Source organism: Schistocerca piceifrons, chromosome 1 (assembly GCF_021461385.2).
Source record: "Schistocerca piceifrons isolate TAMUIC-IGC-003096 chromosome 1, iqSchPice1.1, whole genome shotgun sequence".
NCBI lineage: Eukaryota > Metazoa > Arthropoda > Insecta > Orthoptera > Acrididae > Schistocerca > Schistocerca piceifrons.
The window spans coordinates 567,801,319-567,945,497 of NC_060138.1; the positions used below are offsets into that span (position 1 = coordinate 567,801,319).

Genomic DNA, 144,179 nt, shown 5'->3' on the forward strand with positions numbered 1-144,179 from the left:
AGTGCCTGCACATGCTGTACATGGTACGGAAACAACTGGTTCTCCCGTAGCACTCTCCATACAGTGACGTGGTCAACGTTACCTTGTACAGCAGCAACTAATCTGACGCTGACATTAGGGTTATCGTCAACTGCATAAAGAATTGCCTTGTCCTTTGCAGGTGTCCTTGTCATTCTAGGTCTTCCCCAGTCGCGAGTCATAGGCTAGAATGTTCCGTGCTCCCTAAGGCGGCGATCAATTGCTTCGAACGTCTTCCTGTCAGGAAATCTGTCTCGAAACAAACATACCGCACCACAGCTATTGCCCAGTGCTAATCCATCATCAAATGGGCATCTGCGAACTCCGCATTTGTAAACATTGCACTGACTGCAAAACCATGTTAGTGATGAACACTAACCTGTTCATGCTCCGTACTGATGTGCTTGATGCTAGTACTGTAGAGCAAAGAGTCACATGTCAGCACAAGCACCGAAGTCAACATTACCGTCCTTCAATTGGGCCAACTGGCAGTGACTCGAGGAAGTACAGTACATACTGACAAAACTAAAATGAACTCTAACATGGAAATTAAGCATTTCTGGACACATGTCCACATAACATCTTTTCTTTATTTGTGTGTGAGGAACGTTACCTGAAAGTTTGGCCATACCTTATTGTAACACCCTGTATATATACCGCAGATATTGCAGAGGATGGTGAGAAGGGAGGATTCGAACTGTCGACCCTGATTGGTGGTGATAGTGGTCGGGCACCCAAAACGATCGATCCATGAGCTAATGAAAGCCTTGGCTACCGTCTCATCCACAATGTTAGTAATAGGGACAACCTCGACCCAACGAGACAAACAGTCAGTAGTTGATAAGATGTATCTATGGCTGTCTGAAGAAGGAAGAGGCCTGATCAGATCAATATGTACGTGACGGAATCGTCCTGCGGGGATGGCGAACATGTCCAGAGGTGGGGAGGTGTGGTGGCTGATCTTGTTGCGCTGGCAAGCGACACAGCTGTGTTCCCAGGTTTGACAGCCCCGTTTGATATTCTTCCAAACAAATCATTCTGATATGGGACGTGCGGTGGCTCGAGCGCCCAGGTGGGATAGGTTGTGCAAGGTACTGAAAACCTGTCAGTGCAGCCCAGGTGGGAGCAAAGGGCGTAGGGTGCTGGTCGAAGAATCACACTACACCTCGTCGGAAATGCCAGGAAATTTAGCCTTTGTGAAAACAAGTGATGTTTGTGGGTCTCGTAGGAGAGCCTGAGTATCTTCGTCAGAAGCTTGGAGGGAGGCCAGATCAGAACGATCAACGATTCGGGAAACAGCACTGATCTGCGAGAAGAAATCCGCAGCGGCATTACCTGCACTCTTGTTGAGAAACAAGGTCAAAGTAGCGGTAACGTCGAGGGAGTGGGTCTTCAGGTGGGTTGCAGATCTCCTGCCAGTGGTTTGTGATCAGTGAGGACGAAAAATGAACGTCCCTCGACGTTGGGATGGAAATGTTTGATTGCCTAGTAAACAGCAAGGAGCTCTCTGTCGAATGCAGAATATTTTCCCTGAGCCGTAGATAGTTTCTTGGAAAATAAATGAAGAGGAGAAACCGTGTCTCCCTTGCGTTGTTGCAAAACTGCCCCCACCGCAATATTGCTGGCATTCGTAGTGATGAATAACTCTGCCGAGGGGTTGGGGGTGGGCGAGTGTCACAGTGTGAACTCAGAGCCTTGAAGGCCTCTAGCATCGAAGCAGTCCAAGAGACGGGTTTGATACCGGAAGTTCGTTTGCCTGATAGCGCATCTGTCAGGGGTGGCTGAACAGCAGCGGTGGAAGGCAGGTGGGGAAGATTGTAATTGATGGTGCCGAGGAAACGGCGTAGCTCTTTGTAAGTAGCCAGGAGCGGCAGAGATGTGATAGCCTGCACATGAGATTTGGGAGCGGAGACGGTGTAACCTAGGAAGGAGACTGATGCCTGCGCAACTGAAACTTGCCTTTGTTGACCTCGACATCATTGGAGTTTAAGGTCTGGAGGACCGTAGACAGATGACTTTCATGTTTCTCTGCTGATCTGCTGAAAATGAGAATGTCGTCCAGATAAGCAAAGCAAAACTCGAACTGTCGCAAGAAAGAGTAAATGAAACTTTGCCACGTTTGTGCCGTGTTCTTTAGGCCGAATGGCATGAAGTAGTATTGGAATAAACCGAGTGGCGTGACAGTAGCCATCTCAGGAATATCTTCTGGCGCCACGGGAATCTGGTGGTAGGCTCGATGTCAATCAATAACACTGAAAATTGTGGCGCCTGATATCATATAAGTGAAGTCATTGATGTTCGGCGCTGGGTAATTGTCCACGACAATACGAGTGTTTAAGCATCTGTAATCACCGCACATTTGAAAAGATCCGTCATGTTTGGGGACGAGGCGGATTGGTGAAGACCAGTTACTGTCTGAAGGTTGCAGAACACCTGGCGCCAAAAGTTCATTAATTTGTTGCCAGGCCGAATGCAGCTTGATAGAGTTGAGGTGTTGGACCTTATGCCTAATAGGAGGGCTGTCAGTGGTAACTACTTGTGTGTCATTCCATCAGTGACGGAAGAAACTGAGAACTGCACATGAGATTGGTTAACGTCCTGGCACCGAGTCTTCGGACGAGTAGGGTGGGACGAGGTGTAGCTGTTAGCATGAGTGGGGAAAGGTAGCACAGAAGTCACATGTCTCTTACAGGAGTGTGGTGTGCACTTGTGTGGAGGGGGGTGTGTGCTCGCACAGCGCCGAGCGAAGGGAATGGGCAGCGACTGTCCGCTGTTAACCTTGCACTGGACAACCAGCGCGGGTGAGAGCAGTGCTGGTGTCGCACGTGGGGCCACAATGGCCGCTGGGTCATGTGGCCTGTGAGTGAGAGAGGGGTAACTTTTATCAACACGCGCGGTAGCTGTCCGAGAGGTGGGCGTGGTCGCAAAACATGTGTATCATTAGCAGCACTGTTTGAAACACACGGCACTGGATGAGGCGTGTGCGACGGGGTAGGGTTGCAATGTCACACGCAAGTAAAGTTTGTGGACTAACCTGCTGAGAGTTCGAGCTAGGCTCAGCTGAGCAATCTTGTTTAGGTGGCGGCACTGTGGACTGCAGTTGCAGAAGCGAGGTACGAGCCATGACGAGCTCGCTGTAAGTGGATGCGATGTGTTGTTTCAACTTCTCATTGTCCTGGCGGAGTTGTGTCGCCGAGTCATATTCTGACAGTAGGTCGGTAATGCATGTCACAATGTTGCCCGCGAGGGTGGAGCACTCGCGTATGATATCGTTTATTGTGGTGGAAACAGAGCATTGGACATAGGTGTGGTGCATGATATGTGAGTGTTCGTAGGATGGTGGAGCACTGAACCCTGCACGCCATTCGGAGATAGTTTGTAATGAGATAAAAAATCCGTACCAAGGATCAGTTCATCGATCTCAGCAATATAGAACGTCCACAGAAAACGTAGAGAAGGAGATGGGGTCACTGTAACCTTTACTGAGCCTGAGGTAGGTAACGCCGACACGTTAACAGCTCGTAGAAGTGACTTTCTCTGTGAAGAAGTGGGTGGAGCCATCGTAGTAGGTATGATCGACGCATCAGCACCAGTGTCAACCAGAAAAGCCAGACCTAACGCAATGTCAGTCACATAGAGACGACCACTGTGCCGGGCGGATGAGTAAACAGAGTGTAATGTAAGAGGACACCTGTTAGGTTCCCCACAGAACTCAGTGTCTCTTAGTTCCTGCGGTTAGCTTTGGGTATTGGCATGGCAATCTGCACTTCTTTGCATTGTCGCCGAACACATTGTGGTACCAGCAGAAAGGGTGAGCAGGGTGAGGAGGAGGTGGAGACTGCGACAGTGGGGACGGCTCGTCCTCGATGATTTGTTTCAGTAAATAGACCAGTACATAAGGTCTGTGGGCGATCTTGGAGTGTTCAAATGGCTCAAATGGCTCTGAGCACTATGGGACTTAACTGCTGCGGTCATAAGTCCCCTAGAACTTAGAACTACTTAAACCTAACTAACCTAAGGACATCACACACATCCATGCCCGAGGCAGGATTCGAACCTGCGACCGTAGCGGTCGTGCGGTTCCAGTCTGTAGCGCCTTTAACCGCGCGGCCACTCCGGCCGGCTTGGAGTGTTCAGACAGCAAAGAGAGTGAGCCGATGCTCCCAGGAGAAGTAGATGAGGTGACGGCAGAGCGAGTCCTGCCTCTGCCGGCCAAAGGTTGGTATGTGGGGGCAGCTGTGCTGATGAACGGTTGCAATGAACCAGTTGATGTTGCCGCAGCAGCGAATACAACTGGCCAGCAATGCGTAGGCGGGAGCCGATGGACTGGAACGAGTGTGGTAACAGATGGACCAGTAGATCGGGAGGTAGTTTGGCCGACCACACAGCCCATAGCTTGGCGTCAGGCATGGTACGCTCGTTCACAAGGAATCAAAGATGGCGCCAGACTTGGGAGGGGGTGTGTTCCTCAAGGTGCTCCTTGTAGAGAATCTTGATTATTAGCTCTTGTGGCGAGCAGGCAAGTCTTTCCATTATAGTCTTCTTTGCAAACTCGTATTTTGGTGCAGGCGCGGCAAAAGGAGCAGGTCACAAATCAAATCTGAGTGGTTGTGGAGGCGTGTGACGAGGCAGAGAAACTTTGAGTTGTCGTCAGACGCATGATGTAACTTGAACAGAAGCTCGACGAGTGCGAACCACAATGCCGGGTTGTCCTCGTATAAGGGCGGTAGCTTTGCCAAGGGCCAGGAGGGGGCGACGACGGCGGCTTCGGTGTCTCCTGCGGTAGTGGCTGAACTGAGGTTAAGTCAGAGGCCGGTGCGGTAGGCCTGATTTAAAACCAGGCGAGTGAATCTGTAGTAGCGTCAGCTGGCATAGTTGACTGTGTGTCACGAACACATGGCGTGGCAGGCACAGGTAGTACTGTGGAAACGGGCAGATGGACGGCACATGAGGGGGTCCCGGAAACTGGACCGTGAGTGATGAGTGCTGGATGGAAACGACCCGCTTCCGGAACAGGGTGAGAGACTGGTGCGGCAGACACAGGTGGTGCCATGGGAGCGGCAGACGGTTGAGCGACTGGAAATGGGAACCCCCGCAAGTGAGGGGGGGGGGGGGGGGGGATTGAGAACGCCACCTGTGTGGAAACTGTCTGATGCATAACATGCCTGTAGTGCATGTGGCAGGCCACTGAGGCGAGGTAAGGGGTCTATGTTAACGCAAAACACTGAATTGTGCATGTAAATTAGACACAGCTGGAACACCACATGCGTGTAACGGATCCGGCGTGGTTTGTAGTAATGGTGGCATTGCACACTGCCTGACAGTATCTGATGTAGCATGCCAGTGGGTGGCTAAACACGTGTTCGAATGGAGATCACTTTGTTCTTGAAACACTCGATTTGAAGAGACACAATTCGAAATATTGTTAAGTTCACGTTTCACTGTTGGTTGGGCAGAATCTGGTGACGTGAAGCCTGAGTCAATTGTTAGCTCTAACAGTGTAGTTCTTGACCATTGAAAATTAATGAGGTTAGCACATGGCGTTGGTTGAGAATGCGAATCACTGTGCGTCAATGATGAAAATGCCGTTGCCCAAAAAATGACAAAACTTGGTGAGCGGAGTTGTGCTTCCGCATCTTCAAACAAGGCAATGTTTGGTGTGGTCATTGCATAGTGCATATAACCTGTTACATATGCCACTGCCGAAGAAACGATGAAACTCGGTGAGCGGAGCTGTGCTTCGACATCTTCAAACAAGGCAATGTTTGGTGTGGTCATTGCATAGTGCATATAACCTGTTGCATAAACACTGGCGCAGAAGACACAAAACATGAATGAACTGTGGGGTCACCACTATGGGGACGAGATAGGAAATCAGGAAATAGAAAACTTAATTCCCATATATGTCATAGCTCGTGTATATTTATACTTGAGACTGCGTCTGTACAGAATGAAGTATAACAAAGAACTCACTGAAGTAAAGTTAAGGCGGAGGCTTAACAGAGCACTTAAGAGTTCACAGATATTAAGTTTCGTGGTCGATATGAACTATCAGTGCCACACCTAAAATTAACAATGTGTGGTTTCAGTTGCCAGAAACTGCAGTTGTGTGTGAGAGTTGCTTCTGCATGAGTGTGTGTCTGTCGTCTATTTTGGCGAAGGCCTTGCTGGCCGAAAGCTTATTTGTGACACTCTTTTTGTTGTGCCTATCTGTGACTCAGCATCTCCGTTATATGGTGAACAGCATCTTTTGTTTTCATAATATTGTTGAAATTGACTATGGGAAGAGAAGGCGAACAGAGGTACCAACTGAAAACTTTTAAGTATTACATATATTCACAAATAGTGAATAACATAATATACTACTGTATAGGCATGCCCATATCTTTACGTTTTATGATTGCCATTTATTATTACAGCTGTACTTATTTTAATTAATAATTATATTATATAATGCACTGTTTGTAAATATCTGTAATACATAAAGGTTGTTAAGGGGTACCCCCGTTTTCCTGCACTTCCCACTCTTAATTTTAGCTATACATACTTTATTTTTGTGGTAAAACTTAATAATATTCTGTCTTTTGTAAAATGTATATATATATATATTTGTATCTAAAAAGAAAGATGATGAAACTTACCAAACAAAAGCGCTGGCAGGTCGATAGACACACAAACAAACACAAACATACACACAAAATTCTAGCTTTCGCAACCAATGGTTGCCTCGTCAGGAAAGAGGGAAGGAGAAGGAAAGACAAAAGGATATGGGTTTTAAGGGAGAGGGTAAGGAGTCATTCCAATCCCGGGAGCGGAAAGACTTACCTTAGGGGGAAAAAAGGACAGGTATACACTCGCACACACACACATATCCATCCACACATACACAGACACAAGCAGACATTTGTAAAGGCCTTTACAAATGTCTGCTTGTGTCTGTGTATGTGTGGATGGATATGTGTGTGTGTGCGAGTGTATACCTGTCCTTTTTTCCCCCTAAGGTAAGTCTTTCCGCTCCCGGGATTGGAATGACTCCTTACCTTCTCCCTTAAAACCCATATCCTTTTGTCTTTCCTTCTCCTTCCCTCTTTCCTGACGAGGCAACCATTGGTTGCGAAAGCTAGAATTTTGTGTGTATGTTTGTGTTTGTTTGTGTGTCTATCGACCTGCCAGCGCTTTTGTTTGGTAAGTTTCATCATCTTTCTTTTTAGATGTATTTTTCCCACGTGGAATGTTTCCCTCTATTATATTCATATATATATATTTGCTTTTTTATGTAATACAACATAAGACTACTGTGCCACCTAGCTTTCATTTGTTTTCTCCCTATCCTTTACCTTAGAGTTCTTTCTATTTTTATTGTAATTCTCTTGTTTTTGATATATTGTACCAATGTATTTTTATGGTTTTTGCTGTATAATGTCCTACCTGATAAGCTTTATTTTTAAGTAATTTTGCTTGCCGAATGTGTTGGGTGCTTCCTTGTGCTTCTATTCACACCACTTGGTGGCCATGTTTGCACATGTCATATTTTCTCAGTCATTTGTACTCTAATGTTGCTATTTTGATACCATATTGTGTGTATGAAGCTTCCTACCTCCTTTGGTATGTTCATTGTAATTTATGTCCTTCTAAACTTTTGTCAATTTTATTTGGTAATTACTTAAATAAAAATCCACGCTCTCATAACTTTTGTAATATTTCTGCAGATATTCTGAAGATGAGATTATTCAAAACATGTCTACATTTGCTGAGTTGCTAAACATCACGTGACTTAAATTTTTCCTCCAGCGACCATAATAGCGGTCTATAAGAAATCTCTATATCTATAAAACGGTCACATGTCTCTTACTTTACTATACGTCACACCTTAAATTCATCAGCATCAGTTATTATATGAACATGGCAACTATATACCTGTTTACGGTGGTGGTTTCTCTGTGGTTTGCAATGACTGTCATCATGATCTATTTACCTAACAAACTCAATGTCTATGTGAACATACATGCTATTTTGCCAGCACTGGAGCTGATTAAAATTATTTGAGTTATGAAATTCATCTGTTCTGGCTACACTGAAAGCCATCCAATGCATGTGCCCAGTAGAGAAACCAGTTGACTCAATCCATGAAAACTTTGCCTAAATCTAGGAAAACTGGTCTTATTTTGTTGGTTAATAGTACCCATTGGATTGCATGGAAACGAACTGTTGATGAACTAACTAAAGAGGCTTGTATAATTCTTGCAGTGCACAATGTAAAGTGCATGAAGTGTCAAAGCAGGGCAAATTGCAGCTGGTACCTTCCCAAACATGGTGTAGCTCCTGTCAGCCATTGTGTGGGAATACTCTCCTGGCACACAAGATCTATGCCCTTCAGGTAGAGTTACAAAATGCAATGGAGGAACTAGACAGGATGAGGAGAGAGAAGGGGCCTGAAGAATGTGAAGTGGCAGCTGCTATGAAGGCAAGAGAAGGATATATTCAGACAGCTGCACTTCGTGTATGACCAATAGATTTGACCAACTGTCAGAGGTAAGTGGAGAGGACTCTCTTGTATCTGTAGGTGTAGGAAACATGCAGAAGACCTCAACAGTTTAGAAGGGTAAATCAGTTGTAAACTCAAACAGAAATGATAAGATCCTGCTGTGAGGTAGTTCTCATGTCATAGGGGTAGCCCAACAGTTACAGAGACTGTTGGGGAGTGAGTATCAGATCAACCGCGTTGTGAAGTCTGGTGCAAAGTTGCCTCTGTCGAGTGATAATGTAAGGGAGTTATGTAAGAATTTTACAAAAGAAGATCAGATGGTAATTTGCTAGAGTTCAGAATACTCTTGACAGGGGCAGAAGCATGACATAATTGGTGAAATGGAAGGCTGGAGAAGACTGTTGCTCAAAGTGGTCTCACAAATGTGCTCTTTGTGCAGCTGTTTCCGTGTCCAAATTATCTTCACGTTAAGACAGCTGTTAGGTGTGTTAACATGGGGCTCGAGAAAACACTGATGACAGAGAGTATGGCTCACACTGCAGTGGTCCCAGTTGATTTACTCATGGACCAAGTTTCACTAGGAATGGTCTGCACCTCAGTAAGTAGGGCAAAGGTGGGGTCGGCAAAGCTTATAGGTTACAATGTACAGGTGGTTGGGAAGATTCCTGTAGTGATTGGTATTAAAGTTGCACCTCTTTTAGGCTGAGGAATCTGCACACACACACACAGACACACACACACACACACACACATTTTAAATATAATTATAAACTACTGTGGCTATACGGTCCAGAAAGTAACAGATGTTCCAAAATAAAAAATTAACAATATGAAAAATCCAAATTTTGTTATATACATTTCAAACATACACTTATGCTATTTTTCTACATTGCCATTCAAATTGAGGCATTGATCATACCACGGCATATTTTCTTTAATACCATCTCTGTTGAAATCTGCAGTCTGCGACTGCAACCACTGGTTTATACCAGCATGCAGTACAACATCAGTATCAAAGTGTTGTATAGTACGCCATGTCTTCATTGCTGGGAAGAGGTGGTAGTCACTCAGTGCCATATCTGGTCCATATGGTGGACAATCACACGCCTCCCATGCAAAACACTGTAGGAGCTCGCAGGTACAACTGAGGTGTATGGATGTACATTGAGGTACAAAAAACAAAACTTTTGCACTGAGTTATCTCTGAGACTTGTTCTGTATCACCTACTTTAACTTTATCAGTGTCACAATCATGAAATAATGATTTTCACAAATGTCATCATTGATTTTCATCACCAGTTCGTCAGTCACAAGGCTAGGCTTACCACTGCAGTCCTCATCCTCAACACTGGTATGGCTATTTTTAAAGCATAGGCATCTTATGAATGGAATGAAATGTGATTTGATTGGTTTCTACATGGAGACTGAGCTGTGGCTGACTGTAGCTATTACAATAGAAGACTGTGTATGACTTTGGCCTAATATTTAGTTGCTTTCAGTTGTTACCAATCTTAGTTTTCAGCATTATGTGTCAAAGAGTATCTTCATGATACATATCAGTAAATTCAAATCATTTTAAACCCAAATGCACAGAACATTTCTATTACTACTGATCCTTGCAGTATACTAAAGCACTGTGCTGCATATGTTTGCCCAGTAATTATTCACATTTGTAATATTTCATTTGATATTGGTCAGTGATAAAGGTACTTATTACTGAAACTACTTTATAAAAAAGCAGAAAGGGATAATTTTTACAGTTTTAGAACTGTTTTTATGTCATCTGTGTTTCCTAAAGTTACTGAAAAGGCTATATACATCAGGGCACTTGCTCATTTCAGTTCACATAATTCGCTGTATAAATGTACAGTTTTGTTTTAGAACTGGTTTAACAACTGAAAATGCTATATTCTCCTTCCTCTCTAAGGCACTGACAGATTAAACAAAAAGTTACAAATGCCATGCACCTTCTTTGATTTAAGCAAGGTGTTTGGGTTGATAAAAATATTACTGCAGATTTGGACCATTATGAAACAAGAGTAGCAGCTCACAATTGGTTCGTCTCATATCTTAAGAACAGATAGAGAAATGTCTGTAAAGAGAAAGGCTGCGACATGGGGTTTAATTGGGGGGGTGGGGGGGAGGGGGGAGTTGTCGTCCCTCAGGGCTCAGTGCTGGGACCATTATTGTTTCTTGTATGCGTATATAAATTTTATATCTTTCAATATCGCAGGTGATTTCACAATATTTCTGTTTGATAATGACACTAGCTTGGTGGTGAAGGATGCTGGTTCCAATACAGGCAGTGTATCCAGCGCCGGCTTTAGGGTGGGGCGACTCGGGCGGTCGCCCAGGGCGCCGGGGCCCAAGGGGCGCCACGTACTAAACGCATGTAAAAAAAAAAAAATTACAATTTACAATCACCCATTTCGCGAAACTAAAATATTATTCAGTCTCATTCAACATACGTCGCTAATCTCATGAATGCGCGATGAATTCGGGGTAGCAGAAGAGAAATCATGCTGAATGCAATCTTCGTATTGTCTGCAACCATCCATGTTTGACACGGGCTAGCACAGGCTCTACCAAAGCGCCTCTCTTATTTGTTTCAAGAACTGCAACAAGGAAGAGCCTATGCAGCCGCACCATCTCTCGTTTACAACAGAAACTACCGGTCGCTCCAAATAAAAGAAAATACAGACTGTGAAATATACATTACATTATGATTTAATTAATACGAATGTATTTATATCGAATATTTGTGACTTAATGACTCATGTACATTAATTAATAGATCATGCAATGCGTGCACTGCATTCATAGAGAATTCTCCCCTAACTTACTGAAATAATACAGCGCCACACAATGTTTGTTAGACTGCATATGTTGGCAGCGCTACGATTTGCACCCGCATGTCAGTAATTGTCAGTAAGAGTCGGAGGCAGCAGTCATGTTTTCGTGGCTGAATAATTGTGAGTGAAACGAGTGTCGTGACTGTGTCAACATTTTAATTTTCTGGTAGGTGCGAAAAACATTTTTATCTTTCAGTTCAGGTTTTTTTCTAGTTACGTCTACTGATAGGTGAATTTCTTTATTTGTTATAGATCGAATATTGTGGTCGCGAAATAGAGCGGTGTCTAAGCAATAATTTGTCAAATTATTAAATCATGCCAGAAGAGAAGGAAATGATTAAAAAAAAGCTTTCTGGTTCAGAAAATCGGAAAAGAAAAGCTGAAAAAGAAAAATTTCTTGAAGAAACTAAAAAGCACATGAATATTTATAAGTACCTTAAAGGAAATTCTAAGGCAAATACTTCAGATATTGAATCAAAAGTCCATGTGTCAGCAAATATTTCTTCAGACTGTGAACAATTATACACAAAAAATATACAATCACCTATTGAAGGTGATCAAATTGACCAGCGCAGTACATATTTGCATGAATCCTCTGATATTTCTCCAAGTCAAAATCAACACATGACATCTGTGGTCGATGAAAGTATCAACGTTCTTGCAATAAAAGAATACAATATTTCTGATGTAGGTACGTGGCCAAAAGTACTTAATGCTAGAGATATAGATCGCATTATAATATGTGGACCCTCACAAGTATGTCTACATAATTTTCCAAAAGATGAAAATGGGCGTCATTTCTCTTCAACTCATTACACAAGAAAACTATCAAACGAAGAAACTATCAGACGACGGTGGCTAGTTTATTCTGTATCAAACGACAGTGTCTTTTGCTTTTGTTGTCGACTGTTTGATTTAAAGTCAACTACTAATTTGACTACCACTGTGGGTTTCAGAAATTGGAAACATTTAAGTGAAGCTCTGAAACTCCATGAAAATAGTCCTAACCACAAAAAAGCATTTACTCAATGGACTGAAGCTGAAATCAGGTTTAAAGCTGGATTAACTATTGACAAGGAAGAACAAAAGCTTATTTCTAAAGAAAGTTTACGATGGAGCAATGTGCTTCAAAGATTGACGCACATTACTTTGTATTTGGCTGAAAATAATATGGCATTCAGAGGGTTATCAGATAAATTATTTACCTCAAATAATGGAAAATTCTTAGGTCTTGTACAGTTATTGGCAAAGTTTGATCCAATCATGGAAGAGCACGTCAGACTGGCATTGAATGGTGATTTGGCTGACCATTATTGCGGCAAAAATATACAAAATGAATTAATAGAACTCATGGCATCACACGTTATGTCTACAATCGTATACCGCATAAAGGGTTCAAAGTATTATGCAATCATAGCTGACTGTACTCCAGATATAAGCCACAAAGAACAACTTTCGATAACTTTCCTAAGATGTGCCGACATAACAGAGGATGGCGTAAGTGTAAAAGAACATTTCATCTCATTTCTGCAAATAGATGATACAACCGGTGAAGGCCTCACAGAAAGCATTTTAAAAACATTGAGTGATCTTGACCTTAACATTAATGACTGAAGAGGACAAGGCTACAATAACGGCGCGAACATGAAGGGGAAAAATAAAGGCGTCCAGAACAGAATTAAGAAGTTAAATAAACTAGCTTTTTTTGTGCCATGTGGATGCCATAGTTATAATTTGGTATTGTGTGATGCGGCAAAATCATCAGTAAAATCCGTGACACTGTTCGGAATGTTACAAAAAATGTTTAATCTATTTGCTGGATCGGTAAATAGATGGAAAATTTTGACCGACCATTTGAAGATATACACCCTGAAAAATGTAAGTGACACACGCTGGGAAGCTCGAATTGATAGCGTCAAAGCGGTTCGTTATCAATTATGCGAAATGCATGACGCTTTGGTTTCGTTGGCCGATGCTACTGAACAAAGCGATGCTGCGGTGTCACACGAAGCGACAACACTAGGAGGACAATTAAAAGACTTCAGCTTCATTGTTTCTCTCGTGACATGGTATGATGTTCTGTTTCAAATTAACGTTGTGAGTAAAGCAAGTCACTCACCCACAATCAACTTTGTCGAGTTTATGGGAATCCTTGACAAATGTTGCTCTTATTTGGAAACATATAGACAAACAGGTTTCGAACAAGCTATTGTAACAGCAACTGAACTGGCTTCGGATCTTGATACGCAGCCATTATTTAAACCACAAATGCGATTAAGACGTATTAAACGCAGGCTGGGTGAAGAGGCTGTTGATGATCAAATAACTGACCCAAAAAAGAAGTTTAAAGTAGAGTTTTTCAATGCACTGTTGGACACCATGCACATATCCATGAAAGAAAGATTTGAACAGATGCAAGGATTTTCTGCGACGTGGAGTTTCTTGCTTGACATTAAAAAAAATCAAAATAAAGAGGAACTAATACAATGCTGTTCTAAATTACAAGAAAAGTTAACTGTCAACATGAAGTCGGATATTGATGGAAATTTGCTGTGCGACGAAATTTTAGGCCTGCAACACTATCTCGAAGACAGCCAGGCAACGCCTATTGAAGCCTTAAACTTCATAAAAAAGCATAATCTTCAAGAGTTATATCCCAACATCTGGATAACGTTACGTATTTTGCTAACAATACCAGTGACTGTCGCAAGCGGCGAACGCAGTTTTTCCAAACTGAAGTTGATAAAAACGTACTTGCGGTCTACAATGTCTCAAACAAGACTAACCAGTTTGGCCTCACTGTCCATTGAAAATGAAGTTGCAGAAAACCTGGACTTTGCTAATCTGATCAGAGACTTTGCCGACAGAAAAGCGAGAAAAGTAAAATTTTAGTCGTTTATAATTGTTTTTCATTAGGCGTAATATGTTTTGTGTTCAGATGACTGACAGAAAATATAGGTTTATGGCTTACAGTTATATTAAATTCAATAAAAATATGGTACCCAATTCAAAATTAGTGTTTTTTCGTTATACATATTACCTCCTATATATAAAAATCAATTGTTGTGTGTTAGTCTCACCAAAACAAAGAAATGGCTTGACCAATTTGAATAATTTTTGTTTTGTTTTGTTCGCTTTAGTACAGGGGTGCTTCAGAAAAGAAAAGAAATATTTGGGATATACGAGCCTGTTTCAACCACATTTTACGCATCTTTTCTTTGTTTGGAACACGCAAAAACAATTTTCAGGAGTTGTTGTAGATGTACAGTGCAGTACTACGCAATATTTTTAGACAATTTCCCAAAACGTGAATGCCCAAACAATATATCACTGCTATACTGACTGTTACGGCAGCGACTGACGTCACAGGCTACACAAGACTCACATGGAGCGTCTTAGCGGGCTTTCAGATTATTTGGATTTCATTTCCATTTAAAAAAATAAAATACTCAAATTTACGATGGAAAAAACCATGTTATGATCATAAGATGACGCCATTAACCACTTAAGACGATTTCTAGAAAACAGTCAAATACCGTGTTGCAAAGCACTGCCAGGTTCGCTATTTATACAATAAAGGGAGCCAACTGGACGACTCGCCCGGGGCACCTGGATGGCTAAGGCCGGCCCTGAGTGTATCAAATACCGTATTTACTTGAATCTAAGCCGCACTCGAATCTAAGCCGCACCTGAAAAATGAGACTCGAAATCAAGGAAAAAATATTTTCCCGAATCTAAGCCGCACCTGAAATTTGAGACTCGAAATTCAAGGGGAGAGAAAAATTATAGCCGCATCTCCAAATCGAAACAAAGTTGGTCCATTGTAATATGAGACACAATTTAGGTCGAATGAATGACGATACAGCTACAGTAGTTTGGTTCGAGTCGTAAGTTAGCCGTTAAGCTTTACCAGGTAGCCATTGCTATGCGTCAGGCGCTCCGTCCGTATTTATACGGGTACCCTTCCTTTTCCACGTGCTTCGTCTGGTTTGGATTGATAGCTTATTTTTCTTTGATCTGATAAGCGCAGTTTTCTTTGTTAAAGGTGTTTACGTCACTCTAAGCTGAAAATGCGTTACTGTACTGTGTCATGCATTGTTTGTCGCATTCTGATAGTGCGTGTTTACGGCCTGTCGCCGCTCGCGGCATGGCTTGCTTTTGTGCGCGCTACCGCCGCTTTAAAAAAAAAAAAAAAAAAAAAAAAAAAAAAGAGGAATCGTCTCATTAGCGAAACAATGGCAAGAAACTGCTATTTGTTGTTACTTACACTGCTGCTTTCTTTGATAATGATCAACAAGAACCAAATAATAGACTGCGTATGATAGAAGATGTTCTGAACGAGAGTTTAGCGAAAATTTTTCTCCGTTTGAAAATCTTTGCAGGCGCCTCTTTAGTACATTGCATTCTACACAGAAATTAGAGTCATCTTAGATTTAAAAATCTAGTCAATTGCCGTGCGTCATTTCTGACTGTATCACTATTAAGCACAAGAATAATACGAATATAAACATGACATGATATGTATATTCTTCCGCGTTTGCTGTTGTCTCACTCTAGTTTCGTAGTTTATTAGGCAGACCGGATTTAAATGAGATATCAGCAAACATGAAACAATACATGGCAAAATGTTTATTTGCGTATTATTCTTATGGTGACGAGAATACTGCATGTGATTCACAATTTATAAAAGTTCCTATTATAGCAACCATCTCTTCTCACAGATAGGAAAAAATTCAGAACGAGTTGGCCATATTGACAAACATCCCAAACAGTCTTTCCAGTCGGATTTTCGTAGTACATTGAAATGCTGCTACGTTCGAAGATGAACCATGCGGAATTTGTATTTACTTCGTTGGATAATGTATGAAAATGCAGTGGCCGAAACTCGGGGCGGAGACAATAGCTCGTCTTCCACCTATTTTTTTTAATTTATTTACTGACGCAGAGGTTTTGGCGCCAGTATTCATCTTTGTGCCTACATAGCATGCCTGTGTAGCACTACATATATTCGACGGCAGAAGTAAGTTGTGGCGGCACCCACCAACTTTTTTCCGAATTTTCGCTGGCTTTGCACTCGATTCTAAGCCGCAGGTGGTTTTTTGGGTTACAAAAACCGGAAAAAAAGTGCGGCTTAGATTCGAGTAAATACTGTAGTGCAGTTTGACATAAGTTCATGGCTTGCAGAAAATAAATTGACACTAAATCACAATAAGACTCAGTTTTTACAGTTCCTAACACACAATTCAACTGAAACTGATATTTGTATTACATAGGATGGGGATGTAATTAATGAATCTGAACAATCCAGATTCTTAGGTTTTCAGATATGTGGTAAGCTGTCATGGGAACCCCATGTACAGGATCTTGTTCAAAAACTGAATGCTGCCATACTTACCATTAGAACAGTATCTGCAATAATTGATAATCTAACATTAAAATTGGTCTCCTTTGCTTATTTTCATTCACTTGTGAAATACGGTAACTATATTCCGGGCCAAGTAGTGGTGTAAGTTCTAGTCGACCCCTGTTCAGGGGTCTGGGAATTCTGACACTGACCTTTCATTAGACATTTTCTTTGATGTTGTTTGTTGTTAACAACAGGAGCTTATTCTCAAGAATTAGCAGCGTTCACTCAGCTAATACTAAGCAGAAATCCAACCTGAATTTCGATTGCACTTCCTCAGCTCTTATGCAGAAAGGTGTGCAGTATTTTGCTATGTCCACTTTCAATGAGCTGCCATAAGAAATAAAAAATCACAGCAAGTCATCCATGCATTTTCAAGTCTAAAGTGAACTGCCTTATGGCTCACCTCTTCTGTTCTGTTGGGGACTTCCTGGAAAAAGTTAAGCAAATTCCTCTATTACATTGTTGATTAGCTAGTATATATTTAGCAGCTTGTTGTTTGCATAGGATTCTTTAAAATTTTACTTTATCTGTTTTGATTTTTTCTGATGTTAACATTGCACTTTGCTTCCTCAAATGGCTACCATCATAGGTTTAAGTTATTAATCTGATGATGTAAATCTGCCACAAAGTGTAAAAAAATCCATTTGAAGAAATAAAGTGTTGCCTAGACAGACAATTTTGTGTATAAGTGCCATCATGGTAGCAGACCTGTGGAAAGATTTTGTCTTCCTTGATAGTTTAGTGTTTGTAACAAATTTTTATGACACCACTGAGTTTTCACAGTGTAAGACATATAATGGTAAAAGAAAAGTCAAAAGCATGGAAAAACGTACCAGCTGAATTAGAAATAGAAAAAGATCTCCATTATTTTTCTTCAAAATTACAGAAAGAAGTGCTCACATTTACTGACTTATCCTTAGATGTTATTAACAAGTCATTATTTTTCGACTGAGATCTATTTAAAACGACAATCATTAACAAAGGAATGCACAATCATTGCTGAACACGTAAATCATATTTTTGGATTGCTCTTCTAACATTCTTAATGAGTGCTAATACTAATAACTTTGATGTGAAATGTGTCACTATAAATCACTGCAAACAAAAAATTCATTGTACAGACATACAACACTTTATATTAAAGACATTTAAAAAAGTAAAGGTAGAAAACCATTTGTCAAAAAGATCATTATAATTTAATAGTAATAACCTTAGAAAAGGCACAAGCTGATAAATAATTACAGCAGAAATTGTTTCATGATAGCATGAACAGACAAGTCTAACCACTATGAGATCACAAGGACTGCTGCTGGCACAGACATTTTTATGTTTTTTTTTTTTTGCTTTTTACTATGACTTAATGCCAGTGTAAAAACATCACCAGTACTTCATTGAAAGCTTGGCAAAGTGTGTGACATATCACTACTACAATATCATTTGCAACAACTATCCACTGGAAATTACTTTTCAGTAGTGATAACATTTGAGATCTGGACAAGCCTTGTTACTTTTATCAGATCCTATATCACAAAGTGTTGCATTAGTTGTGAGTGGTGCTCAAATGATAAAACTGCAGGTACTAGTATTTTCAATTCGCCCCTCTTCACTCTGAACTCTTCAGTAAGCAGTTTCTCTGAAATCTTGCATTGAAGATTGGTGTTCATGAGAGCTTCACTTGATTCTGTAAAGATGAATGTGAGTTATTATTATAAAAGGCAGAAACAAACAATTTTGCAGGCATGAATAATTATAATAGCATATTATCTTACTTGGTGGCCTTGTGTTTTTCATCCTGAACAAACCAGTCTTGGTTTTCCATCAGTTCACTCTTCCAATATTCTGGAAAAGAGGAAAAGTGATTTTTTAAAATAAAGGCTAAATATGAGTGTTGGAACTGTTGTAGTTAGAAATATTTTAAAAATTTCACAACTTGTGTAGCCTAACATTGGTGTGAGACAGTTCTCAGTTCAAGGGAAGGTAAAGAGCATGCCATCTTCAATATGACAATGTCATTTACTACAGCACTGTGGTGTTCAAACAAATCTTCAAGTTGATGTTCACTCTAATATAAGTTTTCAGCTGAGAGAGAATATTATAATCTTAAATCAGACAACCCTGCAGGCAGAATAATTAGCCTCTTACTGCATTTTATGATATTGCTTCATTTGGTTTCAGTTATATTTGAGTTATGAACATTCATTGATTCATTTATGCAGAATGTAGAAGTTATTTTTCAAAACAATTTATACAAGCATCAGACACCATACAATGAGAAATTTGTGGATAATGCTTTGTAAAACATTAATGTGGACTTTACTCACTAAACTCAGCTAATTATTATTGTTGTGTAGCCCACCAGTTATTAGAGGATCCCTCACTAAAGCAAACTAAGAAGGGTGAAATGTATTATTCCACCTCATGGTTCAAATGGCTCTGAGCACTATGGGACTTAACATCTGAGGTCATCAGTCCTCTAGAACTTAGAACTACTTAAACCTAACTAACCTAAGGACATCACACACATCCATGCCCGAGGCAGGATTCGAACCTGCGACCGTAGCGGTCGCGCAGTTCCAGACTGAAGCGCCTAGAACCGCTTGGCCACACCGGCTGGCTTCCACCTCATGGCTTTTACCTTGTAGCAGTATTAGAAATGGAGATTTCGCTGGCACAGAGCATTTACAGTGCCTGTTTACAACTTACAATGGATAAATCAATGAACAACTAATATGACTGAAGAAGTGTCAACTCTTTTTCAAAGTAACAGCTTTCTTTCTGGTATGTTTCGCTAGAGTAACGGGTACAAACAGGAATAGCAGGAAGCAATATAGTGATGGTTCACTGTTAATACAGCATACAGATCGAAAAGAAGGAAACTTAAGGCTGAATGTCCAATCGATGTTAAGGTCATTAGACACAAGCCACAAACTCAGATTTGGGAAGCCATGTGCTTCCAAAGGAACTGTCTTGTTATTCACCTTAAACAAACTATGGAATTCACACAAAACCTAAATGAGGATGGCCAGAGGGGGATCTGGACAGCTGTCCTCCCAAATATAAGCCTACTGCTTTAAATATGTGCCACCTCATTTGATGGTGCAAATGAAGATTCTGTGATCTGCCTTTCATTAATGGATGCACTGACTCATCCCACACTACTGAAGTCTCTTCTCTTTGATACAATCTGCGAAACATGATCAATGAGTGAAGCACAATAAAACAATGTTTGTAGCATATTATACAAGATAACTGTAATTAAAGTTCCATTTTCAAAGTGCTATTGAAAGAGAACTACTACTCAGAATGACATAAAATTTTAACAATACATAATTGATGCAGAGGGAAAGTCGACAGTAAAATTACCAATAGATGGCACTGTAAGCATCTTAATGGAAATTGTTTTTAACATAAATGGGGTCAACTACAAATAATCAATGGTTTCAGTTGCACGTATGCCATCCATACCGTTCAATATGCATGATTGCACAAATTCACCAGTCAACAGTTCTGGCATTGTTAGACAGGTAAGCCCATCCAACATGGCCAGATAATACCACATTGGATGGGAAAAATTTGTCTTTAATTGTCTTGAGGCCACGAACCACATACAAAATCAAAATGACATTAGTTTTTAATTGTCCTGGGGCAAAAATACACATAAAAAGCGAAACGACATTGGTTTATAGCTGTCGTAAGACTGGTGCAACACATGTTCAATATGCTGTCTACCATTTTCTGCCCAAAGTTGAAACCGAGAAAAAGCATGTTCCACAACACATTGGAGTGTCTCAGGGGTCACATTCAGAATGTGTTGCACAATGCTTAACTTCAGTTCATCTACATTCATAATTGGGGCACTGAACACAACATCTTTCTGATAACCCTATGGCCCGAAGTCACACAAATTAAGATCAGGTGATCTGGGTGGCCAGGCTGTACGGAAATAACCACTGATAATTCTAGCATTTCTGAAATGCTTCTGCAGCAACTGAATCATTGGCTGCACAATGTACAGAGGAGCACCATCTACCATAAACATAATCTTACCCACACGTCCACACTGCTGAATGGCTGGAATAACATTTGTGTGAAAAAGACTCGTAGCATTTACCAGTGACAGTGCAGGTAAAATGACTCGAGTCCTGTTCAATATGCATGATTGCACAAATTCACCAGTCAACAGTTCTGGCATTGTTAGACAGGTCAGCCCATCCAACACGGCCAGATCATACCACATTGGATGGGAAAAATTTGTCAACTCCTCCAAAAAATATGGCCCTATGAAAAACAATGCTGTCAACCTGCATCACACAATCACCTTTGCAGAATGAAGCAGGAAGCAACTCCAGATCAAGGGTGATTCTGCATGGATAGCAATGCAGGATGTTTCATAAGATTTTATTCACTGTGCTCACAGGCATGTCCAACATTCAGGCAGTTCCCCATGCTCTGCGGGTTTCTACATCTAAATCTATGTGGATACTCTGCATCAATATCATGCTATTCTAATTTGACATCATTCTGGGCAGTGCTCCTCTTTCTACAGCATTTTGAAACTAAAACTTTAACCATGGACACCCTAAACACACCAGAATCAGTATGAAAACAAAACTTTAAGTCATTAATGTGTGATGGCATAATACTTACAGCAACACTGATCTAAAAGCACATGCTATTTGTTCTGTAACAAAATTTTGTAGTACATGAAACACTTTGCCTATACAAATGTTATTTTACTTGATTAACATGTGCATGAGTTTCTCATTCACTACATCATTCACTAACACTTTGTGTTCCATATAACCTATCACAAAGAGACTTCTGGGAAGTGAAATGAGTGTGTGTGTGTGTGTGTGTGTGTGTGTGTGTGTGTGTGTGTGTGTGTGTGTGTGTGTGTATATATATATAATATTATTATTAATATGTGTGGATTGATGTGTGTGTGTGTGTGTGTGTGTGTGTGTGTGTGTGTGTGTGTGTGTGTGCGAGTGTATACCCGTCCTTTTTTCCCCCTAAGGTAAGTCTTTCCGCTCCCGGGATTGGAATGACTCCTTACCCTCTCCCTTAAAACCCACATCCTTTCGTCTTTCCCTCTCCTTCCCTCTTTCCTGATGAGGCAACAGTTTGTTGCGAAAGCTTGAATTTTGTGTGTATGTTTGTGTTTGTTTGTGTGTCTGTCGACCTGCCAGCACTTTCATTTGCTAAGTCACATCATCTTTGTTTTTAGATAATTATATAATTATATGAATATAATAGAGGGAAACATTCCACATGGGAAAAATATATCTAAAAACAAAGATGATGTGAATTAACAAACGAAAGTGCTGGCAGGTCGATAGACACACAAACAAACACAAACATACACACAAAATTCAAGCTTTCGCAACAAACGGTTGCTTCATCAGGAAAGAGGGAAGGAGAGATTCCAATCCCGGGAGCGAAAATACTTACCTTAGGGGGAAAAAAGGATAGGTATACACTCGCACACACACACATATCCATCCGCACATACACAGACACAAGCAGACATTTGTAAAGGCAAAGAGTTTCGGCCAATTATATATATTAATTATATAATTACTTCCACATCACTTAATATGTGCACTTAGAAGGAAAGAGCTACTTTGAAAGAAAGGCACTGTTTTTTCTCTTACATTACTTATATGCTGTTATATATATTAAGTCACCTTTCCTTTCTTTACCATGTGCCTGAAGTTATGTGATAACTTGTCTCCATATAGGTAAATCTGTTCAAATTCTGTGATTTCCAAATGATGTTCTATTACATGTAGCACACCTATAGATAACTCAGGACTTTTATACTTCCTCTACTGATCACAGAATCTTACCTTTACTATTTAATGCATTTTGATGGCAAATTCCAAATGTATGATTATTATCTATTGCGGTGTCCAAGTTGTTATGTTTGTTTCTCTAGTGATTAAGTGCTGCTACAGTTATTCAGGCTCTTTGTTTTTCATAACCATTTATCTGTATCCTTTTCAAAAAGATGCCCAGTGAGAATACTGGAAATCAAGTGACTGGGAAGATATTGCTTCTGGATATGAGTCATACATGTAACAGGGTGTATACACGAACAAGGAAAAAAAATTCCCGGATTTCCCTGTTAAAAATACATTTTCTCCCGGGTAAAAATACACTTTTTCTGTATAAAGTGACAGTACACTTTCCCTTGGAACTGTTAAAGTTATCAATCCATTGAATGACTATGGTTTTATATCAAATGCTTATTAGGCCTACTAGAAACAAAAAGCTTTATGTTACAAAATAGTTTCACATTTCATGCATAGACTTCAGCTTCTCAAGCATGAGTTTGAAAAGTAGTAGCACAAAATTTTTGTATAAATTGGAAGCATCATATTCTTCCAGAATTTGTGTGATGTCCCCGTTTCTTCTCCTTCCTCATTCTAACAAACACTCTTGTCATCACTGATTCTGTAACTATTCCTGCCAGTGTCAAAACTCATTCTCTGATTAACTTCACTAACCCTGCCACAATCATCGGTTCAGTTATCCCACGTCTATTCTCCGGTTAGACATTATTACGTGTTCGTACAATGCGTTTTCCGTACTACTCCAACTGAGCTTAAGCAGCTCTAGCTGGGGACAGTACAACTGGCCCTTACTAGTGTAGCAATATAACAGCCACACTTCTGTAGCCAGAAGTGGGAGAAGGTACTACTCATATGCGACTCAACTTTGCAACTGCTCGAACAAATCTAATGTAAACAGTTGTGACGTCATGCTCATAAGATGCAATTTGTTGTTATGAAGCAATGCATAGTCTTCCTAAAGCCTTTGATACATTTTGCTGTTGTCAGACACTTGCATGAGCACTGTGTTTTGTTGTTGTATGTGGCACATTTCCTTTGCAACTGAAGTTTTATTATCATTTTTTTTTTCTCGTTCATGTTTTAGTGCTACAGTATTTTTCTGCAGTAGCAGGATACAGTAATATCCTTTGTTAGAGTCTCGGGTCTTACCAGCCAAAATTACAAAAATTTAACTGAAAACTAAAACAATGAAAAATTCCAGGAATTCTAAAAAATTCTCAGGTTTTTCCCGATTTTCTCCTGGATAAAAAAATTCCTGGGTTTTTCCAGGATCTCCTGGTTGTCCCGTGTCGTATACAACCTGTGTAATCTTGGACCAGAAACTTTCAAATGTTTTTATGTACATTGTTTTATTTACTAGATAAAATATGGCAAAAAAATATGTAGACCGTACATGCGTGATGCCACCTTGTGAGTGGCAATGCTTCCATAACACCCATATATGATCACCCAACCTAAAATGTAGCACAGAGGAATACCTCGACTCCCTTTAATCACTTTCCTATTATAAATACTATTTTTCTTTTCTGTTCCATACAAAATACATACACTATGCAGATATGAAATATTCAAACTCTTACCCACACTATTTTTCAAACCTTATAACATTATTATTCAGTGTAAAGCTTAAAAGTGGCTGACTAAAACAGTAGACATTTGTGCTACTTTTAGAATACTTAACCAATTGTTAATCAAAATAATTTTGCTGCTTGATTTGTATATGTATTCTCTGCCTGTCCCATCATTTATGTTACTATTGAAATTACTATAACTTTGATTCATAATGTGTAAAACCAATCTTATGTGGATCTTTAAATAGGTGTTGTGTACAATGCCACAGTAAGTGGCTGTCATACAGTCAGTCACCATTAGCCTCAGTCATACAAAATTCCATGTCAGTCTACAGCAAGATAAAGCACTGTGAAATTGCATGTATATAATCATTAGTATGTACAGAGTAACAGTGATGGGCAATCACTGGTGCAGAGTTTCATCTGGGTGTTTCATGAGTGTGGACCATACACTCCATTCACTTGTTGGTGTAATTTTGATATATCATAATCTTTCAGAGTTTAATGATCTGTACTACTACAATTGTGAAGTTTAGTGCATAAAAGCTGTTCATCATCAACAAGGAACATTGATAATAACTGCACATAAACTTTAAAATCTACTTAGCGGTCTTGAAAAGGTATTTAAAAGATATTCATAGCACCAAGAAACCAGTAACTGGACACAGAGAAGAAAAGGACTAATGAGACACCCATCCAGTCAAGCTAGTAATCTTACACAGTCAATTAAGTGATGCCAGAAGTTCTGGATTCACACAACTGACAGAACACTTCATTAGGACTTGTCATATTGCTCTAAGAGTAACATAATCTTCACATTCGTGTGAAGACAATTATCTATGTTACTGTGCTCCAGGAGTAGCTGAGCAGTGGACTCTCTCCTTTGAGTGATCCAGATTTGTGATTTCAATTTCCTCTTTTGTTTCACTTATGATGTATGTAGCTAGGAAAGTACCCAATGATTTTAACTGGACAAGGCATGTAATATCAATAACATCAAATATTTTGGAATAGTATTAGGAAGGCATCTTAAATTAAGATTTTTGACAATACAGTTTACTGAAAAGGGTTGCTGCTCAGATATTTTGGAATAATGCTGTGATGAATTAATTGCATGTATGCACAATGCGAAACACATGCAGTCATACATGTAACAATGGAAGAAGTGTGAGCAAGAGCTCTTTTACAAGCTTGTTCAAATTAAAGAAAGAGATGAACTAAAATATGTATAAACATTGTATTCTGCAAGTTACTACACATATATCCTCTGACAGCAAGTTGTGAATCACCTATTTCTTCCTTAGTTAAGACTACTTTCCCCCTTACTTCTACTTACTAGTCTCACATGAAACTATCTAGGATTCTGCTAGCACTTTAGTATTACTCTTGGATGAGCCAGGATTTCTACACTTTGTGGATTCATTCTGACCAAATTTTCATATTAAACTTAATAACAAAAAATTCCCAGAAATTAACTTAATGTCTGTATTCAGGGACTGGAAATTCCTGTTAGCATCATCATAAGCACAAGTGTTCATTATGAACAAGCCACTGTTCTCACAACTTCTTCTTCTTCTTCTTCTTCTTCTATTTCTACAATATTTATCAGCGTATTCAAACAAATAGCAGTAGCATATATATAACTTCTATATACATAACTTATTCTGAGACGGCACTAATGTCACCCAAAGTAGCAGTTTTTCAGCTAATTTTGTTATATTCATTTGTTGGCCAAGTAATCACAAGTAGAATATTGAATTTTAACAATAAAGTTTTGTTGATACAGCATGCAGAATTATTTTCTACCAAAAATGACACATTTGGAATTTAGGATGGTGAAATATGTTAGATGTACAAAGATAGACTGTTGCTTGATGAGGACTGTGCAGATGAATACCAAATCATCACTGTGTGTGCTTATGCACTATCTGTCAACTGGCAGCAAATGGCTGGTGAAAGATCACCATTCCTCATTTTCTTTGTTGTTCACATATATATTCAGTACAGGCCTGCTCTTGAGAGCAGTACAAATTTAATAAAGTAAAATTCATACCTTTCAGTTCCTGCAAGGACCCATCAGTACCTCCATATTCATAAGGCAGGATAGTAGGGCTCACCTCTTCATACAGTGCATCCAAAGAGCCATAGTGGACATGGACCTGCAACATAATGAAAAAATAACTTCATTATTTTTATTGCATTTCCTGTACAACATTTCACTTTGCAAGCTCTTTTTTTCTGATGTCCATAACAAGAAAATAAGATGACAAAAATTATTCTATGATAAATATTAGTATGTCTATGTACACCTGGATTAGAGCAACAAAGTGATTGAGAGCTAGTTGTCTGCAAAATAGCTACCATAACAGACAACTACCCAGATAATAACCTTTGTCACACCATCTATTCTGTTCACTGCAGTCATACCTGTCAAGGACAGTTATGACCACTGATATAATTGTTTTGATTAGTTTTTGCTATTTTTTAAAAATTACATACAAAACGATCTCTGCAGCTAACAGTGATAGTGAGCAGCAGAGTGATAAGGCTTATGCACCTGCAGGGAAAACTCAGTTTTGCATGTTAATGAAAAACATGAAAACTCCTTCAGTGATGAAACAGAAACTGATGTTGAGGGCAGCAAACTAAAAGTTGAAATGCTAAACTCCAGTTTCAAATGTTCCCTTACAAAGGAAGTAGCAGAACAGAGAGAATGGCTATAGCTGTATCACTCTGGGTGATACACAGTAATACAATCTAGCTGCTATTTCCTAAGTATTACTCCCAAGAAGTGAATTGTACCTATATATTTTACTATGTAGATTATTGTTTACTAACTTATGCTTAAATTTTTTGTATAAATCTTAATGCATATCTGTGTGAGGCTTCTGCTGCCTGAAAGCTCATTTCATGTAACCCCATTTAAATCTTGTGTTAGTACACAATATACACTTTAGATCAGTGCTTCAGAGTTAGCGTATTTACTTCTTGCAGCAGCTTTTGTGTAAGCATATATATCCATTTTCGGTAGAGAAATTTGTTTCTGTTTTAAGAACTAGTGGATCTTATGCCATAGTTAGAATTTAACTGTTTCTTTATTCTCCTTGTTTATATTTTGCATATGTTCCAACCTCAGTAGTGCCACAATCGAGCAATTTTCCCTTTTTTGGGGGTCTGTTGGTGCTTCCACAGTTACTCCTCACTGCTTTGTCTGTATTTTTGAGAGCTTAATCAGATTTTTTTATGTAGTAAAGTTTTGAGTATAGCCTTTGCTTGTTGTGAGCAGACACAAGTAGAATTGGCTGCTGTCCATACTGAAGGCTGTGTTGGGCACAATTGACAGGTTTCTGGCTACTTTAAAGAATTTTTAACATCGTGCAGCCCCGTCAGCAACTGTGATAATTAAACATATAACATGTCAGCCTCAGTTGCAAATCGAAACCAATCTGGTGTCTATTTGCATCTGAGGCTGACATGTTATATGTTTTCTGGCTACTGCTTGAAGTTGTGGTGGCATCAGATGCCAATGATAAGACTTGTGACACCCTTGGTGCCGCTGGAATTCCCTGGTGACTAGGTTGTTGCTGCATCTTCTGATACACAACATCTGACCAGTTTGTCTTCACTCAAGACTGAGTGGCACATGTCAATGAGCGGAAGGTGAAAGAGGAAATGGGCTGCAGAGGTGTTCAAGATGTCTTGGCAACAGGTTTGAGATGGCATGCAGTGTTGACAATATTTCTGAGCCAGCACGGGATGCCTCTTCTGCTGGGACACTGGGCATTTTTCCTGCCAAGTTTAGACAAGTGCAGAGGGCGAGTATGCTAGACATTGGGAGCTCCAATGTTTGGCAGGTAATGGAGCCCCTGAAGGGAATAGCATGCAGGGTGGGAAAGAATGCCAATGTGGCTTTGGTATGCTTACCGAGCTGCGCGGGAGAGGGGAGGGGAAGGGGGAGGGTGGGGGATTGTCCATGACAAGGTAGTGGCTCTGCCAGTGGTTATTGAGTGCACAGGGTGCAACCACTTGGAAATAATGACACATGTTGGCACAAATGATCCCTGTCATTTGGGTTCTGAGGCTGTCCTCAGTTCCTTTCAGAAGATGGCTAGTTTTGTGAAGATAGATAGTGTAGCATGAGGGTTGCAAGCTAAGCTGACTATTTGTAGCGTCATACCCAAGGTCAGTCATGGTCCTCTGGTTTGGAGCTGGGTGGAAGGTCTAAACCAGAGGCTCAGACAACTCTGCAATGGTATTGGATGCAAATTTCTTGACCCTCACTATCGGATGGAGTATTATTGGATTCCCCTTAACCTTTGTATGCATACTCTGGGTCCAACGGACTCAGAGAGAGTTTTAACCTTTATTGCTGTGTGAAAGACTTAAAACTGAGCCCCCACTCGTCAGGTATGCTCTCTTATAATATTCAGTAACACATTGAAGGTACCATTAGGTATCTATGCCACTAAGTTTTCTTAACTTATATTTTCTTCTTTCTACCACACATGTACGTAACCTATGTCTGACAGAACCTGTGGTTTATGTTGCAGTGTCATTAAAGTAGACTGCATTGCAATCAATAATATTTTACAGTAATTCAGAGAAAACCTTATTTGCACACATACACAATGTTGTGATTCTGGATAATATATTGCTATAACTTGCAAATCTGTTCAGCAGTCAGACTGCGTACTACTGTGTTGTGTAAGAGAGTGAAATAGGCAGAAGGTAGTCACAAATATGTGAAGCAGTACAGAAATGTTATAGCAGTTTGCTATATGGTAGCATTGTGTTTGACAGTCAGTAATCATTCAGAAAAAAGGTAAAGGTCATTTGTAACACTAAAAAATAACACGAAAAGTGGTTATATTCCTACAATCCATGGAAGGAGAGAGTACTGAGGTTATTTGTTTGTATTATTCTTTTTCAGATAGAGGACAAGGAAAAGTTGAACAAAGCAAAACTGAGCATAAGGAGAGCAATGACAGAATGTTCAGTGACTCTGAAAGTAAAATTTTGTCAAATGATATGAGCAAAGACCTTAAAAGGTTTTGTTCTTATGTAAAATCAGTAATCAGCGCTAAATTGTCTATTGATTCACTCAAGTGACCATACTGGCACTGAAACAGAAGATAACAGAGGCCAAATTACTGAATTTGGCCTTCCAAAACTGTTTCACCTTTGAATATCATAACATGGACCCTTGTTTCAATCATCATATGAACATCGAAGAGGCAGATATTGAGGTAACTGACTGCACAACAGAAAAGCAGCTACAATCACTTAATAGTGCAGAGGCATCAGGACCAGATGAGATATCTATACTATTCTACAAATATTATGTGAAAGAGCTTGCTCCCCTTCTGTCAGCAATTTATAGTAGATCGCCAATGGAATGTAATGTATGTAAGAAATGGAACAAAGTGCTAGTCATTCCCGTTTTCAGGATGGTTCATAGAACAAATGATCATAATTATAGGTCTATTTTGCTGACATCAATCTTTCGTAGAATTATGGAAAGTGTTTTATGCTCAAGATTTATGACATTTTAGGGAACAAAAATCTCCTCTATGAAAATCAACATGGATTCTGTGAACAGCGACCTTGTGAAACTCAAATCCACGACACTGCAGACAATGGTGGACACTGTCCTGCAATGCCAAGTATCGGTCCAGATCTGTGACAGGATTCAAGACTTCCTTGCAGACAGAACTCAACATGTCATTCTCAACAGAAAAAATGGTTCAAATGGCTCTGAGCACTATGGGACTTAACTTCTAAGGTCATCAATCCCCTAGAACTTAGAACTACTTAAACCTAACTAACCTAAGGACATCACACACATCCATGCCTGAGGCAAGATTCGAACCTGCGACTGTAGCGGTCGCACGGTTCCAGACTGTAGTGCCTAGAACCGCTCGGCCACCTCGGCTGGCCGTTCTCAACAGAAGAAAATTGACAGATGTACATGTAATTTCCACAGTGTCAGAAGGTCTTTCAGACTGTATGCAGACGATGCGGTTATTTATAAGAAATTAGCAATGGCAGAAGTTCATATCAATTTGCAGAATGACCTCTAGGGATTGATGATTGTGAAGGCTCTGGCAGTTGACCCTGAACATAAATAAAAGTAATACATTGTACATAGATAGGAAAAGAGAAATACAATGGTTTACAAGTACACCATTGATGACAAATTGCTAGTAACAGTATCTAGCATAAAAATCTAGGAGTTAACTACCCAGAGTGATCTTAAATGATATTACCACAAAAAACAAATAGTAGGAAAAGCAGATGCCACACAGATTCATAGGAAGAATCCTAAGGAAATGTAACTCATCTATAAAGCTTAGGAGGCATTTGGTCAAACAATTCTTGAGTATTGTTCATCAGTCTGGGATCCTGATCAGGTATAACTGACAGAAAAGGTAGAGAAGATTCAACAAAGAGTGGCACATCGCACCACAGGATCATTTAGTTGGTGTGAGAGTATTACACAGATTCTCAACAAACTACAGTTGCAGACATTAAAAGAGATGTGCTGTGCACCATGGAGAGGTTTGCTGTTGAAATTTTGAGAGAGTTCTTTCCAGCACAGCCACATAAGACATTACTTCCTCCCACTTACATCTCATGAAATGACCACAACAAGAAAGTTCAAGAAACTGGAGCTAATACTGAGGCTTCCTGGCTATCATTTTTCCCAAGTGCCCTTTGCAAGTAAAACAGGGAAGGAGGGATCAGTTAGCGACATTAGAAGTACCCTCCGATACGTACCATTTGGTGTGAAGTGTTTCTGAAAGCATCATTTGTGTCAAACTCAGCCTGCCCTTTTCTCACATAACATACTGCAAGTGCTGGATGAAGGGCAACATGCAGATTCCATATTTTTAGATTACCAAAAAGCATTTGACACAGTGCCCCACTTGCAGACTGTTAATGAAGGTACAAACATATTTAATAGGTTCCCAGATATGTGAGTGATTCGAAGGCTTCGTAAGTAGTAAACACCACAATATGCTGCGCTCAACTGCGAGTGTTTATCAGATACAAGGCTGCTGTCAGGAGTGCCCTAGGGAAGCGTGAGAGGACAACTTTTATTGTATATATTCCTAAATGATCTGGCAGAGAGGGGAGCAGCAATTCTCAACTGTTTCCTGGTGATGCTGTGATGTACAGGAAGATGTCATTGTTGAGTGACTGTAGGAGGATAAAAAATGAGTTAGACTATATTTCTATTTAGTGTGATGAATGGTAGCTAGTTCTAAATGTAGAAAAATGTAAGTTAATGCAGATGAGTAGGAAAAAAATCCCTAATGTTTGAATACAGCAGCACTAGAGTCCTGCTTGACACAGCCACATCTTTTAAATGTGTGGGCGTAATGCTGCTAAGTTATATGAAATGGAACAAGCATGTTAGGATTGTGGTAGGGAAGGTGAATGGTTGACTTCGGTTTATGGGGAGACTTTTGGGAAACTGTGAGCCATCGGTAAAGGAGACTACACATAGGACACTAGTGTGACCTAATCTTGAGTACTGCTAGTGTTTGGGATCTGTACAAGGTCAGATTAAAGGAAGATATCAAAGCAATTAAGAGGCATGTTGCTAGAGTTCATACCGGTAGGTTTGAATAATACCCAAGTATTATGGAGTATTATGGATATGCTTCAGGAACTTGCATTTGAATCCCTAGAGGGAAGACAATGATCTTTTCGCGGAACACTGCTAAGAAAATTTAGTGAGCATTAGAAGCTGACTGCAGAATGATTCTAATGCTGCCAACATATATTGTATGTAAGGACCACAAAGATAAAGTATGAGAAATTTGGGATGTACATAGGCATATCTACAGGTCGTACTCCCCCCCCCCTCCCCCCCCCCCCCCCCTCTCTCTCTCTCTCTCTCTCTCTCTCTCTCTGTGTGTGTGTGTGTGTGTGTGTGTGTGTGTGTGTGGTACAGGAAAGTAAATGACTAGTAGTGGTACATGGTAACCTCTGCCATGCATCGTATGGTAGCTAGCAGAGTATGAACATAGATCCAGATGTAAAGGTAAAAAGAAAAACCCAGGAGTGAGTTAGTTACATGCTCTATAGATAATTTTAACAGTTCTTTTATCAAAATGATGTGGAACGATCCAATTTACAGGATATATATATAAAGTCATTGTCAACATTAATGAAGACCTTCTTTCTGGTCTTACTCATGAACCTACACTATATATCCTTTCGTCTCTCCCTCTCCTTCCCTCTTTCCTGATGAGGCAATAGTTTGTTGCGAAAGCTTGAATTTTGTGTGTATGTTTGTGTTTGTTTGTGTGTCTGTCGACCTGCCAGCACTTTCATTTGGTAAGTCACATCATCTTTGTTTTTAGATATATATTGCCTATGTGGAATGTTTCCCTCTATTATAACCATATCATTAATTTGAACCCAACAATTACGTTTGTTATTGTCGCTGTTGCATCTCGAAATCTTTCCTGTCGTCTTATTTTCTCTTTCTGTTTTTACCAGTAGTCTCACTTTGTATTCACCTTCCCCTTTTTACCTAATACGCCTATATATACTCTATAATACGTAACCCACTTCCAAACCATAACAAAATTTATTTTGCGCTTTCAACAATACCGCTGCTATAAAATCCACCGTTTCTAGTTCAATAACAGCTGCTTTCACGTATTAAACAACCATTTCGGCTAGTTCTAATAACTTTTACTTTATTTCCACTTCCGTTTTTCGCACATCACTGATCATTTTTAGCCGCTCCCCACAGGTTTTAACGTCATTATTTACAATTGTTAGCCCCATTTTCGTAATCTTTCACCACAACACCACTCCTTTTAATACATTTACACGTTTTTTCGAAATTTTCCCAAATTTCTCCGTCCTTTAACGTGTTTTAGCGGCAACACAACCACCTAACCTTCATGCACATCGCTGTCTACCAACCCAAGTTCACCACAGGATCAACTTAACCAACACTTTCTCGCCTTTTTTCATACCAGATCTCCAGTTATTTTCTAGTTCACCCTTATCTCTCCCCATATATTTTTATCATTCATTTTCATTTCAACCTCATGTTACACTTTCCACCTTCTAATACCATGTCACCCTCACAACACCCCCACCACGGCCCCATTAAGTTTTACTTACATGCCCTCCGCAAACATGCCTTCACCCTAGCCAGATTACGCTCGCATATTTTATTTTCTCAGGCTTGTCTGACATTTGGCATAACCCCCAAAGGCCTCACATTTAAAGTTCCCATCTCTGGCTGCAACCCTTCTTTCCATCAGTCCCTATACCAGTTCCAAACTGAACAATCCATTGTCCTCACCCACCTAATCCTTCACCTACACATCAACTCAGCCAATGAACACACCCGTCAACTCCTATCCTTAATAAAAGTCCTCAATCTTTCCTCTCCCACATCCACACCGGCTATTCAGAGCATCCTCCTACAGGCCAACCGCAAATTAGAGCAGCATGCCACCCTTCACCTCAAAAAACTATCGAATCTCCTGGTTTCCCACCTCTGGAAAGGCAACTCACTCACCCTCCACAACCTTTCCAGCAAACCTCAACCACCTCTCATTGCACACAAACCCAGTCTCTCCCACCTACTCAGTCTCCCACTTCCAGCTCCACTCCCTCCAAAACCTCAAAATTCCAAGCAACACAATCTGGCACCACAACACCCTAATTCAGTAGTTAACCTTTCCTCCAAACCTCTCTCCCAATCCGAAATCTCTGTCCTATCCAAAGGCCTCACCTTCAGCCCCACTCCCAGATTCAACCAAACAGCCCTCGTCAAAGATTTACTGTCCTACACCCGTACTCTCTGCTGGAAGTATCACTTTGCCACGAAGAAAAATGATCCTAATCCTACCCCTAACGATCCAACTCTCCAAGACACTATCCAAATTGAACCCTGCCTGGAACAGTTCCGTCCTCCGTCATAGCGGGACCCACCTCCTGTTCCTCAAAATCACCCTCTCCAAACCTTCCAGGAATTTCTGACTTCCAGCCTTGCCTCTCAATCCTTCTTAAAAAACCTTAATCCTACTCCCAACATCACCACTGCTGAAGCCCAGGCTATCCGTGATCTGAAGGCTGACCGGTCCATCATCATTCTTCCGGCGGACAAGGGTTCCACGACCGTGGTACTTGATCGTCGGGAGTATGTGGCTGAGGGACTGCGTCAGCTTTCAGACAACACCACATACAAAGTTTGCCAAGGTAATCCCATTCCTGATGTCCAGGCGGAGCTTCAAGGAATCCTCAGAACCTTAGGCCCCCTACAAAACCTTTCACCTGACTCCATCAACCTCCTGACCCCACCGACACCCCGCACCCCTACCTTCTACCTTCTTCCTAAAATTCACAAACCCAATCATCCTGGCCGCCCCATTGTAGCTGGTTACCAAGCCCACACAGAACGTATCTCTGCCTACGTAGATCAACACCTTCAACCCATTACGTGCAGTCTCCCATCCTTCATCAAAGACACCAACCACTTTCTCGAACGCCTGGAATCCTTACCCAATCCGTTACCCTCAGAAACCATCCTTGTAACCATTGATGCCACTTCCTTATACACAAATATCCCGCACGTCCAGGGCCTCGCTGCGATGGAGCACTTCCTTTCACGCCGATCACCTGCCATCCTACCTAAAACCTCTTTCCTCATTACCTTAGCCAGCTTCATCCTGGCCCACAACTTCTTCACTTTTGAAGGCCAGACATACCAACAATTAAAGGGAACAGCCATGGGTACCAGGATGGCCCCTTCGTACGCCAACCTATTCATGGGTCACTTACAGGAAGCCTTCTTGGTTACCCAGGCCTGCCAACCCAAAGTTTGGTACAGATTTATTGATGACATCTTCATGATCTGGACTCACAGTGAAGAAGAACTCCAGAATTTCCTCTCCAACCTCAACTCCTTTGGTTCCATCAGATTCACCTGGTCCTACTCCAAATCCCATGCCACTTTCCTTGATGTTGACCTCCACCTGTCCAATGGCCAGCTTCACACGTCCGTCCACATCAAACCCACCAACAAGCAGCAGTACCTCCATTACGACAGCTGCCATCCATTCCACATCAAACGGTCCCTTCCCTACAGCCTAGGTCTTCGTGGCAAACGAATCTGCTCCAGTCCGGAATCCCTGAAGCATTACACCAACAACCTGACAACAGCTTTCGCATCCCGCAACTACCCTCCCGACCTGGTACAGAAGCAAATAACCAGAGCCACTTCCTCATCCTCTCAAACCCAGAACCTCCCACAGAAGAACCCCAAAAGCGCCCCACTTGTGACAAGATACTTTCCGGGACTGGATCACATTCTGAATGTGGCTCTCCAGCAGGAATATGACTTCCTCAAATCCTGCTCAGAAATGAGATCCATCCTTCATGAAATCCTCCCAACTCCACCATGAGTGTCTTTCCGCCATCCACCTAACCTTTGTAACCTCTTAGTTCATCCCTATGAAATCCCCAAACCACCTTCCCTACCCTCTGGCTCCTACCCTTGTAACCGCCCCCGGTGTAAAACCTGTCCCATGCACCCTCCAACCACCACCTACTCCAGTCCTGCAACCCGGAAGGTGTACACGATCAAAGGCAGAGCCACGTGTGAAAGCACCCACGTGATCTACCAACTGACCTGCCTACACTGTGACGCATTCTATGTGGGAATGACCAGCAACAAACTGTCCATTCGCATGAATGGACACAGGCAGACAGTGTTTGTTGGTAATGAGGATCACCCTGTGGCTAAACATGCCTTGGTGCACGGCCAGCACATCTTGGCACGGTGTTACACCGTCCGGGTTATCTGGATACTTCCCACTAACACCAACCTATCCGACCTCCGGAGATGGGAACTTGCTCTTCAATATATCCTCTCTTCCCGTTATCCACCAGGCCTCAATCTCCGCTAATTTCAAGTTGCCGCCACTCATACCTCACCTGTCATTCAACAACATCTTTGCCTCTGCACTTCTGCCTCGACTGACATCTCTGCCCAAACTCTTTGTCTTTAAATATGTCTGCTTGTGTCTGTATATGTGTGGATGGATATGTGTGTGTGTGTGCGAGTGTATACCCGTCCTTTTTTCCCCCTAAGGTAAGTCTTTCCGCTCCCGGGATTGGAATGACTCCTTACCCTCTCCCTAAAACCCACATCCTTTCGTCTCTCCCTCTCCTTCCCTCTTTCCTGATGAGGCAACAGTTTGTTGCGAAAGCTTGAATTTTGTGTGTATGTTTGTGTTTGTTTGTGTGTCTGTCAACCTGCCAGCACTTTCATTTGGTAAGTCACATCATCTTTGACAAAGATGATGTGACTTACCATACAAAAGCGCTGGCAGGTCGATAGACACACAAACAAACACATACATACACACAAAATTCAAGCTTTCGCAACAAACTGTTGCCTCATCAGGAAAGAGGGAAGGAGAGATTCCAATCCTGGGAGTGGAAACACTTACCTTAGGGGGAAAAAAGGACAGGTATACACTCGCACACACATGCATATCCATCCGCACACGCACAGACACAGGTGACTGTGTGTGTGCGGATGGATATGCGTGTGAGTGCGAGTGTATACCTGCCTTTTTTTTCCCCTAAGGTAAGTCTTTCCGCTCCCGGGATTGGAATGACTTCTTACCCTCTCCCTTAAAACCCACATCCTTTAATCTTTCCCTCTTCTTCCCTCTTTCCTGATGAAGCAACCGTTTGTTGCGAAAGCTTGAATTTTGTGTGTATGTTTGTGTGTCTATCGACCTGCCAGCGCTTTCGTATGGTAAGTCACATCATCTTTGTTTTTAAATATATTTTTCCCGCGTGGAATGTTCCCCTCTATTTATATATATACATATATATATATATATAACGGGAATGCACTTCTCTTCCTTCCTTCCCTCTTTCTTGATGAAGCAACTGTGGGTTGCGAAAGCTCAAAATTTTGTGTGTGTGTTTGTGTGTTTTTTTATTGTGCCTATCTACCAGCACTTTCCCGTTTCGTAAGTTATATATACATATATATATATTTTACGATTCAAACCAGCTGTGTGTAAAGTTCCATAAAACATGAGCTTTTCTAAGAGAGTATCATGATCTATACAATCAAACGCTTTGGAAAGATCATAAAAATACCAACTGCCAATATACCAGGTGTACCGGTATGATATGAGCATTTTTTTTGAAAATGAAACACTGATTTTGAATTGAAAAGTAAAAACATTTTATTCAAACTGACCATTGATTTCTATACATTTTTACCACTTTTCTGGCAATTTGTGGACCCCATGCCAATAGAAATGTTCGTCTTTTGAAGCAAACCAATCAGACACCCAATTTTCGACTTCTTCGTAAGAATCGAAGTGTTCCTCAGCCAATGCGTACCCATTGATGAAAACAAATGGTAGTCAGAAGGGGCCAAGTCTGGTGAATGTGGTGGGTGGGGTAGCAGCTCCCAGCCAAGTGTTTTGATCACTGATCATTTTTAGCCGCTCCCCACAGGTTTTAACGTCATTATTTACAATTGTTAGCCCCATTTTCGTAATCTTTCACCACAACACCACTCCTTTTAATACATTTACACGTTTTTTCGAAATTTTCCCAAATTTCTCCGTCCTTTAACGTGTTTTAGCGGCAACACAACCACCTAACCTTCATGCACATCGCTGTCTACCAACCCAAGTTCACCACAGGATCAACTTAACCAACACTTTTTCGCCTTTTTTCTTACCAGATCTCCAGTTATTTTCTAGTTCACCCTTATCTCTCCCCATATATTTTTATCATTCATTTTCATTTCAACCTCATGTTACACTTTCCACCTTCTAATACCATGTCACCCTCACAACACCCCCACCACGACCCCATTAAGTTTTACTTACATGCCCTCCGCAAACATGCCTTCACCCTAGCCAGATTACGCTCGCATATTTTATTTTCTCAGGCTTGTCTGACATTTGGCATAACCCCCAAAGGCCTCACATTTAAAGTTCCCATCTCTGGCTGCAACCCTTCTTTCCATCAGTCCCTATACCAGTTCCAAACTGAACAATCCATTGTCCTCACCCACCTAATCCTTCACCTACACATCAACTCAGCCAATGAACACACCCGTCAACTCCTATCCTTAATAAAAGTCCTCAATCTTTCCTCTCCCACATCCACACCGGCTATTCAGAGCATCCTCCTACAGGCCAACCGCAAATTAGAGCAGCATGCCACCCTTCACCTCAAAAAACTATCGAATCTCCTGGTTTCCCACCTCTGGAAAGGCAACTCACTCACCCTCCACAACCTTTCCAGCAAACCTCAACCACCTCTCATTGCACACAAACCCAGTCTCTCCCACCTACTCAGTCTCCCACTTCCAGCTCCACTCCCTCCAAAACCTCAAAATTCCAAGCAACACAATCTGGCACCACAACACCCTAATTCAGTAGTTAACCTTTCCTCCAAACCTCTCTCCCAATCCGAAACCTCTGTCCTATCCAAAGGCCTCACCTTCAGCCCCACTCCCAGATTCAACCAAACAGCCCTCGTCAAAGATTTACTGTCCTACACCCGTACTCTCTGCTGGAAGTATCACTTTGCCACGAAGAAAAATGATCCTAATCCTACCCCTAACGATCCAACTCTCCAAGACACTATCCAAATTGAACCCTGCCTGGAACAGTTCCGTCCTCCGTCATAGCGGGACCCACCTCCTGTTCCTCAAAATCACCCTCTCCAAACCTTCCAGGAATTTCTGACTTCCAGCCTTGCCTCTCAATCCTTCTTAGAAAACCTTAATCCTACTCCCAACATCACCACTGCTGAAGCCCAGGCTATCCGTGATCTGAAGGCTGACCGGTCCATCATCATTCTTCCGGCGGACAAGGGTTCCACGACCGTGGTACTTGATCGTCGGGAGTATGTGGCTGAGGGACTGCGTCAGCTTTCAGACAACACCACATACAAAGTTTGCCAAGGTAATCCCATTCCTGATGTCCAGGCGGAGCTTCAAGGAATCCTCAGAACCTTAGGCCCCCTACAAAACCTTTCACCTGACTCCATCAACCTCCTGACCCCACCGACACCCCGCACCCCTACCTTCTACCTTCTTCCTAAAATTCACAAACCCAATCATCCTGGCCGCCCCATTGTAGCTGGTTACCAAGCCCACACAGAACGTATCTCTGCCTACGTAGATCAACACCTTCAACCCATTACATGCAGTCTCCCATCCTTCATCAAAGACACCAACCACTTTCTCGAACGCCTGGAATCCTTACCCAATCCGTTACCCTCAGAAACCATCCTTGTAACCATTGATGCCACTTCCTTATACACAAATATCCCGCACGTCCAGGGCCTCGCTGCGATGGAGCACTTCCTTTCACGCCGATCACCTGCCATCCTACCTAAAACCTCTTTCCTCATTACCTTAGCCAGCTTCATCCTGGCCCACAACTTCTTCACTTTTGAAGGCCAGACATACCAACAATTAAAGGGAACAGCCATGGGTACCAGGATGGCCCCTTCGTACGCCAACCTATTCATGGGTCACTTACAGGAAGCCTTCTTGGTTACCCAGGCCTGCCAACCCAAAGTTTGGTACAGATTTATTGATGACATCTTCATGATCTGGACTCACAGTGAAGAAGAACTCCAGAATTTCCTCTCCAACCTCAACTCCTTTGGTTCCATCAGATTCACCTGGTCCTACTCCAAATCCCATGCCACTTTCCTTGATGTTGACCTCCACCTGTCCAATGGCCAGCTTCACACGTCCGTCCACATCAAACCCACCAACAAGCAGCAGTACCTCCATTACGACAGCTGCCATCCATTCCACATCAAACGGTCCCTTCCCTACAGCCTAGGTCTTCGTGGCAAACGAATCTGCTCCAGTCCGGAATCCCTGAAGCATTACACCAACAACCTGACAACAGCTTTCGCATCCCGCAACTACCCTCCCGACCTGGTACAGAAGCAAATAACCAGAGCCACTTCCTCATCCTCTCAAACCCAGAACCTCCCACAGAAGAACCCCAAAAGCGCCCCACTTGTGACAAGATACTTTCCGGGACTGGATCACATTCTGAATGTGGCTCTCCAGCAGGAATATGACTTCCTCAAATCCTGCTCAGAAATGAGATCCATCCTTCATGAAATCCTCCCAACTCCACCAAGAGTGTCTTTCCGCCATCCACCTAACCTTTGTAACCTCTTAGTTCATCCCTATGAAATCCCCAAACCACCTTCCCTACCCTCTGGCTCCTACCCTTGTAACCGCCCCCGGTGTAAAACCTGTCCCATGCACCCTCCAACCACCACCTACTCCAGTCCTGCAACCCGGAAGGTGTACACGATCAAAGGCAGAGCCACGTGTGAAAGCACCCACGTGATCTACCAACTGACCTGCCTACACTGTGACGCATTCTATGTGGGAATGACCAGCAACAAACTGTCCATTCGCATGAATGGACACAGGCAGACAGTGTTTGTTGGTAATGAGGATCACCCTGTGGCTAAACATGCCTTGGTGCACGGCCAGCACATCTTGGCACGGTGTTACACCGTCCGGGTTATCTGGATACTTCCCACTAACACCAACCTATCCGAACTCCGGAGATGGGAACTTGCTCTTCAATATATCCTCTCTTCCCGTTATCCACCAGGCCTCAATCTCCGCTAATTTCAAGTTGCCGCCACTCATACCTCACCTGTCATTCAACAACATCTTTGCCTCTGCACTTCTGCCTCGACTGACATCTCTGCCCAAACTCTTTGTCTTTAAATATGTCTGCTTGTGTCTGTATATGTGTGGATGGATATGTGTGTGTGTGTGCGAGTGTATACCCGTCCTTTTTTCCCCCTAAGGTAAGTCTTTCCGCTCCCGGGATTGGAATGACTCCTTACCCTCTCCCTAAAACCCACATCCTTTCGTCTCTCCCTCTCCTTCCCTCTTTCCTGATGAGGCAACAGTTTGTTGCGAAAGCTTGAATTTTGTGTGTATGTTTGTGTTTGTTTGTGTGTCTGTCAACCTGCCAGCACTTTCATTTGGTAAGTCACATCATCTTTGACAAAGATGATGTGACTTACCATACAAAAGCGCTGGCAGGTCGATAGACACACAAACAAACACATACATACACACAAAATTCAAGCTTTCGCAACAAACTGTTGCCTCATCAGGAAAGAGGGAAGGAGAGATTCCAATCCTGGGAGTGGAAACACTTACCTTAGGGGGAAAAAAGGACAGGTATACACTCGCACACACATGCATATCCATCCGCACACGCACAGACACAGGTGTCTGTGTGTGTGCGGATGGATATGCGTGTGAGTGCGAGTGTATACCTGCCTTTTTTTTCCCCTAAGGTAAGTCTTTCCGCTCCCGGGATTGGAATGACTTCTTACCCTCTCCCTTAAAACCCACATCCTTTAATCTTTCCCTCTTCTTCCCTCTTTCCTGATGAAGCAACCGTTTGTTGCGAAAGCTTGAATTTTGTGTGTATGTTTGTGTGTCTATCGACCTGCCAGCGCTTTCGTATGGTAAGTCACATCATCTTTGTTTTTAAATATATTTTTCCCGCGTGGAATGTTCCCCTCTATTTATATATTTACATATATATATATATATATATATATATATATAACGGGAATGCACTTCTCTTCCTTCCTTCCCTCTTTCCTGATGAAGCAACTGTGGGTTGCGAAAGCTCAAAATTTTGTGTGTGTGTTTGTGTGTTTTTTTATTGTGCCTATCTACCAGCACTTTCCCGTTTCGTAAGTTATATATATACATATATATATATTTTACGATTCAAACCAGCTGTGTGTAAAGTTCCATAAAACATGAGCTTTTCTAAGAGAGTATCATGATCTATACAATCAAACGCTTTGGAAAGATCATAAAAATACCAACTGCCAATATACCAGGTGTACCGGTATGATATGAGCATTTTTTTTGAAAATGAAACACTGATTTTGAATTGAAAAGTAAAAACATTTTATTCAAACTGACCATTGATTTCTATACATTTTTACCACTTTTCTGGCAATTTGTGGACGCCATGCCAATAGAAATGTTCGTCTTTTGAAGCAAACCAATCAGACACCCAATTTTCGACTTCTTCGTAAGAATCGAAGTGTTCCTCAGCCAATGCGTACCCATTGATGAAAACAAATGGTAGTCAGAAGGGGCCAAGTCTGGTGAATGTGGTGGGTGGGGTAGCAGCTCCCAGCCAAGTGTTTTGATTGTATCCTAGACCAGTTTTGCTTTGTGTGCAGGTGCATTGTTGTGTAAAAAAATTACTTTGCCAAGTCTTCTGGCCCATTCTGGTCTTTTTCGATCAATGCATAGTTCAAATTGATCATTTGTTGCCTGTAGCGATTAGTATTCACAGTTTCACCAGGTTTTTGAAGCTCATAATGCACCACATCTTTCTGATCCCACCAAACACAGAGCATTGTCTTTTTGCTGAATCGATCTGGTTTTGCAGTCGATGTTGATGGTTGTACCGGATTAACCCATGATTTTTCCCACTTAGGATTCTTAAAATAAACCCATTTTTCATCACCAGTAACAATTCAATCTAAAATTTATTTTTTTTCATGTCTTTGAAGCAAAATTTGACAAATGGTTTTTCGGTTTTCCATCTGTCTTTCATTCAATTCATGTGGCACCCATTTTCCACACTTTTGGATCTTTCCCATAGCTTTCAAACGGTCAGAAATTGTTTGTTGTGCAACATTTAGCATTGCTGCCATTTGCTTCTGACTCAAAGTACCATCTTCATCCAATATTGCTTGGAATTCAGCGTCTTCGAACTTTTTTGGTGGTCTTCCACGTTCTTCATTTCTTACATCAAAATAATTATTTCTGAACTGTTAAACCATCTGTTGCATGTTGCTTCTGATAGAGCATGATCACCATATGCCTCGACAAGCATTCAATGCGACTCTGCACATTTTTTTCAAATGCAAGCAAAAAATTAATGCTTTCCGCAGATCATCACTTTCAAAAATTCGACATTGTTAACATGATGAAAACATATGATGTTGTTTGTTCCATGACTTGATGTATACTAAATATCTTTGACAGATGTAGAGGTCAAACAAAACAAAAAAACTTAAGGTTTGTTCACAACAAATGTTCCCTATCTACACATTTGTATCTTAACGCTCACTTCATACCGGTACACCTGGTACTGTTATTTATGAATGTGTAAATAGCATTCTCAGTCGAACAACCCTTTTGAAATCTAGACTGTGATGTGCTAAGTTCATTGTTTCCACTTAAGTGCGTGACTTTTTCGAATATTGCCCCAGTTTAATACTCATACCACAGAAAAGCTGACTGAAATAAGTGTTTGTGTAACTGGTGTCAAGAAATGCAGCAAGTTATCATGGGTGGAGAGTCAGTGTCAGAAAAGAAGTAACTTGGGTCATGCCGCAGGGAAATGTGTTGGACCTTTGCTGTTCATGTTGTTTATTAATGACCTCTACCATATCCTACTACTAGTGCATGCAAGAGTGAGTGCATTGAGTGTAGTGTCGCGCACGAGTGTACTTAAGTCAACCACCAATAGTATCACTGCAGGCCGCCCACTAGAGGCCACCTGTAGGAAGCGTGCCCAGGGCGCCTGTATACATGCAGGGCAGTGCTGTCTCACTCTCACTATGTTCTTTCAATTTGTGCCACTCACATCTGTTGTTTGCCTATTGCTTTTGTTGCCCCTTCTGTTTGATTCTTTTGTCTTGTTACTTGTGGTGTCACAAGAGGTTTCTTTCAGTTATAGTTCAGAGGTTTATGAATGAAGCCACATTTGTGTTTCTTGGCTCAGTGTCATCTCAGACTTTTTGCAGATGATGCAGTTATCTATATCTGAAAGACTCTGCATTAATATTAAGTCAGATTTTGGTAAGATTTCAAAGTGGTGCAAAGATTGGTAACTTGCTTTAAATGTTCAGAAATGTAAAACTGTGCACTTGACAAAAGAAGAAAATATAGTATAATGTGACTATAATTTCAATGAGTTGCAGTTGGAATGTGTCAACTAACACTAATACCTGGGTGTAACAGTTTCTATGGATATGAAATGCGGTGATCACAGAGGCTCACTTGTAGGTGAAACGGTTGGGAGACTTCAGTTTATTGGTAGAATACTGGGGAATGCAATCAATCTGCAAAGGCGACTGCTTGCAAATCACTTGTGCATGCTATCCTAGAATATTGCTCCCTTAACAAAAAGCCATACCTAAAGATTGGAAAGTTTCACAGTCCACAACAGTACTCAAGAGAGGATGAGTTACAGATTTATAACACTGATGTCGATTGGCAGTGGTATTTTGGAACATTACTGCGTTTGAAGGTTATGTATTACTTTGAAGAAAACAATCTTTTGACACAGGCAGCAGGGATTCAGAAAATACTGTTCTTGTGAAACACAACTAACTCTTTATTCTCACAAAGTAATTAGCGCTATTGACACAGGATCTCAAATTGACTCCATACTTCCAAGATTTCCAGAAGGCCACTGACAACGTTCCGCGTGTGCCACTGGATTCATAATTTCCTGTCAGAAATGTCACAGTATGTAGCAATAGACGGAAAGTCACTAAGTGAAACAGAAGTGACATCTGGCATTCCCCAAAGAATGCTATAATGTCCTCTGTGGTTCCTAATCTATATAAACAAATTGGGAGACAATCTGAGCACCTTTCTTAGATTGTTTGCAGATGGCACTGTCATTTACTGTCTAGTCAAGTCATCAGATGATCAAAACTAACTGCAAAATGATTTAGACATTATACTTATATGGTGCGAAAAGTGGCAATCGACTCTAAATAAAGAACAATGAGAGATCATTTACATGAATACTACAGGATATCCATTAAATTATTTCAGTTACATGATAAATCACACAAATATAAAGGCTGTTGATGCAACTACATACCTAGCAATTACATTTACAAGCAACTTAAATTTGACTGGTCACATAGATAATTTTGTGGGGACTGCAAAAGAAAGACTGTGTTTCGTAGGCAGAACACTTAGAAGATGCAACAGGTCTATGTAAGAGACTGCCTATGCTATGCTTGTCCATCCTCCGCTAGAGTACTGGTGTGTAGTATGAGATCCTTACCAGATAGGATTGACAGAGTCTATCAAAAAACTCCAAAGAATGGCAACTTGTTTTGTATTATTGCGAGAGTGTGTCATGGATACGATAAGCGATTTCAGTAGAACTTATTACAACAAAGATGTTTTTCATTGTGCTGAGAGCTTACCACAAAATTTCAAACATCACCTTCCTCCTCTGAACGCGAAAATATTTTATTGTTGCCAGCCTACAAAGGGAGAAATAAGAGAAACCAGAGCTCACACACAGATTATTTTTCCCACAGGCTGTAAGTGAATGAGTGGCAGAGAAATATCCTGTAGGTGGTTCAATGAATCATCTGCAAGACACTTAAATGTGCATTGCGGAGTAGTCATATAGATGTAGATGTGGGTGTAGACCTGAAACAAATAAGATAACAAGGGACATTAAATGTGTACAGAGAAGAACAGCACAATTGGTCGTAGGTTTGTTTGATCGATGGGAAAGTGTCACAGAAATGCCAAAGAAACTGAACTGGCAGACTCCTGAAGATAGATGTAAACTATCCCAAGAAAGCCTAGTAGAAACTTTAAAGAACTCGCTTTAAATGCTGATTCTAGGAGTATACTATAACTTCTATGTATTGCTGCCGTAGGGATTGTGAGTACGACATTAGAATAATTACACAGAAGCATTTCCACTATCATTCTTTCCACACACTGTACATGAGTGGAATGGGAAGAAATCCTGCTAATTGGGACAATGGAACATGCCCTCTGCTATGCACTTCACACTGATTTGCAGAGTATCAATGTAGATGCAGATGAATTCAGTACTAAGCTGCACAGCAATCCCATCTTTCCATTTCTAAATCTCAATCATGTTGTTTTCTGATCTAGGTACAGAAATTAAAGCTAGTAGTATAAAGTATGCAGTAGCTATTTAATATAACAGTGGAAGCAGTAGATTTTTGAAGGTGTGGCAGTGTTCTTAATTTTACGATGTTAAACACAACTGAAGTATATAAATAGTAATGTGTTGTTGTTTTTGTTGTCTTTTGTCCATGGACTGATTTGATCCAGCTCTCCATGCTAATCTATGCTGCACAAGCCTTTTCGTCTCTACATAACTGCTGCAGCCTACATCCATTGGGAAGCTGCTTACTGTATTCAAGCATTTGTTTCCTTCTGTAATTTTCAACCCCCACAATTCATTGATGCCTCAGAATGCCCTATCAACTGACCCCTTCTTTTAGTCAAGTTGTCACAAATTTCTTTTTCTTCATTTTAAGTTAGTACCTCCTCATTAATATTCAAACTACTCATTTAATTATCAACATTCTTCTGTAGCAACCACATATTGAAAGCTAGAGGAGACAGTGGCCATATGTGTGTGTATTTTGCTTGTGTGAATGTGTGCGTGTTTTCAGTTTGTGAAGAAGGACTTTTTTGTTCGATAGCTTAAATGTTTAGCAGTCTCTTCATTGTGCCTGTCTGCAAATGAATGCCTCCTCCATTTTGTGAGATTCAATATCTTGTGTGTTATTTAAGGATATAGACTGGGCTTTGTCTTTTTGCTTATTTGATTCTCTGTTGTCTTTATAGCATAATGAGCCAGGACCACCCCACCTGCTATTGTTGCACTCCTACTAATAATTTTTTTTCTATTCATTTTCCATTTCGAATCTAGTCCTCTAAGTAATGTATAGGAAATACATGCTCTAATCTTTCAAAACGTATGTCAGGTGATACATCATGCAAATTCATTAATCAGACTACAATTATTCATATGCTGATTACAACAGCACATTCAGTTTACCTAGAATGTATGTTAATTGAAAGTTATTAATATCTGAAAATTTTACTACAGTACAGCATATGGTATTTTGACTGAACTAATCTGCCATATTGAACACACACATATACAACCAGAGACCTAAGGCTCCAGACTTAACAGGAACATGTTTTAATTCTCCTAAAACTAATTACCTTAAAAGATAATTAGTATTGATCTTCAGACACACCAAATTTTCTATTGCAGATTTTGCCATTGTACTCATTAGATTCCTCCTTTTATGACTATACTTCTGTCATCCTAATTTTTCTGGGCCAAATGACATTTCAGTAAGTAATAAGCCTCAAATTAAAAAGTTGCATCATTTTTATAATTTTAAATATGGCAGCTGTGATCATAAATAGTTAATTTTCAGCATTTACACACAAAAGAGTTCCGTAACCTTTTACATTTTATCAACTCACTACATATTTTGTGAACCAAGTTATTGTTGAGCCATACAGTTAATCCAAATTAGTAAATTCTAACCTAGCAATTTTATAAACAAATATGTAATTTCCAAAATCCAAAATTTTTCTTACGCCATGTTATTAATACCCACCTACCCAAAAATTTTCAGTGTGTGCTCCAAAATCACACAAGCAATGTCTATGTGGAAGTCCTGGGTGATCTCATACATGACTGACATCTCCCTCAGTATCTGCCACTTGTATTCATATGATCAACATCTTTTTTGTAACTTGTACTATCTTTTATTAACTTCTTTGAGTCAATAATTTATTCTGGTCACACATTTTTGCTAACATGATAATCATCTTTGTATTAGTGTTGTATACCTGGAAATCTGGCGTATTCAATGACTGTAATTGAAAGCAAGCTTCAGTATTAAACTGTGAGAATTAATTATTTGAAAGTTTACTGTAGATAATTTGCTCATGTCATACTGATTAATGGGATGCTGAAAGTGCCTGCCTGTGAAAAATGTTTTATGTAAGGGCTGAAAATATTCATCATGTTGCTATTTGTGACCATTCACTAAAGCATGTGGTGTAAGTTATTGGAAATATTTCCCATACCGCCATTTTTACAGAAATGTAATGAATGTTCTTTGATGAGAGACTGATGCAGAATAGAATTAACTGGTAGGCAACCTTTCAAATTCACTATTTCATGGCTTGAAGCTACCCAGTCGTATTCTGTTGTGGTCCTTACCACTGTTTCCATCAATTGTCACCTAATGCTCCCTTTGAAACTCTCAGCAGCCTTTGACACAAGCTCCTTAATTCTATAATTTCTTCAGTTTGCCCTCCAGTTCATAACCAATAAATTATGGTCAGAATTCATATCTGTCTCTGGAAATATCCTTTAAAACCTTGTTTTGAAATCATCTTAACATTATGTAATCTATCCTAAACTTACTGGTATCACCAGGTCTCTTCTGTGTACACAACCTTGTTTCACACTTTTTAAATCTCATGTTAGCAATTATTAAACTAAGTGCAAAATACTACCAGGTGGTTTCTTCTTTCATTCCTCTTCCCTAGTTCAAGTTCTCCTGCCAAGTTTCCTACCCATCTTCTTCCTATTATTGTATTCCAGTCCCTCATCACAATTAAATTTTTATTCTCATTACTATTCAATGATTACTTTTATCTCATCCTGCAGTTCTTTAATCTCTATATCATCTGTGGAGCTATCATAGCACCTTGCTTGCATTCCAGTTTTCTTACTCGTTATTATATCTACTACTGCAATTCTCCTATTTGATTTTGCATTTATAACCTTGTTGTCATCTGACCACAGATTCTACGCTTCCTACCTCAGCACTTCACTTAATTCCCAGTTTATCTAATTTCGACTTACCAATTTTTCTTTTCTAGTTGTTTAACATAGTTACTGGATAAGGGATCTAACATTCCAACCTGAAGAATGACAGTTTTTTTCTTCTTGATGACAATAGCTTCCTGAGTAGATCTGAATGGGGGACTATTTTGTCTACACAATATTTTACCCGAGAGGGTGCTATCAACATGAAGCCATATAGTAGAGATTCACATTGTTGAGAAATATGATGACTGTAGTTTCCCCTTGTTTTCAATCATTCACAGTACCAACATAGTAAGGCTATGTTGGTTAAGGGTACAACACCAGACCAGTCAATCATCCATACCAATACCCCGACAGCTATTGAAAAGGCTGCTGCTGCCTTGCTTCAGGATCCACATGTTTGTCTGACCTCTCCACAAATACCCCTCAAATGTAATTATATCTATGGTTTGGCTATCTGTACCGCAGAGTCACATAAGCTGCCCTAACTCGGGAAGGTCCATGGTTTGTGACAGGTATCACAGTGTAGTAACTAACAGTCATTTGTCAAAGCGTTTTTGTACCTATTTCACTTTCTTAATGTGTTCCTTTACACATTCAACATTCATGACGATAAATACTGGTACTCCTTTATGATGAGATCTATAGGAAGTGATGATTAAATTAACGCAGAAAAAAATATTGAAATATTATGGAGAGAATTCGACAGTAGTCATAATTTTGAATAAACAGGATGTTTTACCTTTAGACTGAATTACTCCTTAAAACAATATTGTGAGATCTGAAATTAAATTGACTGAAAAATTAAATTTCACAAAAAATAATAAAGATGCTTGATTAATGTTCCACACAGTAAAAATTAGTTGGTTTCCTTACAATACTGAAGAAATATGTTGAAACTTAATACACAAACTTTATGCACTATGACAATACAATATGTACACAATTTTCACTTTGATGGTGGCAGTAGTAAGAGTTTTTATTTTAAAATCTTACCCTGTTTCGAAGTTTTTCACGCATGAATCTACGGAACGTATTCAGAACAACATTTACATATACAGGAGCATTGATGAAGTCAAGTCGCCGGATTCGTACTGGATAGCAGTCCTGAAATAGCCAAGCAATCTGATTTAATAAGATATTCTTATGAAAAGACATACAAATATTAAAATTGTACATAAAAGATTTAAATTTTTTACAAACACTTAATTTCCAGGGCTTTTTAGTGAGCTAACATAAACTTTACTGTTAATAATTACTTTGTCTCGAATGAAAGTCTTCGTATTGCAGAATAGATGATATTTTGATGCCAAACAGCAAGATGAGCAAGTAGGTGGACAAACAGATAAGTAAATGAGGGAGTAAAATGAAGCTGAAAAGAAATGGTGAAATTCATGGAGAGAAAATTTATTTAAAGATTATGATGGTCCACAAACATAACATATTGGTCCAAATATAAGCCGCACCCTTAAGTTTGAGGGGATAGGGAGGAGAAAGACAGAAATTCAGTGGAGAAAAATTTATCACTTTACCTATTTGAAAAAACCTGTTAACAATATGATCACCCTGAAATCACATTTTGAAATGCTGTAATGTAGATAAATTGCACAGAAACACCAGCCTTCAAACTACAGTATTACTGATGTCACTTAACTTCACTGTTGGCATTTGTTTGGGGGAAACAACAAAATCAGACAGTGATTGAGAATGCATACATTATTCTTTAGCCAACAGGTCAGCTTTGTCTTATTTACTCTTAGTTCTAGTTTCACAGTTCTTGGTTTACTTTTGTTGTTAAGCTCCCTGCTGGCTAATCAAGTGAATAATCTTGTCAACTTGATCTCCATTTCTGTATGTTTTTGGCTGAAACGATGGAAGCTGCCTGTAAATAGCTGATCTCAAAATTAAAAGATAAAGAACTGGCCTCGAGCAATGTACAGGAAACTTTACTTCATGTTGTGATATTAAGGGAACCCAGATAGAAGGACAGCTTTTGCACCTAGAAGAGGACCTACACAAGCAGATTAGGGATGTGTAAAATTGAGCTGCAGGATGTGACAACATGACTATATACCAATAAGTGTTGAATATGACAGTTTGCCCGCTGCACCTAATTTCATTTTGTCTCTGAAGTTGAAAACACAAATATTGAAGTTCCTTCTGGAGAAGCCTAGATTTGGTATTTACCCAAAGAGCATTACTAGCAATTATACAAAGTTTGCTGCGAAGGTTAACAGCTTGGATGCCCAAGCAGTCAAAATGGCATCACATGGATCTCCACTTGAAGGCTATTGTGTATGTAAATCATTGGATTAAACATTGCAACAAGTGTTTCAATTCAAGTAAATTGATGACAGAATTCCATCAGAATTATGCTGACATCTGAGGAAGCTATGTTAGGTGAAACACTACACTAACACAACTATCACTTTCAGTGGAAACAGTGATGGTGACATGTAGAAAGGGTGTGTTAACTCTGTGCTTGCAGTAGCAGACAAGGTGCACACTATAGTGGGCCAGGCGAGTACCTCGGCAGTGACATGGTATCTAGTGACATCCACATTGGAAAGACTGCAGCTATATGGCATGAACAACAGGTTTACATCAACGAGCAGCTTCAAAGTCGGATATACCAGATGGATGCAATTCAGAAGCAACTGTTGGCGCTAACCAATAAGCAGACATGCACAAGGAGAGATAAAGAAGAGGGGCATCCAGCCAGCCAGCAGAATCAAACAGACAGCCAGATGGTGCAAGGACGACAAAATCACCAGGAGTGTTGGTGCTGCAGGCGTTTAGGTGATCAGGCTATGAGATGCAGACCTTCCTGCTCATTCCCAGTAGGTGCAGCATATTACACAGTTCCAAAAGAGCACCAAAGTGTAAATGAAGGCGTTGCCCCTCCTTCTGTAGATACCTGCAGTGACAATCACAAGTAGCCAAAATCCAGCACACCAGATGATTCCCCACCTGGGGAACTTAAGCCGACTAGTTGCTGGTCTTTTCATTTGACATCACAATGGGTGACTTACATGTTGATAATGATGAAATTATGAGGAGGATTGCATTACACCCACTCCCAAAACGGAGAAAATCTCCAACTCAGCTGGGAATCGAACCTAGACCCACTGCACAGCAGTCAGACATGCTGACCACTCAGCAAAGGGGGATGGACCATTGGACCAGTTTTATGCAATAAACTGACCATGTCCAGCAAGTGTATCTGCTCACATTTTGCACCATTCTCATGTGAAAGACAGGAAGGCTGATCAGCACTACCTTATTGATTTGGGCTTGGATGGAAGTGCGCTGCCGTTCATACAAAGTACGACCACAGCGGCAGATGCAACTCTCTACCATACAGCAGCTAACAACTCACCCATGACAATGTATGATGAATGTGAAGCAACAGTGAACCTAGGCTTCAGTAGAAGTTCAAATTAGGGTTCACACTCGCAGATGTCAGTGAACCGATATTTGGTGCAGACTTCATACAAGACCAAGAATTGGAAATAAAGCTAAGTATTGCACAAATTAAGGTGGAAAGTGGTGCTAATAATGTCATTGCCTCAAACCAATAGTTTGATTAGTCCACAAGCTAGAAAAAAGACTGTTGATCAATTAAAGAAAGTATTGCATACTATGATGAATGAGATTAAGATGACATACGGCCAACCAATCTGTCACCAACCACAGCATCCAACTGTTTCTCAGCAGCGAAAGTGAATTTTAATGAGATGTTACAAGCGGGCATCATGCAAGGCTCTGACTGCCCATGGGCATCAGTGTTACTCCTAGTTACAAAGAAAAATGGCACCTGGAAGCCACTGTCTAAATCCACAAACGATACTTGATTGCTATCCCATTACTAACCTAAGGGATTTCATGAACATTTGAGCTGGAGCTACAGTCTTCAGCATTGTTGACTGCACAAACACTTATAACCATATGCCAGTTGCAGAAGACAGCATTCCCAAGACAGCTGTGATAATGCCTTTTGTTCTCTTTGAATACATATGTGTGATAATTGGTTAAAAGAATGCAGCACAGTCACAGAAGAGGTTTGTACATGAAGTAGTATGAGTCTTACAGCTGTGCTTTGCCTACTTCAACAATATTGATATTTTTAAAGACAGCCAAATTACATGAGGAATACCTTAAGGCAGTGTTCAACAGGATACATTAATATTGGTCTGGTGACCAATGAGGTAAAATGAGTTCTGTGTCAAAAACAGATGACTTTTCTTGATCACACAGTCTCAGCACACTGTATTTGTCCTCTCAAAAAGAAGGCAGAGGACATAAAGAACATTCGAAGCCTATGGATTACCAACAGTTAAGAAGATTTCTGGTGATCATCAACTTTTATGAACATCACCTGCCCAGAGCAGCAGAGATGCAAGGCATCACTGACAGACACACTGGCTGCATCCCCTGCCACTGACACCCATAATGCAGCATGCCTTTGAAAATATAATGGGTAGTTTGCAACAAGAAATCCTCTTATCCCACCTGGACCATAATATACCATTAGCAACAGTTGTGGATGCCAGCCAACAGGCTATCAGGGCAGCTCTCCACCAATGTGTTGAGGTTTTCTCCCAGAAGCTGATGGAGGCACAAAATAATGAGAGTGCATACGATCAAAAGCTGCTGGCCCTTTATAAATCTGTACTACACTTTCACTCTTGTACTGAAGCTAGACTATTCACAATATACACAGACCATAAGCCAATCGCTTTCACTTTTCACAAGATCAATGAAGGTTGCACACCTTGGGAGTTCCATCAGCTAAAATTCAATGAGTAATCCATAACAGACCTATGATGCATAAGAAGGGCAGAAGATATAGCAGCTGATTTTTTTTTTCTGTCTTGAGTTGGTGCATTTTCTTTTGCAAGAAATTATGATCAACTTAGGGCAGCACTAGTTACAGACAAACAGGTGCAACAATATTTGCAAGATGGTTCATCAGCTTTTTTTTAGCTCAACAAGTGTGGTTGCTAGACGCAAAGGACCTTTTTTAGTGTGGCATGTTAACAATGCAAAGCTGACAAACATGTACATAAGCCAATGGGATAATTTTCTAAAGCAACAAGTTGTTTCTCTCACTTTCACATAGACCTTGTCCATTCTCTCCATCATTAAATATTTACAGCTGTAGACAGATATACTCATTGGGCACAGGGAACACAAACCAGTCATATATCAGCAGAAATGACAGCAAGGGCCTTCTTATAATGTTGATTTCCTGTTTTGGCTGTCTGCCTTGTGCCAGCATAGATTGGTGGAGACAATCTGAGGGACAATGTTCCTCGGAAGTGTCTAGATTGTGCAGGTTCAAGCACAGTCATGTGCCAGGAACCATCCTGCAAGCAGTGGGATTGTAGAACATTGGCATAGAACATTGAAAGCAGTGCTTCTGCGTCATAACAACAGCTGGTCAGCCATGCTATCACTGGTTTTTCCAGGGCTTCTCACAGCCTTTAAACCAGACATTGGAACATGTACAACAGAAACTGTTTATGGAGATACATTTCACCTGTTGTCTTGAGTTTTTTTTTCCTTCAGTGAAACTGATGCAAATGGAACCAGAGCTACCTTATATGATGCAACAGATCAATCTCCAAGTAACTAAGCTGCACCTTTCATCAGTGCCCCATCATGAAGCACAGAGAATGTTCATCAACAAGGCCCTTAAAACATGCTCACACATGATTTTAAGAACAGATGTGGTACGCTCACTACTGAAACCACCACACTCTGGACCTTTCAAGAAACACAAAGTGCAGATAATGCACAATGACAAATCTATGACGGTATGTGGGTGCAGGTATATCTGGCATATTTGCTACCTCCAGACATAACTGCACAACAAGAAGAGAGCTTGGATACTACACCAGTGACTTTGATTAAATTGGATACAGATACTGATCAGGCAACAGCAGCATCACCCTCGACTCAGCAAATGAGCCAGCAAGAAGTGCCGAAGAAGTCAGTAATCTATACAATGGTAGGTCAAAGGGGATGATGTAAATACACACATATCCCAGGAGCCCTGCTCTACCACAGGGGGCTTGAGGGGCGTCTGGAAAGTGTCAAAGTCAGACAGGGATTGAGAACACATATATTATTTTTTCACAGACTAGCCATGTTTGCCTCATTATTTTTTGAAATATTGTATATTCGATGAATTGCAAACTGTTTTAGCATCAGCTGTATGGGTGTAGCTATACTACCTATATGTGACATCAAAGTTTGTGCCAGACTGGGACTTGAGCCCAGATTTCCTGCTTATTGCAAGCGGTCACCTTAACCACTTAGGCTATGCATGCATGCTTCCCGAGCCAACTCAAACTTCCATACATTATACTGTTTACTTCCTTTTCATAGTCTGATTAGTCTATGGCATAAGCAAATAGACAGCATGACATGTGGAAGTTTGTTAACTTGAGTTTGTGTGTGTCTCTGTATATTTATGGCTGAAATGATGGAAGCAGCCTGTAGGTTCATTACAGGCAGTATTTTTGTCACTCTCTTCCCAAAGTATGTTATCATCACTACTATCCACAAAATTAGACACAAAGCACATCATGAACCCTTCAATGACAGAATCTAGAGATATTGGGGCACCAAGGAGAGAGACTCCACTCATGATTTTTTAAAAAATTGGCTGAGTGCATGACTCCATTCTAAAGGCCAGTTAGAGCAATAAATGTTTTGTTGATGGTGACACCAAGCACTTGCAGTTTTGAAGTCATGCCTCTGGGCATATGGATTAGGTCTGTCTTCATTACAGTGCCTTTATTCTTTACTTCAGGTATGGTATGAACTTTAAAGCCATCCAACATTAGCATGGCTTTTTTACTGAGCAGCACACTAGGTCTTTGATTCCTAACAGTAACTGGTCAGTTCATCATTAATTCTGTAATCATCTAGCTTTTATTTTGGCAGTGGACAAATATTCCTTAGGCATTTTTCATGTGGGTGAAGTTTTGTACATAGGAATAACAAAGGGGGCATATTTTGTCCCTCTACAGGAACTGCTAACATCACAGTATTTCTTTGTTTTAAATTTCCAGTTGTTCTTAATGAGATATTTTTTACACTTTTATAGTTCACTGTCAAATTGCTTGTCATTTTCCAAAATATGGACATTGTGTACGCATTACTGATCTGGGCCAGAGGGTAAGACAGCCATGGCCACATTGGCTTACGTGCCTCACTACATTGACAAGTTTCTCAATAAAATCTTGTTGCAATCTATGTGCCAGTGAAGTACTTAGTCAAAGAGAGAAGTTACTTTATGCATAAACCTGGGGCATTAACCAGTACTCCCACAGAAATCTATCTGTGCTATGTTTAAGGTCTTCACAATTTCCAGTTCTTTAACTGGATTATTTGTTGAAAAATAAGTATCTCATCTTTCCTGTTATATTGTACAGAGAAAAGAACCCTAATTTCAAGTTAAGAACATTTCCTAGCTTTTGACCTTCTGCAGGATTTACTTGATGAAACAACTGTTTGTGGTTTGTTCTCTACTGTGAACCAACAATGCACATTCGAGTCGTCTAATCCACACTTTGTGTTGAGTTTTTTTTATTAAATGTACACTACTCTTCACATAACGGATAACATTGTGTTTGAAATTTATGTCATAACTGCATCAAATTCTGAGTTCATGATGATTTTTTATTGATGTTATTACTCAATGGTGAAGAAAAAATTTTACTCTTTAGTTAGAGGAAAACTGCACTGCCCTGTCGTGTAAAATAATGGAAGTGGGAGCTGGATGGCAGTCACTAGCTAAATGAAACTTCAAACTTCAGGGATGACTACATTGTCATATTCTATACAACTACTGACCCCCAACAACTAACAATATTGTCGCTCCATTTCCAGCTAAGAAACAACCACTACAGCTGAAGTTTCTATTATATAAAATAAATTGGTATTTGTAGGGTCCTAAAGATAAACTGAAACCTAATTTTTTGGTAGAAAATTTTAAGGAAAAAGCATGGTTTATAAATGCCAATATGGTGTACTGAATGCAAGGCTTTAAATGTACATGCCAAAGGGCAGATGTCAGCTGTTTTGTACCACCTAGATCAAACTGATTAGTAGAAATGGGGTGTTGCATTGTAGATGACTTAAAAAATAATCACAGCTGCATTTAGTGAGGGGCAGAAGCAGGAACAAGTTTAATATTAATTAAACTGCATGTCTCTGTTCTAAAATATAAAGTTAATACCAGTTGCTAATGTGTAGTCTGAGTCTTATGTGGTGCTGTGGAGTAAAAAACCATTGACTGCTGGGGCTGGCATGTTGTTCCACTTATGTAGATATGATAGCAGCATCTGGGTGCTCCCTGAGAGGACTGCAGTGACATATGGCACAGGGAGAAAAGAGTTGGGAACCCTAGCAGTTACAGCCTATGACAAGACAAAATGACACTAGTTGGTGCAAGAGGCCAGCATCATTTCTGAAACTGTTGCTATAGCCTCCCTGCAGCATCTGCTTAGTCTCCAAATACTCCCTCATGGTCATGTAAAGTGTGTACCTGTGATCTTGGTTAAAATTGTCACAGTTTATTCTAATTTCTGACATCTCCTTTATGATGGGAGTCCAAATATGATGACACATGAGTGGCCTGCTTTGGTAGGTTCCAGACTTTGCTATCATGCCTGCATAAGTGAACTCTAAGCTATAATAATACTCATAAGATAAAAACAATGAGAGTTTAAGATATGAAGAATAAAATTAAAAGCCTCCTTTTCTTAATCATATCTTTTCATTCATTTTATAAGAGGAAACATTAAAACATTATGAATCACTTGGGGGAAAACATAGCAAAATCTAGAAGTTTCAGATGGAATAATCTGAAAAATTACATCCTAGTAGAAATACCTTAATCAATGCCCTGTCTCTTGCATCTTTTCTTATATTCATACCTCATTTGTGGACTTCAGTATCTACTTAACATTACAAAATGAAATTAGGACATAAGTCTTCCTTATTTAACAGGTGCAACTTGTGTCACAGCGATCTCATCTATACAAATACTGTATAGACTCATAAATAAATCATTCTTCAAGAGCATCTCTATGTCAGACATATTTCACAAAAACAATATTATGAGAAGGAAAGTTGCTACTCATCATATAGTGGAGATGCCGAGTCGCAGGTAGGCACAACAAAAAGACTCTCACAATTATGGCTTTCGGCCATTAAGACCTTCGCCAACAATAGACACACACACGCACATGCACACACACTCACGCAAACGTAACTCACACTGCCAGTGTGGTTTCAGTTGCCTGAGCTGCATTCATGTGTGTGAGTTGTGTTTGCATGAGTGTGTGTGCGTCTGTTGTTGACAAAGGCCTTAATGTCCGAAAACTATAATTGTGAGAGTCTTTTTGTTGTGCCTATCTGGGACTCAGCATCTCCACTATATGGTGAGTAGCAACTTTCCTTCTCGTAATACTGTTACATTCCATCCAGAATTTTCCACTGTTTGATATTTCACAAAAATCAGTATATAATGAAACTAACAGAATAAATGTGGTTAAATTTGACATTCCAGTGTCCAATTATAGATTCTCGTTTTATTTATTTTATGTAGACATGAATTCTGGAAAGGAAGCAAGGAAGATTAACGTTTAATACCTACCAATGATAAAGTTATTGGAGATAGCACAAGCTAGCACTGGAAAAGAATGGGGAAGCAAACTAGTCATGACCGTTTCAAAGGAACCACCCTGGTAGGAATTTTGAGAGATTTGGGTAAATAAACAAAAACTTTAATCTGAATACATGAATGGGTGTGTGAGTCATCAACACTCTGAGTGTGAGTCCAGTGGCTTACTTCATCCAGTGTGTATTCTGAAGTCACCGTATTTTGTGAACATTGTAACACATGCTGCACATGTTCCAGTATTTAGTGGCATTTTATAGCAACTAGTAACGTGTAATTTTTATTCAAGCTAACACACTTTGCATAAGAATCACGCACAGAACACAACTAAGTCTACAGTAAAAGCAACAAAGATTACTAACCTGCCATGCATGAACAGCATTTCGTATGATCTTTATAGTTAGTTGTCTGGCATGGCCAACACCAATTCCAGCTAGATCTATGATGGCAATAACACCATACACAGAAATGGTCTCATCCATCTCTAAAGCACGGTCAAGAACCATCATCCCTGTCTTGAACACATCATCCTGGCGATGCTTTGCTGGGTTGTGAACTGCAGCACGAATGATTACCACGGTGTTGTGATGCTCATTGTGCTTTCTCAGTGGTAGGAAAACACTGCAAAAGATATTAGAATATAATTTTGTGACAGTTTATTAGAAATGTGAGTGGAAATGTAGTATACTACATTTTAAACATTATTTCTCAATTTAACAAAGGACTGCCACATCAATTACATCATTTCTGTCAATACATTCTCTGTATTCCTACTACCTGGTAGGTATTGAAAGTTCCTCTTTTTCAGTAGACCATACAATGTTTCTCTTTTCTATGGAGAGAGATATAAAGGTTTTGTCAAAAAATTTTTGAAAATAAATTCTTAGTTGCAAGTGTCACAAATGTTTATGTTTAGGCCGACATCCTATAGCTATTGTGGACTGCCATAACAGGAAGATAACTGAGATGCTCGATGAAACAACACACATGGTGGAAAGGTACTCCAATATACACTTAGTGTGTTTGCTAGAGGCTTACTCAGGATTTAAAGGTAGCTTTGTTGCTGATTCTTGAATTCTTCCAGGTGAAATTTAGTACTCATGGTAACATCAACATCAATTTCCAACTAGGTTCTAAGGTCATTCTTAATTCCTTTTAATGAGTAGCTAAAAAGCTGAAGATCAGGACAGTTCCATTTTTTAGATGCCTACATCACAAGCTAACTTGAGCAGAAGAAAGAAAAAGTATTTGCACGTGAATCTGAAGAATTGGGTGTAGTAGTAGGAGAGATGAAAAAATGCACAGTTCTCATACATTAACAGATAAGAGAGAGTAACTGAGATGAATGAAGATTTTGTGGACTATTTTATCTAGCTGCAATCTCAAGAGTGAAAAAAGTATGTGTACAGGAAATCAGAGCTGTGTCATAAACAGACAAAATTTAAGAAGAAGACACTCAAGTGCAATCAGTCTTCAAAAATTTATCAGTATTTATCATGATTATAATTGCTTAGAATTCTAAGTTTCTACAGCATACAGGAAAAGAATTACTAGAAAATTAAAAACAAGTACAAGATGGTGAGAGGAATATTAACTTCTCATATAAAGCTGCTACTGGCCAAGCAAAAGGACTGACAATAATCCAGTATTAGAGAAATGTAGCTGAAGAAAGAAGGGAAAAATAAAGGCTACAGAAAGCACTGTTTTTCGGTACGTCTGTCACAAGAACCCTGTGTAGAGGGAGGATGATGATGATGATGTTTGGTTTGTGAGGTGCTCAACTGCCCGGTTATCAGCACCCGTACAAATTCCAAGCCTTTGCTCAGTGCAGTTTCACCACTGTCATGAATGAGGATGAAATGATGAGGAAAACACAAACACCCAGTCATCTTGAGGCAGGTGAAAATCCCTGACCCTGCCGGGAATCGAACATGAGAGCCTGTGCTTGGGAGTCAAGAACACGGCCACAAGACCACAATCTGTGGACTTTAATAAAGAGAACTTAAAAGGACTACACCAACTTCTTTAATAAAAGGGAACAAAAAGGAGTTCAGAATCTAAATGAGTACCGTGGTACATGGTGGTTGGTTGATAAGTCTAGTATATTCAAACAAATTTCGGGCTTGCAGCCGGTCGTCGTTCAATACTTCGCACGATATTTCAACTGGGCACCTGCCAGTCATCTTCAGGTGAGCCGTCGCAGACTGGCGATAACGTCCTCCACTCCGCAATATATAGCGTACTGTAACTAATCTGTGCATGCATCGAAAACTTGATAGTTGAACCAACACTGCCCGCCGGCAACACCCTCGCTGGTGGAATAGCGGAACTCAGTCACCCTCTGCGTTGCTGTTTGCCACGGCCGTCGACGCACTCTGTTGTCTTCAATTTGAGCAAATCGTGGAGACGATGGGATTCCATGCACTGTCCAGCTGGTAGCTGCTGTCATGGTTTAACAGATTTTCCGCCAGTCATATTTCTACGGATTCTGTAATAATGGAGTCCCAGAAAGACGTTGCTGTGGACAAAATCATTGTTTTCTCGTACTCCATTGAATGTCCAGTAGAAATACAATGTTCAGCAATAGCGGACTTGCTTGGCTGCAAAAGGCGGTTGTAACGTTGATGTTCAGTGCAGCGTTCTTTCACGGTGCGTGTGGTTTGACCTATGTAAGCCATACCACATTGGCACGGTATCTTGTAAATTCCGGCCTTTTGTAGTAACAGATTGTCCTTAACTGATCCCACAAGGTCCACAATCTTCGATGATGAGCGGAAAACCACTTTTACCTAAAATTTTCGGAGGATTCTTGCTATTTTAAATGAAGTGTTGCCAACAAAAGGAAGAAAAGCTAAAGATTGTTCCGGCATGTTCTCCTCTTTATTCACTTCCTGTTTCTTAGTTTTAACTGTTAGTGCCCTGTTAATCTGCCGGATGGAATACCCACTTTCACTGAATACTGTCCTTAGATGGGCGAGTTCTTGAGATAAGCTATCTAGATCTGAGACAGTATGAGCTCCATGAACAAGTGTTTTAAGCAAATTCATGGTTTGCAATGGGTGATGGCAACTCGATGCTTGCAGGTAAAAATCAGTAAGAGTGGGTCTCCAGTAAACTGAATACCCTAGAGAACCATCGTTCTTCCTTCAAACCAGGACATCCAAGAAAGGCAAACAACCATCTTCCTCTATTTCCATGGTGAACAGGATGTTGCTATGAATGGAGTTGAGGTGATGTAGAAATTCCATTAATTTATCTTGTCCATGAGGCCACACTATGAAAGTGTCATCCACATACCACCAAAAAACTGTTGGCTTCAGGGCAGCTGATTCAACCGCTCTCTCTTCAAAATCCTCCATAAAAAGGGTGGCAACCAAAGGAGACAGGGGGCTACCCATGGCGACACCGTCAGTCTGTTCAAAATATTCTTGATTAAAGATAAAATAAGTTGAGGAAAGTGCGTGCCTGAACAAAGCAGTGATATCAACAGGAAACATGTTACCAATCAGTGTCAAAGAATCTGCAAGAGGAACTTTTGTAAAAAGTGAGACCACATCATAACTTATTAGAAGGTCTACACTGCTAAGACGAAGAGCCCCCAGTCTATTGATAAAATCAGCTGAGTTTCGTATGTGATGTGAGCACTTGCCTACGAAAGGTCTCAGTAAGGAAGCGAGATGTTTAGCTAAATCATATGTAGGAGCTCCAATGTTGCTCACTATTGGACGCAGAGGAAGACCCTCTTTATGAATCTTTGGAAGGCCATACAGTCTTGGAGGTACACAACCATGTGGTTTTAACCTCTTGATGGTCTCTTTCGGTAAGGAGGAGGAATTTAATAGTGCTGAAGTTTTTCATTGCACACGTCCTGTAGGATCGTAATCAATCCTCCTATAGGTAGAGTCACTTAGCAGACCATACATCTTATCTTTATACACACCATGAGGTAACAAAACAGTTGCATTACCTTTGTCAGCTTTCAATACCACTACGTCAGGCGGGCAGTGTTGGTTCAACTATCAAGTTTTCGATGCATGTGCAGATTAGTTACAGTACGCTATATATTGCGGAGCGGAGGACGTTATCGCCAGTCTGCGACGGCTCACCTGAAGATGACTGGCAGGTGCCCAGTTGAAATATCGTGCGAAGTATTGAACGACAACCGGCTGCAAGCCCGAAATTTGTTTGAACAGTCAATTCGCTGGGAAAATTTTAAAATTCACACAAGCCTAGTATACTTCCACAAAAGAATGGAACATTTTTGTTGCAGCTCCACAGTGGGCATTCTTGATTATTCCAATGATCATAAAATAATTTCAACAATGTATAGCAAATAATTCATCATTGACAGCCATCTGAAGTGGTCAGTATACTGGCTGCAATTGAGAACGGAGAAAACCAAATTTTAATGCTGTTGTTAAACATTTTCATTTGAAGAATTAGATTGCTACACAAATTAAACTGAGTCGGATGAAGGTCAAGTGGACTCTGCACCATCATTGAAGACCATTTACTTCTGTATTAATGAACTTATATGTGGTCAGACAAACACCAAAAATGAAGCATGCTCTGGCCATCCAACTGAGGTCACAACGATGAAAACCAGTGACACAATCCATGATATGGTAATGCAAAACCATTGAATAAAAATTTTTGAGATTGTTGAGACTGTAGGTATCTCAACTGAGCAACTGCATAATATCTCGCACAGAGAATTTGCTATGAAGAAGCTGTTTGCAAGGTGGGTGCCATGGTTTCTCACAATTGACCAAAAGTGTGTCTTGCACAATATTTCAACACATTGTCTGGTGATCTTTAGTCACAACCCACAAGACATTTATCACTAATCTGTGACTCCTGATGAAACCTCAATGCATCATCTGACGCAAAATCAAAATGGCAGTCAAAACAATGGACAAAGGCTGGAGAAAGAGCACCGAAGAAGGCACAGGCCATTTTGTAATTTGGTAAGCGCTATCAATGATGAAAGTGCATTAATTGGACTTTGAACTGGTTCCTCATCCAACATATTTGACAGTCTTAACTCCAAGTTAGTGCTTCCTATTCCACACCTTGAAAGTTTGGTTTACTGGGAAGAAATTTCATAGACTGAGGAAATGATAGTTACAGCTGATGAGTGTTTAACAGAGTTTGACAGCACCTATTTCTCCAATGGCATGAAAAAGCTGGAGGAATGCTAGAACAAGTATATATCTCTCAAAGAGACTATGTCGGGAAGTAAGGTGAGCTGTTAATGAAACGAACATTTTTCCTTGATTTTTTTACCAGGTAAGAAAAAACCACTTAAATCAGGAGAAAGTTTAAAGATGCAAACATGCTGGTGGAAAAATGAATACTCTAGAAACTAATGCTGCGTACCAAAATTAAGAAATAAGCCTAACACCATACAGACTGCAAACGAGAAACCTATTTCAAGCAAGAAAGTGGAAGTGTAATGATAGAATGCATAGATACCTAATCTGTAAAAGGAAACACAAAAGCAAATAACAGATATAGGTGAATCAGGTGATCTAGTTCAGTTGCCTTCTTTTGATAAAGAACAAGGATTTAAATACAGTGAGAAAACATTAAAAGTCAGTGGTGTATTTAAGAAACTCTACAGTATTCAGCATAAAATGTGAAATTTATGGTGGAAAGTGGTCAAGTCAGCTCTCAATTTGCAATAAATTATCGATCTACACAGCTATAAGATAACACTTCTGTAAGATATGTGTTATCTGTGAAACATATTTTCACAGTACTGAAAGCTATAAAGATGTTATCTTCTCTGAAGGCACAACACATGGAAGATCTTCAATTTTTCTCTTGTATGCAGTACATACACCACTGAGTTGGAACAACACTTACTTTAGCCCATACCCAAGAATGGTAATATAAAACCATCATGTAATTAATGGATTATCAGGATATTACCCTGAGCATCAAAAGCCTTGGAGGACATTATCAAATGAATAGCTGACGGACTACCCTAATGCTTGTAACATACACGAGATATCTAAATCATGCTCCTGAAACAACAGCAACCACAATAGCACATGAACTACATTAACAAAATAATGAAACAAGCCATGGATAAACACAACGAGACTATTTTAATACATTCTGATTTCTGGTAGACATTTAATAGTGTCAGTTTCAATATCTTCCTTTGAAAATGTATTATTTCAGGTTTAGTACTGTGGTTGAACAGTTACCAGAGAAACTGCTTGTTGATCAGAGAAAAGATCAGAGAAAAGATAATGGAAAAATATACTATCTGGAATTCCCAAGAGTTCACTACTTGGTCAGTTGCTTTCCTTCCTCATTTTATACTGACAATGTACAGTGGTGTTTGAGTGCTAACCCCAAGAATATCACTTCTGCCCATTTGCACCAAATACGTGGGTGCTCCGGGCTCAAGCACCCAAAAAATAATCTTATGCATAAACTGCATTGAAATTTCTACCCTCTAAAATATTATTTGTTCATTTCAAATGTGTTTGAGCAAAGACAATCAAGCAACACACTCCCCCATTCCTTCCCTATCTTTGGCCAAGTCAAGGGCAGTTACAACAACAACAATGGAAGTATAAATTGTGTAGAGAATCCCTTTTTTTCAGCTTGCTTTGATGTTTACTTACAAGTAATGCACTACAATATGCCCGCTCAATTCATCAACCATTGTTTTTCGCCCACTCCATTCACCATCTGTTGTTTTAAGATAACTTCTTGCCACTATGGAGCACTAGTAAAGAATAAGCTAGAACATAAAGACACCAATTGCGAGCAACTACCTAAATAGTTTCTTTTTTCTTCTTTTGTTCGTTTCAGTAAGATACAGAGTTGTGTGGTCTATGACTGTAATGACGTTTTTTTAAATGTAACCTGGACTATTATCATTTTGTTTGTTCTCAGAGAGACAATGGCTTGGAAGAATGAAAGAGCTTAGTTTGTGGACTGAGAAGTTCTGATTTTTAGAAAAAAGGAGTCTTACAGTCTTAATAGTAAGTACAAAGAAGAGGTTATCCTGACCGGATGTGTGGACCGAAAGCTCTTTACTGGCCAAAAATTTTCACAATTTTCAAACATGATCAATTGACACATGTGGAAAGCTACAACACAATATTGAGTATTTCTTCTTTACATATTTTTGAATTCAAGCAATATGGATAAATTTGCCATATGTTTGTCATCTCCATCACATGTGTATATTAATGGCACTGAACATAGTGAAAAGAATGTTCAGGCAAAAGATAATAAATCCAAGGATCTGTCTTCTGATGTTCAGTAATTTATTAGCAACAAGTTTAAGAAATTCATCAGGCAAGTCACACGACTATGGATGGAAAAAGACAATTCCTTGAATTTCTTACAGCAAAAAATTGGACGAAGTGTTCTGTAGTGTGTGCATGTATATATATATATGTGTGTGTGTGTGTGTGTGTGTGTGTGTGTGTGTGTGTGTGTGTGTGTGTGTGTGTGTGTGTGTGTGTGTGTGTGTGTCAAAATTCTCAATTCCAATATAGTGCTTCCATCGGCAACTGCTACTTCTGCAGATGGGATTCATATAATGCATTTGTTTGAAATGGATGTTCCTATTGGCAAAAGGCAATTAAATGTTTCATGGTTCATGAAAAATGTACACTTTGTCATTTTTCTGTGACTGCATTGGCAACTATGAAACACGGAATCAATATGTCATTTCTTAACTCAAAACATACATTAGGATAAATGAAAAATGTATGCAAGTGATTTTAAAGTTAATAATGTCCCTCTAATTTTTAAGTCATCAAAGAATAACAGTTCAGGGTCAAACCAATAAAGTATCAAATATTCATCATTTTGAAAGAAAAACATTCTTGGTTGCAGGGGAAATAATACTTTTACTGACACATTTCACCCTTCTGGACATCACCATAAAATCTATAAGAAAAAGAAAATAGTATTCAGCAGGATACAGGCATATCCTACAGAGCTATATTGGAAGTGAAGGATTTATTAGAGAACTTATTTTAATATACTGCAAAATTTGTATTCATCACAGCTATAGAGACTGTTGTGCATACATACAGGGCAAAGAATGGTATGATTCAGCTACTGAGAGCTATAATGTGGGGAAAACCACAAAAATTTATGCCCAGTTCAAACCTTACCTGAAACCCATAGGGTTCATTTCCGAAAGCAGTGCTGGTTTGCAAACCATGTATCACATTCTGTACACTAAACAATAACTCATTTGTATCACACTTAAATTTCCACACAAAACACATACTGTTTGAATTGTCAGTTACCCAAGTAATCTGCAAATGTGCATCACTGCATTTCTTCAAACATAATATGAGAAACTGATACAATTATCTACTCCCTTAAAAACTTTGCTTTGTAAAAAGGAAAGCTAAATGTGAATTTGAGTAATTTAATTAATGTACATATAGCACTTTATGTAAATATCTGTTATTTAGGGCAAACAGTGATGCCCTTCTTTGCTGGTCAAGTAGCTGCTGCATGTAGTAATGTGGATTACACACTAAAGTTCACCACTACATAAACAAACTAAGAGTGTATACCAACAATATAGTAACCAGTAAAATGATTAAAATAAAATTGTAGGGATTGTAAAATAAAATATAGTGGAAACATACTCAATTGTTAAGCTGCTACAGTTATCTTGCGTGAGTTCTTATAAAGTACAACACATAAAGAGAGACGTTACTCAGTATTATAAACAATGTTAAAAACAGTTATAAAAACTGGTTTTGCATGGTTCTTAAGTTACATGTATAGTGCTTACTACATGTACTTTAAACAGGATGCTATTCAAATAAATATTTTAAAAAGTGATAGCACAGAGTCTAAATACGTGTGGTTTCTGGTAATCAGTTAATTATTAATGACTAACTCTGTATGTGTGTGCTAGTGCTTTACTATTTCAATTTCTTCAAGGAGGCTTAGCTTTCTGCCTTTTGGAGGATGGTGCAGGATTTCAAGATATTCTCACATGTGTGGCTGGCATCTGATTCCTTTCAAATGTTCTGCACATGCAGAATGCCACTTGACTTCACTCTTCTCAGTAAGTTCATGGAATCTAATTTTAAACATTCTGCCTGCCTGCCTGCCCTAAGTGCACCTTCTGGCATTCACAGAATCCCAGTTTATACATGCCAGAGGCAGTGTATTAATCCCTGTATGGCTGGTCATTGTGTAAGTCATTGTGGATTGTGAATGCTATTCTAATGTCAGAATTTTTTAAGAGTTCTGATAGTTGGTACAAGATGTTCCCCATGAAAAGAAGTACAATGAACTTTGGCTTTAGGACTCTAGATACACTACTACTCGATTACTTATTTCTGCCATTTTTTTGTTTAAATAGTTTACCTACCACTTCAGGGTTATATCTAATATTTTGAGCCACATTACTCAGGTTACGTAGCTCCTGACTCATAGTCACTGGGGTTGGATTTGAAACTCCAGTGGTATTGTATCTGACACTTGACGTAAACCTACCAAGTGGTTCAGTGATCCACACCTCCTCTTTGCACCCCCCACCAACATAAATTAACTTTTTTTCAAATCTATGATTGACCACCTGTGTGACACACCTCCTATAGATTTTTGGAAAATGCCCCAGAAAGGTGCAACATGTCAATAAAAGTATTGCTTCCCCTGCAACCAAGACAGTTTTTCTTTTGAAATCCTTCATACAGTTGGTGTGCCAGATATGCCATGGAGTGATAAGAATTGCAAATATTCATCAGCTGCTAATGCTGCTGCTCAGGGCAGAAGGTATTCCTGAGTTGAAATCACAGCTGCAGCAAACTCCATACAAGTAGGTTTCTCACAATATATTAAATGAAATTATCTCTTTATTATCTAGTGATGTACAGCAAAATATTGTGAAATTTGTTAAGATGGTGCAATATTTTTCTCTCATTGTAAATGAGACTTTTAACATATGGGTGAATAAATAAATATTCTTATGCTCCAGATTGGTTGATAAAAATCTGAAAGTTGAAGGGCATCTATGAAGTAGCTTAAACAAGTTTAGTTTTGTAAAGGGATATGTGAGACAGAAAGTGAAAAGGGACCTCTCATTGGAGGAGTAAAATTTTCAATACTCTTACACATATTTTTTGAGTTGTAGATCAAACAGTGAAGACAGCCCAGGAATTGAACACTGATACACCAGTCTTCCCCAGAAAAAGGAAGATACCAAAATGCTGTGACAGAGGCAGTGCTCCTCATACGTATAGAACACCAAAGGAAATGTACAGAGACCTTTTTAAAAAAAACTGATTTAGCTGTGGATTTGCTAAATCAGAGATTTCAGACAAAGGTTTTAGAAACTATCTGACAATGTTAAACTTTTGCTATCGGTCAAATTGGTGCTGATCGAATTTTGCAATTCCATGGGAGATATTTTGATAGACAAGCAAACATTGTGTATCGACATGTTTCCAGATGCATGCATAATAAAGAAAGAAGTTATCAGCTCGTCAGTCATTATAAATATTTTAAGTAGACAGGACAGAGGTCCCATGTGTGAAGTTTGTACAGATGTTTTTATTAATACCTGTTACTTCTTATACCTCCGAGCAGTTATTTTCAGCAGTTAGAAGACTGAAAACATTTTTTGCAGTCAACAATACATCCACAAAAAGATTGAGTGATTTGACAATTTTGCATGTTCATAAAGAAATGACTAAAAATATTGATATTATCAAAATTTCCAACAAATTCATAAGTGCAAATGACTTAAGAAGGAATATGTTTAACAGTGAAAGTTAATATATTGTTATTATTATTATTATCTGGTACATAAAGTCAGTCTTTTGTAATTTCTGTTCACAAAAAGCCTTGTACAGTTCTTTTCGAAACACAATAAACATTATTTGTTTTTATGAAGATTTCTTAATTTTATTTCGTATGAATATTGTACTTTCTTTTAGTAATGTGTTGATAATGTCGTTGCCTCTTACAATCATTGTGCAAGTGAGTTGTTTAAAGTATATAACACTTGATGACTACAGATCTAACTGGAATTTTATTGGTGAATAAAAGTTGACGGGCAGGCTAATAACTCAATACAGAAAGGCTCAAGTAATGTTACGATTACATATGATGAGAATATTCATTAGCGTAGCTTATCCTTATAACCCAAACCCACTATTGCAACAGCATCAGAGGCCAGGATCTGTCACAGAGGCCTTTGTGTGAGCGGACATATGGTCAGTGTGTTGCTTCGTTCCCAGGATTGCCCCTTTCCTCATTTCAAACTGAGCTGACCTTAGAAACATATATCCTGTGAGTCCATATTAGTACATTTGTAACTGGGTTTGAACCCATTTCTCTTGCATTTAAGTCATCCCAACTTATCCTTACAGTAACGGTGTATTTTACTTTATTACAGCAAAGCCCTTTATAACATAGGCAGTGTTCATTAAGGTTTAGAAATAGAAGGTGATCATTTTAATAAATACTGAGAGTCCCCCATAAATATATACCGCATTCTGCCATTCATATGATCCCATAGAAATGTTGGAAAGTGGCTGCCTGTTTTTTTACCATTATCAAGCTTGACTTTGTCAGGGACAACAAACAATACCAGAGTTTCAAACTAAACCCTAAAAAGTCACAGATGATAATTTTTAGTCACAAAAAATTGATCAGAAGATATTTTCATGAAGTATTTTTCCCATTCTCCTTTATGGTCATTGCACAAGCAGAAAATAAATATATTTTCTCCTTGATGGTTAGTTATCGTATATAAGCAGTAAAATACAATATCATAATTTTAGATGTGCAACTCTTACAATAGGCAAGAAATCTCTCTGCCACACGCAATTCAAAAACTTTGAAAGCTAATTCCATTAAAAAAATGGGGGGGAGGGGGGAGGAAGAAGAAGAAGAACTAATCTAGTCATTAGTCATACTAAATCTATAGTATTGTCATGCAGTTCAACATGGCACAAATAGTGAAAACTCCAAACACTATGAAGAATCCATAAATTCTTGGGTATGATGTATGGAAATATTTAGTTTTTTGATCAAGTCAGTTCTACTCATGCTCAGGTAGGTTATGGGATATTTTTCACAACTGTGTTTTCTTCACCAGTTTCTTAATCAATGATGTTGCCAATACATCTCGTGCCCTGTCAAAAACCCGCCTTGTTCATCATCATTATCGTTAGCATCAGCATCATAACTGCAATATGAGATCTTATAGATTCAGCATCTTGATTGTGTGTAACACAATCTTCCTGCATCATTATCTCTATTCAGAAATATGTTTGTGGCTGGTCCAAACACGTCTCATCTAAGAAGAGACTAAAGCTCTTTCTCATATTGTCAGCATAGCTTATGTAATGACACCCACTAACTCACACCCATTATTGGTGCGCCCACTTAACTTTTCCTGCTACCATGCCTTTTGGTTGGCATACAATTTCCTCAGTTTAACAACATTAAGTTACATTATTAGAAAGGTACTTAATACAATGTTCATAGGACTCATAATAGCCAAGTTCCCCATTGTTGTTATTGTCGTTTGCAACTTACGTAACATACACAATGCAATGTTGAATGGAAACACACTAAGAATATCTGTTTAGATGTACAGGGGATGTGAAGAGTATAATTGTGCTGGGTAAAATATCTAACAATGTCTTTCCTTCACATCCCGAGCAGTAAGTCTCCCCTGACCTGTGGTTCTGAGTGACTTTTCCAAAATCTACCCCTTTTCTTAGACCTCTCCAGGTCCTTTTCCTTCACCCCTCTTCCTTCCCCTTCAACACTTCTGACTGAAGAATGAGCCACTGGCTCCAAAAGCTTCTCTTGCATTTTAGTCAGCCATGTTACTGAGTGAGCTGCGTCATCCCAACTTATCCTTACAGTACCTTACTTTTATGTGTGTGTTATGCCACCACTTGGTGAGTAGAGCTTTTTATCCATCCAGTCAAATTATTTAGTCAATAATTGATTGTTTTCATTGTTATAACAAATAAACAGTAACTCCAAAAAAGTATTATCCTCACAATAGCAAAAATAGTTAGACAGGTAAGTGTGACAACTGTCACATGTGGAGTTTATGTTATTATTATTCTGAAATGTCGATTTGGAGTATGTACAGAAGACTAGAAGTAAAACAGAGTTGTGCTCCATAATGCACAGGCTGACTACTGAGAAATGCAAAATTCTGACCTTATTTTGTATATTCGTGGAGTTGAGTACAGTCTTTAGAATGAAGTGGAAAAAGGTGTTTGAACTTCTGAGAAGTTAAATTGCTGTGCGGAATATAAACAATGGTGTTATGAATGATAAAAACATCCAGTGGAATTGAAGAGCTTGGCTGATAGTTCAGCATGTCAGGCATCAGTGAAGCAATCTGATGTTGCAACATATAATGTGTTTCCTTCAAGATAAAACTGAAAACAAAAAGTCCTCACTGTCATCTGATAAAAGGCCTAGTCATGAAACTAGTCATAGAGCGATAAATTATTCTTTCAAAAATAGTGTGGATGATTGCAGTTTTCTTCCTAACTAATATTTAATTAGATTACCTGGAGTGAGAGTACTAAACAAAATACCCTGAAAAATATGCAGAAACAAGCTTCGCAGCACAGTTCATAATAGAAAAAGGATTCATGAACTAAAAGACTGTTGAATCAGCTACTGTTGCTGTGGGTAGATGAAATGTGTGTAAATTAGAATGTACATTTTTGGCTATCTGGAAGAGCTAATGTCATATAAGTGGAATGAACAAAAATGTTGGAATAATTGACTGCAAGCCATAAAATAGTTATTGACAAATTTCTACACCATTGTGCACTCTTTAGGTATATGTGAGACATTATGTGAGTATGGTTTCTGTCCCTATCACCACCCATGGGTACGGCACCTTCATGAAGGACACAATGTCAGCAGGCAGTTTGCAGGTAAGTACTCATAATTACTAATAAAGAATTAATTTTGTTCATTATAAATCTACATTTTATTTGTAAATGAATGAACAACAATTCCAAGATCCATATACATGTGGATGAAAAGTTTTAAAGACGTAAGCAACTTGACTGGCCTCATTTTCTATTTATTGCATTATTTTCTTTTATCAGTGCTCCTCTGATAATATGAGGTGTGGTATCAGTGATAACCAACTTATAAGTGCTGTTAGTATAGACAACCACCTTAAAAGTGCATGGTATGTCCAGCTTCTTCACAATCAGAGTACTCCAAGTATATTCCTTCAGCAACAAAAGGAAGGTACTTGCATAAGCATAGAACCTTGTGCTTACGCCACAAACAGTAGTCCAGTACCAGGATGAAACCTATCCTGGACAACAAATTAATCAAAATAGTGTTGTTGTATGCCCCTCAGTATCACCCAGTCTTTCTTCGCTAGATTTTGATTTGTACATTTGGTCTGTAAAAGGCTGTGAAGTTGGTAATGATATTTCTGAAGACAAATGAAGTCATAAAAAAACAAACAAGAATGATATGTTAATTTGCTAACACATGTATTTCTTCACCACTATGAAGATGGTGAAGATGGTGAATCAGTTTCAATCATGCCTTTTGAATATAGCAGTGACTACATGTGTGCTGCTTTCTAGGATTTTAAGTCACTGTAGGAACTGTGTCGACCTTAAACCAACTCACATTCACTGCATTCAGTATTTACTGAGTTGAGTGAGAGTGGATTGTACTCAGCAGTTGTGCAGTTTGTAGTAATATAATGAATGAATGTAATGTTGCTATAATTTACTGTATTTCACCCTTACTGGTAAGTGGCAAAAGGGTTTTATGGTTGTAAGTGAAGCTTTGATACAACATATCTAAGGAATGCTCTCTCACTGTCCTTGCACCAGCACTACAGAGCAGAAAATAGAGGATATTTGTAAAGTTAGCAAAGGTGATGAGCAACTAACTGTTGTTGAAGTATTCACCCTACAGTTTATGATCAGTTGAGGAAACGCTCAGTAATTCAAATGTTGGTAGCTTTACAAGAAACTCTCAGAGTACTGAGATTGCAGAACGAGGAGCATAAAATATAAAATGAAACTTCCAAATCACACAACACGCAACAAAGAAAGTGATGCTTCTTGGCAAAAATCACCCCATGTGATGAGGCTTGTGTGCCACTGCCTTCCCCCCCCCCCCCCCCTCCCGTCACCCCCACCCCCTGCAAGTCAGCCAGTCCACCAAAATTTAAGTAAATCTAACTTGAAGGCATATCAGACGGAGGGGAAAAGGATGGAATGTGCAAGCTAAATTGCCAGTACATAGATTATTTGGTCCCTTGAACACCGAAACAAACTGTATGGTACTTTCATGCTGACGTTACATGATACAGTAACTGTTTTAAATGTGTAGCTGTCATGAGCTCATAAACACTGCTTCCCATTTATTATATGGTAAGGGTAAGGAACAATTTTAGCATCCGCAATTAACAAAGACAAAAGACAATATATTTCACCATATGCACTAAGCAAGATGTTTAAACTAAATTTCATCTGCAAACACAAATCACACAATGGTGAATTACTCTGTATCATAAAACACTGTGTGTTGTGTGTTTCACTTTCTTTTACTCCAAAATTTAATTACAAAAAATTACTGAAACGGAAGTGTTATGTTAGATAAAAATTGCATATCACACTAACCCCATATCCAGCATATCCTGTATTTGGCAAAGTGTGGGGCAGCGGTTATCAAACCATTCTGTACACCTGCCACGCATTCCATAGAAGTTCGTTATTTTTCGACGTGTCTTCTCGTGGTCATATTTGCATCCTCGCAAGAACCTTACTATGTGCATCGCATCTGTAATCACAATAATTTATGGTAAAGAAAGCTATTTAAAATGACAATTTACAAAATGAATTGAAAGAAAAGGTATTATTAATTTCCTCTCATTTCATCACCATTTCTTATTGTCATGTTTGTAGCCTTGCAAAAATTTTACTATTTGCTTCACTTGTGGGATCAGTTTTTTCATGGCATTGCATCTGATATATTCTAAATTGTCTCTATTACCATAACATAGATACAATACTCTCCTGTTATTTTTATATGTACTTATATAGTCAATCTACTACTTCATTTTCTCTAAATTGATATGCCATAACCAAGCATGTGCAACTTCTGTATAAGGTTACACTGCACAAAAATGAAAAATCAGTATGTATTGCAACAGTAGTTCAGAGTATAGATTTTAAATGTAGTACCAAGTACAGTAACAAGTAAAACGAACGTGTAAATACAGCTGAGGATAACACATCTGCAACCGAGACTCAGGAATTTTATTTAGGTATGAATTACACGATCATGGAAGAAAATTGTGCAAAATCAATTAATAGTATTAATGAAGTAGCCCCACATCAGTTGTGAAGTATCCAAACATGGAATCCTTAAATATTTAAGCATTTGAAAATATGGTACCAATATATATTTTTATGTGTACACAGGAAAATCACAGATAATCTGAGTGAGTAGACAAGTAAGTAGATAACTACTCTACTCGAATGTACTATTTGCTTACAAGATGATATTTCACATTAAAACATTTCGTTTCAAAATATTTTTATAAGTTATGCTTCTAGAACATGTAATCTTGTACCTTCTTCAAATTACTACAGAAGAAAAACACTCGAAATAACTGGGTGGAACACACTACAGAACTGCTGAAGTGTCTTAACAAATCTCTATTTGCAATGTGAATTGTGTCAGACAAAGGGAATATAAAAATGAAAAAGCTGGCATACTATGCTTACTTACATTCCATAATGTCATATGGGATTACTTTTTGGGGTAATTCATCAAGCCACAAAAATGTGCAGTAAGAGTTATATGTGGCGTGAACTCAAGAACATCCTGCAGAAGCCTGTTTAGGCAACTAGGGATACTAACAACTGCTTCCCAATATATTTATTCCTTAATGAAATTTGTCATTAACATATATCACTTTTTCAAACCATCAGCTCAATTTATGGAATCGATACTAGAAATAAGAATAATCTTCAGAAAGATTTAAAGTGACAAGATTCAAGATTCAAGATTCAAGATTCTTTATTAGCCATTGATCATGCAAGATGAAATAGGCTTCGTCAGTACATAAAATAATATTAATATTCCAGACACTATATATAAGGCATAGATATAATTAGCATATGAGTAACTTACAAATAACATAAACCTTAAGCAGGTGACTACAATGCTTAATACATATTCTTGTTTCAGATACATACAAAGGTACCAAAAATGAGTTACATTGTAGTAGCAAACACAGTAGTTACGTAACACATCATAACACTGGCAAATAAAGTAGTTACCTAACACAGTTGAAATACAAAGGTATTAGATATGAAATATTTTGTAACAGTATATATAGTAGTTAATTAAGTTAATTATGCAATTACAGGTTTATCTCTGTGCTACTCAGATCATAATATTCTTGCATAGAATAAAATGGATTGTCAGGTAACCAATTGTACAAATTTTGTTTAAGAATTTTTGTGGGCATGTCCCGAGCAGATTGCGGTAGTTTGTTGAATATTTTTAAGGTATTCACTTTGTGTGAGTTACTACTTTTTGTTAGTCTGTGTCTTGGTATATCATAATCTGCCTTCCTTCTAGTGTTGTAGTTATGAATTTCTTCCCTGACAACACCTTCCATACCATTGTTTTTAATGTGTAACACACAGATATAAATATACAAGTTTACAATGGTCAACAGTCTTAGCCTTATAAAGAGAGGACGACAGTGCTCCGTGGGACCGACTTTACACATTATGCGCAGCATTCTTTTCTGCATCAACAAAATTTTGTTACTGTGAGAGCTGTGCCCCCATATGAGAAGGCCATATGTAATATGTGACTGGAAGAGTCCACAGTACATTGTTCCCAGAAAGTTCATGCTAATCATGTCCCTAAGTTTCCAAAGGAGATAGGAGACTCTTGAAAGCTTTTTGCAAACCTGATTTACGTGTTCTTCCCAATTAAGTTTGGAATCAATATGCATTCCTAATAGTTTTACAGTTTTGTTTTCTATGGTTTTGGGTAACCCTAAGAGAAGCTGTTGTGTTTTCTCTGAGTTACACAGTAATTTATTGGATGTGAACCAGTGGATGGCTGATTTGAGTGATTCCTGTGTGTTATTGTCCAAAGCTGAGATGTTCTGATGTGAGGTGAGGAGGGTTGTGTCATCTGCATAGCATATGGTAGTACTATTTATGTGATGAGGTAGGTCATTGATGGCTATGATGAAGAAGAAGGGTCCCAGAACCGAGCCCTGTGGTACACCAGTACTAACTGCTGCTACAGGGGAGTAATTATTTTTAACTGAGACAAACTGTCTTCTATTATGAAGATATGACTCTATTACTGCTAATGCTGGGTTACATACACCATAAAATTCTAGTTTTGAAACCAGGGTGCCAAAGGGAATGCAGTCAAAAGCTTTGCTCAGATCACACAAGACCAGTGACACCATATTCCGGTCTTCAAAGGCTGTTAATGTCTGGTCAACAATTTCCAGGATGGCCGCAGTGGTATTTCTGCCCTGTCGGAATCCGAACTGACTATTGCTCAAAAGGTTGTGTGTCTCAAAATAGCTACTTAATTGAGTGTACATAAGTGACTCAAATACTTTAGAAAATATTGGCACAATTGAGATTGGGCGATAACTTTTAGGAAGATGTTTGTCACCCTTTTTAAACACTGGAATAACTTTGGAATAACTTGGACTGAGTCTTGTACAAAAAGGTGTGCATTATTCAGAAACACACATCTTCAATAACTTGCCAGCAGCCATTAAAAAGCTTAACAACCAATGAAATTCAGTCTAAGAGGAGCCTAAAGGATTTATTGATGGCCAACTCCTACTCCATTGATGAATTTCTCAGTAAAACCAACTGATTTGTTTGTGTACAATATAACTTCTGCACAATTTTAGTGCAGTAATGTGTTCATTGTAAATATTTGTACTCACACACACACACACACGTGTGTGTGTGTGTGTGTGTGTGTGTGTGTGTGTGTAAGTACAATCTAACTTCTGCACCATTTCAGTGCAGTAATGTGTTCATTGTAAATAAGTATTATAGTAGTTGTATTACACGTTTATTACCTTAAAAATAAATAAAAAACTTTTTTATTTTTAATTCAGTGCCTTAGTATTTGTAAAATGACTCTTTCATATAGTGTTCATTAACAAATGACGATCATTCTACTTGGGACCTGTGTAATGGTACATTAGCTTATTTGTTTTAGTTGTAAATATTGTCATGTATTGTTATTTTTCTGACATGTTATACATCCTGGAGGACATCCTCACCACGGATCAACTGGAATGAAAGTAAATCTAATCTAATCTAGCAAGTAATCACTACGTAAAAACGTAGTGTGTTGAGATCTGAAGTAACAGCAAACTACATCCTTGTAGTAGTAAGAATGTGGATGATGTGGAAATTGGAACACCATCGCACAGATCTATGAAGTCTCAAAATTTAATTTAGCATTCTGGTAATAGCTGCTACCTCGGGTGACAATACCGCGTGTATCTGGATCAACTTTGCGTCACTGTTCAAATGGCTCTGAGCACTATGGGACTTATCATCTGAGGTCAGCAGTCCCCTAGAACTTAGAACTACTTAAACCTAACTAACCTAAGGACGTCACACACATCCATGCCCGAGACAGAATTCGAACCTGCGACCGTAGCGGTTCCAAACTAAAGCGCCTAGAACCGCTCGGTCACTGCGGCCGGCTGCGCCACTGTCTGTAACGATTCAACAGTATTTCGTAGAGCGTTAAAAGTTTGACTTCCTATCTCGTGGTTTTGTAAAAGTAGTATTTTGAAACTAACTGCGTTCCCTGAGCTTTCATGACGCAACATCTCGAAAACATTGCCAAGAACGGGATGGAATCAGTACATTGTTATTATCCTGGTACAATGTTCCAGCAGTTACGTTTTCAGTTTTGTATGTGCGTAAAAGAGAATACGGTATTGTATTTTTACCACGATAGCGGTGCGCGAATATTACACGCGCACGTACCAGGATCACTAGTATTCACCTAACATGACTAACTCTCAACACAGCAATCTGCTGTCAAAGCTGGCGGTGTTCGGCACGCAAGGCAGCCAACTTACCAGTGTGAGCGTTGAGGTGAGGCTGCGTGCGCAGCCAGGCGCGCAGCTTGGCCACTTCTTCGGGCAGACGATCTTCTGCCTCATTGAGCACCTCTGCCGCGTGTCGGAGGGCATCACCGTCTAGTGTTGTAATGTAGCCGTCCTCCACAATCTCCATGACTGCCACCTGCTTCCGCTGCGGACACTACACTCTGGGGTGACTGCCTGTGGGCGGAGCCGAGATATTGCAGGTTTAGAGTGCAACAGATAAAGTTCCGCACTGCGGCAACACAAGTGTTTGCTGACAGCCTGCCCTAGACGATTATGATCCTCCTGCTGGAAATGCTGCTAAAGGGCGGCGATTCAAAGGAGTACACACAGTCAGACTCCTAACAGCATCTCTGTATATGCGATACTGTCTCTCGTTTCTATCGGACGGAGGCTGATCGAGTTCATTGATAAGATATCTAAAAAAATCACAAAGAAAAGCAATTGTATTAATGTAGAAACGCAATTAAAATGAAAGCTAAGCGTATTTAGTCCCTCTGAGAGGCGATAGTGCAACTCACCCAGGTCTGTACCTCTGCCTCTACGGTGCCAGATTGCGCTTGCTTGTGCTCTGCGCTGTTATACTTTACTACACCGTCCTTCGTCGGCTCCGCTATTGTTCTTTCGTCCCGCCTTTCCCATGTGACCAGAAAACTGTATCCGTAATATTGCGAATGATAACGAACTGTCGGCATCGTCCAATTAGCAGTTCCGCGCTGGTACAGTCTGAGAGTCTCAGAAACGGAGCTTCGTGTGCGCGCATGCGCAATTGCTTAATGTAGTGGGAGTGGGAGACGGGGCAGAGGGGGACCAATTAGACAACAGAACAGCGCTGCAGGGCCGGCAGACACCAGTGGAGGAGCGCAGCTGCTTGCTTACTGGTCAGTTTGTGTTAGTTGCACTGTGACAAGAGTTCCTTGGCATGGTTACTTACTATGTACGGTCACACGATATTCGTCAGTTCCCTGAGCGAAATATAAGATTTAGTAGCTGTGTGCAGTTACATAGCGTTCCGGAAAAAATCAGACACATATTGACAGATGATATACTAGGGGCCAATCTGAAGAAGAAATATCGTGTATTTATATTTTCTAGTCTCAGCGGTTCCCATGATTGTAGACTGTCAACAGTGGGAATGGAACAGGTGATAGTATTTGTCTACATATTGTTTTTTATTGTCAGTTTACCCTGACAGCTCACGTTCTAAAAGACCTCAGTACTTTTAACGGCTCGTGTAGACAAAGTTATCGAAGCTGCTTTTCACATCTGTCTGTGGTCCCTAACTAACATTTGCAAACAAGAATATGACGGAGAAAGGTCTAAAGGTCTAGTCACGCAATGGCACAATTGCGATCAATTCAGAACTCAGATAAGATTTACTAAGGCAATCGCATTCCAGCCATTGTTGCCAAAGAAACATACTCGAAGCACTTGAAAGCGCACCGGAAATATATTCTGCAAGATCTGCATGTGCTATCCTCTCTTACGTTTGTTACATTTGTCACAAACCGTTGAGATTTAAGCAGTTTGCTTACATGACGCCTTTCCTTCGAGAATATAACGTTTTATCACCCCATCCGCCCTTCATGCCCTTGCTTCACCACTGGAACAGAGACAAATGCTATTCTAGGCGCTTCAGTCTGGAGCCGCGGGACCGCTACGGTCGCAGGTTCGAATCCTGCCTCGGGCATGGATGTGTGTGATGTCCTTAGGTTAGTTAGGTTTAAGTAGTTCTAAGTTCTAGGGGACTGATGACCTCAGATGTTAAGTCCTATAGTGCTCAGAGCCATTTGAACCATTTCTTTTTTTTTTTTTTTGACAAATGCTAAGTCACTAAAAGGGTGCAGTGTCACCTATCGTCAGTTAAATAGTCCTATTTGCACACTGAGGGTGCACCAAGCTCCATAACCGAGGTGCCAATGGCGTGTTCTAACTATACAAGATTGTCGATTTTTCTTTATCTACTGACACGGTGAAACAACTATAGAAAGGAAATTTCCGGAAACGGAAGAAATGAAGTTTCGCACATATTTAATTCCTTGGAGTTTTCGTTATCATACAGTTGCAAAGTATTAACAACGCGAAATGCGTCAGTAGTTACACGGCACACCATTAGGAGCTCCGAGACAGACTAAACTTACTCTCTCTCGAGTAACTGAGCTTGCTACTAGAATCACGCTACAAGGCATGACTCAGCGAGGCCGCATGGGATTAGCCGAGCGGTCTGGGGCGCTGCAGTCATGGACTGTGCAGCTGATCCCGACGGAGGTTCGAGTCCTCCCTCGGGCATGGGTGTATGTGTTTGTCCTTAGGATAATTTAGGTTAAGTAGTGTGTAAGCTTAGGGACTGATGACCTTAGCAGTTAAGTCCCATAAGATTTCACAAACATTTGAACATTTTTGATTCAGCGAGGCGGAAAAGTTCGAGCTGTCACAGTTGACAGCTCAAATGCTTCCAGAATATATTTTTCTTGTCCAGCATCGGTGCAGGTCAGCATGGTTATTTACAGGTTTGGCACGGTTAATTTAAGGGGTGTTCGAATGCCCTTCCTTTCGCGCACCTCCCCCCCCCGCCCCCCCCCCCCCCCCAACCTCTTGGAACAGTATATCTGTACCGCAGCTGTTTGCGTGAAGTGAAAGTGAGCGGAAGTTTTCTAAATGTTTGCGAATCTTGTAACTGAAGAGGGATTTGCGTTCCAGTCTGATGTTCACCGAGTGAGATGTGGGAAACCGCCTAAAAACCGCATCCAGAATGGCCGGCTCACTGACCCTCGTCGGGGCAGGCGGCACCTCCGTTCCGGAAGCGGCGCTTTAACACGCACGGTTATCATGGCGGGTTGCTTTCGGAATACCATTGTCACCTGCTGTTATTTTGTAAAGTCTACATCAGTTTAAATTTTTCGAAATATTTGGATGATGTTCATTTATTGCTGCGATCGATTTCGAAGTTCTGACGGCTCCATCATCAAGAACATGCTGTGATAAATTGTTGCGCAGCTGCAGAGTACATATTTACACAATCATGGAATTTAACTGGCAGCATCAACCAAAATACCAAGTCAAGCAATATACGTGCATACTTGAGTAGCTCCAACTTAACTGAAAACATTAAGCAAAATGCCAGTTTGAATACTCAAATCAGGCATTTTGATTAATGCTGCCAGATAAGGCGGAGCTACACGTGTTTATTGTGTTTATTACTGTTCATGATAGTATTCTATTTGTTGTTTTGGTTGATATTACCACTTAAGTTCCATGAATGTGCAGATACGTGAATTACTTTGCGAGTGATCAGCAGTTCGTCAGACATGTGGCTGATGTAACGATCAGAGCTTCGAAATCAATCGTGATAAATGAACATGATCAAACACAGCAGGTTGGAAATAATTTCAAAGAAAAGAGAATAAATAGGTATGCTACGCAAATACAGTATATCAGCTAACGTCCGCATCTCTTCACCAAAATGGAAGACGTTATGATCTGAAGTAAATTTTCTACTACGCGCCACTATTTTTATTGTTTTTAAGTTAAAAATGCCTATGGAGAAGCAAATTTGTGTGAACGCTATCAAAATCAATATTCCAACATCAGTGTTCATTGGTGCGGCAGGCCCACTTTCATTTGCCACTTTATCTGTTCCCAGATAAGCTTCCGGAGAAATTAACGAATTTCTAACTCATGGCCAAGGGAGAGATTCTTTACTAGTGAATGGTTTTGTTTATCGCCGGCGAAAGCTGTGTAATGCCTTTGCATGAGTGTCAGCTTATATCAGCCACTTGAGAATGAGATAAGTGATCTTCTGTTCACTGGTATGCGAGAAAGAGCATGTCGGAACGTCATAAGACGTACGAGGAGAGATAACCTCCCACTGTAATTTTTACTACAGAATATAGTTTGGTTGCTACCAGGTCAACTATGCTTTAAACGGCAAGCGAATAAATATTAGGCGATATATGAAACACAAGCAATTCTTGACTACGAAAACTAGGGTGTGTGGCAGTACAAACTCGTATGACAATCTGCTGGCATTACTGATACACAAGGATTCACTCGATGGCAGTATCTACATCTATATAAATACTCTGCAAAATACTGTGAAGCGCGTGGCAAAGGGTACATCGTATTGTACCAGTTATTAGGATTTCTCCCCGTTCCACCCGCGTGTGGAGCTGAGGAAGAATATTTAAATGGCTCTGTTCGTGCTATAAGTAATCCAATCTTGTCCTCAAGATTCCTATGGGAGCGATATGCAGGGTGTTGTTGTATATTCCTAGAGTCATCATTTGAAGCGGGTTCTTGATACATTGTATGTATGCTTTCTCGGACTAGTTTACATCTATCTTCTAACGTCTGCCACTTCAGTTTCTTTAGCATCTCTGTGACACTCTCCCACGGCTCAAACAAACGTGTTACCATTCGTCTGCGCTTCTCTGTATACGTTCAATATCCTCTGTTAGTCTTAGCTGGTACGGATCCCACACACTTGAACAATATCCTAGAATAGGTCGCCCAAGTGATTTGTAACCAACCTTTATAGACTGATTGCATTTTCCCTGAATTCTACCAATAAACCGAAATCTACTACCTGCTTTGCCCGCGACTGAGCCTATGTGATCATTCCATTTCATATCCCTACAAAGTGTTATATCTAGGTATTTGTTATGTGTTGGTATATTCCAGCTATGACTCATAGGACATTACGTTTTTTTTCAAGTTTATGAAGTGCATAGTCTTACATTCCCGAACTATTAAAGCAAGTTGCGAACTTTTACATCATTTTGATATCAAGATCTGACTGAATATCTGTGCAGCTTTTTTCAGACAGTACTTCATTATAGCTGTTTCTGCAGCTTGTTTCAGACAGTACTTCATTATAGATACCTGCATCATCTGCAGAAAGTCTGAAGTTACTACTAATACTGTCCACGAGATCATTAATATACACATATCAAAAAAAGTTTTGCATCACCTCGGTCTCGAGAGTTCCTGAATCTGTTCCGAAAATTGTAACAGAGATCAAAGTAAACATCATTTCCACCCTTTTTATTACTCATGGAAACCACACATTGCATGCTGTACCACCATACAGTGAGACCTTCAGAGGTGGTGGTCCAGATTGCTGTACACACCGGTATCTCTAATGCCCAGAAGCGCATCCTCTTGCATTGATGAATGCCTGTATTCGTTGTGGTATACTATTCACAAGTTCATCAAGGCACTGTCGGTCCAGATTGTCCCACTCCTCAACGGCGATTCGGCGTAGATACCTCACAGTGATTGTTGGGTCACGCCGTCCATAAACAGCCTTTTACAATCTATCTCAGGCTTGTTCAATAGGGTTCATGTCTGGAGAACATGTTGGCCACTCTAGTTGAGCGATGCCGTTATCCCGAAGGAAGTCATTCACAAGATGTGCACGATGGGGGCGCGAATTGTCTTCCATGAAGACGAATGCCTCGCCAATATGCTGGCGATATGGTTGCACTATCTGTCGGAGGATGGCATTCACGTATCGTACAGCCGTCACGGCGCCTTCCATGACCACCAGCGGCGTACGTCGGTCCCACATAATGCCACCCAAAAACAGCAGGAAACCTCCACCTTGTTGCACTCGCTGGACAGTTTGTCTAAGGTGTTCAGCCTGACCGGGTTGCCTCCAAACACGTCTCCAACTATTGTCTGGTTGAAAGCATATGCAAGACTCATCGGTGAAGAGAACGTGTTGCCAATCCTGAGCAGCCATTTAGCATATTGTTGGGCCCATTTGTACCGCGCTGCGCCGGCCGTTATGACCGAGCGGTTCTAGGCGCTTCAGTCTAGAACCAGGTTCGAATCCTGCCTCGGGCATGGATGTGTGTGATGTCCTTAGGTTAGTTAGGTTTAAGTAGTTCTAAGTTCTAGGGGACTGATGACTCAGATGTTAAGTCCCATAATGCTCAGAGCCATTTTTTGTACCGTGCTGCCTGGTTTCGTGATTGCAAAGATGGACCTCGCCATGGGCGTCTGGAGTGAAGTTGCGCATCATGCAGCCTATTGCGCACGGTTTGAGTCGTAACACGACGTCTTGTGGCTGCACGAAAAGTATTATTCAACATGAGGGCGTTGCCGTCAGGGTTCCTCCGAGCCATAACCCGTAGGTAGCGGTCATCCACTGCAGTAGCAGCGCTTAGGTGGCCTGAAAGAGGCATGTCATCGACAGTTCCTGTCTCTTTGTATCTCCTCCATATCCGAACAACATCGCTTTGGTTCACTCCTGAGACGCCTGGACACTTTCGTTGTTGAGAGCCTTTCGTGGCACAAAGTAACAATGCGGACGCAATCGAACCACGGTTTTGACCGTCTAGGCATGGCTGAACTACAGACAACACGAGCCGTGTACCTCCTTCCTGGTGGAATGACTGGAACTGTTCGGCTGTCGGACACCCTCCGTCTAATAGGTGCTGCTCATGCATGTTTGTTTACATCTTTGGGCGGTTTTAGTGACATCTCTGAACAGTCAAGTGGATTGTGTCTGTGATACAATATCCACAGTCACTGTCTGTCTTCAACACTCTATCCGACTGAGCCATCGAGGAGACAGAGGATAACGCGATTGTAGGGACTTATCTCTGCCAATATTCACTGAAGGCTTCAAGCATTCATCTCTATCTACAGCCCTATATTTTGTTTTACACCTATTATGCAGACATAAGTCCCTGCAGTCGCACTACCTTCTGTGTCCTCGATGGCTCAGTCGGATAGAGCGTCTGCCATGTAAGCAGGAGATCCCAGGTTCGTGTCCCGGTCAGAGCAGACATTTTCAACCGTCCCCGTTGATACCTATCAACGCCTGTAAGGAGTTAAAAAGGTCTAGATTTCATTGTAATTTCATTCTTCGAGAGCTGCAAGATCACAAATGGTGTCCGAAAGAACGGATACCATATTCATATCTGCAACCGCGCGACCACTACGGTCGCAGGTTCGAGTCCTGCCTCGGGAATGGATGTGTGAGATGTCCTTAGGTTAGTTAGGTTTAAGTAGTTGTAAGTCTATGAGACTGATGACCTCAGATGTTAAGTCCCATAGTGCTCAGAGCCCTATTCATATATAGATGAGGCTTATTGGACAATGATTATCTTCAGTGCGGATGCACTCACTTTGCTCAAACTCTTATAGGATTCGGTAGATTGACTGCCGCGAGTAATGAGTATGGTGGGCAGGTTCACTACAAGTGTAGTGTGTGGACAATAAGTTGGAAATGTGGTTCTCATGGGGAGCGTGTCAGAGATAAGCCCCTGCAGTCGCACTATCCTCTGTGTCCTCGACGGCCCATCGGATAGAGCGTATTCCATGTAAGCAGGAGATCCTGGCCAGGGCACACATTTTCAACTTCCCCATTGATATTTATCAACGCTTGTAAGCAGCTAAAAAGGTCTACATTTCATTGTTATTTCATTCAAAGTCTCTGGTTCAGTCCTTCCACTCGACTCCGAACGAGGGCCTAATCAGTGAACAATGCTGCATATTGCGAGCTTCTTGAAACTCTGTGCACATGGCTGGGCTTCTCTACCGTCGCTTCCATTCGCTGAAATGATACAAGTATACAGACGACAGGTGTCGTTTGTTCGAACATGCACCACAATCTGCAGTTGGCTGCACCCTTTTCCTTCAATGGCTGAAGAAACAGCCTATTAAAAATGTTAAGTGAGACCCCTAGTCATACACACTGAGTGCATCTGGTGTTAATTCCTGTCCCTTGCTGTCATTTCCGTAATGGGTAACATTATTCGGCGTACTTTTTTAACGCTGACGATTAATAGACCCTGGCATCTTGCATTTGCCTGCTCTTGACGCAGGACAAGGAAAATTTCCCGAAAGGTGAAGTGAGTCCCACTGGCTCTGTTTCACTTTCAGTGGAAGGCAACACCTCGATCTTGTTGGTTGGGGGGCTACGTATAACACCTTGAATCCTCCCTGATTCAAGTCTGCCCTGCACACAACGACTAGATTTACCATTGACACTCCACTCGCAGTCAAATGGACGAGTAGTGACAGATCGCGTACTTCCTCCAAAGAAAAGATTCACAACAGAAGAGGTACCTTTGGTAGTATCAGAACTAAAAATATCCGAACGACCTGAAATGCATTTCGCCTGATTGGCGTGCAGCCCACATAAGGTACCTGTCTTGCAGGTGCTCTAATCTCTTTGCAGTACAGTCGTTTGACTACACAAAATGGATACCAGAAGTGATCCCTAGAGAAGACTGTTCTTTAAGGTAATCAGTCCAGATGTAAATCAACACCACAATATTGCAAATACGCGGAAACGCGTCATTAGAGATGAGACAGTCCTTAACGCTTGTAAACTCAAGTTGCTAATTACTTACAGTAAGTGACATTCCACATGCTTACGGCCTTGCCCCAGTGGTAACGCTGGTTGCCGTCAGACTATCGAAGTTAAGCACTATCGGCCCGGGCTAGCACTTGGATGGGTGATAATGCGGTCTGCCGAGCGCTGTTGGCAGGCGGGGTGAACACAGCCCTTGTGAGACAAACTGAGGAGCTGCTTGATTGAAAAGTATCTGCTCCGGCCTCGTAAACTGACATGCAGCCGGGAGAACGGTGTACTGGCCGCTGTTGTTGTTGTTGTTGTTGTGGTCTTCAGTCCTGAGACTGCTTTGATGCAGCTCTACATGCTACCCTATCCTGTGCAAACTTCTTCATCTCCCAGTACCTACTGCAACCTACATCCTTCTAAATCTGTTTAGTGTATTCATCTCTTGGTCTCCCTCTACGATTTTTACCCTCCACGCTGCCCTCCAATGCTAAATTTGTGATTCCTCGATGCCTCAGAACATGTCCTACCAACCGGTGTGCTGACTGCATGTCCCTTCATATCTGCGTACAGTGACGTCTGTGATCTGAGGATGACACGGCGGCCGGTTGGTACCATTGGGTCTTCATAGCCTGTTCGGGCGGAGTTTCGTTTTAAGGACATCTCAAAATCACTAAAGTACTTATTAGGCTTTCAGTTATTTGATTCCGTCACATAAGTCCTTCCAGCAATTTTTAGACAAGATTAAATATTTTTACGAACAAGAGATTTTTAGACAATATCTGCACTCCTAAATTTCTATTACAATTCGAATTAATTTAGCCTTTTAAAAGGTTTTTCCACACCTATGAAACGTCGTTCTTGATAAGAGTGGTTGGATGTAAACTGGATATTAACTAACTAGTTATATACAAAACGATTAACAGCGGCAAGCGCTCTACGGAAACCTCAAAATTAACATTGGTTTGCCAGTAGCGTTTCTGTACTCATGATTGAGCAATTACTTGTGCTCATTTTCGAACTTTAAACGACATGACGAACTTTTCTGTTTTGTATCTGGATTGAAACAAAGCCCCTATAGCCATTGCAACTAACAACAGCTTTCGTGCCTGACCGACACTCGACCAAAGCAACGTTCGTCAATCGTGACTGGGCATAAAGGGTAGTGAAACGTCGATGTTTGCATCAGTATCAGTTAGCAAATCTGAATTTGAAAATTATTATGCTCTGCTTGCATTCCTGTCAACACTCTTATCTCCCTTTTAACCAACCACGAATAAAGTTAATATAATTTCAAGTAATAGAGTTTGCATGTGTTTGAAACGAATCACCATGATGTAAAGTTTTGTGATGCGGATTCGAGCCCTGTGTGTAATCAGATTGTTAACTAACTAAACTCAAATGTTAGATACCATATTTTTTCACCAGAAGCGAGATATTTGAGTCTGAAAGGAGGAACTGTTTTTTTTTTTTTTTTTTTGCCTGACCAGGAATCGAACACGGCACCTACCACCGATCGTTTCTATCCACAAATTGTTTGCTTACCAGTAGTGGGGAATATGCATGTTTGACTAGAAATAACAGAACCTGTTCACAACACTTGAAGAGACATTAAAAATGAAAATTATTTATCACTAGCAGTTCGGTGTGCATATGCTAGGGCATCTAATGAAACCATGAACATTTTTGTGCTGGGCCAGGATTCGGACTCACGTACGTGCCTTTCGTGGAGACCTGGAGGAGTTTGCAGTCTTGGGGAATATAAAGAAATTTATCGAACTATATTGTTCTACATAAGTCGGACAGCGGAAGGACGAGATCCGAAATCGAATCTGTGTCCAGTAGCAAAATTTTTAGCGCTTCAAGTTCGAATAAAATAAGAGCCATACGACCTTTCATGGAGACCTACAGGTGTTTGCAGTTTTGGCGAATACAACGAAAAAATCGAACTACATCGTTCTATGTATGTAGGATACCACGAAGGAGGAGAACCGAATTCGAATCTGGGTCCAGCACTTAAATTTTCAACGTCTCAAGTCCAAATGAAATAACAGCCCTGTGACCTTAAATGACCATTGCCACATTAAATAAAACAAACTTTCTAGTGTAAGGAAGCTCAATGGTGACAGGGTTTCTGTTTTGTGCGACTTCCGATTCTGCTATGGCCCAACCTAAAGCGGCTCTATTCAAATTGGTAGCGAAGGAATGTGATGTTTGCATTGCGGATTCTCAACTGCGGTGCAATCTGACGTTCTTCACTTGGCACTGCTGGAGGTGAAGGAGATCCGTACGTTTCTGTTTAAAATACATGTCAGCAGTGGGAACTGAAGTCATACCTCGTAACTAAGAAACTAGGATCAATCCACCAGGCCATCGAGACTCAGACACACTATGTTCATTATAGTGTCGTAACGTATAACGCGCTTACCTCACAGATTAGAGAGAGTAAAAAAAAAAAATCAGTTCTCCATTAGCTGGTTAATTACCAGCAGGCTTTTGAAACGGAAATTATGCGAGTCTTATATCAACTTGATGTAAAGACGCTTTTAGTCCACACAGCCCCTATTCGAAGCCATTTTGAAATTTTCACTATTTCAAGAAATTACTTATGTCGAGAAATACCATTGTGTAATATGAAATTTTCAAATACTTCGATTATTACTGCTATTATCGCTATTAACTTCTTCATGAAACTGCAGCTATATGCGTGCTTGAAGGAAGCAGCCGGCCGGAGTGGCCGTGCGGTTCTAAGCGCTACAGTCTGGAGCCGAGCGACCGCTACGGTCGCAGGTTCGAATCCTGCCTCGGGCATGGCTGTGTGTGATTTCCTTAGGTTAGTTAGGTTTAAGTAGTTCTAAGTTCTAGGGGATTGATGACCTCAGAAGTTAAGTCGCATAGTGCTCAGAGCCATTTGAACCATTTTTGAAGGAAGCATTTCATATTTCTTGATCATTTTTAGAGGCAGTTGCCCGAAAGCTGGTAAATACTTAGTCCGCAGCACAGCAAGGAGTTATTGGGGAATACTTTCCAAGTAATATCGAACATCTCCAACTATTCATAGGTTACATTAAAACTAAATGTACTAAAGAAAGCGTTACTTCATAACAGAAATTAATTTACGTTACTTCATTTACTTGCGCTTAGCAACGACGCTTCTAACATGCTAAAACTGGACGTAATCGCCACTTTCAAAGCCAGAGGATATTGATGTGTTCTATTAAATGTCACAGTCATTCTTTGCAGGTGACATGGAAGAAAATATTGCTGAAGATCAACCATTTTCCGTTGCATTAACCTCGTTCTACGTGGTGCGGAATCATTCTAACTCTGTGGAACACCAGTTTCAGTAAACTGATGCAGCAAAGACGGTTTACCATTGCTTTTTCTCAGAGTAAAATACGAAGTTGACATATTAGACTGCAACAGTGATTTAGTGTGCAAGAAATGCATACGAATTCCAGAATTTAGTAGCGCTATTAGTGGCGCTATTTCGGGCTCCCCGCGCGCCCTAAATATGTATCCGCCACTGCAACGTCAACAGTGCTCGTCCTGCCAACTTTATTGTTCGTTCCACTCTATTTTATAATCACTGCAATAAAAGGCACATGACGTCCAAAGTGAGAGGTTGCATTTCGTTCCTTCTTCCTTTCCGGGAGATTAGTCTCCCCGTCAGTAAGCGTTTGCGTTTCAGACCAGAGAAATGTGGCAAAATACGGCCAGTAATCACTTCACAAATCGCTATTCGGTGCTGTTGAGAAAATTTATTTTAATGTTGTCGCAGGCGAATGGTTTTAGTTTAATCTTAAAACATCCTAAGCAGCAACGTCCACAAATTAACCCCAAAATAAAAGCTTATTGTTCATATAGGAATCGGTTTAAAAGGAGGAGGAAAGCATAGGTTAAGACACTAGCTCGAGTTATCAACGTCAGACTAGGAATGGAACACACGAAGGAAGAACTTGTGCCTATGTTCCCCAGTCAAAAGATAGCAATCATAGACAAAATATTGAGCGAAATAGGTGCAGAGTTAAATGCTAAGCATGTTTCATCTGCTCTGTTAACCGTCATTAGAGACAAAGTGTTTCCCTTGGCTTTCCAAATAACTAGCCTTGAAGCTAAACTGTCCTGCCTAAACGATGAAAACAAGCGATTAAGACTTGAACTACAGAGAGCATCGAATCCAGTCAAAGACTTACAAATACAAACTCTGCAAGAGAAGTCTGAGAAAATAGAGGACTAAAATAGGGAACTCAATGTAGCGAACCAAGACTTGCAACAACTTAGAGAATTAACTAATAAAGTCACACAACAAGCGCAAACACAAGCACAGACATATGCTGCCTCATTAACAATAGAGCCCAAAGCCAAAGACGCTCGAAGAATAGAACAGGTCACAACCCTATATATCAAATCGACAGCAAATCAAGACGCCACAGCCGTTCGACAGAGAATATACATATTAAGTCAAACAGAACCAACCAGACTGCAGTTATAGTAGAAACGGAGACACAGGAGGATTGTCGAAAAATGATAGAAAAGACTAAAGACCTGCACACCATTGTCTGTGAAGGACCGCGAAAGTGCAAGACACTCGTGGCAGTATATCACGTGCCAGATACACTTACCGACGAGGAGTTTCTAGAAAGCCTACGAGCAGAATTTAGGCGGTGACACCACGAAAGGAGACGACAGAGAAGTCAAAAGAAAGTTTAAAACAGGGCCTAAAGGAAGGGGTATCAGTCACCAGATACTGGAGGTCAGCCCACACCTGTACAGAGTCCTTACACGAAGAGATAGGGTCTACATAAACTTCGAATCACTCTCAGTGAAAGACTATACAGTAGTAAACCAGTGGTTTAAGTGATGTGACCTAGGACACACGACTAAAACCTACAGAAAGGCCGACGTTACGCGTGCCAAATGCGGCAACCAAGGTCACAAGTGCACTGAGTGCACGTCCAAGTTTTGCGTCTGCATCCCCTGCAAGTACAGAGGCCGCGTCTGCATTGAAACAAAAGGAGGTGATTTTCAGACCTTCAGACAATTGCATGACCGGCTCCTGGACAGTATAGACTATGACAGCTAAAATCAGTACACACACAAGAACACGAACACCCATAGCCAATCACCCAAAATACATAAATATAGATCACCGTCAACTTTACACAGAAGCTACCAAAGAGCAAATTCCTGGAGAAGACAAGTGAATCGTCTCCCGCAGAATTACGACGAATATCTGTATTAATAGACAGAATATGTAGATGACATGACAATCGGTGGCTCCATCCACTACGAGGTGGCAAAGCAAATTAAAAGACAATTACACCACTGGATAAACTTCCAAATAACATTAACGCAGAGGATAGATGAGTTGGAAGTTGAGCTTACATATATTGTGCACAAGAAAATGTACAAACAAAACCGACATACTCATTCACAATTTCTCCAACTAAAGTGCATCACATTACGCATACGCCAGATGAACACAAACCAGAATCATCATCACATGGAAAACCCTACTACACACGTAAATGTGAACAGTACATCAAACCAGTCAAACTTGTCTCGGGAGGCACTCTTCACCCCGGGCAAAAGGAACAAGGAACAGACAGATACGTAGACCCTGAATCAATACACACCGAAACAATCAGGCCACAAACCAATACAAAACTCAGAACTACCGAACCCAGACTTATAAAAGTAGACAAATTATATGAGGACAAATCTGAGGCAGTCACATATGACATTTGCAACGGTGTCAACGTGCGTCTAGAAACAACCTCCATTCCAAACATCAACAAAGAGAACATAACACATATAGTCAGTCCCACACAAATCACCACCATCGCCGACACCACATTAGCAAGCACCACCAACATCAGTGAAAAACGTGTGAAGGCAAAAATCATTGAAGAAGCTTATGAAAAAACTACATGTGACCGTGTGACATCCCAAAGAGATCTTAAAATATCTCCCAATCAGCGGCCAACACCAAGCCACAATCGGTCTAGTACCACCTCAGAAACCGTGACAGAAACCAGCACCAACAGCAAGCCAGCCACACCTAATTGTGATAATTTAGAATTTAACTTACTTTTAAGTAGGCTAGAGAAAAACGAGATACTGCAGACAGGGCAGCTGATGCTACTTAGCTTGCGCCATCCAAAGGGAGATTCTCTCTGTTTTCCAGTAACTGAGAAAACAGACAGAATCATCATAAGGACAGAAAATATATCTACATCATGCTCCAGGTCTGCCTGCGCAGGTCAGAATCAGTGGACTTGGACAAAATATATATAGATCATGTAAGAGCAAACGGACGGACATATTTCGATTACTCACAGACAGGCGGTAAATGTTTTGTACATATAAAACACCCAGAACACACAGACAAAAAATGAATAAATTACAACATAATACAAAAAACAGTACGACAGCCACCGCGGAAATCCCTAAAATAGCACAAGACTTGCAGGCAGACATCTTGTGCTTACAAGAATCTTATAACAGAAATGGGCAACTAACATCTCTACCAAAACATGCTACCACAATAACAGGCTGCAATAGTAATTTTAAATAGAACTTATAATTAAGGTAACACAGTTATGCAATCAACACTTAGTTTCCATAGAGATAACTAATGGGAAAATCACATGGGTTATTGCATCCGTGTACGCCCAATACAACCATCAAATACAGCCGTACGCAGACTACATCAGGGACCTAGTAATGTATGTCAGAGGCAAAAAATTAGTGATAAGTTATTAATTCCAGATCGACCCTCTGGAACTCAGACGCAACAGATGACAGAGGACACACAATCACCGACCTAATACAAGAAACACAATTACATGTAACGAATACGGAAGGACTTATACCAACATATGCCAACGGCCTTGCCGCAGTGGTAACACTGGTTCCCGCCAGATCACCGAAGCGAAGCGCTGTCGGGTTGGGCTAGCACTTGGATGGGTGACCATCCGGCCTGCCGAGCGTTGTTGCCCAGCGGGGTGCACTCGGCCCTTGTGAGGCAAAGTGGGGAGCTACTTGATTGACAAGTAGCGGTTTTGGTCTCGGAAGCTGACATACGGCCGGGAGAGCGGTGTGCATGACCACATGCCCCTCCATATCCGCATCCAGTGACGCCTGTGGGCTGAGGATGTCACGGTGGTCAACCGTTACCTTTGGCCTGTGCGGGAGGAGAGTTTTATACCAACAAATACAGGATTCGATGGTACGAGCAGTAAAATCGACTTTACACTAGCAAATAATGCAGCAATTGCATACGTAACAAACTGGACAGTACACGACAACATAAAAAGTAATGATCACATTGTCATAACATACACACTAACTCACACTCAGAACACAACGACCAAATCACACACCAGAGACTTATTGTTGCACAAAGCAGACTGGAACAAATTAACGGAAATTATCCAACAACACGGTCTAGAGAACATCAATGGAGGTATCGATTATGGAGCACACAAGTTGACACAGGTAATACAACATGCACAAAACACATCAATACCGACAGCAAAGAACACAAACCCCCCCCCCCCCCCCCTGCTTCCCGGGGTTTGCGAAATTATAAGTTAACAATGACCATGAATTATGAATTTTGACTCGTGTCGGGATAAGGCATCCGAATCCGAAGTAAATGATTATTCCGCGGGAAACAGGAGACGTTACAACTTGATCGTTATTGAAAGAGTAATTTCATTCAATAACGATCGGTAAATGAAATAATGGAAATAATTTGGAAATAAATTTTGCCAGTGGAAATTTTGCCGAAAGAAATGAAGTTGTAAAAGTAATTAAAAAATCGGTCGCCAGCTCAACTGATGAGCGACAGTACTGTTAAGTACGTGAACCATTGTGTCAAAAATAAAGTTTACCTGTTTGTAGCGCAGCAGGTGGAACGGGAACTTTTACGTAAGTGCTGTGTCAGGCTCAGTAGTCATGTAAAATAATGTCATAACAAACTAACTACACTTAAGCATTAATGGTTAACTTTCAATAAGTATTTTGTTCATAATTTGTCAGCTAAGTGCAATGCTGACAACACAGATGATTATCTATCGAGATTTTGAATAATGGGCAGTCATTCTGTCTTTAATATTACGTACTTAGCACAGTTTAATCTACTGATAATGAAATATATTGCCAATAATTGATTAACTATGTTTTGAATGATAACAATTCATTAATTGGGCGATTGCCAGGTGGAGTAAGCTTTATAGTTTCATGAAATATCCTTGAACTAACTTCAGCTGAATATGCATTGAAATAAATCTTAATAATCAAATTTATTACTTCAGTCTATTATTAAGTTACTACGGTCGGCATAAGCTTATTAAGTGCGAAACTTAACTACGATAACCAATCGTTCAAAACAGTCTGAAATTTACTCATCATCGTCTATGCAAATAATTTGATAATTAACATATTTTCTCTTGATAATGGCGTGACACACTCGGTTCAATAAGGTAAGGATCGTAAGGAACCTACTTGGTGTTATTATCGGGTGGAATGTACCTCCAACACATCGGTTATAAACTGCTTGTTATTAATTGTTCAACTTCAGAGAAAAGCGCAGTCACTGGCAAGCCGTTTACAATTTTATCCTACGAAAATTACGTAGATCTTACTTACCTCGTTGTCGGTGGATCGACGAAAGTACACGGCGGCGACACAATGTGGCAGCGGGCTTTTACTATTGCGATTTGGGCCCACAGTGCGCTTCACATTTAAGCCCTCGTTTCTTCACCACAATGCCCATTAATGCATAATAACTTGCCTGGTCACGCTTCCAGGTATGCCAACCATTACTTTCCCGTCGGACTTAGATCCAGACACTAGCCGTTAGATGTAACACAGCTAGGAATAGCAGCACTCGAATATACAGTCTTAGACATAAAAACTGACCGCCGGCCGGCCGCCGCAGACACTAAGTCCGAGTCGTTCACTTTAGGTGGCCAATAAAACTGACCGCCCCTGACAACTCTAAGTCCTGCCATCTGCACAATCTGGCAACACTGTAAGACGCGGAAGTGTTAGGAGGAAGTGTTGTCTACTTCCGAGATGTTGCCCAGTTGTGTGAGCCTGTGGTCTAGTGGTAATCATCATGCATTCTAAACTTATAGTCGCCTGTTCGCGTCCAACTGTATTTATTTTTGTTTACCACGTTTCGGCTCTCGTCTAAAGTTATGAGTCTGATTGAACATCGAAGATAATTCGCTTCACATTCTACCCACCACCAATAACAAGTACTTCCAGAAACAATTCCGCAGGACAGCTCGTGCCTGCGTCGCGATCATAACAGCTTGCGCTCGAGCGTTTCCTCGCGCTGCAGCGGCTGCCGGTCACCGGCCAGACGCCACCAGCCGCCTGAAATCCGGCGCCGCCCGTGTGAAAGCAGCGATGCTGTCAGTGAATGTATCAACTGTCATTTTCGAATTTGAAGATCTAGTTATCATCCTGCAGTTAAGTATTGGATTTTGCATGCTTGAAAATCATTAACTACGGTTAAGCATCGTAAAGGGAGTCGCAAGTGGAAATAGGTATAACATCTGCAACACAATATTCTCTTTTCATACAACGGGGGAATGCAGAGGAGGCAGATAGAAAGATTTGAACTATGTGTGGAGCGAGTGCTTTTGCGACAAATACGCCAGATCGTTCTAGCATGAATGATTTTCCACATTAAGGAAGTCTCGACTACTCATATATGTGATGGATTACCATTTAACCATCATGCGACATTTGCATTCAACAGGCAAAGTCAGAAGTCTGGTGTAGGAGTACTGCATGCTCTAATTCGAAACAACAAAAATCAATGGATTGGCTATTATTGAACGTCATCAGGTCGCTCATTGAGCATTCCTATGCAGTACTGTTACTGGTGACGTGTTATGATGCCTTTAGCGTTAACTTCCTAAGAAGAAATGAAAGTCTGAGCCCCATCAAAGGAAGAAAACTCGAGCAAAGAGTAGTGTGAACATTATATTTTACATCTTATAGCTCCAAAAGTGTGTTACGGGCTACGAATTTTGTCCCAAGCAGTGTGTGAATCACAGCTGGAATTTGTTGACAACAGCTGAGACACCTTTCGGTCGCAGTGTAAGAAAATGAAGCAACAAAATTACATGACCTGTGCATCTGCATGATAACGCACTCTGTTGATTTGAGAAACAAAACTATCCAGGAGATTGATAGGAAAGTCGTCTCTCAGGCACTTGTACCTCTCGTCATCTATTAGTAAAATTTTACCTTTAACGCTCCTGATCGATCAACCGTCACGGCAATTCATTTCTAGATGAAAATACTCTTAAAACTACACTGGATTAATGACATCGTTAGAACCAGTAGGTTTCTACGGGCATAGAATTTGTAAATTTACTTTAGCATTGTCAGATTGTTTTAGATATCGTGAATGAAAATTCTGCTGCTGATTAATTTCTCCTTGATGATTACTGTTGCGTTCAGTAAACTAATGAAAACACTATTAAGATATTCATTGTACTAATACAAATTAAATTCAGCTTACTACAAAAACATCACGACGGCAGTCTATCTTAATAAAGCATTAAGTATCTGTAAGACGATTGAGCCTATTTTAACACGAATTAGTAGGATATTACCGACTTTTGACTTCGAAAGGTCTGTATTTACTTCACTTCCTGTTCATTTCCTGTATCATTCGCAAATATTATGAAAATGTAGCGGTTTATAGATAAAATTATGTATTCACAACAACCAAAAATATGTCGGCAGAAAACAAAAGTGGCATTATGAATTTGGCTGTACCATAAGGTTTTCGATCTGACACTAAGGTTTACTGATAGTAGCAAGACGAATTTTGCTCGAGCGTTGCCTTACGATTCCCTTATTTAGTTTGTATCTGCCTGCTTGTAGCTCTGCTACAAAAAAATTAAAAATCTGGCTTTCAGCGAGTCTCGAAAGGCGAACGAAAGCAGCTGGCACCTGGTAGCGAAGCATGTTATCTGGGAACTGGTTATTTTACTGAAGTGGGTAGACATCCTTTTGAGGTTGAATTGTTGGCAAATGTCAGTCAGATGTGTGCCGTTGGTCTAAGTGTTTCGGTGTGTTGAATTTGTACCAATGATTTTTATATAGGTTTTTTCTGTCCCAAATAGAGAGTTGAAGTCTCCCATTAGTATTTTCACGTCCGCTTGGTGAATTTTGCTCATAGTTTTTTCTTGTGTGTTCCAGAATTTTTCGACATTTTCGTTGTTTTTCTTATTTTCGATGTTGGTGGGGGCATGTGCATTGATGAGTGCATATTTTTTACTGGGGCTCTGAATGAGCATAGTCATAAGTCGATTGTTGATGGGTGTGGTTTCTTTGACAGCGTTGATGATAGATCTGTGTTCGAGAAATGCCATGTCGAAGATTGGTGCACCTTTCGCTACCTTTTGTTGTTTTTGCTCTTGAAGATGCAGTGGTTTCCGTAATGCACGGTTTCATTGTCAGTTAGTCGGGATTCTTAAAGAGCAAGGATGAGAATTTTTTGTCGGTCGATTTTTTATGTGAGATTATTTAGTTTTTGTGTTTGGATCAATGTATCGATGTTTAGTTTTCAAATGCATGTTTTCTGCTTGTAGGGAAATTTACCAGAGATCTTCGATATTCTCTGCCGTGCTAGCCTGGACTCGTCAGAATCCGAAAATCCAACTACCGCCTGTCGACGGGCGGGTTGTATACCACCTGGGGTAAAGTTGACTTTGTTTACACAGTTCATGTTTGCTTGTGTTTCATTGGTTTGACCTACGTGATACGAGGCCGGACAGGACCAGAGGGTGTTGAAGCCTTTGGAAGCAAATATTTTCAGCTGAGCTCATTGAGGTAACAGACGGTGACCAGAGTAGCGGTGATTTTCACTCAGACGTGTCAGGATTTTGGGTTCAACGGACTGAGCAGCCGTTCAGGATTGTGTTAGTATTTGGTTCACCCAAAGTATTTGATTTCCTCGGTACCACTCATATGGGGGAGGCTTTCCCCAATCCGCCACACGGGATCATTATTATTATTATCATTCGGTCATCAGCAAATCCGATATGGTGTATCTTCCCACCACTGAAATAGATGTGTATTGTTCGATTCAATATTTCCATCACATAAATATGGGTTATAATTACGTTACATTGCTGCTAGTAGACATAGTAGTATTTCTCACGTTTTCTTAGACATTTGCTACCTGTTACTTCATCAAAGGAATTCATGAGCGCAGCATTGTTGCAATACAGTGTAATTTCATTTTGATACCAGATCGTTGTAATTGATTCAGCCAGTCAGTCTTAATGTGGATATCTGACTACGGCTCTCATCATATGATGGACTGGTTAAATCACATTCTTAATCGGACAGTTGAATCTAGATCACTTAACTATAACTGGGCCTGAATTCTTAAACACTATGGAAAATAATAATACAATGTGCTTATTACACATACGTTAATTAAATATAAATAAATGAAGTAACGAGATAACAGTTTATTTACAGGAGCAGAGCCCCATCCATCATAGCAGAGCAGTGCAAGATTGGTTACAGGGCCAAGAGAGGATAAAGCTGTTGCCGTTTGTTCCACGATCACCGAACATCAACCAGATAGAGAATATGTGGGCAGAGGCAACAAGGTCATTGCCATGTGAACCTACAAATGCAAGCGACCTTTGGACGAATATAGAAAACATGTAGTGGGAAGTAAACCATCACGCTACACTATCGACGACTCAATGAAATCAATGCCCCAACGCCTTCGAGAAATCTTACGTAATGATGGTGGGTGGGTTGGTTACTAAAAGTCTACTCGTCCACAAAATCCATGTGGACAATTATCTGATGATTGGTCGAGCTTTGCTTTTCCGCAGCTCTTTAGCATACAAGTCCATTTACTTTCAGTCTCCTCCTTACAATTCTTGCAATGCAAAGTATTGAAAAATCTCATCCATTCGACGCCAACTGAGGAACTGATTGATGCTTGTGTTGTTCAACACACAGTAGTCGTCACCCTCACTTGAGTCAATGGCTGTTTGTTTGTATGTGTGTGTGTGTGTGTGTGTGTGTGTGTGTGTGTGTGTGTGTTCACGCACAATCTGAATCAATACTATTAACATTAGAGAGACATCCAACAATAAATACTGCATCAAATATGACTGTAGAGTGTTTTAATGCGATGGGAAGTTACAAAGTGAATTTTTGCCCAATTCACGTCGTGCATATCACGTTGAGTAAGTGAGATGTGTCAACTCCATAATATCGTTAGCAGAGACAGTGCGCTCTTGTTGTCGAGGCTCGCGACGAGTGCAGCGATTAGCAGTGCCCAATGCCGCCGCGATTTGTTTATGTTGGCAGAACGTGGACACTGCAGCAGACGCTTCGCCATAAACAGAAAGATATCACCTTGGCTCTGACTGCAGTGAGCGGACATCACTGCCTGCGTGTTCTTATAGTAACCAACGTGAGACTCTACTCACGGGTGCCATGGAGCAATTGCAACGGGTATCACGCCATTAATCATCAGAATATTAACCAGTGATGAAATATCCACTCTATTTGAATCCCAAGAAGATAGGAACCTTCTCACAAAGGAATGTGAGGCGATATAAAAATTTATCCAGCATACAAAAATTAACTGCAGGGATTTCATGTACGCAGTAGTAGCACACAAGGAAATATTATGTCTTGGAAGCGTATATTTCATTTCCTGTTCTCATTTCAACCCCTTGTTTTAGTATGAAGTGAGAAAATAAACACGAAAAACTCAAGTTCCTGAGAAGCATATGTAATTTCCTCTTCTCATATCATAGCTTTTGTTTTAGTATGAAGTAAAAAAGTAAACAGTTTAGGGTTCTGAAGCATAATATGACACCAGATCCTTATCGTAGGCGCTATTGGAAACGCAAAAAGCAGGGAACTGTCCATTATTTTGCCCAACAGTCTGTTTCCTTTCATGCAGTACTGCCGCTCGGAGATTCTTATTTAAGGACTTGTGGGCATCAAGTTCTTCAGCAGAAGCTAATTACGGCATGGAAAAAATGCAACAAAGACGAGTTCCCCTAGAGCAGTGAGGATATTTGCACATGTCTGTATTCAGCAATGACTGCCAGCTGCCACAACACTTCACGGAATCCATGCGGCAGGCAACACAACTGTGCGTGCACTTTAGGCTTCATTCAGTAAGACGCCAGGAGATAGACGGAAACGTCAAATTTACGCCACTTCTCCGAGTCGTATTCAATCCAGAATGAGGTGTTATTAAGGTACTTGAGCGTTCTAGCAATTACACTTTAATAATTCCCATATGAGTATTCCGATAGCCAAAAGAACCCGTTAGTGTGAAACCATCGGGAACTGCATTAATATCAAACTGCAAGAACTTAAGACAATACGTGGACTCTTCGTTGGGTGACCTATTTCTGTTATTTAGGCGTAATGCAAATGGAACTTCACATTCATTGGCTAAAACTTACAGACGCGCGAAATTTGGCACGGACTTCAATGCGAGATGCCTTTAATAGGTTCCACAACGAAACATTGTCTCGAAATTTGGTAGAAAATCCGAAGAAATTCTGGTCGTATGTAAAGTACACAAGCGGCAAGACGCAGTCAATACCTTCGCTGCGCAGTGCCGATGGTACTGTTACCGACGACTGTGCCGCTAAAGCGGAGTTATTGAACGCAGTTTTCCGAAATTCCTTCACCAGGGAAGATGAATGGAATATTCCAGAATTTGAAACACGAACAGCTGCTAGCATGAGTTTCTTAGAAGTAGATACCTTAGGGGTTGCGAAGCAACTCAAATCGCTTGATACGGGCAAGTCTTCAGGTCCAGATTGTATACCGATTAGGTTCCTTTCAGATTACGCTGATACAATAGCTCCCTACTTAGCACTCATATACAACCGCTCGCTCACAGATAGATCTGTACCTACAGATTGGAAAATTGCGCAGGTCGCACCAGTGTTTAAGAAGGGCAGTAGGAGTAATCCATCTAACTACAGACCTATATCATTGACGTCGGTTTGCAGTAGGGTTTTGGAGCATATACTGTATTCAAACATTATGAATCACCTCGAAGGGAACGATCTATTGATACTTAATCAGTATGGTTTCAGAAAACATCGTTCTTGTGCAACGCTGCTAGCTCTTTATTCGCACGAAGTAATGGCCGCTATCGACAGTGGATCTCAAGTTGATTCCGCATTTCTAGATTTCCGGAAAGCTTCTGAAACCGTTCCTCACAAGCAACTTCTAATCAAGCTGCGGGCCTATGGGGTATCGTCTCAGTTGTGCGACTGGATTCGTGATTTCGTGTCAGGAAGGTCGCAGTTCGTAGTAATAGACGGCAAATCATCGAGTAAAACTGAAGTGATATCAGGTGTTCCCGAGGGAAGCGTCCTGGGACCTCTGCTGTTCCTGATCTATATAAATGACCTGGGTGACAATCAGCAGTTCTCTTAGGTTGTTCGCAGATGATGCTGTAATTTACCGTCTAGTAAGGTCATCCGAAGACCAGTATCAGTTGCAAAGCGATTTAGAAAAGATTGCTGTATGGTGTGGCAGGTGGCAGTTGACGCTTAATAACGAAAAGTGTGAGATGATCCACATGAATTCCAAAAGAAATCCGTTGGAATTCGATTACTCGATAAATAGCACAATTCTCAAGGCTGTCAATTCAACTAAGTACCTGGGTGTTAAAATTACGAACAACATCAGTTGGAAAGACCACATAGATAATATTGTTGGGAAGGCGAGCCAAAGGTTGCATTTCATTGGCAGGACACTTAGAAGATGCAACAAGTCCACTAAAGAGACAGCTTACACTACACTCGTTCGTCCTCTGTTAGAATATTGCTGCGCGGTGTGGGATCCTTACCAGGTGGGATTGACCGAGGACATCGAAAGGGTGCAAAAAAGGGCAGCTCGTTTTGTATTATCACGTAGTAGGGGAGAGAGTGTGGCAGATATGATACGCGAATTGGGATGGAAGTCATTACAGCAAAGACGTTTTCCGTCGCGCCGTGATCTATTTACGAAATTTCAGTCACCAACTTTCTCTTCCGATTGCGAAAATATTTTGTTGAGCCCAACCTACATAGGTAGGAATGATCATCAATATAAAATAAGTGAAATCAGAGCTCAAACAGAAAGGTTTAGGTGTTCGTTTTTCCCGCGTGCTGTTCGGGAGTGGAATGGTAGAGAGATAGTATGATTGTGGTTCGACGAACCCTCTGCCAAGCACATAAATGTGAATCGCAGAGTAGTCATGTAGATGTAGATGTAGATGTAGATGAAGCGCTTTCCGCTATTCTTGACAAACATCAGCAACTTGTAATCACTTCGAGCTACAACTGTGTGATGATAATGGTACAGGTTGTCAGTAGTTGTGATGGTGTCGTTGTCAAACTGCTTACAGCAACGTTAATAGTGGCGCACATAATTTAGCGCTGACTACCTACTTAAGTAAAGATAGTGTGGTGGCGTCGTCGCTTCTCTTTATTTGCCATCAGCTTGAGTAATCCGATTTAACGAACATAGTACTCCATTCGCGAGCTGCTAATGATACAGTATGACTACAGAGATCATCGTGCGGGAATTACATTACTTCTGCAGTGAATTGGTGAACAAATATTACTGTCAGCTATGCAGCTGGAATGACTCATCACACAGGTACTCTATGTTGCACTTGGTTAACTGATCAGTTCGCTGCAATCCTGCTTCTACTGTTCTTAAATACTTGTATACTGACCATTCGTTATTTGCCTAAATATGCACTACATTCTGATCAATCTGATTCGCATGTATGTGACATGGGTTACGGCTGTCACAAATCAATGACTAAGGGTTGGATGCCGGTGAAGTCCCGTTACGTTGATGGCAAGACAAATGTTCGCAAAACACCTCTATTGCCTCAAAAAACAATTGCATCTTAAATATCGAAGGACCGACGTCCACACTGTCACATCGCGTTGAAATACAACAACGACGGGAGATGAAAATTTGAGACCGACTGGGCTTCGAACCTGGACCTCCTGCTTACTAGACAGACGTGCTGACAACTACATTATTATTATTATTTTTTTTAAGTTTGAGAATTTCAGCACCAGGTAGGCGGAGGCAAAGAGGGCAGGGGTCGAAGATCCGAGGCCTGGCCACAATGCCTCCCCCATGCCTATTACTGAGTAGCTGCATTATTCTTATGTATACCATGTTTGTTCCCATATATGCCTTAAATTGTCGAACAAAATTGAAGTAGTAATTAAAGTAAAATAAATTACAGATTGCCGCCACCAATGGCGTGCGTTCCTTGTAGAACATAACTTATAACAGTGAAAAAGGTGACGGAAAAATACATAACAAACATTCGTTCAGAAATATATTCACAATATATGAGGTCTGTAAGGAAGCCATGTATTTTTCAACAAATGAAAGAAATTTCGGAGCCGGAGGGGTTTTGCCAAATTTGAACAGTTCTGATTTTAGAGCCAACATGAAAGAAGATTCCAGGAATAAAAACAAGTGAATGAATAGTAGTCTGCTTCTAATCAATAAAACTGTCCACCTCTTTGTAGTCCACATAGAGCAATACATAAAAAATTTTGAAACCATTCCTTATATTTGTTATTCTTTTTCAGCTTAAAATGTTCTTCTGCAATATAAAACATGTACTCTAAGTTCGAAGTTTTGTTTGTTAAGACGTAAAACACAAACTGTCCCAGAAGCCACAAATAACTGTTATTCTTTGCGGACGGTAACATTTCCAGTCAGGTTGTAAAGCTTCAGTTATCGGTATATGACTTTCTGCGGCTCTGTTGATAGTGCTTATTTCTACCTAGTCCATTTCCAAATTCTGAATCTATTTTCACATAAGATGTGCGCTGCAGTTCCTACAAGCCGACATTTGTCGCAGTACGGAGATGGTCTCAATTTGATTTTCCATAATCGTTCCGCTGTGGGTAGGGATTCGTTTACAACGTCGTACCACACGGCACTGACTCTAGTTGGTAGAATTTTATTGTTGATAGTTTTGCAGACGTTCATCCAGTTTTTAGTAGATTGAATTACCGGAATTGGGTTGTGAAGACGATGCCTGGTAATATAATCATAGACGGTTCTAGTGTAGGTTTGTGCTGGTGGAAGTTTTATACAGCTCCAATCGCCATAGTACTTTCAGACGTAATCTAGGCTGGCATCTATATGTGCTACATTAACAGGAGCGTTCCTGTCCCCAGGATCTAACGACAGGAACAGAAGTTTCGTGATGTCTGTCTTAGTGGCATGTATTAGCTTAAAAGCCCGTCTTTAGTCCCAAGTCTTTCGTTTTGCCTCTGCAAAGCCGCCGTGTGGAAGGATACTTTGAAGATATTTTGTTTCCACACATATTAAGACGCTACAGCTAGTATTTTATGTGCGGTGACCTGAGGTATCGTTAAGACTGCAGCGACATGATACATTTTTCTGCAGTCGGTCTAACGATCGCATGTCGTGGTCCTTCAACATGGTTCCGATGACATTAAGTTTCCGCTCCCAATTGTTCATAGCCATGCGCTTGGGATTCGCCCTTAACCACAATCAGAGTTGGAGTCACTCTTCAGTTACATCTAACCAGTGCGCACCTATTGCACTATTGTAAGAACCGAGAAGCTGTATTTTGGATTTAAACTTTTGTAAATTTGTGGTAAGATCTTATGGGACCAAGCTGCGTAGGTCATCGGTCCCTAAGCTTACACACTACTTAATCTAACTTACGCTATGGACGACTCACACACCCATGCCGTAGGAAGGACTCGAACCTCCGACGGTGGGCACTGTTGGGACACAGCAGCCAACCCCTCTGTAGCACCTATGTACACACGCTCCTCGTCAGACGCGAATTCCCATCTTTGCTGCATACCACATGCACGGTACACCCCTCCCCCTCCCCTCCCCCGTCCATTATTCCACTCGCTCGCGGCCACACTGTATTCCCGCGAGGGTTCGCACGATGACGCGTGTCTTGCACTGAAAACTTTCGATGAACCGTCGAGACCCTAATAATTATACAGGATGTTTCAGGAAGAATAGTAAATATTGTAGGAGGTGGCAGTATAGACAAAGTGCAGAAAAAATGCCATATAACATATGTCCAATTTTTATGGAGTATATATAGCTGGGTTCAACGCATTTTCGCCTCGTATGTTGGTCCTTACAGGACCCAGTTGTCTACACTTCCTTGAAAATGAGCTTCCAGCGTTATTGGAAGAGGTTCATTTGCCTGCAAGAATGCGTATGTTCCTCCAGCATTACGGAGCTCCTGCACATTCTAGTCGTCAGATGACCATTATCCAAACCTAAAGTTTCGCTGAAGATGGATCAGTAGATATGGGCACTTTACTTGGCCTTCAAGGTCCCCAAACCTTATCTATTTGGATTTTTTCCTGCGAGGATGATTAAAGGCGAAGTCTACAAAGAAAAAGTAAACCCAAGAGCCGATTTGATCGTTCGGATTGTGAATAATGCAGCCCTCATAAATGAACACGAAGATGACCTCAGAAGAGCTACATATGGTGTTATCAAGAGAGGCCAAATTTGCATTGAAGTTGGTGGGGGAATTTTTGAAAATCAACTTTGAACGTCCTCATTTGCCTTTGCTTTGAGTTTGTTAGGGTTACCTACTAACAGTTGTATCTCTGTACTCAATAAAAAGTGGACGCATCTATATGGAATTTTTTACGCAATTCGTCTGTACTACCACCTGCTAAAATATGTACTATTCCTCCCGAAACACCCTGAATATGGATGTATGTGTGGTGTCTGTTGTTTCGGACATGTCCGAAAGAATAGAAATTACGAATCCAGGTTCGAACCTGGTCAGGTAGAAACTTTCATCTGACGCCGTTGTTCTATTTTAACGCCCATGACAGCCTGGACATCTGTCCTTCGATATTTAATTGGTTAACAAGGCTGTCTATTTCGATTCATAGTGTCTGTTCTTTCGGAAATGTCCGAAAGAACAGACACACACACACACACACACACACACACACACATTTTTATCTTAAGTGCTATTCGGAAAATGTTTGGCAATTCAGTGATAGTGCCGGACTGGAGCTACATCAACCTACTCATTTCACTAGATATAGTTATAGTTGTAATTTTCTGTGCAATTCCTGTCATGGGCGTACCCAGGGAGGCGTGACACCCCCCCCCCCCCCCCAGAAGATATTTGAACTCGTTCGCGCAGATCCGGGAGTAATTTTTTCGTCTTCGGCACGCTACTGTCGGCAAATCCTAGAAGATTATTACTGAATTAAAAAGTTGTAATTTTAACAAGTGCATTCTTATATTTAAAATATTTATTGAAAGCAGTTTTTCACTAGTTTACTGTTTTATTTAATAATAAGTGCTGTGTGTTGTCTCGAGTCCTTGTTTCCTGAGACTAGTATGACCTGCCCCCCCCCCCCCCCCCCCCCTAGATCCTGGGTACGCCCTTGATTCCTGTTTAATAAGCGACAGCGGCAGTGTCTCTCAGCGTTTACTTTGTTGGAAACCTGCTTCTTTCTGCCCTAGCCTATGCTAGAGCAATGAGTGATTGCTCAGATTCTTGATACCTCACTGGACGTGCTACTGCAACTGTAGCCAAACATTCAAATCCCGCTGGAAAAGTATGTTTCAAGTCAGATGGTTTTGGTCCTCCCCTACTGTCACTGAAAACGATCACAACGAAATTAAGTATAGGAATCCTATGAAACCCTTGAGTTCATACTGCGGTGCTGTGCAGATGAAAAAAATAGCTTTCCACAATTATCAGATAGATGGAATTTGTCAGATTCCACTAATTATGACTGCATTATTAATTGTTGGTTCACAGGCGCTTTTCTGCCGCTTTTTGTAACTGTTTTTTGACTGTTAGAGCAGGAAGAATAGAAACATAAAATTTTCCCCATATGGAATGTTCGAATTCACCTTAAGTCTTCACGTTTCGAGAAAAGGCAGAATATCCGTCAGAAAAGCTGACAGCAATAAGCCAGGCTATGCCTGTCTTCTGGTGGATGTGCCAATGACAGTGATCTCAATAACAGTATTGCACAACAAAGATACATTGATAACTCAACCATTGGAGAAGCTTCAAAATTGTGAATCGCGTCTGGTGAATACGCTTTCGAGGTTTCGGTCCGATTAAGACAGTAAAACACAAATAATTGTCACAGTTATTAATTTATGACATTTAGTTTGCATTCAGTGCATCGATGTATTACAAGTAATTGCACTCTAGCCCCTAAATCTAGTTACAGAAATGCGAAGAAGACTCATTGAAATATAATGAGGATCTTGCGGTCCTTGCCACCCGCAACTTTGAGACGCAGCTATAGTCACTTCCGAGGTCACTCACACAACACATCAGCTGGTATCCTTCCTGGCAGTATAACTGAAACTTGGCAACAGCGCAGAATATCTTTGGCAACTCTGTGTCATTTCAATTGAATACTGTGAGTAATTTTCTCTTGAGATGTGACATAAGGATATCAGTTAATGCTTTTGAGTCAACGAAAGTCGTTCCACACGGGAAATACAACTACTCTCGTCTCTTATGATGCGATTTGTCTGCCATAGCGCCTACTGAGCCAATAAGTACGCCAAAGACACCGCACGTGTTCGCTAGCTCTTAGGTAAAGTTCTTGCCTATCAGGTGCATGCTGCCGATGTTCGCCTTACGAGACTCGCTGAAAGCTAGATTTTTAATTCTTTTGTAGCAGAGCTACAAGCAGGCAGATACAAACTAAATAAGGGAATCGTAAGGCAACGCTCGAGCAAAATTCGTCTTGCTACTATCAGTAAACCTTAGTGTCAGAGCGAAAACCTTATGGTACAGCCAAATTCATAATGCCACTTTTGTTTTCTGCCGACATATTTTTGGTTGTTGTGAATACATAATTTTATCTATAAACCGCCACATTTTTATAATACTTGCGAATGATACAGGAAATGAACAGGAAGTGAAGTAAATACAGACCTTTCGAAGTCAAAAGTCGGTAATATCCTACTAATTCGTGTTAAAATAGGCTCAATCGTCTTACAGATACTTAATGCTTTATTAAGATAGACTGCCGTCGTGATGTTTTTGTAGTAAGCTGAATTTAATTTGTATTAGTATAGTGAATATTTTAATTGTGTTTTCATTAGTTTACTGAATGCAACAGTAATCATCAAGGAGAAATTAATCAGCAGCAGAATTTTCATTCACGATATCTAAAACACTCTGACAATGCTAAAGTAGTTTACAAATTCTACGCCCATAGAAACCTACTGGATATAACGATGTCATTAAACCAGTGTAGTTTTAAGAGTGTTTTCATCTAGAAATGAATTGCCTTGACGGTTGATCGATCAAGAGCGTTAAAGGTAAAATTTTACTAATAGATGACGAGAGGTACAAGTGCCTGAGAGACGACTTTCCTATCAATCTCCTGGATAGTTTTGTTTCTCAAATCAACAGAGTGCGTTATCATGCAGGAGCACAGGTCATGTAGTTTTGTTGCTCGATTTTCTTACACTGCGACCGAAAGGTGTCTCAGCTGTTGTCAACAAATTCCAGCTGTGATTCACACACTTCTTGGGACAAAATTCGTAGCCCATAACACACTTTTGGAGCTATAAGATGTAAAATATAATGTTCACACTACTCTTTGCTCGAGTTTATTTCTTTTGGTGGGGCTCAGCCTTTCATTTCTTCTTAGGAAGTTAACGATAAAGGCATCATAACACGTCACCAGTAACAGTACTGCATAGGAATGCTCAATGAGCGACCTGATGACGTTCAATAATAGCCAATCCATTGATTGTTGTTGTTTCGAATTAGAGCATGCAGTACTCCTACAACAGACTTCTGAACTTTGCCTGTTGAATGCAAATGTCGCATGGTGGTTAAATGGTAATCCATCACATATATGAGTAGTCGAGACTTTCTTAATGTGGAAAATCATTCATACCAGAACGATCTGGCGTATTTTTCGCAAAAGCACTCGTTCCACATACAGTTCAAATCTTTCTATCTGCCTCCTCTGCATTCCCCCGTTATATGAAAAGTAAATATTGTGTTGCAGATGTTATGCCTATTTCGACTTGCGACTCCTTTTACGATGCTTAACCGTAGTTAATGATTTTCAAGCATGCAAAATCCAATGCTTAACTGCAAGATGATAACTAGATCTTCAAATTCGAAAATGACAGTTGATACATTCACTGACAGCATCGCGCTGCTTTCACATGGGCGGCGCCGGATTTCAGGCGGCTGGTGGCGTCTGGCCGGTGGCCGGTAGCCGCTGGAGCGCGAGGAAATGCTCGAGCGCAAGCTGTTATGATGGCGACGCAGCCACGAGCTGTCCTGCGGAATTGTTTCTGGAAGTACTTGTTATTGCTGGTGGGTAGAATGTGAAGCGAATTACCTTCGATGTTCAATCAGACGAGAGCCGAAACGTGGTAAACAAAAATAAATACAGTTGGACGCGAACGGGCGACTGTAAGTTTAGAATGCATGATGATTACCACTAGACCACAGGCTCACACAGCTGGGCAACATCTCGGAAGTAGACAACACTTCCTCCCAACACTTCCGCGTCTTACAGTGTTGCCAGATTGTGCAGATGGCCGAGTTGTCAGGGGCGGTCAGTTTTATTGGCCACCTAAAGTGAACGCCTCTAACGTAATCTCTGTGGCGGTCGGCCGGCAGTCAGTTTTTATGTCTATGACTGCACGTCTTACTCCGAGCACGGCATCACTGCTACTAGTGCCCGCTGGCGCGCTTCCGCGCGCAGCGGCACTACAAAACAATCTCTCTGACTTCAACGTTAACTAAATATGCCCTGACTTTCCAGCGTTAAATATTACATAATTTAAACATAGTATTTACAATACATATTTACACTAGACAATACATTGTATACAAACAGTTTCATGTGTTAAGTAAGCGAAAAAATTCATAGCAAGGACTGCGTTGTAGCGTCACAATATCAAAGCGCGATAGCAGGTAATGACAGACGAATAAGGCTTGAAGCCTATAGGCATGCACAAGACGTATATAGACAGACCATATACTACTTGCGTATACTACGAAGAGAGCTATTTGTAACAACACAAACAGAGCAAAATATATGGGGGGCACCATACAAAATACTGACAGAGAGGATAAAAACCCCACTTGTTCTGGGAACGCTAAGGCGGGATGACGGCACGATGACGAGAGGATGGAGGAATACAGCGGAATTTCTGCTGTATAAACTGCTCCCTGACGACGTTATCGATATAGACCCACAATATCATGCAACACTAAGAGAAAACCTACACACACCATACAACACTGTAACTGTCACTTGTCCTTTTGCGCAAGTAGAGGTTGTGCTAGCAATCTCAGAGCTCAAAAACAATATAGCACTTTGACCACATGGTATCCACTCGGAAATACTGAAAAAACTAGCACCGCAGATCATTCCGTTTCTAACAACGTTACTGAACGATGCCTTACGGCTGGGCAGGGTACCGACAGTATGGAAAACCTCCAAAGCAGCCATTATTAAGAAACCAGCGGACAAGGATCCCTCAAATCCAAAGACTTACAGGCCAATATGCTTAATAAACACCCTAGCAAAGTTTCAGGGGAAGCTACTGTGTAAGCGCCTGCAAACACACAGCTCTCAGGGGTATGAGCCAACACAAATTCGGCTTCAGAACTGACAGATCACTAGATGATGCCATCAACAAGGCCCTACACATAGTTAATATTACAAAACAGAAATACACCATGGCAATAATGATTGACGTTGCCGGAGCATTCGATAATATCTGGTGGCCTGCACTTTTTCAAAGGTTAAAACATATGGAGGTACCGCAGTCACTGTACAACAGTTTCCTAGACTATTGTAAAGACAGACCGAGTAGTCGAATGGCAGACGGACAGCTGGAAAGTAATTAAAAGAATTACCAAAGGCTGTTCAAAAAAATGGTTCAAATGGCTCTGAACACTATGGGACTCAACATCTTAGGTCATAAGTCCCCTAGAACTTAGAACTACTTAAACCTAACTAACCTAAGGACATCACACACACCCATGCCCGAGGCAGGATTCGAACCTGCGACCGTAGCAGTCCCGCGGTTCCGGACTGCAGCGCCAGAACCGCACGGCCACCGCGGCCGGCCCCAAAGGCTGTTTCAAGGGACGACCTGCAGCCCCATATTCTGGGACATAACAAGCGAACCCCTCCTGTAACTTCTGGATGGGGATGACAGGTCAGATGGAATTATCGCCTACACAGATGACCTATTAGTTGTAGTCACTGCAAACAACAGAGTCCAGTTAGAAGAGAAAGCCAGTGGAATACTACAAACAATTACACAATGGTGTCTCAACAATAAACTCAGGATAGCCGAAAACAAAACAACATACACATTACTGAAAGGATCACTCCAAAGGAATTCTTCGGTTAAAACTGGGGACACAAACATCAAACGAGCACAGGTTACGCACTATCTTGGGGTACACATAGATGCAAAATTGAATTTCCACGAACACATAAGGTTAACAACAAACAAAGCAGAAAAATACCACACAAACTGGTGAGGCTAAATTCAAAACAGTACAGATTACCTCTACCAGTCATACGGACATACCAGTGTGCGCTCTTCAATCAGTACTCAGCTTCGCAGCTAGCACGTGGGCACATAGACTGAACGTGGTCACCAACAAAACATCGGTCAGACGAGGGCAGAGAAGTGTCCTCCTTCACAACCTCAGCGGATGCACTGTGTGAGGTGCTCGGAATATGCCCCATAGATATCACGATCAAATAAAGAGCTGCAAGGTAATCTTTAAAGATGGGGAGACTAGATAAGGTACACACAATAACTGGTGTGCCGATAGAGACGATACGTCACCTTAAAAGCAAAGTGAGTGGGATGTAACTGATAAGGGACGTAGACTGCACGATTTCCTCCCTGACATAAGGGACCGGTTGAGAATGAAACATATCGATCCCAGCCGCGGTATCGTACATTTCTTAACCGGACACAGACCTTATCCCACGCACTTAAGCCGCGTGAGTCTGAGGTACACAATTACTTGCACATGCGGGGAAGAAGGTTCCCCAGAATACACTGTCTTCTTCTGCGGGCAATACACAAACAACAGACATACACTACATTTAGACTACACAGATACAGACATAGATATACACACAGCAATATGAGACCAAGAACAATGGGCACAACTAAAGGTATTGACAAACAGTATTTCAAAAAGAACACATGAAGAGTACATGCGGACACGACATAGCAGACATGCTTATGTGCAACAAACAACAGTCTCCAGAGTGTGGACTGCGATACCCACAGTGACAGCGTAAACAGTGGCAATGAGGAGGAACAGGAGCAGGAAGCCGATATGTGACAGTAAACAAGCATAAGGCGCTGGCGATCTAGCCAAGAAATCACCAAATGCTGTACACGGATGGGCACCTAAAGTTAATAAATAGGATTAGTAATAAGTAGGATAAGCAATTAAGCAATACTCTACTAATAACCATTTGTGTGTGTGTGTGTGTGTGTGTGTGTGTGTGCGTGTGCATTTTTTTCTGGGTGTGTGTGACTGGCGGTCAACGGCTCGAAGAAACCATTCCGAGTTATTCACCGTCAGTCACATTCGGTGAAGGTACCAAGAAATATTTCCTCTATCCTGTCATCTTTTTACATTCTTCTTAAAAAACAGCAACGTTTTATTTATATTTCAACCTTGAATTATTGTTATTTTGGAAAGGATTATTCTTTGTACATGTTGTAGATAAAACGAAAGAAAAGAAAATTGTGAAAAGATGAAAAACGAAAATTGTAAGATGTACGATCTGTTTTAAAACATCAGGTAACAGGTCTATATTTTGGCAATAAATATATAACAATCGGTTTAAATACAAAATCTGCCCAGTCTCGGCCAGGCTGATCTTTGTATCTCATAACACTGCATTATAGTTTCTTCCATTTGACCGATGAAGTCTTCCATTTCTAAGGTATGCGACCATCCAGACTTTGCATCTAGTAATTCCATTGAAACGTTTTGATAGCTAAAAAAATTGTGTATAAGTTTCGAGTAATTATCATCTCATAACTCGGTGTCAAGTTATGATTTCCACAGTGACAAGGATACAACGTGTGATACCTCTTAGACAAACTATAATGCGGTTAATCGAGAACTGAATTTTTTGACTCTCTCTAATCTGAAAGGTAAGCGCGTTATACCTTACGACACGTTCATGAACGTTGCGTGTGTGGGCTTCAATGGTCTGGACGATTGACCCTATAATGTGTTTTTAGTTACGACGTATGAGTTCGAGTCCTGCTTCCGGCGTGTGCTTTAAACAGAACGGAACAGATGTCCGTCACCTCCAGCAATGCCAAGTGAAAAACGTAACGTTGCACCGCAGTTGAGAGTCCGCATTATGAACATCACATTCCTTCGCTACCAATTGAAGTTGAGTCTCTTTAGGTTGGGCCATAGCAGAGGCCGAAGTTACAGAAAACAGAAACTTTGTCGCCAGTCAGCTTCCTTACACTAGAAATTTCGTTTTACTTAGTGAGGCCGGCCGGAGTGGCCGAGCGGTTAAAGGCGCTGCAGTCTGGAACCGCACGACCGCTACGGTCGCAGGTTCGAATCCTGCCTCGGGCATGGATGTATGTGATGTCCTTAGGTTAGTTAGGTTTAAGTAGTTCTAAGTTCTAGGGGACTTATGACCACAGCAGTTGAGTCCCATAGTGCTCAGAGCCATATTACTTAATGAGGCTATGGTCATTTAAGGTCACAGGGCTATTGCTTTATTTGAACTTGAGACGCTGAAAATTTAAGTGCTGGACCCAAATTTGAATTCGGATCTCCTCCTTCGTGGTATCCGACCCACACAGAACGATATAGTTCGATTATTTCGTGGTGTTCCCCAAGACTGCATACTCGTCTAGGTCTCCACGAAAGGCACTTATGTGAGTTCGAATCCTGGAATCCTAGTCCAGCACAAAAATATTCGTGGTTTCATTTCATGCCCTAGCATATGCACACCAAACTACTAGTGATAAATAATTTTCGTTTTTAATGTCTCTTCATGTCTTGGCAACAACAGCGATAGGTAACGTTATTTCTAGTCAAAGATGCTCACATTTAACAGCTGGTGAGCAGACAACTCGTGAAAAGATACCAACGGTGGTAGGTGCCGTGTTCGATTCCCGGTCAGGCAAAAAACGTTTTCGTGGTTGGTTGAACGGGAGATAAGGGTGTTGACAGGATTCCAAGCAGAGCACAAACATTTTCAAGTTCAGGTCTGCTAACTGATACTGGTGAAAACTTCAGCACACCCGGCCATTTAGTCCTTCTCTTCAATGAGAAACATTTCTGTAATTGAGTCTCGGTCAGGCACGAAAGCTTTTGTTAGTTACAAAGACTGTAGGTGCTTTTTTTAAATCCATAAAGAGAGCAAAAAAGTTCGTAATGTTCTTTAAAGTTCGAAAATGTGCACAAGTAATTGCTCAATCATGAGTACAAAGACGTTACTGGTGATGCAATCTTAATTTTGAGGTTTCCGTAGAGCGCTTGCCGCTGTTAATCGCATTGTATTTAACTGGTTAGTCCAACATCCAGTTTACATCCAACCACTCGCTTCAGCAACGACATTTCACAGGTGCGGGAAAACCTTTAAAAGAGCAAAAATACGTCGAATTGTAATACAACTTTGGGAGGCCAGATCTCTTGTTGATACAAATATTTCATCTTGCCTAAAGATTGCTGGAAGGCTTTGCGTGACGGTGTTAGTTAACTCAAATTCTAATGAGTGTGGTAGTTATTTTGAAATATCACTTACTGTAATAAAATTGAGTTTACAAGGGTTAAGGACTGTCTCATCTATAATGACGCTTTTCCGCAGTTACAATATCGTGGTGTTGAACAATGTTTTCCTCCCTCCAGAGGTTCGAGTTCTCCCTCGGGCATGGGTGTGCGTGTTATTCTTCGCATAGGTTAGTTTAAGTAGTGCGTAAGTCTAGGAACCGATGGCCTAAGCAGTTTGGTCCCTTAGGAATTCAAAAACATTTGAACAATGTTCTGTATAGCTGGAGTCATGTATTTAGGTTCGTTCTGCGGATCTACGTCGCGCATTCTATGGCAGCGAATGAGCGTTTAGCAGTGTTCTCAGCGGTCTGCGAGCATTAAACGCAATTTTAACGACCTATTTAGTGAGTTTTTATTCCATTTTTTGCGGGTTGGCACGGCTGATGGTGGTGGTAAGCGACAAATTCTGCACAAGCAAGCGGGAGATATAATTTGCAGTTTACACGCTTTCTTCAAGCACAGAGCACGTGTATGCGCTTTCTGCTGTCGCTGTCTCGAGCCCTTATTGTTCGTGGATCGGACTATAGTGATCTCCTGTGGTACCCTTTCTGTATTGTCAAGCGACTGTACTGCAAAGAAATTAGAGGACCTGAAGACAGTTAGGCTACGTCATGTAGGCTGCAAGCATATCAGGCGAAACATAATTTTTCTGAAATTGTAATCATGTGATTGTTTGTACATCACATCTACTGGTTTCCGTCCTCTCCCCTCCCCCCTCCCAGAACTGTCGAATCCAACATGTCTAATTTCCTCGCACTGTACTAACGGATACGTTCGTCGTACGTCCCACTATGATTTCCGTGGTTATTTCACGCAGTGTTGCTTGTCTGTCCGCACTGACAACTCTACGCAAACGTCGCTGCTCTTGGCCGTTTGTGAAGGCCGCAGGCCGGTGCACTGTCCGTGTTGAGAGGTAATGCCTGAAATTTTGGTATCTCGACACACTCTTGGCTCCGGAGTGCTCGAAATATTGAATTGCCTAACGATTTCCGAAATGGGATGTCCCATACATCTAGCTCCAATTACCATTTCGCGTTAAAAGTCTGTTAATTCCCGTCGTGTGGGCATAATCCTGTCGTAAACGCCGGCCGGAGTGGCCGAGCGGTTCTAGGAGCTTCAGTCTGGAACCGCGCGACCGCTACGGTCGCAGGTTCGAATCCTGCCTCGGGCATGGATGTGTGTGATGTCCTTAGGTTAGTTAGGTTTAAGTAGTTCTAAGTTCTAGGGGACTGATGCCGTCAGATGTTAAGTCCCATAGTGCTCACAGCCATTTGAACCATGTCATAAACCTTTTCACATGAATCACCTGAATACAGATCACACTCCGCCATGCTTTGCCTTTTATACCTTTTGTAAGCGATAATAACGCCACCCGTAAGCGTGCGCGTCGCTGTCCCATGACGTTTGTCAGCTCAGCGTACGTTTGATCTCTGAGAAAGGAAACGTACTGAAAACTGTAATCAAATGGTGCAATGAATTATTTATGGAAACATCTATATAGTCAGAGTGGAAAGGTAAAAATCTTACATATCTGTTACAAACAACTGAGTCACGCTTAACTTCCACTCGCTTCTAATAGTTACCATATCACCAGTGGTATGTAATTTTATTCTATGAAATGTAAATTACTTCTAAAATCGATTAAAATATCGATGATACGAAATATTATCATTTCATCAGTGTAACCATGCACTTCAAGAGTACACTAAACGGTAAGACTCTGTGAAGAGAGAAAAAGTTCTTGGATTTCAAGCTACGTAATTTTATGTGTAGTTAGCCAACTCAGGGGTGATCCACACAGGGGCCACTGTTTATTGTCGCATTTCCTTGTGCTGTCGATAAATGTGGCACCTCTTGGGTATGGTGGTTACGACTTTTCAGTCGTTTGGCAGTCGGAGAACTGCCGCCATCATAGTCTAGCTTGCAATATTGGCGACTCTCCAGTGAACAAATTTTCCCTCGTTTTCCTCTGATGACAGTAATGAGTACGTAATTACATTCGTGTTCTTTTTTTTGTGTTTCAGTCCTTTTTTCTTAGTTCCGCAGTAGTACTTAAAGCTGGCGCGAATGTAAGAAAAAAATTTCTGTTTTACTATGTAACATATTTACTCCTGGTCATGTTTTGTTTTTGTGCGTTCTGTACCACATCTACAAATTTGGCAGTTCAGCGTTGCTACCTGCGTTGCAAAAACTCTTCTTGGTGGAGTAATTGTGTGTTTTTGTTTAGTATATTTTAGATCAGATGTTATTAGACGTTCTTACATACGTGGAGCTTTTGTTTTGTGTTCCTTTTTTTTCTCTCTTTCGAGTCATGCAAAATAATTTCTAATTTTTTTAACCTCTGTTGTCGTGAATGTTGACGAGGAGTGATGCTAAGTTACTTCCTGGATAAAGTCTAGTAGACTCGGGAAATACGATGGAACACGCTAATAACGTGACGTCAACCCCTCTGGTGACGTGTTGGAACAAGTTTCCCATGGAGCAGTCAGGCCCAAACACGTATGATAGGCATTCGGTACCGATAGATGATGCGGGATCGGAACAGGGAATTAACAGTGCTGATGAGTCTGATGATGGAGACGACCGTGGCCATTTAGGCGTATTAGTCAAGAGCTGAATTTCGGGAAGGGATATAGAAGGCAGACACACAGTATGACGCCAATGCAGCAGCGCTTGGTAATCACGGGTTGCTTCACCGATGACTGGCATGCGTTATAAACCAGAACCTGATTAAGTCATCGCTCTCCTAGTTCAGCGTAAGAAGCAGATGGATGAATTAGAAACAAAACGAAAGGAAGAGGTAGAAGAATTAGAAAGAAAACTAAAGCAAGAGGCAGAAGATTTAGAAAGAAAACGAAGGGAGGAGGCAGAAGAATTAGAAAGAAAACGAAAGCTGGCGGCAAAAGAATTCGAAAGAAAACGGAAGGAGGAGGCAGAATAACTGTAATGAAAAAGAGTGCATGAAGCGATCGCATTAAAGGAGCAAATTAGCTCACGCATGGACGAGTTTGGGGAAAAATTTGTGATGTACGCAAACTCGGGACGGAGGCAAATAAGATGGTCGCCTTACCCGAATAGAGGCAGCAGGTGTGAAGAAGATCGCTCTTGCTGCTGACATTCGAGCAACACGTGCGAGCTCTATGGCAAACAAAAGTTCAAAAGCCTTGGCACAGGGACATAAGGCAATGATCACCAACACGGAGAATATTGCCAAAGTAAACGATCGACTAGCTCCAGTAGAGGAAACGTTTCAGGCAAAGAATTCGAGACCTTTCGCGGCGGAACAGTTACGCAGATGTCAACCATGAACGCCACGAGTGATGCCATCGGGTGGTTCACAGAGCAGTGCGACACAAGCCGCGTCTTCTGCCGAGCGTTGTGCGCACTCACGCGATACCTCTCATCCAATGGGCAGGAATACACCGGACAAGTTCCCCGAGAATTGTGATAGATGCGACGGCCACAGAGGGCACGAGGTGTCTCATCACCTGGGCCAAATCCCCGTGAAGGAATCTCACAGATTCTGTAGTGTCAGGATCGAATCTACGTTCGACCAGAAGCACTTTCTGTCCGTCCTAAAATTTCAAAATTTTAGGTGAAAATGGCGGCGAATTAAATCCTAAAATTTGGATTGGACAGTTCACCCGATCGTTACCATCTTCATGACCCCTCTGTGCGAAGCTGGAATTTACCTGTGCGCATATTAAGGGAACGTCTGATGAAAAAATGCGAGATGTCGCGGCAAAGTGCAGCACATTCGAAGAGTTCAAGGAAGCATTTCTCGCTACCTATTGGTCACGAGAAATGCAGGAAAGAGCAAACCAGGAGGTTATGATGTGGCCTGAACTCGAATCCTTGGGATACAAAGGACCGATAAAAATCTCCGAAGCGTTACTAAGGAAGAACCAGTTCTTGGACGCGCCCTGCAGCCCGTCCGAAATTATTCGTTTGTGTTTCTCGAAACTCCCCATGCAGTACCAACAGGCAATCGTCGGTAGGTGCGGACACAACACTGAAACTTTCAAATGTCTACTCAGCGAGCTGGAATTGATTTATGAGAGGCAGAATGTAAGGAATAAACAGAAGCAATGACAACAACAACCAGCAACTGCGTAAGGACAAGGATTGGCGCACTCAGCGCCACGGTTCGCAGGGAGGGACGGAGGTAAGAGAACATCAACCTGACCGCAGAAATTACGGGTACCAGAGTCGAGCAAGGGATAATGCGCGGCACTATGATCGTAACTGGCGGGAGGGGGAACAGAACCAGCAAGCTTCTGGAGGTTGGCGCTGTCGAGACAGGAATCAGCGGGTAGGAGAGGAGGTTGAGATTCGTCCACCCAATCCCTCTCACAACGCACGTAACCGTAGCCTTCCGCGAAATTGACGCCAGGGGAGGGCAGAAGAGATTCGCAATCTCCGAGCGCGCAGATTCACTCACGAGAACGTCCTGAAATTGGAATCATTAAAGACGAAAAGGTCGTTCGGCTTTCACCACGTTTGTCCGTGAAGCACTGCATAGAATAGGGTCTTCGTAATGTATCACACATTCGTTTGGTAGTAGAAGTTTTAGGTATTGTTTTTTTATATTTTGTAAATGTAACTGTGTAAACATTAGATGTTACAAAGGGTTTATTTTTGGCTATATGGGTTGAGTGAAAGCAAGGTTGTAATGTGCATTTGCGTCTGACTGCTGTACTTTATCTTTGTCATTTTTCAGCGTCACACTCACCTTAAAGTTGTGTTTTTATGTTTGCTTTTTGTTCCGTGACTGCTTTTCTCATAGAGCACTGATCTAGAGTGTGAACGCCATAATTATAAGTGGTACGTACTGGTGTTTGGGCGAATGCATTCTCCTTCATGGGGCATGACTGATACATGGGAGATTTCAGCCTTTGCGTTCTTGATGGGAGAATTCTCATCTGGCATGTGTGAAACCTGAGCCGGTCTTGTGTCTCTGAAGGCGTTGGGTGCTTACCACTCTTACGAGTGCTAACGACAGTGAGTGGGGCACGCACTCGTTGCGTTGCACCTACCTCCTGATCAGTTTCGAGTGCGTATGGGCACGCGCTTGAGCGTTGCGCCACTTTTTGGTGGTATTTTTTCGAGTGTGTTAGCCACACCTGAGTTGGGTGTGCTGAATTCGGATTCATGAAATGCTAAGGAGGCCGCCGAGCCTGCCCTCGCCGCTGTGCGCTGGGCCATACTTCCATACTTCCGTGTTGTGAGAGGTTGGAGTCACCTCCACGTTTAAATATGTGCTTGTGTGCAACCTCAACGTGGAGACAAGATAGTGGAGAATAGTGATTCGCATCCCAACAACAAAACCGAGACACGGGACTGGACTGCGTATTTCTCATGCATATCAATTAGTCTCATTTCTTGGTTCTTGGTACAACCGCACACTTCTGAACGTTTGCACGGCTTTCTATGTGGAGTTTCAGAGCCTGGTACGCATTTCGTCCTCGAGGTTACAGGAATACCTAATCACAATCATAGAAATCTGGAGAATCGGAGAAGAACTGCTGTCGAATCAACAGCATCTCGGCGAGACGGGGGAGACGGCATTTTTCAGGTCGAATTAGATGGACACATAGGTATTGAAATTTTATTTCTCTTCATGAAGGTCGTACTGCCGGTAGTCACTGTCTGTTTTGCGTTTCCCCTTTGTTTTGTTAATGTCGTCCGCTGTGCTTGTCTTTAAAATGTTACAGATCTCCCAGATGCCGCCACCAAATAGGAAGACTACGTTTTTAGATTTACTATTGCACGCTGGGCTTGATCATTTAGTTTTGCATGTTAGATTTGGTCTCCGTTTGTGTTTACCACTGTGTATGCCTGAACGGTTAGGATATAAAAGTTGTTGGAGTGTGGTTTTTTAACTACAATTAGAGTCTAAAGCATACGAAGTTACACATAATGTAATTAGTAAGGGGTACGCCCCTCTACTGTTAGATATTAAAGTAATTTTTGTAATTTTTCATGTCTATTGCTAAGTGCCATGGTTTTGTATTTTGTTTTGTCTGTAGATACGGTAGTAATCTATGAATAAATATTTTAATCTTTTTTTGTGTTTTTAGTATCATCTAGATTGTAAATATTGTAGTATTTTGTGACTCGGAATCCGATGTGCTGCTGTGACTATGTACAAGAATTTGTAAAAGGTGTGGATAGTGTACCAACTGGGTTTCGGTGAGGACTGTACAGGCAGGGTTCGTGGAGGTACGAGAAGGTCGGACGAGAACCCGGCCGCCACGGGATGAGGCTAATTGTAAGACCATTGAAGAGAAACGGATAATGTAAGTCGTCAGGCAGCCGGCACAGTAGATAACGCTGCAACAGACAGACGACCAGTAAGGGCTACCTCTGCGGGAGATGTGAACAAATGCTGGCACGCGCCATGGTCGCCTTCGCCGAGAGGGACGCGAGAGAAATGACCTTGGGGGACCCCGGGTGCGGACTGCTGTGTGCTGCGGCACACCTTCACTTTCTGTGGGACAAGCAGACGCCAGCCGGTGGTCCGGTCAGACTAGCTGCATGAGCTGGACGGAGGAGAGCCTGGAGCGCCCTGCTGTCAACATGGTTACCCGTGAACAACGCCCACGGAGGGGCGTCTCCATCGGCCGCAGGACGTCCTGGAATGCCTCGCACATGCTGCCAAACAGTTGGTTCACCTGTGGCCACGGTCTGCGTGACCACCCGCCCGGCACCTTGCAGCTGTACGAGACGTGCCACCTGGTCCTCCTGCAGGCGCGCCAGCTGGAGAGAGACAACAGGTGTAACACATTGCGACGAACGATGGCTGTCATGTGTGTTGTGACTGAAAATTCGCAATTTTTCACAAACACAACTTTTATTTATGTAAATTTAGAAAGTTGATGACTGAACAACAAAAGAAAGGCAACAATAACGATGCCAATAAAAGTCTCCTAATTGAAGCAAACAAAAGTTCACTTCTAAATTTCCACAAAGGTCCGTGGTAACACACACACTAGTAAAAGTCCAATTCAGAGACGAAGACGTAATCTTCAGCGGTCGAAGTCCGCGAGGTCGGCATCCGGAGTGAACCGAACTTCGGGGCTGGTTCTAGCACCTAAATAGCTGTCTCCAGGCAATCAGGTTTTTGGCGTAGAGATACATCCTGGAGGCCGTGGCTCGAGCTCCCCCTGCAGGAAGTAGTGCTCGGAATGTCTATTTCCATTATCTTGTATGTAAACAGCCGGTTTTTACCATGGTGCTTTTGGTACGCCTTGGATATAAACAACCCCGTCCTTTGCGGCTACCTTGGCTCCGGCATAACAATATGTGCAGTTGATTCTCGTGTGGGCGTGGCCTGTGTGACCACCTGCACGCCGCAGCAGCCAGCGGCATCGCCGGGGCATAACGTGTCTAGCATCTCGTGTCATGGCCACTAATACCCACACCCACCGATTCATCAAGACGACTGTGCCGTCAGTCTGTGTTATGTAGTGTTTTGTGTAAAACAATTCTGTCAACACCTACACGAGACAGGGTGAGTCCAAGAACGCAACCATCCACAACTTAAATGTATTTCATTGTTTCTGTATGCACAAATGTTCAGTGTCACTTAGTTTCTCGTCATCATCTATTTCACTGATGAACATTACACACTATAATTGTCTGTTTGGTTCCTTGCCATAGATTTAAGTATGTCTCATTTTTGTTTTGGTAACCACTAAACCACAACTGGCCATTGGCGGTCAGTCCCTGCTATAAACATTCCTATCTTTGTGTTTTCATTTAACGTTACTATCAGATTTCATTTGTTTTCTCTCTTTTGTGTTCTATGGATAATTTATTTTCGTATGTATCCTCACCAGTTTCTTTCACTTACTGTTGGCCTTGTAATACAACACATTTTTTGTGTATAAATTGTGACAAACGTTTTGTAAATCCAGCTACACAAGTGCGTCTTCCATGTATTAACGAAAGGTGAATGCAAGTTGCGTAATAGTCATTTTTCATGAATGAATCAGTGCGAAAGGACCTTAGGTCGCATCACTATGGCTGACTCTCTTCTTTGTTCAGGGATACTCAATGTAAGTGGACACCTTTCACATAGGGAGAAATATCTTTTGTGAGGATTTCCCCTTTCCTACTTCTAGTGAATGTGTGTGTTTGCAATGAGCACAATTAAAGTCTGCACTGTTAACGAATCAAGTCTGGATGCTTGCCAGCCAATGAAGTCCATGCAGCTGACAGTGGCAACACCCAATAGTGCTCAACTTTCTTGCAACTGGAGGAGAGGATGTGTGTGTGCGTGTGGGTATCCCTGTGAATGAATGAGCACCACTGGTATAAGAGTAAAATTGGCTGTGAGGTTGGCAATATTCGCCTCCATGACCGCCGCCCTTTCTTGCTTCACCACAACTAATGGCTGTTATGATGTTTTCATGGGGACATTTTCCTTGTGTTGTTTCACACTATCCCTTGTCTTAAGTGAGCCACAAACGGCAAAAAATGATCTGTTGTGAGTGGGGGTAACGAAAGATCGTGGTGCCTTCCTGGCAGTCCACTGCCATGGTAATACCTGTCAAGGCACCTCCCCTTTCAAATTGTCTTTTGTGATTAGCACACAATTTCTTTCGCCTTTGGTCTATCGAAATTTTCCCTGATTGGAATTAATCTGGTGGGCTATTAGGGTTAGTGTAAACCACTCATTGATCTTACAGTACCTGCATGACTTGAGCAGCAATAGTAGAATTAAACTTGGCTATAGAGACAGATTTTTGGACGCGGCGGTGACCAATTGCATTAGGGGCAGCTTTATAACTTTCCCCAAGCAGCAAGCCAGTTCGTAGATTCCTTTGGAGTCACCGAAACCGGCCATGGGCCTGGCAGGGCAGTGGTTTATGGGTCAGCCATTGTGGCGGCCGGCCTTGTTCCAATAGCGGCCAAGCACGAGTTTGGGAAGGCCGTGGCTGAATGCGAAATGACACTTCTTTAGAAACTGGCGGGACCGGCCATCCTGGCGCCGGCCTAACTGCTTTATGAGCGAGTGGAGTCTGGTCTCCTTATTCCACGTGCGGGTCCATGTAAAGCGGCGTCGGGCTCGAGCCCGGCTAATGTGTTTATTACGAAGACAGCGTACCTTGAGAGACGGGACGACGAATTTCTCCGGATGTCGCGTTTCTTAGATGCCGCTGCACCCGCTAAAACGGCGCCCACTAAATCGTTTTATGGACGAGATACAGCTTGTTTTCACTAGGAAGCTTCCCCATCTTGCGACATACGCCAGGGATTTGGCTGCAGGACCCTCAGGAATTGTGTTCTGTTTTTTCAGAGTACAGAATGTGTACTGCAAGTGATTAGTTGAGGAAGATCGGGTCTCCTTGCTACAAAACATGATTGGCACGGTAACCACTGCTGCGCCGTGATAGGTTCATTCGATAACATCGGGGGGAATGGCTGTTTTTCAGAAGGTTTTGAGTAAAAGGGAGAGGTGGACTAGCTTCTCGTCTGTCGAGGAGTACAGTCGCTAGAGCTCTTCCGTTTGTACGGAGAGAGCAGTTAGCTGTAAAGATGTCTGGACACCCGGGTGAAACTTTATATTTTTGCGAACGTGAGACAATCACCGGCGGACGTGGGGTCTTCTCCCGCAGTACGACGCTTCAGCAACGCCCTGACGCAGACGACAGCGTCTCGTCTTTACCGGCTATATCGGTAAGATTGTGCAGCTACGGCAAATTCAGAACCCTATGAATAGTTTTCACGACCATCTTTCCTCATAGCAGTCTTGTACTCGCAGTAGACCATTGTATACTTAATTGTATCTCGACGCGAGAGGCCAATTAGTGGAGCGATACAGCACAGCGTGCTTGCCTAGACTGGCATCCTTCCACTCACAGTAGCCAGTCTCCTCTACACGTAAAGTCTATTGCCAACCAACCTGAGTTCATGTTAATGAAATGTTACACAGTTGGCGGACAGCTACCAATCGTTGACATGGACATCCACGAATATCTTCTTTTCTTCCATCTTCCCTTACGTTATTACTAGCCTATCTTATTAGAGGGCCAATTAAAAGTTTTACAACAGTGTCGTCAGACATCGATAGTCTGTAATAAACAGAAGCACCTATCCCCATGCAAAACCAGTCGTGCCCTGAGGAAGGCCGTTGCGATTCGGCCGAAACGTCGGTTTTAGTTTATTATTGTTGTTAGTTTTTAGCAATGAGGCGGCATAATACCAAGAAGAAGTTCAATCACTATGACACCGGCCGCGGAAGCCTACGTTCTTATATCAGCTGAAGTTTCTGTTTATATGTTTGTTCTCTCTTGATCTTGATATTATTTAATAAATCTTTTTGTGATACCGTAGGTCCTTCTTATTAATTTTTCAACGACACCCATTCTCATTTCCTACAATGCTATTTATTTTTTTGTGGATTTGAAGTAACCAGATTAATTTTATGTGTAGTTAGCCAACACAGGGGTGATCCACACAGGGGACAATGTTTAATGTCACATTTCCTTGCGCTATCGATAAATGTGCACCTCTTGGGTGTGGTGGTTACGACTTTTTAGCCTTTTGGCAGACAGAGAACTGCCGCCATCATAGACTAGCTTGCAAGTTTAGTTTAGTTTAGTCCTCCAGCTTGGACGAAGCGAGCTCTACTTCGAACCAAAGTGTTGCCATTAATCTTTCTGAGCGCACATTGCGTCCAAAGGTGCTGGATTGCCTCGGCCAGCCTTGCCCCTCAGACTTATGCCAGGGAATGTGAGCGTCCACGCCTACACAGCCAAGCTGGAGTAGTTGGAACTTCAAGTGAAATAAAATGAATCCTATACTGTAAATGCAACATAGATCCTATCAAGTGAGATTGCATATCATGTATCTCAGTTTCATTTCAGGTCCAGAAATAAATCCAGTATGAACTCGGTATGTCTGTCTGGCGCCACATCTGAGATGTGGAGGAGGTCCGGTCTGCGACAGTTATTGAGAGATCATGGTACTGTCGTCTTCAAATTATGTCTCGCGTCAGTACCAAGGAAATATGGTGCTTAGGTTCGGATCCCATCCTCTGGTCATATGGGAAGCTGGCGAAGTGGTGAGGGCTGCTGACCTCACACACGTGGTGCAAGCAGAACTCATAATTTGCAGCATCGTTCCCAGAATTGATCTAGGTTCTTTGCTTTGGAAATGAATGGAGAGTCTCAACCAAAGGCTCCGTCGAGTCTGTGACGGTCCTGCCTCCAAATCTCTGGACCTGGGTCAGGGGGTGGAGGATTGTAGGACTCCTCTTGATAGGTGAGGAGTGCTCGAAGCAAAAGGAGTACTTGTGGCTTCACATGGTTTTTTTTAGGCTAGGCAGTAGTCTGACGTCCTCTGATAAACATTGGTCAGTGACAATTTTCGAATCACTAAAAGAAAGTCTACGCTCAGTAGCACTAAAATACCCAGCGATATTAATTGGAGGCGACTTGAAACTACCGACTATAGACTGGGACATCTATGCATTCATTGTAGATGATACAGACGGCCAGTCACATGAAGCACTTTTGAACACGATTTCCGAAAGGGCTCTTGAACAGCTAGTCCGACAACCCACACACAACAGAAGTATTTTAGAGTATATAACTTCAAACAGGCCTGACCTTAGCGATGGTATCAGTGTGGAGAAAACGATTCGTGATCATGATGTCATCATAACGACGATGGTTACTAGTTAATAAATCCACCGATAACGCTAGGAAAGTATTTTTGCAAGACACAAATTGGTAATCGTAAAATCTGATTATGTTTCATTCTTAGAAAAAAGCAAGTGTGTGTAGCCGTGAAATTTTCGGTAGGAGCTATAAAGCTTAAGCCCACAGTTTACTTATTCAAGGCAAATAGATAAGTAACATAAACATGGTTTACATAGCTAAGTTTTAATCTGTGAAAAAATACTTTCACTAAAAATTTGTATTGTTTGAAGTGCTCCAGCCACCAAAATAACCACAAGAACAATATTTTTTCCTTGGTTCTCTCTCATTTGTTTGTCCCTGAAATCATGCTGGCGAGATTTATTCTCTGCATCTTTCTTTTTCAATAAGTATTGTAAACATTTATGTATATGGCTTTCAATGTTCGTTGGAGGAAGGCAAGGACAATAACAATATCATTATCATAAATACATCTCAGTTGGAAGATGAGCTCAGAATTCGGCTGTTAATTGTTTTGTATTTTTAGTGCTACCGTACGCTTAGATGTTCAAGTCGATTTCATCTAATGATTTCTACAGCTACCGGAACATAACTTGTGGTATCTCTTAGACAAACTGTAACGCAGTGCTATCAGACGAAAAGACCGATCAAGACGAGACTGAGCAGACTTTGTTTTTAAACCATTTCGTACCTAGACAATAAGCTTTCCTTATTCGGTAAATCTGGACGTTGTAGCTTAAGATGTTTCAAGATTAAATTAAATTCCGACAACTTTGAAAGAAATCTACTTAACAATATTAAATAGTGGATTTGAAGCGATTACCGGCCGCATTTTGTGGCATGCTGGTTAGAAGGGAAAAAGTTTACTTACGAGGAAACTAATATCCCAGAAGGAAAGAGGTCACGTGACTTTCATTTCAGTAATTATAAAATCGATTGGAACGAACCCTGGAGTTGGCTCTACGAGCACACTGTTGGTGTTAGCATGACGTTGCAGTACATGGGGCCTGAAATGACGCAGAGCAAGTTTAGGTAGGGGTATACAGAACCGGAAGCCACGACACTATTAATTTCTGCAATTCGTATACATTGTTTGTTCACGAAATTACTGTTGCAGTACAGTTACAGAGTCCAATAAGTCAACTGTGCATTTTCCGGTGAGAAAGAGCAATGGTAAACGGTCTTCGCTATATCAGTTTACTGAAACTGCTGTTCCACAGAGTTAGAATTTCTGGTTGGCAACTAAGTGTACGCCGTCTGAGTAGGATGTGAGATTTGCAACGTCGAAATGTTTATGTGCATTGTTGAAATGGATACTACGGTTAGAGTAAGTGGACCACATAGAATGAGTTTATTGCAACTGAAAACAGTTGATATTCTGCAGTATTTTCCTCCTTGTTCTACTTGAAATAGATGACGTCGATCAAGTCAACTGAAAAGAATGATCGTGATATTAAACAGAAGACATTGACATCCTCTGGCTTTGAAAGTGGAGTTTACCATCAGTTGTATCACTTTGAAAGCGTCGTTGCTAAGCGCAAGTAAATGCAGTAATCCAATGTAATTTCTATTATGAAGTAACGTTTTCGTCAATTAATTTAGTTTTAATATAACCTACGAGTAATTGGAGACGTCCGTTATTAATCTGAAAAATTTTGCCTAGACATGGAAAAAACTAAATAACAGCTTGTTCCGTTACTGTTGCCGCAGAACGCTGCTACCATTTCTGCGTACCAAATATTTGCTTGGTGTTGGGGAACTGATTCTAAAAATGACCGAGAAATATTTGGTAATTTGTACTGTACAATGGCATTTCTAGATGTTAGAAATGTCTTGAAATAGTGAAAATTTCAAAATGGCTTCGAAGCGCCTTTACATCCCGCTGACACAAGACTCGCATAATTTCCGTGTCAGAAGCCTGCAGAAAATTAACCACTTAATGGAGAACTGAATTTATTTTCACCATGTCTAATTTGTAAGGTAGCTGCATCATACGTTAAGACACAATCATGAATGTAGAATATGGGAGCTTCAGTGGGCTGATGGAGTGGTCCTAGTTTCTTAACTGTGAGGTATGTGTTCGATTCACACTTCTGGCGTGTAATTTAAACGCACTCGAACAGATCTCCGGCCCCTCTAATAATGCCAAGTGAAGAACGTCACGCTGCACCACAGTTCAGTATCCGCATTATAAACGTCATATCCCTCCACACACCCTCCCCCCTTTCCCTCACCATCTTGAACCACGTACCTTGCCACTGACGGGAAGGCATGCGTGCCCCAGCGATACAGATAGCCGTACCGTAGGTGCAGCCACAATGGAGAGTTGTCTGTTGAGAGGCGAGACCAACTTGTGGTTCCTGAAGAGGGACAGTAGCCTTTTCAACAGCTGCAGGGGAAACAGTCTGGATAATTGACTGATCCGGCCTTGTAAGATCAACCAAAATGACCTTGCTGTGATGGTACAGCGAACTGCTGAAAACAAGGTGAAACTACAGCCGTAATTTTTCCCGGGGGCAATCATCCTTACTATATGGTTAAACATGATGATGGCGTCCTCTTGGGTAAAATATTCCGGAGGGGGACTACTCAGTAGGACGTCGTTAGCAGGAGAAACAACACTGGCGTTCTACGGATCGGAGCATGAAATGCCAGATCCCTTAACCGGACAGTTAGGTTAGAAAATTTAAAAAGGAAAATGGATAAGTTAAAGTTAAATATAATGTGAGTTAGTGAAGTTCAGTGACAGGAGGAACAATACTTCTGGTCAGATGAATACAGGGTTATAAATACAAAATCAAATATGGGCAACGCAAGAGTAAGTTTACTAATGAATAAAAAAATAGGAATGCGGATAAGCTACTACGAGCAGCACAGTGAACGCATTATTGTAAGCAAGATAGACACGAAGGCCACGCTACCAAGGTAGTACAGGTTTATATGCCAACTACACTCATGCTCATAAATTAAGGATAATGCTGATACATGGTGAAACAACGCTCTGGTGGGCGATTTGCGGGTTTAAATCACCTCGGGGTATGACCATGCGGTGCATTTGACCTGCGGTCGTCGCACGGTGGCGCTGGCAGCAGTCCACATACACAGAGGTGTGTTGGTGCATGTCAGGGTACGGTGCAGCAAGTAAGTGTGCAGACGTTTTCAGACGTGCTAATGGTGACTGTGTGTTGAAAATGGGTCAAAGAACTCTTATTGATGGAGTTATGAGGGGTAGAATACTAGGGCGACTGGAGGCTGGTCCAACACAGCAGGTCATAGTATGGGCCCTCCGTGTGTTACAAAGCGTGATCTCAAGATTATGGCAACGATTCCAGAAGACAGGAAACGTGTCCAGGCGCTACAGTACGGGACGCCCACAGTGTACAACACCACAAGAAGACCGATATCTTACCGTCAGTGCCCACAGACGGCCATGGAGTACTGTAATAGCCTTGCTCGGGAATTTACCGCAGCCACTGGAACAGTTCTCTCCAGACACATAGTCTACAGACGACTGAACAGACATGGTGTATTCGCTCAGACCCTGCAAGGTGCATTCCACTGATCCCTGGTCACAGGAGAGTCCGTAAAGCCTGCTGTCAAGAACACAGTACATGGTCATTGGAACAGTGGTCCCAGGTTATGTTTACTGACGAGTCTAGGTATAGTCTGAACAGTGATTCTCACCGGGTTTTCATCTGACGTAAACCAGGAACCAGATACCAACCCCTTAATGTCCTTGAAAGGGACCTGTATGGAGGTCGTGGTTTGTTGGTGTGGGGTGGGATTATAATTGGTACACGTACACCCCTGGATGTCTTTGACAGAGGAACTGTAACAGGTCAGGTGTATCGGGACGTCATTTTGCACCAGGATTTCCGCCTTTGCAGGGGTGCAGTGGGTCCCACCTTCCTCCTGATGGAAGATAACGCACGGTCCCACCTTATCACCAATACTGTGGACTTACAGATCTGTGTCGTGTGTGTTCCCTATGTGCCTATGCTATTAGCGCCAGTTTTGTGTAGTGCCACGTTGTGTGGCACCAGATTCTGCAATTATCCTTAATTTATGAGCATGAGTGTAGTTCGGCAGATGATGAAGAGATTAAAGAAGTGTATGATGTCATAAAAGAAATTATTCAGATAGTTAAGGAAACGAAAGTTAATAGTCATGGGGACTGGAATTCGATAGTAAGAAAAGGAAGTAGGTGAATATGCACTGGGGATAAGGAAAGAAAGTGGAAGCTGCCTGGTAGAATTTTGGGCAGAGCACGACTTAATCATAGCTGACCCTTGGTTAAGAATAATGAAAGAAGGTTATACATGTGAAAGAGGCATTGAGGCACTGGCAGTTTTTAGACAGAAAATATAAATAATGCAATGGTAAGACAGATAGTTAGGAACCAGGCCTTAAACACTAAGACATTTCCAGGGACAGATGTGGGCTCTGACTACAATTTATTGGTTGTCAACTGTAGATTAAAACTGAAGAAACTGCAAAAAGGTAGGAATATAAGAAGATGGGCCGTGGATAAACTGAAAGAACCAGAGGTTGTAGAGAGTTTCAGAGAGAACAAAAGGGAACGATTGACAAGAACAGGGGAAAGAAATACAATAGAAGAAGAATGGGTACCTTTGAGAGATGAATTAGTGAAGGCAGCAAAGGATCAAGTATGTAAAAAGACGGGGGCTAGTAGAAATCCTTGGGCAACAGAAGAGATATTGAATTTAATTGATGAAAGGAGAAAATACAAAAGTGCAGTAAATGAAGTAGATGAAAAGGAATACAAACTTCTCAAAAATGAGATAGGAATCCAAAATGGCTAAACAGGGTTGGCCAGAGGACAAACGTAACGATTTAGAGGCATATATCACTAGGGGTAAGATAGATACTGCCTATAGGAAAATTAAAGAGACGTTTGGAGAAAAGAGAACCATCTGTATGCATATCAAGAGCTCAGATGGAAAACTAATTCTAAGCAAAGAAGGGATAGGAGAAAGATGGAAGGAGTATACAGAGTGTTTGTATAAGAGCAATACTATGGAAATGGAAGAGGACGTCGATGAAGATGAAATGGGAGGTATGATAGTGCGTGAAGTATTTGACAGAGTACTGGAACACCTGAATAGAAAATAGGCTCCGGGAGTAGACAACATTCCATTAGAACTACTGATAGCCTAGGTGATCCAGCCATGACGAAAGTTTTCCATTTGGTGAGCAAGACGTTTGAGACTGGCGAAATATCCTCATTCTTCAAGAAGAATATATTAATTCCAATAAAAAAAGCAGGCTATGACAGATGTTAAAATGTCGGAACAACGGGTGGCAATCCTAACCCTACGACTTATCTTAGAGGACAGGTTAAAGAAAGGCAAACCTACGTTTCTAGCGTTTGTAGACTTAGAGAAAGGTTTTGACAATGTTGACTGGAATACTCTCTTTCAAATTCTGAAGGTGGCATGAGCAAAATACAGGGAGCGAAAGGCTATTTACAACTTGTACAGAAACCAAACGGCAATTGTAAGAGTCGAGGGACAGAAGGGAAGCATTAATTGAGAAAAGAGTGAGACAGGACTGTAGCCTATCGTCGATGTTATTCAATGTGTATACTAAGCAAGCAGTAAAGGAAACAAAAGAAAAATTTGGAGCAGGAATTAAAATTCATAGAGAAGAAATAAAAAAATTGAGGTTTGCCGACGACATTATAATTCTGTCAGAGACAGCAAAGGACCTGGAAGGGCCGTTGAACGGAATGGACTGTGTTTTGATGACTCAAATGGCTCTGAGCACTATGGTACTTAACACCTCGGGTCATCAGTCCACTAGAACTTAGAACTACTTAAACCTAACTAACCTAAGGACATCACACACATCCATGCCCGAGGCAGGATTCGAACCTGCGACCGTAGCGGTCGCGCGGTTCCAGACTGAAGCGCCTAGACTCGCTCGGCCACCAGCGGCCGGCTCAGTGTTTTGAAAGCAGGATATAAGGTGAACATCAACAAAAGCAAAACGAGGATAATGGAATGTAGTCGAATGAAATCAGGTGATGCTGAGGGAATTAGATTAGGAAATGAGACATTTATGAGCTTTGTTATCTGGGAAGCAAAGTAACTGATGATTGTCGAAGTAGAGAGGATATAAAATGTAGACTGGCAATGGCAAGGAAAGCATTTCTGAAGAAGAAAAAATTGTTAACATCGAATATAGATTTAAATGTCAGGAAGTCGTTTCTGAAAGTATTTGTATTGAGTGTAGCCATGTATGGAAGTGAAACGTGGACGATAAATAGCTTAGACAAGAAGAGAATAGAAGCTTTTGAAATGTGGTGCTGCAGAAGAATGCTGAAGGTTAAAAGGGTTGATCACGTAACTAATGAGGAGGTACTGAATAGAATTAGAGAAAAGAAGAATTTGTGGCACAACTTGGCTAGAAGAAGGGACCGGTTGGTAGGACATGTTCTAAGGCATCAAGGGATCCCCAGTTTAGTACCCGAGGGAAGCGTGGAGGGAAAAAGTCATAGAGGGAGACCAAGAGATGAATACTCTAAGCAGATTCAGAAGGATGTATGTTGCAGTAGGTACTGGGAGATGAAGAAGCTTGCACAGGATAGAGTAGCATGGAGAGCTGCATCAAACCAGTCTCTGGACTGAAGAACGCAACAACAATAATTTCCCTTAGCTGCCAACTGAGACACAGCCGGGTTAGGTTGGGGCGTAGCAGAGGCGGAAGTCGCAGCAGACAGAAACTCTGTCGCCAGTGAGCTTCCTTACGCTAGAAACTTTATTTTATTTAATGAGCCAATGGTCATTTAAGGTCAGATGGCTCTTATTTTTCTTGAACTTGAGACGTTGAAAATTTTGGTTTTGGACTAAGATTCGAATTTGGATCTCCTCCTTCGTGACATGCGACCCACAGGGAACCATATAGTTCGATCATTTCATTGTTTTCCCCAAGACTGCAAATCCTCTAGGTCTCTACAAAAGGCACATATGTAGGTTCGAATCCTGGTCCAGCACAAAAATTTTCATGGTTTCTTTCATGCTCTAAATTATGCACACCGAACTACTAATGATAAATAATTTTCATTTTTAATATATCTTCATGTGTTGTCAACAACAGCGACACTGCGCCGTTATTTCTAGTCAAACATGCACACACCTCACTAATGGTGAGCAAACAATTCGTGGTTAAAAGCAAATGTGGCAGGTGCCGAGTTCGATTCCCGATCAGGTAAAAAATCTGTATCTTCTTTTCGAATTCAAACATCTCACTTCAGATGGAAAAATTCTATATCTAACATTTGATTTTGCTTAGTTAACAATCTGATTACGCGCTGGGCTTGAGTCCGCATCACAAAACTTTACATCATGGCACTTCGTTTTAAATACAAGCAAACTTATTATATTAAATGTTTTTTGTGATTTGTTAAAAGGGAGATAAGGGTGTTGACAGGATTCCAAGCAGAGTATGAAAATGTTCAAGTTCAGATTTGCTATCATACTGGTGAAAAGTTCGGCACATCAGGACCATTTATGCTTTGTCTCCAATGACAAATGTTGCTGTAATCGAGTCTCGGTCAGGCACGAAAAGTTGGGTAGTTACAAAGGCTCTAGGCGCTTTGTTTAAGTCCATAAACAGAACAAAGAAGTTCTTCATGTCCTTTAAAATTAGAGAATGTGCACAAATAATTGGTGAATCATGAGTACAGAGATGTTCCTGGTGATAGAAAGTTAATTTTGAGGTTTCCTTAGAGAGCTTGCTGCCGTTAATCGCATTGTTTTAAGTGTTAGTTCAAAATTCTGCTTATGACCATCCACTCTTATCAGGAACGACGTTTCACAGGTGTGGGGTAATGTTTTAAAGAGCAAAAATACTTCGAATTGTCACAGAACTTTAAGAGTCTAGGTATTGTCTCAAAATCTCTTGTTTGTAAAAAATATTTAATTTTACCTAAATATTGCTGGAAGGACTTACGTGACGGGGTCAGTTAACTCAGATTCTATTGAATGTGGTAGTAATTTTGAAATGCCACTTGAAATCACGCCGGCCGCTAGTGGCCGTGCGGTTCTAGGCGCTTCAGTCTGGAACCGCGTGACCACTACGGTCGCAGGTTCGAATCCTGCCTCGGGCATGGATATGTGTGATGTCCTTAGGTTAGATAGGTTTAAGTAGTTCTAAGTTCTAGGGGACTGATGACCTCAGATGTTAAGTCCCATAGTGCTCAGAGCCATTTGAACTTGAAATCACATTCGGAAACGGATGAAATAAATAAAATAAAAATCTAGACAGGTCTGTCGACATTTCTTGTAGTCTATCGTTGTAGCTTTTCATCTAGAACATTTGAAAAAAAGCACAACATTTTTGCACTTCGAGATTAACAAGCCATCCGCTTACTCGTTGATAAAACAAATAAAGATGAATACTGACTGATGCAATTATGTCACTCATTCTCAGGAAGAAATATGGTTTTTGTTGAGCTTATCACGTGATTTGTAGAGTTGTGAGGAACTTCTGATTTGACAACCTAAGAACGTTTACAAATAAGAAATTAAGAATATTATTCTGCACGTGACTGCTGACTGCAGGTGTGCGTATCAACAACACCCAGTTCAGCTGTTCACATGTTTCTTTATTTTGTTTATTTATACCGCTACACGATTATATTGGGATACTCATATCTGAAACTCAAATAGCTCAGTAATAATATAGTTAGTCAAGAACGCCTTTAAAGCGACAAAGTCGTCATTATCAACACCTCGCTGAGTTTGAATGAGGTCGTGTAATAGGGCTACGAGAACCTGGATGTTCCTTATGCGATACTACAGGAAGTTTTGGCAGGAATGTAGCTAAATGATTGCTGGCAGCGGTGGTCACGGGAATGTACGGTTGCAAGAAAATAGGGCTCCGGACGGCAACGCGCCGCTACCGAAAGGGAATGTCATCGAGTTCGGTGATGGCCCTGGCACATCGTACTGAATCTGCAGCAGCAATTTGAGCAGAGATTGGCTCCACAGTGAAACTACGAACTGTTACAAATCGGTTACTTCACGGATAGCTCCGAGCCAGATGCCCTGTAGCGTGTATCCCACTGACCCCAAACCACCGCTATTTACGACGTCGGAAGTGTCACGCGAGAGCTCATTTGAGGGCAGGGTGAAGGTCTGACGTGTTTACTGACGAAACATGGATGTGCTTGGGTGCCAGTGATAGCCATGAGTTGGGTAGAAACAGGCCGGTTGAAAGCCTGCAACCAACCTGTCCGCGTGCTAGACACACTGGACCTACACCTACAGTTATGGTTTGTGCTGCGATTTCGAATGACAGTAGGAGGAATCCCGTGTTTATTCCACGCACCCTCACTGCAAATTTGTACGTCAGTCTGGTGATTCAAGCCATTGTGCTGTCATTCATGAAGAGCATTCCAGGGGATCTTTCCAACAGGATAACGCGCGCCCACATACCGCTTTTGTAACCGAATATGCTTTACGGAGTGTCAATATGTTGCTTTGGCCTTCTTGATCAACAGATCTATCTCCAATGGAACACATATGGGACGTCATCGGCCTGCAACTCCAGTGTCTTCAAAGACGAAGTGTAACAGGTGTGGAATTCCATTCCACATACTGACATTTGACACCTGTACAACTCAGTGCATCCACTTTTGCGTGCTTGCATTCAACATCATGGCGGTTACAATGGTTATTTAATGTACCAGTATTTCAAATTTGCAATACATTTGCGCTTACATTAACCTGCGATGTAAAAATGTTAATCGCTTAAATATGTTACTTGAACAAATGTATCCACGAATTTTCATTACTCTACATTAATTATTTTTTACGGTGTTTTTACATCAGTGTATATGCAATATAAAATCAAAGCTTAAGATCGACACAGATACTGGGGAAGGGGTGCCTATTTGCAGCACACTATAATTCCCTAACGTACAAGACATTGCATATAAATATAGATACTTATTGGCTAGTTTTATGATTGACAGGATACGCTGCCGCTTAGAAGTTGCCCGCACATTTTGGGGAGAAAGTCATCTCTGTGTAATTGAACATAATAAATGGTATAAACCTGGTCCGCATTTACACCTATTGGCCTCTCTTATTGTGAATCGTGCCTGCTGAGTCGCGTCTAGAGTTGAACTCCAAATTTCAAACATTTCAACCCGTTTATACTCCTGCTCCCTTCGTTGAAATTTTAAAAAATCTGGTGGATGGAATCCGTCCTCCTCATTTTGTACCCTCTGACGTGTCGATTTATCTGAGGTTTTTGGATCTGCTGCTGGTGTTTATCACCGAGTAATTTACATTTGCACGCTCTCCCCCATTCGACTTTTCGTACTGGTTTCTTCCTTGAGCAAAATTTTCCTCCGTTTCCTCAGGTTTCCTGTTTGTTAGGTCCTTGACTGGTACCATCTTCATTGAATCGTGTGGCAGCTGATTCAGTATCAACTCGAAATCTTTAACAAGCAGACCCCGGTTGTAATGCTGCTTATTACAGCAAATGCACACTATTCTTGTTGATGAGATGTTTCGTGGATAGTATTTTGCGATATAGAGGTGTTGATTGCTATTTAAAATCTCTTCAAATTAACCCAATGCGTTCTGAATTTAGCTCCTGACAGTTGCGGAGCTTTGATGATACGTATACGCTCTCTGTTTCGCTCTGCAGTCGATCTGTACGCTCTCATGATTTTCACTTCGAAATCGGCGAACTTCCTGCAGTCCCTAATTGTTGGCAGAACTCATGTCACGCCCGTGTCGTTGCAATGAATTCTAGTTTGCGTTGAACTGGCCAAGAATTTGGCAAACTGTCTCTAAACTACGGATCTATGTCTTTATGTGCATTGTCAGATCCACCGTGTAGGTGATAAATGTGCTTAAATAAACTGGCGATTGATATAGAATTCAGACTAACACCCGTCTCTCTTACAATAGGAGACCATATCACCTTCATTAAATTTCGGTCATGTACGCAAATACTACTACCTCAACTGATATTTCGGCCTCATATCGTCTGGCCATCCTCAAAGTGAGTCGTAAGAGTGACGACAAGGTGTCAAGTGCGGCCTTACATGCTCCACCGTTGCGGTACTGCCCATGCGGGTCACAGATGCTGGTCGGTGTCAAAGTCATACAACGTACACATGCTCTACCTGTGGTGATAGCGTTCAGCCATTCGATTCGCTTATCGATGTATATTCGGTGGCGGTAACACACTGACGATTTCTCTGCAATTTATTTACACCAAGAGCCAAGTTCCATGCCTTATCCAAATTAAAACCATTATTCCTATTCGTTAAATTATCAATTAATCTAATGTCTATGGCTTCCTTGAAAACAGAATCCCAAAAAGAAAAGGTGAATGTTAAATTGCTCACGTCACTACCTCAGGTGACCTGTCCAGAAGAGAGTTGGTTTACAGCTTTCAGAATCCAATGGCTTATCCTTGAAGTCTTCCATAAATAAATTAGCTTCCAGAGGGAATAGGACGATTACATAGCAACTCCACCAATCTGCTAATAAAATTTACCAATTGAAAGTAAAATGACAGGATGCTCAAATAAGGCCGTGAAGGATGATTTATTGCTTCGTAAGTGGGTATGTATCAGACTTCTTGCAGAACTTGTGATAAGTCATTTATAGGTCAAACAACACGCATCGTTCTTGAGAGCTGCGTGGAACTACAACCAGACAAGTCTGCTGTGATAGAAAATTGTATAGATACGGTTCATTCGATGAACTACAGTGATGTGAAGATTTTAAAACTCACCTTTTCATTTTGGGATTCTGTTTTCAAGGAAGCCATATAAATTGGATTAACCGATAACTTAATGAATAGAGATAATAGTTTTTATTTGGATAAGGCATGGAATTTGGCTCTTAGTGTAAATAAACTGCAGAGAAGTTGTCAGCGTGTTCCCGCCGCCGAATATACGTCGATAAACAAATCAGATGGCTAATGCTTTCACCACAGGTGGCGCTGTACTTCTCTGCCGCCGACCAGCATCTGTGACTCGCATGCACAGTACCGCCCCATCGCGGTGGAGTATAGAAATCCGCGCTTGGCATCTAGTCGTCAACCTTGCGACTCACTCTGCGGCCGACGCGCGGGCCGAAATATCAGTTGAGGTAGTAGTATTTGCGCGGCTGCATGTCCGTATTTTAATGGAAAGAAGTTAAAAATGTATGGCGTATCACCTGTTTCCTCAATGTGTGCCGATCGATTTTCTTCTATGTCTGACGCTTTCGGATATTTTAAGTACCTTTTTTTTTTTTGTTACATCTACATCTCATCGAACTCCTCACCTTGAGAGAAGTGAATTGTCTGTGTTACCTCTGACATGGTCCGATACTTCAAAGCCAGAACCTTCTGATAAAAGGGAGGTGCTTATTTCCTCTGATTTATCATTAGGTGTGTGCAAGTAAGGCTCCTAGTCAACTTTCTCAAGCGTATATATGTTGTTCTCAGCCGTTTCGGTTAGGTCCTGTAGTCTCTCATTGATTAACTGTAACTTAAAATCAAAGTTCTTCAGCAACGCTTCCATATCAAACTTTAATTCTTTCCCATCTCTCACCTCTGCTTTCTTATTTCATTCCTTCGCTTTTTTCTTTCTTTCTTTTTCTTCTCTATCACTTTCTTTTTTTATCGGCATTTGTTCTTTCTAGCCACTGACTAGCCCAAAGTGAGATGTCGCCGACGATTCTAAAAAGTTGCGCTGTTCTGCATCATGGTTTGTAAGCTGAACTAGCATCACTTTGCTATTGATTACATCTACAGCAGAAAATTTGAACAAGATAGACAGACCCTAAACAAATAATAAAAATATTCACACAAAAAATTTCACACGAAACACAAATATACTAATTATTCCCCCAAAATACGCACATAAATAAAAAAAAAACAAGCGAAATATAACACAATATACTCAACGCTAGAAGTGACTGCACTGCAGCTGTCGTAAATGTGCAAGCAAACCAAAGAAAAGGAATTGGTCGCTACAACTACTGTACCCTAAGATACGTCTCAGTATGATATTCTGACTATAGTACGCAGTGGAAATCAGAGAAGGTATCCTGGAAATAAAAGCCTACGACTGCTAACCACTCTTCACCTCTAACATTCTGCGTGGTTTCTGCATTTTGTTTCGTCATTTCTACATTCTGAATTTTAATTTGGTTCGCAATTTCTTTATTTTGTCTTGTCATGGTTTCCGTCATTAATTGTAATAATTCTGCCAGATTGGTGGGTCCTATTGCGTTTTCTTCCGACGTCCTACGCTCTGTGTTTTCGCCGAAGTGTTGTTTTGCAACCGATTGCATTGAACTGTGCGGTGACACATTTCTGCTCGAATTCCTTGTACTCTGTGGTGGGTTCTACGTATTCAAGACGCAAGTTAGAATCCTCATCGACCGTCTCTCTACTTTCCTGCTCCTCTGTCGTATGCTGAATTACGTTTTCTATGCCTTGACGTACATTATCCTCGTTATGGTGCGTTATATGTCCTATTTCTCGCGATACTGCATCGTCTGTTGTACTGTCCTCTATTCTCTGTCTTTCTTCATGTTGGGTCTCTACCTCAATTCGGTCAAGGTCTCGATCTGCCATTGCTAATCTTTCCGAATCCCTTATTTTCTGTTTTAAAAGCAATTCACGCGCCCTACTTCGCGTCAACATGCGTTCATACGATCTCACGCGTTTCATAAACTTTTTCTTCACACGACTTGACAAACCATTCACTTACTTGTTGGGTCAGAACCAACTTGTCAACGAAGTATCCGCCACCTGTGCGCTTGCATTGAGGAGAAAACTTAATTCTAACAATTTTTAAAATTCATAACTTAATCATGCTATTGTCTCTGCCAGACTCACTTTCTATTGAATACTTTTACTATCTATCGCTGCAGCTACTGTTTTAGACTATGTATAACTTTAGAAAAAAAAATTTTTACTACGAAAATTTTTCAACAGGATATTTTTCTGACCTAGTTAGGCATGTGGTCGACCTTCAATCATGGTATTTTACCATCCTGGCAGGGTCGCCATTTTCTAACATTCTGCGTGGTGTCTGTTTGTTCTATATCGTGTCGCCCTACCACTTTCGCGCAACGACGCTCTGAGCGTGTTTTTTTAGGGAATTGACTAGTTTGAACCTGGGACCTGTTGCTGGTAAGGAGGCGCCAGACCATACATGACATGTTGAATTCAGAAGAGTTCAGTGAGACTAGCGATGATGTAACCAAATGCTTAATGATTTCAGCATCAGCTCCACTGCACTCCCTGTAAAGAACCTTAATACTAACTAAATTTAGTGGAAGGGGTTCAAGGCTTTCCTATTTTTAGTTAGCTGGTAAAATAACGTCGAAAAAGCGGTTAAGTTTACCATTGGAAATTTTATTCTACTCACAAAACATTGTTTATAAATTGCACTATTGATAAAAGGAAATGTTTTAATGCAGGATGGTAAAAACCAACTGCGTTAAAAAAAAAGTGAACGAATATTCCCTGAATGGGTTTCTAAGTTCTACAATGGATTGAAGGATGACCTATGGCATATCACATCTATAATCTAGGTTTAAATTAAGTTTCACAAAAGAGAAAACTATCAAAATGGTCTACAGTGACCCTCAATTATCTTTAATTACTTATCAAACTTGTCGTAAATTACAGAGGCTGATGTGGCTTCTTAATAACTATATAACAGAAAAATCATTGCGTTTCAGATTTTTACGTCAAGTGGCAAATGTGAACACCATGAGCTTTAATTGACGATCGACACTAGTATTACGCAAAAAGGGGGTGTAACAGATGAGACTTCTGCAGTTCTGAGTGAAGCTTTATGCGCTGTTATGCGCCATCGCTTGCGTTCATTACCTTGTCGGTGTTCGTCAGGGGGTGGCGGACAGCACAGCTCCGCTCACCTCGCCGTCTCCAAAGCAACTCCCTCCTAACTTCTCCTTACTACTATTTACCAAAGTTGGTTTAAAAAAACTATCTGGCTGTGTTTTCATCTGACCAATCAGGGTCTCAATGTTAACCTTAAACTCCGCCTACAAAAATTCTGTCTATCCAATGAGAAACGTTATACTTTTCGTGGTGGGGCAATGTTTTTAAAGTTTGCAATGTAGCAGAGACGCGAAAAAGTCTCACGCTAAAACTTGCAGCTGGTGTGGTCCTTTTAGCGTTATCGTAAGATCTATACTGCTCTTCTGGAGGGCTCTATCTTTTAACATGGGCTGGGGGGTGGTCCTAACGTAACAGAGACGCGAAAAAGTCTCACGCTAAAACTTGCAGGTGGTGTGGTCCTAGCGGTTAGCTGGCTACGTGGGTGTCCGTCCGTCCTTTATCGTAGGGCCTTCCAGCTTAACACGGTTCTGCTCTCAGTTTCTGTTCTCGTTTATCCCCTCGAAACTGCGTCTGTCTCACGGTGGGAAGGTGTGACATGCATTTAGGCATTCTTGTGTTAGTCTGTGGTGTTCCATTTGCTCACTCGTTACTCGTATTACTTCGGTTAATTTAATGTCACGATTTATTCGGAGCTATGTGACATACTACTGGATTTGCTTATCATGTCAGGGTTTTCATGGAAGGTGTTGGATTTGCCTGACACCTTACACACCACAATGAACATCTTTGCATGTTATGCTGGTCAGCGCGACAGACTGTCAATCCTAAGGGCCCGGGTTCGATTCCCGGCTGGGTCGGAGATTTTCTCTGCTCAGGGACTGGGTGTTGTGTTGTCCTAATCATCATCATTTCATCCCCATCGACGCGCAAGTCGCCGAAGTGGCGTCAAATCGAAAGACTTGCACCAGGCGAGCGGTCTACCCGACGGGAAGCCCTCGACACAAGACATTATTATTATTAACGTTCCATTAATAATACGAAAATACGGGCACTGCGCTCAACACCACCATACTGAAACAATAATGTAGTGTATTCCTCATTATATGTGTAAAATAATGGTCGCCTCGCTATCAGAGAAGTTGCAGGAAGTGGGATTCACAAATGGAAGTCCAGATCATAAATTGCTACATTTTATTCCTGTTTAAAAACCACGTGTAATATTAGTCTAGTATTAGGCCCTCTCGGAAAACGATAACATGGAAAATTGCCATGAAAAACCGCATTTTGAAACCCACAAGAGAAATAACCAAATTAACTCTGCATCCAAGAGGCACATACGACCAGATAATGACGAGCAAGCTGTTCAGAGTATGGACCCTGAGATATGAAACTAACAGTTCATGTTACAACAAAAAGCGACACTGAATATTTCAGGCGCCACTGGCAGTATGCAACGAAAGCCAGGAAGTGAACCATAGTTGGCACGGGACAACTACCAAGGAATGACAGGAATTCAGAGTTCTCCTTTCCCACCCGAAATTCCGTCGGACAAGCGTAAATGTACCTTGAAGCGTGAGAATACAGGGAAACGCAGCTAAATTTTCCTTGAAATAGCGTACAAATGTCC

At 41.0% G+C, this 144,179-nt stretch overlaps 1 protein-coding gene across 1 annotated transcript; it reads right to left on the reverse strand.

Annotated features, from left to right (window-relative positions):
- Positions 1 to 17,935: 17,935 nt before the first annotated feature.
- On the reverse strand, positions 17,936 to 79,499 carry LOC124801317 (retinol-binding protein pinta). The gene is made up of 8 exons (XM_047263064.1): positions 79,311 to 79,499; positions 78,763 to 79,208; positions 74,276 to 74,435; positions 58,982 to 59,240; positions 49,919 to 50,029; positions 26,242 to 26,347; positions 18,532 to 18,601; positions 17,936 to 18,443 (listed from the first exon to the last, which is right to left on the reverse strand). The coding sequence occupies exons 2-8, from the start codon at positions 78,917 to 78,919 to the stop codon at positions 18,434 to 18,436; spliced, it is 873 nt and encodes a 290-aa protein (XP_047119020.1). The 5' UTR covers positions 78,920 to 79,208; positions 79,311 to 79,499; the 3' UTR covers positions 17,936 to 18,433.
- Between the last annotated feature and the right edge of the window lie 64,680 nt (positions 79,500 to 144,179).

What these genes read in the sequence shown, in the direction of transcription:
- LOC124801317 (XM_047263064.1), bottom strand. Translation starts at nt 78,919, where the DNA reads ATGGAGATTGTGGAGGACGGCTACATTACAACACTAGACGGTGATGCC. An exon ending in CAGGATATGCTGGATATGGG is followed by an intron (nt 59,241 to 74,275) that starts GTTAGTGTGATA and finishes TATCTTTTGCAG; the next exon opens with TGTTTTCCTACCACTGAGAA. An exon ending in GTCCTTGCAGGAACTGAAAG is followed by an intron (nt 18,602 to 26,241) that starts GTATGAATTTTA and finishes CCTCTTTTCCAG; the next exon opens with AATATTGGAAGAGTGAACTG.